The sequence below is a fragment of the Varanus komodoensis genome, unplaced genomic scaffold (genome assembly GCF_004798865.1).
Source record: "Varanus komodoensis strain SLA01 unplaced genomic scaffold, ASM479886v1 scaffold3, whole genome shotgun sequence".
Taxonomy (NCBI): Eukaryota; Metazoa; Chordata; class Lepidosauria; order Squamata; family Varanidae; genus Varanus; species Varanus komodoensis.
In genome coordinates this window covers 18,337,906-18,482,084 of record NW_025335761.1, presented here as the reverse complement: position 1 = coordinate 18,482,084, position 144,179 = coordinate 18,337,906, and the positions used below count along the sequence as shown (strand labels likewise).

At 39.8% G+C, this 144,179-nt stretch overlaps 3 protein-coding genes across 9 annotated transcripts in view; 1 reads left to right on the top strand and 2 right to left on the bottom strand.

Moving 5' to 3' along the window:
* TTBK2 (tau tubulin kinase 2) overlaps nucleotides 1–37,701 on the bottom strand; it is a 107,149-nt gene extending 69,448 nt beyond the window's left edge. The window contains exons 1-4 of one of the 4 annotated variants that reach the window (XM_044436208.1): nucleotides 37,634–37,701; nucleotides 36,699–36,814; nucleotides 7,488–7,647; nucleotides 3,884–4,031 (exon numbers count right to left, since the gene is read on the bottom strand). In XM_044436208.1, coding sequence (XP_044292143.1) covers nucleotides 3,884–4,031; nucleotides 7,488–7,556 — 217 coding nt within the window. In that variant the 5' untranslated portion in view covers nucleotides 7,557–7,647; nucleotides 36,699–36,814; nucleotides 37,634–37,701. Of the gene's footprint in view, nucleotides 1–3,883; nucleotides 4,032–7,487; nucleotides 7,648–13,305; nucleotides 13,526–36,698 lie in introns of those variants that run through there. The other 3 variants (XM_044436210.1, XM_044436207.1, XM_044436209.1) reach the window with 3 other exon arrangements.
* A 3,051-nt stretch (nucleotides 37,702–40,752) lies between these two features.
* LOC123026283 (photoreceptor outer segment membrane glycoprotein 2) lies at nucleotides 40,753–52,593 on the top strand. The gene is made up of 3 exons (XM_044435716.1): nucleotides 40,753–41,366; nucleotides 48,494–48,740; nucleotides 52,330–52,593. Exons 1-3 carry the CDS (start codon nucleotides 40,786–40,788, stop codon nucleotides 52,591–52,593), a joined length of 1,092 nt encoding a protein of 363 aa, XP_044291651.1. The 5' UTR covers nucleotides 40,753–40,785.
* A 4,178-nt stretch (nucleotides 52,594–56,771) lies between these two features.
* Nucleotides 56,772–143,381, bottom strand: UBR1 (ubiquitin protein ligase E3 component n-recognin 1). 4 transcript variants are annotated; one of them, XM_044437272.1, is made up of 47 exons: nucleotides 143,072–143,380; nucleotides 129,638–129,894; nucleotides 126,869–126,947; nucleotides 123,824–123,934; nucleotides 122,270–122,400; nucleotides 119,792–119,933; nucleotides 118,789–118,851; nucleotides 118,380–118,503; nucleotides 116,133–116,240; nucleotides 114,299–114,387; nucleotides 112,196–112,294; nucleotides 111,399–111,556; nucleotides 110,710–110,809; nucleotides 109,521–109,649; nucleotides 108,137–108,317; nucleotides 107,233–107,294; nucleotides 106,471–106,581; nucleotides 104,272–104,337; nucleotides 104,082–104,183; nucleotides 101,973–102,036; nucleotides 100,755–100,879; nucleotides 98,826–98,878; nucleotides 96,852–96,954; nucleotides 94,318–94,366; nucleotides 89,889–90,043; nucleotides 88,301–88,400; nucleotides 85,391–85,500; nucleotides 83,074–83,163; nucleotides 81,903–82,114; nucleotides 80,599–80,804; nucleotides 80,024–80,117; nucleotides 79,216–79,368; nucleotides 77,533–77,630; nucleotides 76,045–76,138; nucleotides 74,631–74,779; nucleotides 73,717–73,772; nucleotides 70,434–70,530; nucleotides 70,107–70,174; nucleotides 68,537–68,687; nucleotides 65,424–65,511; nucleotides 64,592–64,725; nucleotides 64,364–64,472; nucleotides 63,745–63,801; nucleotides 62,340–62,417; nucleotides 61,532–61,702; nucleotides 60,545–60,646; nucleotides 56,772–60,131 (listed from the first exon to the last, which is right to left on the bottom strand). In XM_044437272.1, exons 1-47 carry the CDS (start codon nucleotides 143,150–143,152, stop codon nucleotides 59,990–59,992), a joined length of 5,301 nt encoding a protein of 1,766 aa, XP_044293207.1. In that variant the 5' UTR covers nucleotides 143,153–143,380; the 3' UTR covers nucleotides 56,772–59,989. The 4 variants fall into 4 exon arrangements, with proteins under 4 accessions (XP_044293207.1, XP_044293209.1, XP_044293208.1 ...); XM_044437274.1 differs by having other exon boundaries at nucleotides 81,903–82,084; XM_044437273.1 differs by having other exon boundaries at nucleotides 119,792–119,930.
* Nucleotides 143,382–144,179: the final 798 nt, after the last annotated feature.

Here is a 144,179-nt window from a genome sequence, read left to right as displayed (position 1 = left end):
CCATACCATCTCTTAAGTACAAAAAGGAGTTTAGAACTGGAATTACTTTTATAATTTTATAATTACTTGCAAATGGTTATTTCTAGTCTACAGCAGCAGTTCTCAAACTGTGTTGCACAGAACGCTAGGGTTTTGCAAGGGTTTTGTAGGTGTTCCATGAAAAATCTCAAAAATCAAATATAAAACAAATTTTAAAATGAAACCACACTAGACCAACTATTGTCAGTTGGCATCCAAGCAGCAAACAGGAAATGCATCATGTCATTTGGTTCCTAGGACTCTACTGCGTAGAGTTGGGAATAATCAAAAGAATTCATTTGGGATATCACCATATAATCGCTTTATTCCTTTGCTAAATTTGAAATGTTTTCCCCAAACCTATTATGTTATGCAAGGCACTCAGGCAACAGGAGCAGATGAATGAAGGAAGAACACTGTGGGTTCACAATGCTTGGTAATAATCAGGGATAGAGTTAGGGTTCCATGGGGGAAAAAAGTCTTCAGAAAGTTTCCATGACCAAAAGGGTTTGGGAATCACTATTATCCATTATTAAGAGATGTACACTTACATGTATGCCATTACATATATAATCTCACAAAATCTATATATGGTAAACACATACACATAATACAAACCATATGGAGCAAGCAGCTTGTAAAGAAATATAAAAAAAACTCTTAAGTGTTGAAACATTGCTACAAGCTTTACTATTCATATTATATTACAGATCACATGGCATGAAGAAATAAATACAAGAACCATTACAAACTTAAAAAGGAGGACCAGAGAAGAAAGAATATATTTATACTAAAATAGCAGTTATGTTTTAATTCTACAGTGTACCGCTATATTGAGTATCACCAAATTAGTCTTCTGTGTAAGCTAATCTTACTTACACATCACTTAACTCCTACAATTCCACCTGAAAAAGCTAAAGTTTCAAGATGCTCACTTGATTCCTTCTTTGAGAGTGCACAGAAAAAGTAAATAATACTGATTCATTGATTCAGTCATTTCTAACATTTCTCTACCTCTCTTCCCACTGCAGCCCTCTATGTTACCCAAGAATCTGAACTGTACAGTTTTTTGGCCAACTGGTATGGATTTTGAGGGCAAATGGAATGAGAGAATGAGAGAGAGAGACAAACTGACCCCAGTTCCACTGATGGAAGCATTTCTATTAGTAGATGACATTATTGGATTTAACCCCATGTACTTAAATATCCCACTGAAGCAAATGGGACAAAGCAATCGAAACAAAAAGACAGCAAGTGAGAGATATATGCAGCACTGTACTGGTGCAGAAAGAATGAAGACAGAAAAGTTGGAAGGGTTAATAGAGAAAGGAATTCAAACCTGAAGTGATGCAAAAAGAAAAAGCACACTACAGAACAAAGAGGGAAAAGGGGATTAACATATTGGGTTGAATGTAACAATCTGCTTTTCTGTTGGTGAAAGTTAATATAATACAAAAGTGGACCTAAGTTTTACTCCTCTGTTATACAGATATTTTAGCTTTAAGCATAAACAATGTCATTACCAATTGACAGCAACCATAAATATGTCTAACAAACTTACAAAGTTAATTAAGTTCAGTTTTTGTTTTTGCTTCAGTTACACCACTTATCTATGTTTATATTAATCAAAACTGAATAGTCCTGGGAGGCATACTAAGTTATACAGCTGTTCACAAACACAGATCCAACTCTTTGCAAATAACCAATAACTACGTGGATCAGTTTCAGAACTAGATAGTGATGGCTTGGAAAATACACTGCAGCAATTTGGAAATAGCTTTTTACAATCAAAGCTAAAAGTCCTCTGAACTTTATCTCAGCTTGCAAACATGCTCCACACCATTCCAAGCTACCCCTGCCATCTTCCCTTCCCATATGCTCAATATTCACCTTCCACCACCAGTAAATATGGAGGTGATGATACCACAGATGCTGCTCCTAAGGTCTTCATTTGGCCCCAAGGCTTTGACAATGAAGACTTCTATTATAAATGTTCCCAGAAAGTGGCAGTTGAACAGGGTTTTTAAATCCTCACCAAAGAGCAATCTTACCCGTCAGTGCTGCTGAAATGTAAATCTTGGAGAAATGGAAGGGCAAAAGCTATAGTCCACCTACCCCTCTTTAAAAGGTATGTTTAGGAAAAGTAGGAAAGGGAGGGAAAGAAAAGCAACATGAAAGGAAATATCAACTGGTATTTCATGGGTACCAATCACCAACTAGTACCAAAAAGCAGCATGAAAAGAAATTCAGTACCAATGAGCACCAATTACTTGGAATGTGTCTGGTCTTTCCAGGATTTCTCAGAACTCTCAAAAATTCTCTGAGAAAGTGTAGAAGGGCTGACCGCATTCTGAATCAAGGTAGAAGGAAGCTCACCAATCTATCTTTAAAAAAAAAACCCAAAAGGAAAGATCCCCAAGAAAATGAATGCTGTTATATTTATTGGTTTAAGCCATGCAGAGAAACCAAAGCATAACAGCAATGTAGGCAACTGAGAAAAATAATATAAAATATAAATTATATAAAATTGTTCCAGATATTTAGCTAATATTTAGTAACAAAGGACAATTTCTAAAGCAACACCAAGCAGCCAACACTTGTTAAACTGATCTGGTTTTCAGACACCTGAAAAGTAGCCTTAAAGTAGGCTAAGTATTGGCATATTTACATACAGCATGTACCACTATGCATGTGACCTGTCCAACTCAGATGCCAGCCCCATGGTTCATTCCAACAATGTCAGGTTCCTTATTCCTAACTGTTCAAATTATTTTTTACAAACTCAGCAACACTATATATAACCACTATCATATTTTCAAAAAATAGGTTTAATATTCTGCTATTCCTACTTGTATATGAGGAACATATCCAATCTAACATTTTACAATAATCAAACATTTACCATCTGTATGGTGTTACAACCTGTTTGTATGAAGTTGCATATCTAGCAATGATAGTCTTGTACATAAGAAATATGCCTAAATAAATGGGCACCAAAATCTGTTTATAAAAAAGCACAGCATTTATTTATTTCTTAGATTTCTATTCCACCTTTTTCTTTTTTAAAGAACTCAAGGTGGCTTACATCATTCCCCTCATCCTGCTCTCAATCTTATCCCCACAACAAGAACCCTGTGAGGTTTCCTATATTCTTATACAAATTCAAATTCTTACACAACCAAAGAAGTCTTCACAACTCCAGAAGAAAAAAAGAAACCTTACTGCTGTCCACCTTATAAGAAAATAAAAGACAGCTGGGCATCCAATCAGTAATGAATATTCCCACACAACCTGACAGTACCACAGATACTCAGCTGATAATTTGCCTAATACGCTAAAACATTAGGATATATGCAAAGGACAGGGAGAGTAGTAAGATATACAGTAATCTCAGGCATTGTACAGGACTTTGTGGTGGCCCAACCATTTTTACAACCAAAAGGGATAATGATTAATTACCAAGAGTGTAGCTTAACAGCAACAGACACAGGTTCACCCCCCATCTTCTTCACATACTCTCTCTTAAGTAAGCACTTGCTTTCCTTGCATTTGCTTCAGATTAAGGTTCATCATTAACTTCAATAATTATCAATATACACACTTATCTGAGAGTAAGTAAACCCTATGGAGCTCAAAGAGATTATTTTGGAGTAGGCATATATGGGACTGCACTCCTTGAAATCTTCCCATATTTGACCATCCATACTAATCAATATAACACACTTTGATACTTTGAACTTTTTCATTAGTATTTCTCAAGCTTTAAAGACAGAAGTGAGAGAGAAAAAAATCTTATCTCTCCTTTTTAGGAATGTGTGGCCGAGGCTTAGCAATCCACTGTGCAAGAATCCTTTGTCCACCTTACCTTGCAGCTTTTTCAAAACAGCTACTTCCATTTTAAGAACTTGCTTTGGTTGCTGAGCTGACTCGACTTTTAGTGCAACGTTCTCTCGGGTAAGCATGTCCACAGCATCGTATATTTCGCCAAAACCTCCACCTCCAATCTTTTTCAGCTGTGGTAAATAGTAATATTAATAAATGTACAAAGTTTTGGACTGACTTGCCTATATAGTGGACATTATTTAGTCGTCAAATTACTGTTACAATATTAGTTTTTATCATTGTCTATGTAAAGCTAATTTTAATCTATTACAGACCTTAAGTATGATTATGAAGCTCAGCATAAGAAATTATGTCAGTAAAATCTTTAAATAGACATCCTATGCAATATGAGGACATTTTCTGTAAATATATGGGTGAATAAGATTTCTAATGGGTAGAAGCTGGATGCTAGTATCTTGAATTTCCAATTAGACACAAAATTAGAATTATGGTAAGTAGTATGGATAGTAGAACACATTAAATTTAAGATTTTCACCAGATTTAAATAAAGCTTAGCCAATGGTTGTACCCTCAGTGCTCTTAAGCCTCTGCACTTGGAGGCTGAGGACCATTCAGTGCAGAATGGGAAAAGCAGCAAAAATTATCTTCATCCCCCTGCTCCTCCCACATTACAACACAAGACAATTTTGTCCACCTTGTTGCAGTGCTTCAAAACAAGGAGGGAAAGAGGATGGAGGATACCTCATATCTTAGAAGCCCTTGTCTCTTCCCATCCCCACACCTTTTCTGTGAAACTGCTTGTAACAAACTGTATAAAGCTTTTTAAAAATTGCTTTCCAGTTGTACTTTAACTGATTAACAGTTCAGATCAGTATTTCATTGACTGGATTTGTTGAAGTCCTATGAATTCATACTTAATTTAGAAAATCTTTACCATTCACAGAACTCATCCTTCAATAGTACAAAGTTTAATATATATTGCAGCATAGAGTATACACAGATCTGAAAGCAGCCTACCCACAAAGCTTTAAAGAAAAACAGATCCACACTCATAGTGGAGGCACTGCAGAGCAGGACTAGAACACTTGTGGTCTTTCTATAATGTAGAACTGAAACACCTTGTCTTCCCCAGCCAACAAGTCATGTGTGATGGAGTCAAAAACATCTAGAAGGCCATACATCCCCCAGCTCTAGTATAAAGTGAAAAAGAATGCTTCACTTAGGGTGGGGAAAGGTAAGTGAACTACTGCTTCCACTAAGTTCAGTACAAGTAGCAGCTTCCTTGTCTGGTCGCTAGGCAGAGTGTTTACATATTGCCAACATGGGGCAAGTGGGAAGACTGAACAGCTATGTTTACTCCAAATGATTCCAAACTCCAGAACAGCTTCAGCTATTGGGAGAGAATCCAGATTAGACTACCTGCTTCCCCCACAACATAACATTCCCAATTCCTTCTCTCCTGGAAGTTGCTGCCAGTAACATTTTGGACTAAACTATAACGTTCTTCCCAAATGCTACTAAACTTCCCTGGCAGCTTATACACGCCAACAGCTGGGTTCAAACAACGTGATAACCCACACTCAAGAGCTGAATATGGGTTGTTAGAAAAATGTGGCTTGTTGCTGAAACATGGGGTATCATGTTCTGAACTCAACCATACTAATACACCATGGTCTGTTAACCATGAACAACCAACCCATGAAGAAAATCTATAGGTTGTTTTGGAGGTTGTGAACTATGGGTTGTTTGTGGATTACATGCCATTATTTGTTAGCACAGCCAAATTCAGACAACAGAAAAACCCACATTTCAACAACCTTTCACTGATTGGATTTGCACAACACAACAACTAATCATGAGTTGCTACCTATGCTGGGCTTTTGCATCATGCGAACCTGAACCAATCTGCACAGTGTGGCCTGTTTGAGAGGAATTCTGCCCCCTCAATCCATGGCCTGTTCTATGGGTTGCTGCATCCATGATGGATGCTTGTGCTGTCTAGACTCAGGCAACCAACCCCATTACGGACACTGGACACCTGTTACTGGCTTCTTTGGCAAGGGCAGTAGGAATCAGGTACTTGCCCATGCCAGGTTCCCCAGTTTCTCAAATGGCACTTGGTAGCAGCTAGCACTGGCTTTCCCATTTCCTGCTGTAAACTATTTTGGCCTTGTAACAAGTTTTTTTTCCATTTAATTTTTTTTTAATCTTCAGGTCACAAAAGCTAGACATCAAGTCCCAACATCATCTTGGAGGGGCTGCCTGCAGTTGCCAAGCATTTTAAAATTATCTTATCTCTTAATATTAACAAATATTTGCAAAAACAATTTTAAAAATTATATGCACTTGTTGCCAAAGGTAAAGCACTATTTTTCAAGTGGGATTTACAATGGGTTAAAAATGGCAAGGAAGTGTAGGAACCCCCTGTAATGTTGCTCATTCAAGAGTTCCATTCCCACAACTGCAAGTATCTGCCATTATGGACGTGCAGATAAAAACTCTGCAAATGTTTATAAAAATCTAATGGGACTTCTCTTTTTTCCTAAAACATCCATAGCAAAAGTGCCACTGGGATGCTCTGAAGGAACTGTCAGTAGCTGTCAAAGAGGGGATTGCTTCATTGCCAGTTTTCATAATCTGAAGGGAAAAAAGCTGAACGAAGGAAAAAGCCACACTGAGCCATAAATTACTCATGATTGTGGCAAAGAGACAACTCTATCCTCCTAGAGAAGCTCCTGGGATACCTGCAGGAAGGCAGAGGAGCAAGGTTAAACAATCCAGAGTAAGTTCATCTATGTCAGGCACACTGTGGGCCAGGGTAGTTTATTGCCAAGTTGGTCTGATGTGTGAACATATCCAGTGGAGTTACCACATTGTCTCAACACAGTAACAACAGCTTTTGCCGACAAACTTTAGGATTTCATATTGAAAATGTATATATGAACAACAGCCCCAAAGGACCAATAAAAACTGAAGAGCTTTCAACTGCTGCATGTTGTTAAAAGCATTCCTGGAGACCAGTACAACGTCAAGATTCAGAAGCACACTCAAAACATTCCAGAGAAGACAAATGTACTTAAAAATAGGCAAGCAGCCTGCTGATATGTGTACTTATTTATTTTGTTTTTAAATTTGTGTAAGACCGTGTGTGTGCACATGCACACATACTTATTTATGGCAGTGGTCAATAATGCAACTGCGCCTTTGCTTGTATTGTTCCACACACAGGACCAACCACTAGTTCTTCCTAAAGCAACCCCAGAAACAAATGAAGCACCCATTTCTGAAACACAACAGGTCAGTTAAGAACTATCTTACATGAGCTCTGCTGATCTGCCTGGTTCCAGAAAATAGCATCTTGGCTCATTTTGGGTTGCTTCAAGAAGTACTAGCTTCTCATTGTCCTAGCATTTGGTCCCATTAGTATGTGAGCAGTGATTGATACTGCCAATCTGTACCACTATCTTTGACCATTTCCTACAAACAGGGTACATTTTGTGGCTACATCTTCTCTCTTTGGTTGAAGTTTTTGCATTTTTCTTTAAAAAAAATTGGTTGAGCATTTTTGTATTCATGTATCAGCTGTGTGCATGAGGGGAAGAATAAAGAGGATTTAATATACTCACCACTTTCCATCTTTCTTTGACCAATATTCCCACACCAAGGATATCTGGCTGTTCCCCTCCTCCACTCATTGCAGTCTCCTGAGATGGTACAGCTGCTATGCAAAGTCTACATCAGTAGAGACTATCCATCTCTCAGAAGTGGTTTCCATTTAAACAGAGGCTATAGAAACAAACAGCAGTACATAAGACTTTGCTAATTAAACAAAAGCAAAACAATAGCCTTCCTAACCCTATTCCAATTTAGTTCTTTTCAACTTCACAGTGCTGAGCTGGGAATGGCAACATTTAAATAGAAATGATTTTCTGAAACAAATATCTTAAATTTTTGGTTATGGGTGAATAGTAAGCTTACAGTTTTGTGTTTTCTCAAGGACAACTGAAATTAAAACCTGTGTAATGCTTAACAATGTTTAGACAGCTCTCTTTTTTGGTGTTATATTGGTGTACTAGGCACAATCTAAATATTTCAAACATACAGCTGTTCATACAAATAAGTTCAACAATAAAATGTTTCAGTGTAAAGTTTACCATCTTAAAGGATGCTCCTCAAGTTTCCCCGGAACTTTCTGATATTTCCCTTTTTATTTCTTAGTTACTCTTTTTTTGAACCAATCTTTTTGGCACAGGGTCACTAAGTTCACTACTAAAGAAATTGATTATGCTAGTCAACATGTTTTACAGAGAAAAAAGGTTATTTGGTACTACCAAATCACCTCCACTCCCCATCTTTGCAAGAGAAGAATTTATAATTGCCTTTCAGTTATAAGCTAACAAACAAACAAACAATCGGTTCTGCCATGATTTAATGCTGCACTTTACGTGTGTTTGACTTGTATTATTTGTTTTACAACAAATAATATTTCCAGACTTGGTCTGCTTTACAGTTAATGACCTTAATGACCCTTGCTTCCCCATTAATGTGAGACACAAGGAATTCAGTCTTCATATTTCCTGAAACCACAGAGCGAAGATATTTCAAGACTGAAGAATCACAATAATAATTCTTCACTGTGGATTATACTGACTTTGCTTGACCTCCACATAGAGGAGTGTGAAAGAACTACATGTACTATTTATAGCCATGATTTTAGATTTCTGTAGCACCTACAGCATTTATGGATGACTATTCTAACAAAAAGTCTAATCAAGCACCAGATTTTATGTACCATTCTTTTAGTATTCCCAATATTTAAAAATAGCTAGTTAGTAAAGATATCAAGCTCTCTTACGAAGAGCATAATAACAAACCTAAAACCAGGAATCAGCAAAGCTATTTCAAGTTATTCATTTTAATCTATTAGAAAAGAAAACACTACAGTTGCTATTATAAAATGTATGTAAATAAATAGTAAAAAAACAGTGCAGCACATGCTGGTTAACTCAACCACTGTTTTGCAAGTAGTTGATGCTAAAGAATGCAGCCAGCATCCAAAGAAGTAACTTAGGTGTGATCACTTTCATCCACAAGCCCAGCAGATATCCTGAAATTTCTTCATTTGAATACAAGAATTTGTATTTGTAAAAAAGCTCTTGCCTCTTTAAGGGTTTCTAGACAAAGCCTCTCCATCAGAAAAACAAGGAATGAAGGCAGTGCGGTTTACGTTAAGTGACTGTAACAAACATAGGTTTCTATTAAAACTTGGAATCTTTTTTCTCCATAAAAATAACTTTTATTTCTGTATTTTTTAAAAAGTGTATATAAAGAGTCAGTTTCATCCTATGCTATACAAGCAAACCTGTTTGCACAATGAGACTTTCTTTCCACCTCCTCCCTCCTGCAGCCCACTCCTCAAATCAGCTGTAGAGCATCCACCCTGAAGCAAATTTATGGGGCACACAGGGAGGTGCACAGAGAAGAATCCATTCTACCAGCAGCTTTGGGAAGCATATAGGAGGCTACACAAGAGAAAGGAAATCCATTTCAACAGCTGTTGTATACAGCCTAGTATATTTAGAACAAACAGATCGCTACAGATTAGACTGTTCAGAGCTAAGAACACACATAGCTAGAATTAAACAATTGCAATCCAGCAGCAATTCTGAGCAGGCTATAGTCTAGAAGCACCTAACCAAGATTTATTTTGATGAGATGGCCTATTAAGTTGTACAGCATCCAGAGAACTAATTGTTGTACATTGCACAGAGAACTTTGGATGTTGAGTGGGATAGACAGACAGATAATAATACTAGCAAGCACATATGCTTTGTATGTTGCCAGCCTAGGGATTGTTTTATTGTTTTAATATTAATTTAGGACACAGTGTACACTCATTCATTCTTACAGTTCTGAAAGTATAGGGAAGTCTCCATAGGAGACAGCAGCAAGGAAATACAAGCTCAGACCTTGTTTTGTGAAAGTTTTCTCTTCACTAACTTAAAACCCCAGACAAACAGAGACAAAAATCAAGCCCAAGGAAGCAATGCTTCAGATGCTTTTTATTACTTCAATCTCTCTTTCAAAGGACTTCAAAGCTCTTCATGAATCTGTCTGGTCAAACTCCCTTGCTTTATCTAATGCCTAAGAGGAGAAGAAGTGACACCAAACAAGTAGCCTCTCCCAATTATGAAAAAGCTTTTTTCTTTTGCCCTGGAATATGTCTACACAGGAGCTTCCTCTGACACCCACATAAACACACTACCACAGAAAGCCAAATAACTTCTCACAGGAGAGTGCAAGTGAGGGCTCAACTGCACACATTTAGTCAGAATTCCACTTGATATGGAGAAGTAGCCATTCACAAATACACATATTCTGGTTTGGGAACATCTCTTACAGGATAGTTCAAACCCTGGCATACCTCAATTATAAATGAAGTGCCAAGTATTTGTACAAAGGTGGTGTACTGTAACACAGAATATCTTGTACCAGTATAGTTAAAATTCTTTACATCTGCTATGTATTCAAGTGATGCAATCGCATAAGAACAGGCTAAGTGCTATATGGCCCCAACTGAACTCTACTCCCACAAATATAAAACTTCTTTCAGAACTGTTTCAAGGAATCCTCAATAAGACAAAGTTTAAAAAATCAAGCACCAGAATATTTCTAATTAGACTAAACTGGATTACCAGAAAGATCACTTTTTCCCACATATACCTACCAAACCTCAAGATTATCTGTATCTACTTGGACCATTTATTTATTTATTTCTCCATTCCTATCGCAGAAAACATGATGGTTAGTTATTATGCAGAAGGCCTTTTTCTATGGTGGAATCCCAACTGTGGAATAAGCTCCCCAGAGAAGTTTACCCATGTAATTGTAGTTTCAGCATCAGAAGAAGGACTTCTTATTTTCCTAAGCATTTAGGGGTGAAATTCTATGCATATTTAATCAGAAAACCATCCCACAACTCCCAGCACTCCTGTCACTAGGAACTGCCAGATTGTTTTCTGCCTAATTATGCATTAGATTGCACCCTTAATCCTAAAACCTTTTAGGTTTTTTTTAGCTTAGCTGAATTATTTTTTGCTGCTGATAGTTTTATTCTAATTTGTATTATGATTATTTTATTCTTAGTTTTTGCATTTGTTTAATCTTTATAGTCTTAAATTATCTTTATAACTATCTGGAAAATATTGAGCAGCATAAAAATTTCATAAAATATGATAAAATAATTTCTAGACTCCAATAAATGACTGATTCTTCAAATGCATAAAATATTTAGCAAAAATAAAATAAAATGTCAGCAAATTTGAGTAATACCCAGAAGGGTCCTATTCATTCTCCAATGAAGTGTGTTTCTGACATGACCAATTTCAACACAGTAGTTGGATGAAATACAAAGAGCCAGCAAGTGCTCAAGATTGCACAATATATAAAATATACCAGATATGTTATTCATTTTCAGCCTTGTAAGTCTGAAGTAATTCTACACTTCCTTACAAAGACATTTTCAAAGAGCAATCACAGCAAAATAATTTGAGAAATTAAGTATTGTTCTATTTAACTTTACACAATTTAAGCTGTAATTGTGTTTACCTGTAAGTAATCACAATGTCACTCAATGTTAGTGATTTGTGAGTAAGCATCAATAAAAAAGCATAAAGGTCATGCCATGCTAATTGAAAATAATGTTGGAATGTATCCAATTGTCTGTCCATAAATGGAACAGGAACCATAAGTGGAACAGATTCTCTCTCCCCACTGCAGTCCCTCATGTCCCCCCTCAAATTAGCTCCAGTACGTTGGGGCACTCTCTAGAGCAGATGGGGAGCTACAGGGATACAAGGCAGAAGAGGGGGGAAGTTCTGATGTGCAAGCAAAGGTTCTTTGCAACATTCAAAGTCACCTATTATAATCTTGATGTGCAGTGATAAATGAAAGTTAAAAGACTATCTGCACAGATAGGATTTGTAAAGACCTATGCCTAGTGCAGTGCAACAGTACAGAATTGATGGGAGTTATTTTCACTCCAATGATTTTAAAACCAAGCTACTGAAAAATTTATTGTTCCTTACAAACCACACCCCTATAATCAATAAGGCTATGACCATTGCTATTTTACTAATCATCTTCAGCATCTGAGCAAGTACCTTCTACTCTCAAATAAGTGTGCTTATTACCTTTAAAGGGCTTGTGTCACACATCTAAGATATGTCTTAAATGCTATGAACAACAAATGCTCTTCTCCAAACATAAGGTTTTGTTCAACATTTTAAAGCCCAACCGCTTCATAAACATGCTTGTTGTTAGAAGCCACTAATCAGCATCCTCTTGGTGTCTTATGAAGAAAGGCAGTACAGCATTCAATATAATCATCCCTCTAGCAGATTTCTCCTACTTGTACTGGTGGCAACTAGTCATTTTAAAGGTCCCTAGAAAAGGCGCATCTCTTTATCTTTTAAATCTGTGTATCTGCATTCATATCTTCAAACAACTGCTGATAGCAGAAGCAATGTTTAGCCTCAGCCTCCATCTGCCTCCATGCTAGAGCATATCTGTATGAATAAAGGAAACCCAGAAGCATCAACATTAACAGATTTACAAGCAGACTAGTATCCACTTCTTGTTTGCTCTCAATAATAAAGTTGAAAAACAGCCTAAAACAGTAAGAATTACTGACCTTAGAATCTCTCCTGTTTTAGATAAAAGGGGAAAACAGATATTCTATACACCAGCAGAAACCGTAATATTTTTACAATGTCGTTCACAACCTGCTGTAGTAACGCCTACAATCTTATCAGCACGAAACTGAAAACTTCTACGACCAACCTCATCACTGCTCCATTACTAAACACATACACTAAACAGCGGCCATCCGCCGTCCCAGCGCTGCAAGGCTTGCTCATACGAGGTCGGACGGGCAGACGAGCCAGCTAAAAGGGCTTGGCCGAGCTCAACAAGATCCTCTTCTGTGCAAAGCCCGAAGCTTTTTTATGCCGCATCCCCGCCCCCTTCTGTCCCTGCATGTAAAAACGAAATAATAACCCGTGGAACGACAGGATCGTTGGTTACTACTGCCCTGAAGGTTATCCTCCTAGTCACCTTTATAACTGTCGGAGTCCAGGAGCAGCCTCTGTTCCCTCCTTCCCCGTTTGGTACCACAGAAAACGTATCCCCAGTGATGCTCCCACTGCAAGGATTGCGAGGCAAAGAAGGGCCCGTCAACCTCAAGTGTCTCTAAAACACCCGAGTACCAAGCGGGCCAAGAGCCCTTGCGCGTCCCGGCCGCATGAGAAGCGGCCTCTCCCGCTCTCCGGCCGAGTGATGCAAAACTGGATAGCAACAACGCTCCCCCTTCACCACGGCAAGCCCCCATCAATGCCTCCGCCACGCCGCCCGGGCTCCCTATAGCCTAAGGGAGCACAATCTTACCTGGAACGCGGCCGGCGCTCCTTCCTCGTTCCCCTGAGAGCCAAGGAGGCGACAAGGAGGGAGCCCTTTTTCTCAGGCGCCTCCGAGGGGTAAAGAAAAAAAGGGGGGGCGATTATTATCGCGGCGTTCCCCGGTTCAGCCGGGCGCAGCTCAACAGCGGGCGCCTACCCATGGCTTACGGGCAGGCAGCGGCGCCGTAGTCGCCACCACCGTCTCTATGGTGACTGCGGGACGGGGCCGGGCCGGGCTTCGGAAAGAGGCTGAAGAAGCACGAACTGGCGGACGGGGTAGTTAACGGAGAGGGAAAGGAAGAGGCCGGCAACCAGCGGATGCTTCGGAGGCACCCGCCGAACGGCCGTTGTCTCTGTCCCTGCAGGGTTAACTGCTTAGTCGCCGCCGCCAACCCCCGTTGCCTCAGCTGCAGTCCCTGCAGAACCCGACGCCTCTCTACTTCCACAACAAGCCCCCTCCTTTTCCCTAGCCTGCATCCAAGCACTGGAGAGGCAGCTATTCCCCGAACACCCGCCCACCTTTCCGATATGCTGACCCATTATTGGAGCATTTGCGAACGACCCGTTAGCCGATTGGAAAGACATACTTTCAATCACTCTGGCGGGCGGCCGTATCTTAGATACATAGCTGTTCTCACGTTTGCTTATGAGGCGAACTTAAGGTTTGTTCGTATTGCGCTGAGCTGAAAAGAATTCTGGGAATTGTAGTTTTGCCCGACACTTGTCAAAAAAGGGCTTCACCGGTTTCCCAAAGGCTGAGTTAAAGATGTACGGATGTGTACATCTCACATCTTAGCGTTGTGGAGCCTAATGTATGAATGTTGACGTTATCTTTCACTGCGGGTCTGCCTGTTCTTTGATTCATAAAATGCGGATTCAGACTGTGATGGAAGCACATTATCTTCTTGTAACAAAAAGGAACTATTCCTCGTGCATACTAAGCAAGCAGAAAGTATTGACCTGCAAAATGTGATAATGAGAGAAAACTAGTGGTGTCTTGACTATTATGGCATATATCCAGTACAGTCCAAGTTATCTATGATATTCTAGAGAAATTATCTTGATGTCTACTCATTTAAAACTGTGCGCTTTAATTAAACAAACACTCACTAAAAATTAAATTATAAAAATTATTGGGAAAGGAAGGAAAAACAGAATTACCCCAAATTTTCTGTATTTTTATAAAGGCAAAAATTATGTACCCAAACATAAGAGCAGAGCTACCCTTTGTTTAAAAGCAAGCATTTTTGAGAGGAAAAGGTGCTTCTGAACAAGCAGCAACTTATGTGGGAAGTTGATTTCATAGAAATATGGTAAATAATTATTTCTTGGGGGTCATTTTACCTAGAAAAGTTACCTATGTATTTTCAGGGTGTATGTCAAATAACAGTGTATGATAATCCAGCAGTATTGTTAGTCTGGGATGGGCAGCACACAGCTCAGGGGTTCCATGCACATTTCCCTCACTGCACTGCAAAATTCACAGAGGAAGGGGGTGTGAAGAGAGAGAGAGAGAGAGAGAGAGAGAGAGAGAGAGAGAGAGAGAGAGCGAGCTGCCACCAAAATTCTGTTTTGCCCCAACTTAGACATCAGTGATCAGTTTAACAGGGAACAAATTTGACCAGATTGCCATATCAAAGTAAATCAATAGCCACATTAGAGTATGGCCAAAATAAACCCTCTGGTGTTTTGTTTATTATGTCTCAGTGAGAAGTTAATGGATACAGAAGTTGCAAAGCTAGCTGAAAATAAAGCGGAAAGTATGATCAGGATCAAGCAAGATGTTATATTGGCAAACAAGTAGTTCCCCCATCTAAGTAAGCTAAGTAAGTCAAAATCCTATTCATGTTTAGGCAGAAAAAGTCCTACAACTCGCAGCATTCCCCAGCCAGCATGGACATTTTAGGACTTTTTCTGTCTAAACATGCATAGGAGCACACTCTAAGCAAACTAGCTGAAAAGGCAGCAGATAGTGTAGGTGGTGTGGGCACTGGCTGACTAGCTGGATAAGTTGCTCAGGCAAGCAACTGAAGAGACAGGAAATAAGGAGCAGGACAGAGAAGGAAGGAAAGAGATAGCCCACACACTGATGCAGAACCACCTAGGCCCAGCTGAGGCCCCTAGGCCCAGCTGAGGATATTCTGTTGCCTGTGGGGAAAGGACAATCTGCCTTCCCCACCTCACCAGCAGTGTCTTATTGCAACACTGGCAAGAAGAGGACACCCTCCACTACACCTGAGGGCTGTAGGTTAACTGGGCAGTAGGCTAAGAGGTGCAAGGCAAGCTATGTGAAATAGCCAGGGGTCTGCTCCCCCATCCCCCTAAGACAATTGCTTCAGTTTTCCTAATTGGAAGGCTAGCTGTGAGCAACTTCTTGTGAGCAAAAAAGTAAAACTTGATAACTTTCCAATAGATTTCCATCACCCCAAATGTTCTGTTATTTAAATGAAGAAATACAGAAATGTTTCAGTTTCTAAAATGTGTTAGTGCTTGTACAGTTTTGAAATTTCTTTTCTACGCTAGACAAGCAAAATCTCAGTAGGGTATAGGAAACAGAGGACAACAGAATAATACAGTTACCCAATAAAACATGTAAAATGTTATGTAACCAAGGGAGTGCTTCAACATTACATAAGGTCTTAAGGTATTAGTGACTAGTGGATACTACACTCAAGAAGATAATGCAGGACTCCTTCTTTATGAGTACTAGGCCGCAAAATCAGATAACAGAGAGGCATAATGATACCTTTGCCACATCATTTCACAATTTGAAAACATAGTTAAATGGAGACTTCTCATGCACTGAGGATCTTACCATTTTTAAGACAGAACTATAATGCATTATACCTGAATGCATTTCTGAAAAAACAGAAAGCCTTGGAGGAGTTCTGTGTCATTGCTCATTGCTTCCTGTAAAACTATATCTTGCACACACTGCTTTGGAAACTGCTTTGAAGCCAAATAGCTTTGCTAGTAATTCTAGAGGTCAGAGAACAAGCTAAGGACAAATTGTCTGAAATCGCAGAATCTGTGATTTAAGACAATCTGTCCTTAGTCTGTTTACTGTCACAGATTATCTTTACATGGAAGCAAAACAGTTTCAAAAGTAATTTTGTTATCATTCTACTCATTTCCAAGAGTAAACTAGTAGTCAATAAAATGATTCAAATACCTTTCATTTTTACATATTAATATTAATTTTAATCTTATGATTTAAAAAATTAAACTGCAACACTTGTAAGACAGTATTTGCACATGCTGCTAGGGTTTGCTAACAGGGAAACCAAGAACAAAATTTCTTTTAGGAAATAATTCAGAGTATAAACAAAGAGTAATGTAATGACAGTTTCCTAAAGAATTTCCTATGAACTTCTCAATAGATTTGTGGAGAACTTTTCCTTCAGCTTCAAAGGTGATCGCTGTACCTTTTTTAATATGGTTGCAAAAGTGCCAGTCTGTTTTCTTTTTTTACAGAGGTTAGCCTAAAACAGCATTGCCTTTCCTTGTCTTGTGTTATTCCATGAGTCTTTCTGAAAGATGGCTGAATCCTGCTACATATGTGATGAAGGGCCTAGGACAAGGCGTTCAACTTGGCAAGGGCCAAATTCAGTTTCAGAGTAGCTCTAAAGAACCCTATTTCAGTGATGGGTGGGACAGAAGACAAAGGGGAGGAGCAGAACACACAAAGTAATCACATATTTAAGCTTAAGGATGTCATAGGGATACCCATGCACCTCCAAAGGCAGATTATAGGCATCCTGTGCAGGGCGGCCTTTGCCTCCACACTGCTCCCAACTTGCAAGTCAACTAGACAACCAATTTCATCTGTCTAGCTATGGCAGTTTGTACAGGGAGGAAAGGAGGCTGGAGTACTACCAGATATGCTGTACCCTGGCAGATCCAGTGCCCTTGCCTCCAAGCCACCCAGAATGTCTGCTTTACCTCTTCTTTGAGTTTGCTCTAATGACCTTGGAGGCAGAGTCACTGTGGTTTGTCCACATCGGCTACAAGCAGAGAGGAGGTGTTTTCTGTCCACAGAGCTGGGAATTTGAAGACACTGTTTAAGAGCCAGACAATTGCTTGTAAATCTACCTCCTGCTAGTAGATTTCAATCTTTTGGAATGGGAAAAAAACAGCACAGAAGCCAGTTCAATCACATTACTGACAGCTGGAAAGGGATGAAGCTTGGGACAGAAAACATGGATATCTGGAGAAGCCTGGAGAGCCAAATTTAGCCCATAGGCCTGCGGTTCTGTACTCCTACTCTAGAAACTTCTAGGAATATAACCTACAAAAATACTGAGTTCAAGAAAAGAGGCATTTGGTAAAGTGGAAAAAGGAGAGCAAATGTCTGTATTAGAGAGCGGGTATGTTGGCACACAAGAAAAAGAGAATAGAATGCATTCCTGGGACAGAGGGTATTTCTAGATGGTCTTTTATAATTCAGTGCCTCAGTCACTGAATTTTATGGGATGTGTGCATCCACAGGATATTCTACTTCACTCATGGTTTCCCACTGTATCTTCAAGTATTTTTCTTTACACAAACACACATGTGGATGTGCACAAAAGATGGAAAAGACAACTATGTACACAATGCCTTTTCACTGATAGTGCCAGCAATCATCTATCTAGAAGCATCCAGTAATAAGTATGAATTATAAAATACCCAAAATTTGATGTGCTTGTTCAGTTTGGACTAATGGTGCTTCCAGATAGATGGCTCTTAATTCTATCAGTCAAAAACTCTTTTGACTTTCCCTTTCTTGGTAAATTTCTACAGTGACACTTTGACACCTGATTTTGGCGGTGGCATCTCAAAGCAGCAAGAGAGGAGGTTGTGTGTGTTGGTACAGCTCATCTTCTCCCATGCTTGTCCTTAAAAGCCTGTCATGGAGGTTGTTCTTGCAACCCAGGAACCACAGTTGGCATGGTTTTTTTAAATGCCAGCTGCAAGGGCAGAGGGAGGGTGCTCCAAGTTCATAGTCCTGGATCAAGTTTCTTTCCTTGGACTGGGACTCTGAATTATCCTCTAGCTATCTAGGCTGTTTTCAGAGCCATAGCATTCCACGGTTATCTTATCACTAATACAAATGAATACACTTTAGAATATGCAAAAGGTTTATATTTCAGGCTAGATGCAATAAATGCTGAATTATACCTCTGAGAAGATCCCTTCTGACTCAAAATTTGTCAATAGTTTTTATTCATGTATATTATTTTTTTAGAAATCCATACACTCTTTGATGTATATTGCACAATATTTGTTTTTTATTGATAGGTGGAAACTTTTAAGTACAATTTTGAAGTGATATGGCTTCCACTCAGTATTTTCTCTTTGGATATCTTCCAAGTCATTTTGACAACTGCTTTTTATGCTAGTTGTCCAAAACTCATAAACTTGTTTGTGTCTGTGGTTTTTTCCTTTTAATATAACCTTTCATTGTTACTTATTTACATTGTAAATTTATTATTATTATTATTAAATGTTCAGCAGTTGCAGTTCATAGTAAGACCTCTTGCACTTTTTAAAACATTTAGTTATCAATCTGTCAATGACCATTCCAATAAGTTCAATAAAACAAAATCAGTTATTTCCTAAAATCCAGAACAAGTACTTTGTGAGTAAATAATATAACCACTGAATAAATAAGACCGTGTTAAGATTTAAGTTGATGTTTTTAATTAAATAAACATGAGGTAGTACAGAGTTGAAAACCTGAAAATTTTTATCATGCATAGTAACAACTTTAAGTTGATACAAAACACTGTATGAATTATATGCCCCCTTCCCCTTCTCCCCCATTTCACCAGAGATTTGTTTGCCATTATTCTTTTGAAACTGGGAGAGGAAAGCTGTGCAAAAACATAATAATTTTACACTAGCCTTCCCAGACCTGGTGCCCTTTGGAATTTCAGGCCAATGGTCAAGACTGCATGGAGCAGTAGTTCAAAACATCTAGAGGGCATTAGATTGGAGCAGCTTAGTATAGACAGCAATAGGGACTGGTCAGTGAAAAAATCTCTCACCAGCATTCAAAATCCTTGACTGGTTTCCAGCATTGTTCCAAGCTCAATTCGAAGTGTTGCTGCTTTTCATTACCATCTAAATCCATTTAAGCATAGAAACCATTTAAGCTGCTCCTATACCAACCTGCACTTGTACTGAGGTCATCTTTGGAGTCTCTTTTCTAGGTCTTTCCATCATCTGAAGTAAGGCAGGTGATAATTGGGGGTTAGCAGAGAGAAAGAGATTTCTCAGTAGTAGCACCCTGCTTGTGGAATTCCCAGAAGAATTCACCTTCAACATATAGTTGGCATTTAAAAAAAATCTTTCCAAGCTATAAAATATATTTGAATGTATTAATTGCTTGGAATACAGTTTTTTACTTCTATTTTATCTTGTTTTTGTAAGCTGCACTGGAAGCTGTGCTGAAGGGTAGCATAGAAATCTTTAAAATAAATAAAATAGGAGCATGTTGCTGATACACTAAATCTCTGCGCAAGTTTATAACCATTCTTAAATGCATTACAGCCCTGTTCATAATAACATTAACATACAATTGAGAATGTTCTCTTGATTAATGTTTGAAAGGCAGAAAGCACCATATACATTATCTCAGGTCTAATAAAAGTCTCAAGTGGCCAAAGAGGGCACGTAAACTAATAAAGTAGCCCTTTTCAAGTATTAATGTTGTATTACAGAACTCATGTGTCTACAGTCTGCAAAGTGAAAAGAAGTAAGTGCAGCAGATGGGAGCACCACAGGGAGAAAAAAAAGAAAGTGGCGCTATTAATTATGCTAAGCCTTAAAGTCTTTCCCATTAAATGATAATATTGTTTGTCAGAAATATTACTTAGAAGATACGAACAAAGGCTTAAAAAAAAAACAATAAACAGATATAGTGGGAAGTAAGGGCAATATGACTTTTGCTTTACTTTCTACTGTAAATAATTTAGGAAATTTATTTTACCAAGTAATAGCATCATCTGCTTTTACATACACACACTGTGTGTGTGTATGTGTGGCGCAGAGTAAACCAGGGTCTCCCATGTGGCCCTGTTGAGGCACATCAAGCAATTTCCCACCTTAGCACCTTAGCAGTTGGAGGGAGGTGAGGTGCAGGACCACGCAGGACCCTGGGGCAAACAGGAGTCCTTGATGAAAGATCAATTTGTTATCCCATCAGCTGATTTCTTGCAGGGAATCTTTTTTGCTCTCCTTACAAACTAATGGAGTGATTCCTCTTAGACTTATATAAGGGAACAAAAAGAAGTTGAAAGTGAGGTGGTCCTTAGGTCAATACGATGGGAGATAGAGTTCACCTCTCCTTTGGCTGTTTTTAGCACAAAGGGTATTTTTTTCTCACAGCATGCAAATGAATGGAAAAATTGCACCAATCGGTTGCTTGGAGATAGCAAGAGAGAAAGACAGACAGAGGAGCCAGAGAAAGATAAGAATAAGTGAAAGGAAGGAAGAGGAAAAGGAAGGACCAGAGATGGAGAGGAGAGGAGAGGAAGGAGACAGGGAAGGGAGAGGGAGGGAAGGAAGGAAAAGAAGAGCCAGCAAGAGATAAAAGTGAGGAAATAAGAAATGCCAAAAAGAAAACAGGTGTGTGTGTGCATGGAAATATAAAAGAGAGAGAGAAAGAAGCCAGAGAGAATGGAGAAAGGAAAATAAAGAGGAGTCAGAGAAAAATAAAGAAGAACCTAAGTGTTCAGAAGTGATGGTCTGTGACAATTGAACAGTGATTTGTAATAATTTGCAATTGAGGGGGAATATGTAAGGATTTGTAACGATGGAAATAATCCAAGGTAGTTTTTGCAAAATACACCCCCACCCAAAGAAAACATTTCTAGTACACTTGTCGTTGTTGCTGTTACATTACTATGTTGGACTGCTATACTCTTTTTATTCTACTGTATTTTGATTCCTTTGATTTAATGGAGATGCTCCCTAGTGGGGCCATAGGAGCTGTTCCCTAAATCCACTCTATGTGTAAGTATTTTGATTTGGAGTACTTGTGCACAAAAAATACAGGTGCATTTTTTTTGCAGGGAAGTTTTTTTTCCGCTTCCATTGCCTCCTCACAATGCCGTCCGGCGGAGCTTTTTCGAGTGGTGCAAGGCCTGGTTCGCCCAGGTCCTAAGGAAGATCCGATGCCACCCTCAAAGGCCCGCTGTGATGACTTTGCCAGGCATTTCAGGGAGAAAATTGCTCAGATTCATCACGAGCTGGACTCCACTAATGAATCAGAGGTCTCTGAGGAGTCGCCAATGCTACCGTCTGGTCCAAAAATATTGGAGGAATTTCAATTATTGCGGCCCAATGATGTGGACAAGGTGCTTGGAAGAGTACGTCCCACCACTTGCCTATTGGATCCTTGCCCATCTTGGTTAACAAATAACTCTAAGCACGGGATTGGGACCTGGATCTTGGAAGTGGTTAACGCTTCTCTGAGGGAGGGTCGAGTGCCTGCCCCTTTAAAGGAGGCGGTAATACGACCGGTCCTGAAGAAAGCGTCACTGGATCCAGAGATGGCCACTAACTATAGACCTGTGGCCAACATCCCGTTTCTGGGCAAGGTGTTGGAGCGAGTGGTGGCGGGACAACTCCAAGCACTCTTGGATGAAACTGATTATCTGGATCCTTTTCAGTCCGGCTTCAGACCCGGGTACAGTACTGAATCTGCCTTGGTCGCCCTGTACGACGACCTGTGCAGGGAGAAGGACAGGGGGAGTACATCCCTGTTGGTTCTTCTGGACCTCTCGGTGGCTTTCGATACCATCGACCATGGTATCCTTCTGGATAGGCTTGCGGGATTGGGGGTTGGAGGCACTGCTTTGCAGTGGTTCCGCTCCTATCTCAACGGTCGATTCCAGAAGGTAGTGCTGGGGGACCATGTCTCTACGTCATGGCAGCTATGCCATGGAGTACCACAGGGCTCCATTCTATCCCCTCTGCTATTTAACATCTATATGAAACCGCTGGGAGAGGTCATCAGGAGGTGTGGGCTGCGGAATCATCAATACGCTGATGATACCCAGCTTTACCTCTCGTTCTCCACTAATCCAGGTGAGGCAGTGGCTGTGCTGAACCGGTGCTTGGCCGAGGTAAGGGAATGGATGAGGGCCAATAAACTGAAACTCAACCCAGACAAGACGGAGGTCCTGTTGGTTGGCGGATCGGGTTTCGGAGAGGGTGGATGTGACCTGGTCCTGAATGGTGCAACACTCCCTCTTAGGGATAAGGTCCGCAGCTTAGGAGTACTCCTCAACCCAGAGCTTTCTTTGGAAGCTCAGGTGGCAGCGGTAGCGAGGAACGCCTTCCTTCAGCTTTGGCTGATTAATCAGCTGCGCCCCTACCTGGAGTATGACTGCCTGGCGACAGTGACACACGTGCTGGTGACTTCCCGCCTAGACTTCTGTAACGTGCTTTACATGGGGCTTCCCCTGAAGATAGTCCGAACACTTCAATTGGTGCAAAATAGAGCTGCCAGGTTGCTGACGGGGATGGGGCGTTATGCTCACATGACTCCAGTCCTCCGTCAGCTTCACTGGCTTCCCATTGAAGCCCGGGCCCAATTCAAGGTGTTGATTATGACCTATAAAGCCCTAAACGGCTTGGGTCCGGGCTACCTGAACGAGCGCTTACGTCCGTATATGCCCGACCGCCCTTTGAGATCTGCGGGAGAGTCCCTTCTCCGGGAACCCTCCATGAAAGAAATTAAGAGAGTAAGTACCCGGAGGAGGGCTTTCTCTGCGGTGGCGCCCAACCTATGGAATTCACTCCCCAAAGAGGTCCGCCTGGCACCGTCGTTACTGGTTTTTCGGCGCCAGGTAAAGACCTTTTTATTTAAACATCATTTCAATTGTTAAAACATATGATCTGGCCAGGGCAACTTCTTCTTCCTTCTCTTTCTCCTCCTATATTTTTATTTTATACTGATAATTTTAATTTTATATTTGTAAATCAATGTATTTTTTGTATTTTTGTATTTAATGGTAATTTATTATGTACTATTGTATTTCAATGTATTTTATCATGTTGTAAGCCGCCCCGAGGTTTCGGCAAGGGGCGGCATAGAAATGTAATAATAATAATAATAATAATAATAATAATAATAATAATAATAATAATAGATGATCCATAGTAGCTTCCAAATGATTCTTTCTGACAATTTGGAATACCATTATGAATTTCAATGGTCATTCCTTGTCCTTCCTCTTAGTACGTCTGACACAGGAAGTCTGTCATTCTAGAAGCCAGACTTGACATTCATAGCAGAAAAGTATACAGGATACTAAGCCATTACTCCCTTCTTCCTGCCAGCATGACCATGATTCTTCAGGCTCAATCCATGAACCTCTTACCTGTTGGGAGTAAGAAGGATGACAGTCTTGGGCAATCATTCCCATGGACTGCTAGATGTATTCCAGATGATGATTCAGAATAAAAAAGTGAAACATACTTCAGTGACATTGGGGAGGATGGCCTGGGTCAAGATTCTGAGATGCAGGAGAAGGAGGAAGTGATTATCTCAAGGCCAGGTGCTTCATCAAGGCAGGCAGTTCCTGGGAAAGGTGGGAGGGATCTCGGAGGATGAGGAGTTCTCAGAGGCAGGCCAACCCTTTCCCCCTGCCACCACTGACTTTGGGGCGAGTTTTCACCAAAGACCGGAGTCCCAACTGAATGAGCAGCACACAGAGAGAAGGTGTGCTCACCTTCAGTGAGCCCCTCCCAAAGGGATGGGCCCAGGCATATTCATAAGGAGAGTTCCTGGAGGCCAACACTAGATTGGGTTCAAGAAAGAGCTCTGTGCCTGCTCAGAGATCTGTTCTGGGTGATTTGTACTTGAGAGCAATAAAGAAAGTTGCAAGGAGAATGGTGTTTGTTCGAAGGAGAAACCTTGGCTGATGACAGCACCTTCCTTTATTCTTATTTTCAATTCACACTGAGGCTCCAAAATATCAGTCCAGGGTAGTTATCAAGAAAATCTACTCATCAGCTATTAATACTCATATTTTGTTTGAGCTGGGAGGAAAGAGAGATAGTCAACTTGATTCCCACCTAACCAGCATCCTTGTTTCAATGAGCCAGCAGAGGGAGGATTTTTGCTACTGCATTAATTTTCATAAATGAACTCAAGTTCTGGGCACATAACCAGGTCCCAGACAGCCCAATACTTAGCACCCTTGACCCAAAGAAGCTTCACTCTCTCACTCAAGAGGAGTCTTGTAAAAATCCTATTCCTTCCCTTTGCCTCCCTATTTGTTCCTGCATGGGCACCCCTCTACCTCCAAATTCATTGCACCCAAGAGAGCACAGACATGGAGAAGCAACAACCTTCTTACTAATGTTTGAAAGGCCATTGTATAGCCAGATCCCCTCTCTTCTCTTCCATCATGGCTTCCACTTTGCTGGAGAATCCAGTCAACTTTTCCCTGCTACTTTTCCTCTCTCTTCCCCAGGCTTGTCTTTCTTCTTCCCTTCTCCTGCCAGCCCCCACCTCCATATCCCTCCTCCATCTCTACCATACAGGTACTTCATCTTCTCTCCCTGACTCCAATCTGCTACGCAATGATGTTGAACCATTGTTCTCCATGTACATGCCTAACTACAACTGTGGATTTGTATGGGTGAAATTTAACCCTATAAAATACATACGGCCATAATATAATCTTTTGAATGCATGTTTTAATTCTTCTCAATTAATTATTATTTGGTTAATCCACTGAGTGTTCAAGTCTCCAAATCCTACCCCTTGACCTCTTAAGCCCTAAGCTTGGGGACGCTCAGTGCTCAATGCTAAAAGGTCCCTGTAAGTATCAAGGTTGTATGCATGGAAATGCTCACTTGCACATCTGTGCAACAGTGACACTTGCTAACAAGCTACATTATCAACAGAGCTTAATAAAAGTTATTAAATTCTTTCTGAATCCTGCTTTGGAAATCACGCTGCCCACAACACACCATCCAAGATTCATTTGTTGATGGTGAGATCTGTTAGGAATTTCAGTTGGATATTCTCAGTTGCGGCTTTCCCAGTAATATTATTCCTTTTCCAATGAAGCCTATGAAAGCCTTTCACAGCTTAAGTAAGCATTTTTGGCTTATCATTTGCAGTATGATTTGTTGAAATATATATGATTAATATAAAAGCAGAATGGGTAGATAATACATCCCCTTACTTCAGTAAAAATGTAATTTGAAAGCAAACAGAAATTTGATGCCAAATTCAAAACATATTCTTATTCTTAGGATGGAATACAGGCAATCCGGTTGGATTAAATGTAATACAGAGTTGGTGCTAGTTGCTCTGAAACTTCAGCCTATTTATTTATTTATTTATTTATTTATTTATTTATTTATTTATTATGGCTTTTATAAATGGTTTGATTCGCAACAGCTCTCAGAACAATGTACAAGTTAAAACATTAAAACAATCTAAAGCACAAAATACACTCAATATATCACAGCCTGGATTAGATGGCTACCAACAACAATAATAAATAGTAATAATAATATATAGTACAATAATAAAATCACACCATGCAATGTTCAAATAAAATAAAAACCAGTATAAAATCTAATAACATTATTTAAACATTTAAATGCTGAAGAAATAGTTTCAACTTGAGTCATCATGGTCTGAGATTGGGGACCTAGGCACAGCTACAGGCCAATTCAAATGTTACAGAACTTTTGCATGAAAGACTCTACAATGTAAGTAATTAACATGCAATCATATTTAGTGCATCTGAAAGTTTCCATGCATTTTCTACCATTCAGTTAAACTGAATCATAAAACCCCAGAATAACGTGCTGTTAAGTATATAAAAGAGATAAACAAGAAGCAAAGCAGAAAGGAAGGAAAGCACAAACAGAACAAGAGAAAGAAACTGGCAACAGAAACTAGGAGGGGAGCAGAGAGATGCCAGAGGGATGTAGAACAGAAGAGAGACAGTGAGAAACTGGGAAGACTGAACACATGTCAAGGCTACTGGGAGGGAGATGCTGCATACTGAGAAAAGATTAGTACAGTTTAACACACAAGTATACATACCAATACTGCCATCTACTGTTTTCTGTTTTTAAGTGCAAACAATATTGTAGTCAACAAAGCAGGAGTACATAAAGTAGTTGCTAACAAAGGCTATTTGAAACCTGTCCCTATCCTTATTCTCAGACCTGATTTTAGATGTTTTGGTAGCCAAAGCAGCAGCAGGAACCACTGCTTGTCACTCCCTGTACCCACTTGGTCACACTCTCTTGGCTAGTTCTTATTATACAGGAGGGACAAGGATCAAGAGAGCATGTGTTCATTCACATTGCAGCAAGCTTGCAGGATTCTGCTATGAATTAGATCTTGAGCAGGGGTCATGGCAACTCAGTTGCACAGAGATGCAAAACAGGAATTGATCAGCACTTTGGAAAGCTGTAAATTATTATTGTTATTACATTTTTATACTGCCCATAGCCAAAGCTCTCTAGGCAGTTGACAGCAATATTCATAGAATCATACACTGAAGTCACCCATCCCACTTCTGCCCAGGCCTGACCCTGCTTAGCTTCCAAGATTAGGCAGGATCAGGCACTTCAGGCTACATGGAAGCTACATGGAAGCTAAATGTTGATGAGGCTGGAATCCAGACAAGATCGTCTATTTGATGCTCCAAAAAGACTGAGCATTAAGTGCAAGTTTGAATTCCTTTAGATTGATTGGAGCTGCCTCTAAACTGAATGGTTTTTTTCTCTCTTAAAACAGGCCTGGCCTGTTTTAGCAACCTAAGACAGCAACAGTGTGAAAGCGGCTATGGCTTCAAGGTTCCTTGTGGCTGGATCCCTTCACGTTTGAGGACAGTAATACAATCTGCTCTGAATGTAGGAGAGCCAACCCCTACAGTCTTTCTAGAAAAACATTTCCTTAGGAGGTTGGAAATCATAGAAACATAGACACAGAGTGAGTCAGAAGGTGTCTCCGGGGCTATCTAGTCTGACCCTCGGCTCCACCTGGCTCCACTCACAACGTGCCCACCATGTGCATGTCTAGCCTATCCTTGAACACCCTCACTGATGGGGCCTCAACCACCTCCCATGGAGCCCATTCCATACCCTCTGGGTCCTAACTGTCACGAAGAACTTCCTGGCATCTAAATTGAACATTTATTCGCTGAGCTTCGCTCCGTCGGGAGCACGTCCTGCCCTCCAACTCTTGAAGTATTCTCGGGTGTAACCCATCAGGGCCCGGCGGCTTTGTAACATCCAGTGCCCTGAGGAGCCCCTCAACTTCTAGGGGGGTGACTCTTATCTGTGCCCTTAAGTCCCCAGCCTCATCTAATCTCCCATGCAGATCTCCTCCGTCCTGCTTTGGGGAGAACACAGAGGCAAAATAGTCATTTAGCCCCTGTGCCTGTTTCCTCGCATCAATCACTGGATCCCCTTCCTCCTTATTTAGTGGTCCCACTACCTGTCTCCCCTTCCTCTTGCTATTCACATGCTGAAAGAAGCCCTTTTTGTTGCTCTTGATATTCTTTGCAAGTCTCAGCTCGTAATCAGCCTTAGCCTTGCAGAGAATCCTTCTGCAAGGGGCCTCCTCCCCCCAGTATACCCTTTTGTCTATTTGCCCCAGTACCCATTTCCTATGGAGGTTCCTCTTGCGTCTAATCCCTCTAACCACCTCCTTTTGCATCCATGGCGGCCCTCTCCTTTGCCTCCCCTCCTTACTAACTAGAGGTATCATCAAGGCTTGCAACTCTAAAACCTCCCTTTTGAGTGCCATCCACCCCTCCTCAATTCCCTTGCCTTCCAGTAACCTATCCCAGGAGACTTTCCACAGTCTGGCCAAAGTTGGCCCTCTTGAAGTCCCAGCTTCTAGTGCTCAGCCTACTGCACATCCCCATTCCCCTGATCTCAAAGCAAAGGATGGAGTGATCACTCGCATCCCGAGCTCCCCTAATCTGTACCTCATCTATCATCTCCTCCCTGTTGGTCAAGACCAAGTCAAGGATGTTCCCCCTGCCCCTCGTTGCCTCTCGGACCCTCTGTGTGAAAAACGCTCCTTCTATAGCTCCTAGGAAGCGATGTGACCTGGCTGTCACCACTGAGTGAGTCTCCCAACTAATATCTGGGAGACTGAAATCTCCCATGTGTCTCTCCCTCGAAATATCCTTACAATATCCTGCAATGCCTTTCTGAAACCACTTTCCAAAACATTAATTCTGGAGTTTCTTCTGAGGATAATGGGTCAGAATCTTCTTCAGAAGAGTGTTCATGGTTCTAGTCCATGACAACCATGAAGCAAGTGGAGACTGGGCAACCCAGAGTCAGAGGTGGTAGAGCACTTTCCTTCCTGGCAGGTTCAAATCCTGAACACCCAAACAACTTCAAACAAACAGGCTCATTCACAGCTTAGCTCCTTAAGCTGAGACTTGATCATCAAACAGGACGCGCTCCAACAGAGCAAAGCTCAGGGAGCCAAGGTTCCATTTAGATGCCAGGAAGCACTTCCTGACAGTTAGGACCCCGAGGGTGTGGAATGGGCTTCCAGGGGAGGTGGTTGAGGCCCCATCAGTAAGGGTATTCAAAGATAGGCTGGACATGCACATGGTGGGCATGTCGTGAGCAGAGCCGGCTGGAGCCAGGGGTCAGACTAGATGGCCCGGAAGACCCCTTCTGACTTGCTCCGTTTCTATGTTTCTAAACCAAGCTCTGTTGGTTTTATATCATGCAAGAGATAATTCACTTTGTTGGAGAATCCTCAAATGGCATAGCACTGCTGAGATCAACATGGTATTGAGTAAAGAGGGAGTTGACTTAGTTTGCGATTTTGTCCTGAACACAAGGAATAAACTGCAGTAACTATGTCAATTCAACATTTGTTTGTGTGTGTGTGCATGTCTTTTATCCAGAGGTTGAAGATCAATTAATTACCGTGTAAGATGCTGCTGAAAATGGTACCTTTCACCATAAAAGCTGGTGAAAGTAAGTGCCCTGAAAACAGACAAGTCACCAGGGTTCCAAATTACATTTGGTTAAGTGGCATGTTTTGCAGGATTTAACCTGGAGACATAAGGCTCCTACAATAAATCTATTAGCACGATTAGGGAGATGGCCTGGATTAGCAAGAGCTGGCACACAGGAACCATGTCCTCCACCTATTCTGACAGGCATACAGTAAACTGTTCTAGTCTCTGCAGACTGAAACAACAGGATCCAAGCCCTCCTAAGGGTGTGCAGGTCAGCCTCCCCTTCACTTGACCACATCTTATGATAAAAGTACTGGCTCTGAGAAGATGCCTGATGCTCCAAATCAGGTTAGTAGTTTTATTCACATCAGCAATTCAGGGTCATTTTTAAGAAGTGCATATAAGCAGAGAAGGTTAGTGGCTCCAATTTAAGTGGGGGAAAACATCACTCCAGGAAAAAAAATCTAAACTTTTTAAGGAGCTATCCATGATGCTGAAGACATGATGCTGGGGGATCAGCACCATGGATAGCTCCTTAAAATTCGGACAGATTCCCCAAGTAGATACATTGCCTTGCTTAAATTGGAGCCATCACAGCATCTATATGAAAAAGCAGTGTCTTTCTATCCTTACTAAACTGTGCCTCATCTCTATATTTTGAAACAAACTTGTTATTTTCTGTTGGTAAACTATTTCACAGCATGATGTCAAACAGGGAAAAGCAGCCTTGAAATGTTGTAACATGGTGCATTGGTATTATCTGCACAGTGCATGTTTAACAGCACAATTTTATGAATGTGCATTCAGAAGCAAATCCCATGGAGTTCAACAGGGCTTATTCCATGGTAAGCAGTCACAGGATTGCAACTTGAATTGAGGAAATGTATGATGTGAACAACGGTACAGTGGGGTTCCACATTTGTTGCATCTTTTCCAGAATATATATGGTTGATTTTTTTTTTTTTTTTTTTTTTTGGAAAGGGAAAAGAAATGGTGAGCATTGAAACATGGCATTATGATGATTATACCAAAGATGATGTAGGGTTGTCAACTCCCCAAGCACTTTAAAAGACAAGTGCTGACTGTATATTTAGTAGGAATAAAAGCTGGTATATACCTCATATTTTCTAAGTCTAACTTAGTATAATGCGTAGCTCAATCCTGTACATGCCTACTTAGAATGAAACCCCATTTACTTCAATGAGCCTGACTCCAGGTAAATATGTGCAGGATTGCATCCTTTAATGGACACTATCATATGCAAATCTCATTCACAGAACAGGCCACTGCAATTTTGTTTGCTTTTTACTGCTACTGCAAATGCGACTCATATAGTTCTCCTCTATCTTTAAACAGTATTTAATTATATACTAAAATGGAATCCGTCATGTTTTTCTGGAATTATAAAAGGGGAGGATTAGAAATTAAATCCTTCAAAGACCTATTAATAAAAGTAGGCAAGCAATATCTAACCTTATCTCACTATCTGCTCTCCTGCTGCACATTTTGTAGTGACTGTAAAGACCATTTGATGTATAGATCATCTTCACTACTTAATTAATAGTACTGTAGCAAGCCATGCTTGACTAGCAGCTTTCTAGGGTCGATTCGTTTTCATATCAGGCTTATCATACAAATTTCTCAATGCTGCAGATAAATTATAGCGGTACTTCCATTCAAGCCAATTGTTTCCAAGTGATAACTTTACTATCATGAAAATATAGGGCTTTCCAAAAGTATAATCTCAACTAACTATAAGGAACTATCACAGTCTCTGCAGATTTCAAAATCATACGACAGTGGGTGCACTCATGCAGCGTGCCACTCCACCCTTGCAATAAGCTACGGAAGATGGAGTGTTCTGCAAATGGGGGTCACTATGGGTTGTTTACCCCCTTCCTTCAATCCTTCTCCCTTGATCATCCTGCAGGTATATCCAGAGATCCTGTAGCAGGACTGATTTGCCTCCTTCTCCCTGCCACAATCACAAACTGTTCAAACTGTTTTCAGTTCATTGCAGCTTTATGTCCCTTTATTCACCCTCCCTTCCTCCCTCTCTGAATTCTTCTAAAGATCATAAAGTCTGGCTTGATAACTGACTTTCATGATTCATTTTGACAATCGCTTCAAAATGCCCAAGCAGCACCTTGGAGAGGCTGCCAGAAGCTGACAAATATTTTTACTTGTTTATTTTTTGCACCTTATTTTTCCTACCCCCTTATTTTTAGCTGCATTTGCACAAGTGCACAGGAATGCAGTTTGTCGGGCAATGTCAGAGGAGTGATAGTAAGCAAGACCATTGACCAGAAGAGGGTCCAAATAGGTTTTTTCTTCCCTTTGCTTTCTCTTGACAGCTATCAAAAGGCAATTTGTCAAGGGAACACAAAGGAATCAGTGATCTTTGCTTCCAAAAAAGAGATGATGAAATTTACACCCCCCTCACAGAGAAAACCTTGCCTTTACTTTTCCTCACAGTCTTCTGGGTGATTCACATTTTGAACTTTTTCTTGTCATTCCAGCTGCTCAGGAATGTTCAAAAAGTACATCCCACCTCATTTCAGGCAGAAAAGGAATTTTGACAGCAGGTGGTCAGATTGCTAGAACCCCTTTCAAAGCAGGTTTTGAGAGGGCAATGAGTGGTTTCTGCTTGAGATATATAAGTGTATGAAGACTACTGGGGCAAAAGCACAAAAAGATGAGCCTCTCATTCCCTTTGCAAGTAAAGGTCACTCACTGTGTCTGACAGGTACTCAGACACACTTGAAAAATGTGGCACAAGGGTCTTGCAGCCCTTGCCAAATAGCTTCCTAGCCAAGTCCTGGTACTCACATCAGTCCCCTGGGTTCAGATTACATGATAACCAGTTGTAGGTACAGCAATCCAAGCAAGAGCCCAAGTCTTGACAGGCAACTTGCTACCGTCAAACAAGGAGCCCTGTGGGAATTGGTCCAGGTTTGCACAACCCACTATGGGTAACAACAGAAATGAGAACACCTCAGATATAAAGAGCTCTGGGATTTGTAGTTTTCCAGGCTGCCTGAGTTCTTGGTGGGGATGTCAGGTGGCCTGGAAAGCTGTATGTTCCCTGGGATCGGGAAAGCTGTATGTTCCTTGGGAAACTGCTGTTTCAGCATCCCCAGTGTCAAGGAGTAATGAAGGAGTCACAGAGAAAAATGTCATGAAAGGCCATGTTGGCTCTAAGAAGTTTTAGGTAAGGCCTACAGCTCTTTCTGGTAAGTAAATTATTAGTATTACTATTATTACTACTATGATTATAATCACATTTCATTAATACCCCACAATTCTTCCTCTTACAAGGAACCCATGGCAACTTACAAGGTTCTCCTTTTCATTTGATCCTCACAACAAGAATCCTGTGATTTAGGTTAGGCTTAGAGTGAGTGCCTGGCCTAAAGCCACCCAGTGAGCTTCATGGCTGAGCATATGTTAACAGTAAATCATTCCAAACATGCAAAAGGATGAATGGTCACACATTTACAAAAGTATGTCTTTTTCTCCAGTCACAGCAGCTGATAACCTAAGTACCAATAAACATTCTCTCTAAGCAAAACTGCTGCTTAAAAGCCTTGAATGAGAATCTTCAGACAAACCATCTCAGCCATTAATAAAAACAAAAATGCGATATTTAGCCCATCCTTTCCCAACTAAATGCCCTCTATACATGTTGAATTACAACTCCCATCACCCCCAGTGGCCATTCTGGCTGGAAGATTATGGGAGCTATAGTCCAAGACAGCTGCAGAGCACCAGACTGGTTGGGCAAAGATGGTTTAGTCACTTACATAAAGTTATTGCTCAAATCTTAGGTACCTATTTGTTTATATGAAACTATCCATGTCTTTGATATCCTAGCATTGTTTCTCCTCACTCTCACACATCACCATGCATTCCTTAACCACAGTCCTTCCTCAGTCTTCTGCTCCTTTGCCAGTCCTTTACACTGAACAGTTGTACCAAGATAGGAAATATTTGTGCTGTCAGAGTGCACCCATGCTATCGCAACTGCATCCCAAATTTCTCAAGCCTGTGCTGTAGGGAAGTTCACAAAGCACTTAATTTTTTTGTTTAATTGCTCTAATTTTCTGTGTATTTTTTTACTTTCATAAACATATGAAAAGCTGTATTTCATAGAAATAAACATTATAAAAACAATTACCTAAAGTTATGGTAAATGAAGCATTTATAACATTACACAATATAATTTTCAATATAGGCTATGATTTAAAAATTGTCATTTTAAATGTTTCTAGTTGGTTAATCCCTTGGAGAATAGAATTTGAAATGTGAATTTTTATATTATTGTTTCATCCCCCATACTAACAGCATAACACTATGCAAGTTTGCTCAGAGAGAGATGAAGTCCCATTGGGTTCATTTTACACTGACTTACTGAAAAGTCAGTCCGATAGAACTCATTTTCAATGTTGTATACAATTATATTTAACAAAATCATAATCATAATAATCTCTCATACCTGTGCCTCCTATTCAGTGTAAGTTGAAATGCGTAAGCTGTTCTAATTCTGTAATACTACGAGTAGCTTGTTCTTGTATAGTGGAATTAATAGTAAGATGGTGTACCTCAATTATCTGGAACCATTGTACACATGTGTTATTACATTTTGCAAAATGTTACACCCCCGAGATAACCTTTATCCAGTAAGTTCATAATTCTATATATGTCTCTATTTTCCCATTTTGCAAACTGTTGTGTTGACATGTGCCATCTCAAAGAATGATAGATGATTTTTAAAAAGAGATTAAAAGGGAAATTAGAGAGGCTAGCTTTTGTGCTCTTCCATACTTTGAAAACAGCTTTTGTAAATGGATTAATAATGTTGACTAAGTTACATAAAGCAGTGGGAAGAAAGGGAAGAGCTCACAAGGACAATTGCTGGGGGCTAGGAGTTTCCATGGTCACCCAGTTCTGTGAATTGCTGTTCCAAACAAAAAGAATCAATCGCTTCAGCTGAAAAGCATCATTATACAATAGCTGCCCAGCAGCTAAAACACTCCACCAATCCTAGAACATGCCTATAAAGAGCATTTCTTTTTAAATTAGATATTCCCCCACCACAATGTTTTCAATAAGGGGCTGCCTTTAAAAAAAGATGGAAAAATGTATATTGGCAGAGTCTGAAAGAGCAAATGAAATCTTGATTCCATCATATTTTTTGCAGCTACTGCAGCTGCAAGACAGGTACAGTGCAATCCTTCACATGTATATTCTGAAATAAGCCTTGGTAATTGAATGGGACTTACTCCCATTTAAATGGATGTAGGACTGCAGCTTAAATTTTGCAACCACCCACAACCAACAAAATACAGATTCCGCCACATAATGTGAGTGCCTTGCATCTAATCCTCTCTCACTTTGAAAGGGTTTTGTAGTATTCTCCCTTTTATTGCCAATTTTGTACTAAGACCTATAAAAGGCCTTTTCCCCACTGTGTATTTTGCCCCCTGAATTTATCTTTTTTCCTACAAGAAATTCTATTCAGTCTGAGATAAAAGGTACTTGGCTAGATTGTAATATAACCCCTTCAAATTATATGGGGAGGAATGACCTTGTACTCCTTTGTTGCCCCTTACTACTCTTGACAAATATCTGGACCAACACCACTGACAGCTGCCCTCATGAGTGTCCAAGCAGCACCTTGGTGAGACCATCACTGACTAAAAGCCCCCACCACAATCACAAGCTCTTTTGTGCTTGCTGTAGCCTTTTTCCTTCCTTTCACCATTTCACTTCAGGAGATTTGAAAAAGCAATTTCTGATTTGACAATTAGTAACAGCTAGCACACTGGAGGAGCTGTCGCTGGTTCACTGTCCCATTTTTAATTTTTTAGTGAAAGAAATACACACAGTTCTTTTATCCATTTTTATTTTATGCACTTTTTTAGGCAGACTTGCTAAAGGTGCATTTCTGTAGGTTCAAACTGGGCAGTCTTCCCTGGGCAATGTCATTGGTGATATCTTCTATCAAAGTCCAGCAGGAACCATTCATGGTCATTGACCCAGGAAGCTGAAGGAGCTTTTTAAAACTTTGGTTTCTCCTGACAGTTGTCAAAAGCCAATCTGTCAAGAGTAATCAGAGCTGCAAGTGGTCTTTGCTCATGAAAAAAGGTGGTCAATAGATCATCCCCTTTGCAGTGAGATCATCTAGGTATGTCTTTGGATCTGACTCTTGTCTGTTCCCTTGCACTTTTTCACCCTTTGCCAAGATTCTAGTGCTGAACAATGTGCACCATCACCTTTTCTGGGAGATTGGAGGTTTGACAGCTAGCTGACAAAAATCCCATTCTTTCTTGTATTTGTTTCTTTGTTTTTGGATAGGAAAATATGCATTCATGCCTGCATATGTCCCTGTCAATAAACAATCCTTCCTGCCCCTCCTCTCTCGTCGTAAACCTGGTGCTAGAGAGGGAAGCAGGGAATTGTCCCTGACCTTCTGAAGGGTTTTGAGATGACCACACATCTTGAGCTACCAGATCCAGCAAAAATTTGTGGAGCTTTACTTTTCAGTATGCTAGGCCCATGACCCTCTTCATATCTGATACTTCTTTGCAAAGCGTCCTATTTCCTATCATTCCTGGGGTAGAATCACTTTGATTCATTTCTTTTAACACTGAACTCCCTGTCATTCTTCCACCTGATTCCAAACTACTGAACCTAAGCCTACAACAAACTTATTGCACAGGTGTATTTTACAGGTCTTCATACTTCCTCTTATGGTTGCAGCCTTCAATTGATCTTCTGGTGAGGTCTGTCCCAAGACACTTTGCCACCTGAGGCAAAGTTCAGATTAGTGCCTCCTCTTCTACAGGCAGAAACCATCCAGAGTGGCAACTGAATCTTACTTCAATGGTGACCATGGGGCAGAGTCTTCTACCCTGCCTGAGGTCAGGAAGGTGACTTAGGGGGCACAAGGCAGGCTGCATAGCCCATGCAGTGCTGGCTTCTAATGCCTGACCATCATCAGCTGTCTCTTGTGTCCACTGCCCAAGGTATCTGCTTCACTCTGCCTACCTGTAGGGCCGTCCCTGATTTCAGCTTTTTCTTCAGAGCACGTCTCCTGTCCCTGAAACCATTTCTCCATTTTTTATTTTATTCTTTTACTACCATTGCTATCAGCTCCTCCTGGACAGACAGGCATTCCTTGTACGCCCCCTGTTGACTACAAATACTCCAGAGCTGCTCACAGCCCTTGTCAACCAATCTCAACTGGGTGCTCTGTCAACTGAGCTTCCAGTTCAGTTTTGATTCCCCTACGCTGCTACAGATCAAACAACCTCTATCTTCTCCTGTGCACTGCTTTAATGATTTTGCAGGCTGCAGCTTCTGTGCTTGGACTTACTCTCTTCTATTATTCCCTCCATATCAGCTCACTCACCAGCTCACAGCTTGTCTCTGAGAAAAGGCTGTTGCATTCCTGGCACGGTTCATACACTCTCCATTTCCCGAAGAAGGTAGCACTTCATGGTTGAATTTCCTTTCAATGAATAGAGCCTACTGAAAGTAAGCAAACACTTAAAACACACAATAAAGCTGTAGATCCCACAACACAATGATAGTAGATCAATACCTGGCATTGTTTTGTACACTATTTCTTGTTTTTTTGTCCTATCAGGTTCATTCACTAATTCTCAAGTTCCCATTGCATTACAGTACACTACTTAAAATTTAAAAAATAAGATGCAAACAATAAATGTAATCTATCATAAGGGCTTGTAAAGGGCCGAAGGCTCAGTAGAGTATATGCCAGCAGTGGCAAGACTTGCTCAAAGGAAGAGCCACATACAGTAAATGTCAGGTGTTTGAGAGCTGCAAGTGGACACGCGTTGGCGGCAGCAGTGGGTGGCAAGTGGCGATTGGGCGCCCATGGGTGCCCACAGCAGCGAGTGGTGAGCTGCAAAATGAATTCAAAGAGCTGCATGCTGCTCCCAAGCCTCAGTTTGGCCACCCCTGGTAATGCAAAAGAACCCAGGTTCAATTCCTGGTGTCTCCAGGGGCATCTTCACATGATGAGATAACACACTGCTGAAACATCATTGTAGCAGGAAAAATGCATCCTTTACACTGTTTTGGTGGGGAGTGGTGTTAACCAGGGCTTGTATTTCTTTGCCTTCTACATATTTTTAAAACAACAGAGTGTTGCTGCGATATAGCTGCAGCTTAGCAAATCTGCAACTTCTCATAAGGCTTTTGTTATGGTATGTTGCAATTTTAAATTTAATAGCAGGCTTTCCTCACTCTAAAAATACCCACTAAAATGGCTGAAAAAATGGGAGAGGCCCTGAAGGATGATGATGTAAAGCAATGGCTTACCTCGTTATGCCGAGAAATCGACAGTGGGAAAACATGGGAAGAAGAACGTTGTAAGCTGTCTTGGGTTCCTTGCAAAAGAAAGGAATGTGGGACATAAATACAATGTAATAATAACAACAACAGTAAATGGAAGGTGATGTCATCTAGATCTTGTATAAAATTCTGTGAAGAGGGAGGGTGCTTGTACCTCAAATGTTCCATATGCCAAAACACCACATATGGTACAGTAGTGTAGAATTTTTCTGATATAAAGCCACCATTTCATGGGTATAGCTAGATGAAGTACCATCATGAAAGAAATAAGGAGTAAGGTTATTTGCAGCATGCTTGTCTGTTTGCATATATTGTGTACCTACTTTTGCCTCTAACTCAAGTCACTAAATACAAGAAAAAAACTACCTCACTCAGCTGTACAGAATACAAATGGCCTGAAAGAAGCAGCTGTTTACTTTCATGGGCCGTCATTTGTAGTTCTCAATCTCCATTATTCCAAAGGGCCAAAGGGAGCGCTGCTCCAGAGTATCTATAAATATCTATAGATGTTTAAGTGTACTTGAAACCTCACTCAGTGCTGGCATATTTTCAATGAAGGGGAGTAGTAGGAATATTTTTATCCCAAAATTTATATTAATTTATACATTAATTAAATTGGTGAATGCCCTGGACTGAAAGAAAAGCAAACAAACAAGTTGGTCATAGGTCAAATCAAGCCAGAATTTGTCCTGAAAGCAAAAATGACAAATCTGAGGCTGTCAAACATTGGGCACATCATGAAAAGGCAGAACTTCCTGCAGAAGACAATAATGCTAGGGAAAGTCAAAGGCAGAAGAAGAAAAGGAAGACCAAATACAAGATGGATTGACTCAATACAGGAAGCCACAGCCTTGAACTAAGAAGAGCTGAGCAGGGCAATCATGGATAGAACATTCTGGAGGGCTTTAATTAATAGGGTCATCATAACTCACAAACAACTTGATGGCATGAACAGCAACATACAAAGGCAATTAATTAAACAACAACTCTGTTGTGGCTATTAACTATCATGTTCTGGATTCACAGATGCCCTTTCAGGAATGGAAGGAATCCTTCCACCAGTAGAAGGAAAATTTCCCAAAGAAGTTCTTTTGAATGAGAGGGAAGAGATTTCCATCAATGCCCCCTTCCCACAGCAGCTGCATTCTTCCAGAGGATCTTGGCCCATGAGCATTTTTTGTGAGGTCCAGTGCTATGCAAAGCAGAAAGAGAACTGAGGCTCAAGACTGTGTGAATAGATCTCTGGATCTAAGCCTTTGCTTTTAATCACCTAGGTGTTGCTATTGCACTAGTTATAGCAACAAGTATATTCCAAATGGAAGTATACAGATTCAAAACTTCCACATGGAATCCCTCCAGCTGCCCTTACTTACTAGGGCAATCTGCCCCCTATTCCTGGTAAATAACCATCCCTGTTGCTGCTTCCTGATCAAAAGCAGTGTGCCTGTGTATACCACTTGCTACGATCATGGGCAGCAGGTTGCTGTTGCACTCATGTCCTGCTTGTGGAGTCCTGTGGTTGGGTGCTGCGAGAACAGAATGCTGCATTAAACGGTCCCTTGGCTTCTCTTCCATACTTACATTCTTATGGTTTAGCTCTGTCCCCAGTTCCTGGAAAAAGGGTTCAGGACCTGTGGCTCTCCAAATATTGCTGGACTCCAATTCCCATCAGTCCCAGCCAGCATGGCCAATGGTCAGGCATGATGGGAACTGCAGCTCAGCAAGGTTTCTCAAACTTTCCCTAAAGAAGCTTCCCCCTAATTTGCACGTTCCAGATGTGTTAGATTGTAGCTCCTAGGATTCCCAACCAGTATGACCATTATGGGAGCTATAGACCAGCACAACTGGAGGGCAGCATGTTGGGAAGCCTTGCTGTAAAGGTTAACAGTACACTCCTCTGCCCTGTTGAGCTCAATTGGACTTATTCCTGGGTAAGTGTATAGAGGATTGCAGATTAAGTATCTGAGTGAGAAACCATCTCATAGCCAATGCATGGACACTGAATGTATGCATGCAGTCAGGCACCCCATACAGTACCCAGGATACTCGCTCACATGCATTGCAGCTGCTGAGTCATGCTTTTGGCAGTTGCTAGAAAAATTTTCTAGCACATTTTTCATCAAACACATCTTTGATTTTCTTTCACAGCGGGGGCCTCTGCTGTGGTGGGGTGGGGGGTGGCCTGCACTCCGCTCTGCTGTTGGACTCTAGCAGAGAACCAAAAACTTACAGTCTAAACCCAGTACAGCAGTTGACTGGAGGGTGTCAAGACTCATGGCTTTTTCCCTTCCTAAGTGCATTTGGTAGTGTTCCAGAACCTCTTTTATTGGCTATGGATCCTCTCTTAAGTGAGGAATAGCGTGGCTTGAGATGGCCTGGTGTTAGCACCACATGCAAGTATCAGTTTACCAATTTCAACAGTTTGCTCTGCAAATAAAGCACATCAGACTACATCTAGGATCCAGTCCACCTACAGTTCATTGCAGCTCAGTCCCAGCAAAACCAATGAAATACACTGGCTCTATATCAAGTCTGTTCCATTGGGGCTTATGATTGATGTTATTGCAAAATGAAATGAAAAGATTTATTGGTGCAGGACTCCTAACGTACCACAGTGTCAGTTGACACAGTATGGATCACACACTGTATACCATGGATGACTAGTATACATTCAGTGTAAAGTTACTGGTTGTAGGTTGTTCACAACCCATGAAATTTTCCAAAATTTCTTCTCTGCTTTGGCCTTCAGGATGGTTTTTATATGCCATCCAATACCAGAGTCTCTGGATGACTTACCAAAAAAAAAAAAAGGAACATCTATTCATACATGAAACATATAGGGGTACATAGTAATAGAGTCAAATTTCATGTTAGAAAGCTGGAATACTTTATTTTTGTTCTTGCTGATTGTTGATAGCATGTTAAGGGCCTATCCAGGATCCTATAATGCCTGTTACATAAATACACAGAAGGAAAGGTAGTAATCTCTCTCTCTCTCTCTCTTTCTCTCTCTCTTTCACAGAGTTCTACTGCATGCTTTTTCCACTCTGGGCACACACTGATAATCTGATTAGGAGATTTTCCTAAGCAACGTTTCTTTTCCTAATGCTGGAGTGACCATGGCTGTCCTTAAAGTAAAATTCACCAAAACAAAGAGAGACAAATTGGCTCAAATTCTGTGGCTCCTCAACTGGATTTCTGTGGTATCTGGTGCAATTCTGTTCAGCCTGGGACTCTTCCTGAAGATAGAAATCAGGAAGCGCAGCGAGTTGATGGCCAAAGGGAATATTAACTCTGTCCCCAACATGCTAATTTCTGTAGGGGTCGTAGCATGCATCATCAACTTTCTTGGTGGTAAAATCTGCTATGACTGCACAGACTCCAATAAATTTAATCGATGGAAGCTGGTTATGCTCCCTTATATTGTATGCACATTCTGTTTCACCTTCTGCATCTTGGTGGGTGCTGTCATGTGTTATACCACGAGAAATGAGTTGGAGGAATCTCTTTACCTGGGATTAAGAGAGGCTATGAAGTTCTACAAAGACACGGACATCCCTGGAAGGTGCTTTTTAAAGAGAACTATAGACACATTACAAATCAGGTTCCAGTGCTGTGGGAACAATGGTTTCAGGGATTGGTTTGAAATTCAGTGGGTATCAGTTCGCTACCTGGATATGGCTTCAAAGGATGTTCAAGAGTAAGTACGAATGTGGAATATTTTTGGATTCCGACCTCTTGTGTAATACATTTGCACTGAGTAAGTCAATGAGAGAAGGTAACCAGATTAGACTAGAAGTTAGACTAAAGTTAGACTCATTTTCAGAAGTGCACTCAAACTCTGGCATGTGTCTGAGAAGGGCAATCAGAACAGTGAGGGGTCCAGAAACCATGCCCTATGAGGAATGGTTGAAAGAGCAGAGTACACTGAGATATAATGTGGCAATTATAGTGTTGGACTGGGGACCTGAAAGATCCACATTCTAATCCTTGCTCCACCATGAAGCTTATGGTGACTTTGGGCCAGCTGCAGACTCTCAGCCTAACCTAACCTCATGGACTGAGTTAATGTATGGGTTATTGTTGTTCAGTATGGGTTATTGTTGAAACTTGTGTTATTGTGTTGTCTGAATGAATTTCCATGGATCATGTGGTTATATAACATGATAATCCACATTACAACAACCACTCACAGTTCAATGAAAATCCATGTCCAACCATTGATAATTATTATTATTATTATTATTATTATTATTATTATTATAACATTTCTATGCCGCCCCTTGCCGAAACCTCGGGGCGGCTTACAACACGCTCAAAACCTCGGGGCGGCTTACAAATACATTATACATGCAATTTTCTCTTCACACTGTTAGCTCTGGTGGTTCAAAAACCATCATGCTAATATACAGATGAGTGATTTCCAGTTCTCCACCACCTACTTCCACTGACATTGTTGCCCCTTGCTTTCATTGCTGCTGTACTATATTTGATGCTGATGCCTTTGCTGGATCAGCAGTTTTTCTGCCACTACTGTTACTCCTGCTACAGAGAGGGTGCAACTCAAATCTTGGTGCACATATGCCTCCAAACTCAGTCTTTACTGTTGCCATACCTTGCACCCTTGATTGCATCCATACAACCATTTTCAGTCATCTAGATGAAGGTCCACAAAGTGGGGAGGTGGAAAGGGGCTGGGAGGCTGTCTGGATACATGTGTAAGCCATTGATCTTAACCTCCTCTCCTCCCTCTTCCCTGGCATGCCCCTCTTCCTTCCCTATGAAGCCTATGTCCAACCCTGGAGTTGCAGCCAGTACAGCTCTTCCATGTGGACTATGAAGGGGGCAGGGCAGAAGGACTAAATAATTCAATGGAACTTCCCCGACAATATTGGGAGGCAATACAATTGTACCCCAATGCATTTTAGGTTGTCTAACAATGTTGATGCATTACTCTAAGTTGCAATAGTGAGCCACAACTTGCTATAGCAGCCCTTTTCTCTTGATTCTATTGTATACCTATTTGTGAAGAGCCAGTGTGGTGTGGTAGTTAGAGAGTTGGACTGGGGACAGGAGAGATCCAGGTTTTTGGCCCCACTCAGTCATGAAGCTACTGGGTGACTTTGGGTCAGTTACACCCACTTAGCCTAATCCAGCTCACTGGGTTGTTTTTGCGAAGATTAAGTGGAGTAAGAGGACTCTTTAAGCCACTTCAAGTTTCTCACAACAGGGGAAAAGCTGAGATATAAATGCAGTGTAGCAACAACAGCTCTTTCCTTACAAAAAAGCAAATGTCCAATGTATATGGATTGAAAATCAGTCAGTTCAACCAACCATTCTAACATGATAATTAGAAATCACTCTGAAGGTAAAAAAGGATTTTGGTGTAATTGGCATATAAGCCAAAACATACAACCTTACATTCATTGCATTGTTAAAAATACAATAGATGGTTTCTCTGAATAGAGAGAAATCAGAGATAATATAACTATATTGAGCAGTTGTGATGGTGGTGAGGTAGGGTGGGGGATGACAAGAAAATGCTATGAAAAGGAAAGAGCAAAAGGAAAAATAATTAGATTAATAGGAAAAGATGTTTCAGTTCAGTTATCATGCTTCTTCAATTTATTTTCTCTTAATCCCTTGACTACAGAGCTGTCTGGGGAAAAACCTGTCTGAAAATGGCCCAAGGCTGCCTCACAGCAATTAAAACAGGAGTGGAAAGGGGCCATTGCTTGGCACTAAAGCACATGCTTTACAATGTGCCAGGTTCAGGTGCCAGGTTCAAGGGCCACATTCCTTCAGGAGTAGCAATCGGATGGAGGGACATATCGTGGTCACAATGCTAGGCCTGGAGCTTACACATGGTGAACAGTCTACACATTTTCTTTCTGCCACTCCAAGAACCCCTGCAAGTCAGAGAGGACCATACTGGCCAGTGGACTAGATGGAGACATAATCTGAGTTGAGAAAAAGCAATTCCCTATACTCATATAACACACATCTGTCAAAGTGTAAAAAAGGAGCTCTCATGCCCTCCCTTCACAGTCAGACTGTATAGCCTGTCTCATCGCTCAAAACTTGGATGGAACATCACCTAAACCCCCTATAAACTGCTCTGGGTTTACAAATGGCAGAATATAAATGTAATATATAAGCAATTAAAAATATGCAAAAGAAGAGAAACTGTTTAGAATTAGTGTTAGTCTCCTTAAGGCTGCAATCCTGTAGTCACTTACACTGAACTCAGTGGGGCTTAGGAGTGAATAGATATGACATTAACTTTGTATGAAAAATAAACATCCATCTAATTCTCCACACATATATCATTTTATTTCCACCCTTGTCAACATTATCTATAGGACTTAAAAACTCACCAGAAAGACAAAATCAATCAGATTTTTGCAATAACCATGTACTTCAGAACCACCATAAACATGTAAAGCATTGTGTAGCCAAGTCAATTAAAATGCAATCTCAAAATGAGTACTCAGGATGCTTCACTGAATTCTCCCTTCTCCCATTAAGAATGGCAATAAAGCAAGATTGGGTGGCATGATTAACAGCACTCCCTTCCTCCGAAACCAGAAGGCAGGCAATATAAATGACAGACCAAGTACTGGTTATGTGAGCCAGCAAAAGCTTGTGATGTAACTACTAGAGATGCTGAAATCTACATAAAAATTGTTTTGTCTTTTGACAGCCCTTCCAAGCAATTCAACTAATGGCAATGCCCAGTTAGCACTTCACCTGTTATAGCCTTCAGAGCTCAGGGGGATGCTGGTGTCCATTCTAGCAACTGCTTGCCAGTGGCAGCCTCTCACAGAGGCCCACAACATATGATGAAAAACTTTGGTTACTCAGTTATTAGTGAATCATTTCAGGGGATTCCTTAAGCCAGAAAGTAGGATAATAGTTAAAAATAAAACATTTCAGAGATTGAACAAATGTGAGTATCGCAAGAAAACGTCAAGCCATTCCAACAGAAGGACAAGGGTTACTAGCAATAATACTTTCTGATTTCCTTGGTGAGATATTAAAACCATGTCAGAAACTTATCACATAGAAACTGATCCTATAGCACACAGATGGCCATTTTGTCATACATCCATTCCTGATATTTGGCAAAATATACAGAGAGTCAATTACTACTTGGAAGGATAGTATGAAGGACGAAGTTCCCCTAGGGTAACACGGCACACTCTGCAGTAATGCGACTCTACATACCTGTTCATCAATTAGTACTTGAGTTAAAGGACACAAGGGAGGTTCCCTTATCTTTTGCAATACCCTCCTTTCTTACTGTATCGATGACTATGGGCCAGAGGTGGGGAAGAATGATTTTGCTAAAATTGGGAACATTATGTATGACCTGTAGATTTCATCAAGTGCTCTTCATTATAATTTTAATACTACCAGGAATAAAGATAAATGTTTCTTCTTAATTGATAATGTTACATCACTTCAGCTTTTCTTACTTCAGCTTCTTTATTTGGTTTGAGTGACTGACAAAATAAAGAGCAAATGCATAAGAAAGGAACTTAGTCTATTGTAACCGCATTTGATTACTTGCATCTGTTGGCAATATTCAGTATGACTGTCATGCCATGTGTGTTTTATTTTGCAACAGAATCCCATCTTTGCAGCTTCCTTTTAAAATATACATTCAAAATGGCTTCCCTTAAGGAATTTTTTTAATAACCTGAGAATGAAAGAGTGTTTTATTTCTCTTTAGCAGGTCTCATTGGATTTGCATATGATTTATACTTTATCAAACCTCTTGTAGTTTGTATTATGGTGTTCTCCAAGACTTGTTTGTTTGTCTGTTTTATTTACCTTGTATGCCATCCCATTAGCCATAGGCTTTCTGTGTGGCTCACAATATAGTAAAACAACATTTTAACAGCAATTAAGAACAGAATATTTCAATCATAACATCACACTATAAACCAACCCTCCCAAAATAAGGCAAAATAATACCAAATAATATAAAATAAAATAAACAGGGACATAAAACTAAACAATTAAAATATATTAAAATAACCTTAGTAAGGTGAATACATAATAAAGTTCTGGCTGTATTTGTAGTGCAGGTACAATGTAAAGCAACCACTCCTTGACAACCAGTTCTCTTAGCTGTGTCAACTTAATCCAGGTCAGTCTAGCTTTTCAGAGCCTCATTTGACATCCAACAACTTACTAGTATCTGTGTGTGTTTGTTTTTTACACCCAGCACTCTTTTAAACCCAGTCCATAGAAGAAACATGAAGAAACTGTTGACTTAAGCTTTAATTAAAAGCATAACCCTCTGTATTACTTTTATGTATGGCATTGTACAGTAATACATTGTATGCTAATTTTATGGTGATGTGATCAATAATGATAGTTTTTGACATTATTACGCAAAGGTCAAGCATTATTACGCAAAGGTCAAAATTGAGTCAAGCAAAGGTATAGGCCTAGTCTACCAGTCCCACCTTTTATATGCAAATAGTATTTTTAAAATTCATTTTTATGCATATTTTAATAGGAACCTTACGACTGAACATATATTTGATACATTGCAATTTCAGGCATTCTCCAAACAAGAGATTACGATGGCATGAGAGAGAAAATGAGGCTGACCTCCCTGGCACTGCCTCCACTGCCCTGTCCCTATCCCTTCCTCAGTAGCCTCCTCTCTGGCAATGTGCTGGGGCGCTGCTATACGGTTATTCTCCACACAGTTCAGAGCTCTAAATGTAGACCGCCCCGCCCCCCCCCCCCCCCCACAGTGCAGAAGGATGTGACCCACTGCCAATGCGCATGGCCCTGCGCCCTCTCCATGAAGTCCATTTCAGTCTTTCCAAACAAGGTCCTCTGGATGTCTTGGATTCAAGGTTCCATCAACTTCAGCAAGCATGACAAATGGTTGTGGATAATCAGAACTGTAGTCCCAGACATCTAAAGAAACTCATGTAGGGAAAGGCTGTTCTAAATGTTCTAGATCATTGGCACTGGAAAAAAAAATGAAGGGCAGGCATTTCTGCAAAGGTTCAGCTTTCCGCATATTCTATTTTTCGATTTATCCAATCAGTGAAACATGTATGTGTTAAAATGTACCTTTTCACTTGCTGTGATTTAAAAAAAAATAGAAAAAGGCACATTTACATGAGGAGGAAGTAGAGAAAGAGAAGAAACCACGAGCATATTTCTTTGCTAAGAGACATGTGGTTAGGTGGGGAAAGGAAAGCACTCTTCATTTACTTAGAACCATGCTATTATTACTTAAATGCTATCTTTCCTTCATGCCTCTCTGCCACCTACTGATCTTTGGCTTGGAGGCTAATTAGTGTCCTTTCGCATTACTCAGCTCTAAAATGGGATCAATGCCCTTTTAATGGTACAAATGTAAGACAGCTTTGGCTCGCTGTAGCTCGTGTCTTGCCTCACCTACCTTTGTTATCGGGTGCTGTCCGTCTGCATGCACTTTTAGTGTCCACTTCCTGCCTGTGTACTTTTGAAGGCTTCTCCACACGAAGCATTTCTTGCGCGCTCACCAGGCATCACTCAAGGAAATCCGCGGGAACTTTTCTTACCCTCATCATCCGCCAGGGTCTCTACCATCTTTTTCACCAGTGTTATTTTTGGAGAGAGGAAACGCTGCCTTTGTTCGCTACAGAAGCCTAGTAAAAATTCTCTGTTCCGCTCTTTACCACAGCGCCTCCTTGTGTTGCGTAATGAATCATGTCAAAAGGCAGAGGAAAATCCCGGAAAGAAAAAATGCACCCCACGAGAACGACACTCCAAGTCTAAAGCTCCACAAAAAAATTGAAGTAGAAGCCTCAGTAAAGCGCCGGGTTAAATCCCTGGACAAAGAACCTGAGTCTGCACTATACTGGTTAGCTCGTCCATGGGCCTGCTACTTAGCTGCTAAATTCTTCCCTGCTCATAAATAGGAGTGCCTGTTTTAATCTGTGAAATATTGGATTGAATGTGGCAATTAGAATGCATATACATCATCATCATCATCATCACCAGCACTCTTTATATAGTGCTTTCAAGTATTCAAAATGTGCTTTTTTTGTTGTTTCGTCGCAAAGTCGTGTCTGACCCATCACGACCCCGTGGACAACATTCCTCCAGGCTCTCCTGTCCTCCACAATCCCCTGGAGTCCACCAAAACCACACCCACTGCCCCAAGGGATTCCATCCAGCCACCTCATTCTCTGCGTCCCCTTCCTTTTGTTCCTTTTGCCCTCAATTCCCAGCATCAGGGTCTTCCCCAGTGAGTTGTTCCTTCTCATTAGGAGGCCAAAGTATTTGAGTTTCATCTTCAGTATCTGGCCTTCTGAAGAGCAAATACTAATTCACTGTAGTCCTATAACTTAGTAAGGTTGTTAATATCGATATACCTATATTAGAGATGGAGATCTGAATGAGAGAATAGTTTCCCTAGTGCCATAACAAAGTAGCTTTAAAAGGGCAATTAATACAAATTTGTTGTTCCTTCTTCACCAGGCAGTGTTATTTTTGAGCTGTTTTGGGATAAGCATGCAACAAAACATGTGGCATACTCCAGTTACTGGCATCTGGGAATACCTCTCCAACAACTCACAGTATAAAAAGTGGGCAAGGATCAAGAAGGCCCTCTAAATGCATCATGCAGCTTCTCTGCAGGATAAAAAAATGGGGCTCATGAATGCATACAGAATTTGTTTTAGGAACCTTTATAAGATACAAAAAATGAGGAAATGGCTTTCCAGACTTAGTCACCAATATCTCTACAAAAGTGCCAAGTCATTAACAGCTCTTACATGATGCCCATATTGTTTCATCTTGTTGCAGCCGTCTAAAGAGTAACATTGATGGGAAGTTCTTGGTGGATGGTGTCCCCTTCAGCTGTTGCAATCCAACCTCGCCTCGACCCTGTATCCAATACCAGCTCACCAACAATACAGCTCACTACAATTATGACTTTCTGACAGAAGAGCTTAATATTTGGATGAAAGGATGCAGGGAAGCCCTCTTGGATTATTACACTGACATCATGAGATCCATTGGCATCACTGTGCTCATCGTCTGGTTGTTTGAGGTAAATATTGCTGTGAGATTTTTAGAGTTTCTTACAAATCTATGAGTCAGAAGATGAAGCAGCCTGTTAATTAAAAATCAGCGGGATTAGGGTACCCTGGCAGATGCCAAGAAAGATGTCTGGGGGTGCATTCATGCCCATGGACTGCATGTTCATGTTGATATTCTCGCTCTACACATTCCAGAAGCAGGATTAAAATAGAAACTTCCTGTTCTCTCCACCTGACAATAGTACTTGTATGAATCTGTTCTTACATTCACATGTGTATGTTTAGGATTACAGCTTTAGGATAAAACTGTAAATTGCCTTCTGTGTAGAGAAGGTCCACATGAAAATGACATGATGATAAATGAACAGTATTTTTGAAAAACAGTTTTTGAGAAATGTGTATAAAGGGAAGAGCACTGCTAGGTATATGACTATTGTCCTGAACGAGGTTTTTTTAATGGAATTGGTTATATTGAATCCAACCCCCTACTTTATAGGAGAAACAAGGGAATCAGGTCTGAACCTTTATCTCTTAAGATGCACTTCTGAAAATGTGCAATGCAGCTAAGAAACAGTTGTGATCAAATTATGAGTGCTGCCCCTCCTGTTTAATGAAGCTAGACAGTCTTTTGAAAGACATCACCACCAATTATTCCCAATACTTCGCAGTGTGGGGAGGGGAGCAGGGAGAAGCAGCTTGTTCTCTGAAAAAAGGAAGCTTGCCGTTCTTAGAACAGGCCACCTCCTTTCATCATCTTCTTTTATGTAGGGCAAAGCACAAGACTGTGACTAATCAAAGCTTCTTATGCCTGATGGTACTAACCAGTAACAGTGACCTTTTGAGACTGGGGCATCCAAAAATATCTGCAATAGTACCCTTCACTATCCTCATTGTGAAGCTATACCAAGCCAGGGAGATTACTAAGTAAATAATACATTGCATTGTCATCAGTTTGTTTATAACTCCAGGGAATCTCAATATGACAGGGAGAAAATATCCTGTATATTACAAAAGTAAAAATGGACAAATTAAACAAAGGAATCCCAACAGGAGGCATTTATTGTGCTGCTGCAATTCTTCATCTATCATAATTTGCAGCCACTTTACAAGATCTTGTCATCCTCCAAGGCCTCTCTCTTGATTTTCTGAGGCTTTTAAAAATGAGCCAGTAAAAGGGTAACACAGTATAAAACACTGCAAAATTTGTATTGTATATTTTTGTCAGTCTGCTATATCACAGTGCCACTTTGTGGTTGTGCAATGGAACATATAGAAAGGCAGAGAAAGTAAACCCTTGGAGAAAATTGTGGTAAGAGCTACTCTCAATTTCACAATCTTTAAGCAGAAGCCTTGGAAAAATGGAGGGCTAGAACAGATTAAAAGACTATACATTTAAAAGCCCATACATTTTAAAAGCAGCTAACAATTCAATATTAACATATTTAACAAAGCAATCCTATGGTGCCTTGATATTCAGGAGGCTAAATGGTAATGTTGTTCAGCTCCAACCTTGGATAGAGCTCTGACCTCAGAACTAGGACACCCGCTTTCTCTCTCCCCACAATACAGCAGCCTCTCCAGATTGGAAATGCAACCATAGAGAGGAATAAAAGGGAGTGTTTCAGTGGTCAGGGTGGGGAGAAGAAACTGGAGAGGCCAGGACATGAGCTGCTTTGAGGCCCCCTTCAGCTTCCTTTCCTCCCCCTCTAGAATGCTCCAGCTAAATGGATTGTAAAAATGCAAGGCAGGATCATCTCTGCTATAATTCTTGTGCTGCACAGATGCTTGTAATCCTGCAAGTTTAGGGGTTTACAAACATTAAGGGCACAACCCATGGGATTGGGCTGTAAATCCATTATAAGCAGTTATGAGACAAGTTAGCTTTCCCTACTGATAAAGTGCTGTTACGATGGTAATCATGTTCCATATGAGAGGAACTGCAGGTTCAGACATCTGGCCTGTGTCCTTGGTTGAGAAGCCAATGGTGCAAGGCTGATCTCTTTGGGATTGTGACTGAATAGCTCTAGGCCAGAATCCCCCTTAACATAAAGATAAGCAGGTGTTGGAGAAGTTACCACAGGAATAAAAGCAATGTGGTGTGATTAGGCTGTTGGACTGGGGACCTGGGAGATCTGGACTGAAGCTCATTAGGTTGGGCCAGCCAGTCACTCTCATCCTAACCTACCTGATAAGATTGTTGCGGATAAAATGAAGTGGAAATGTGTAATCTGCCTTGGATTTCTTGTAAGAGGCACAAAGGTGGGATAAAAGTGCAATGTCATGATCATAATCCAAACTTGCCTGGCCAATTGATAATTTCTAACTTTTTCCATTGATATTGGGGTAGAAACTACTTAACTCCTTGAAACTGCCAGCACTGTGATCAATTAAGGGTCCACTCCTACCCATGTTTAGGGCAAGCTGTCTACCCGATTCCATGAAGACCCTCTATGTCTGTAGTAAGGTGTTCCTGGTTGCCCATGTCAGTTCTTCCCCAATTTGTTTGAGGAAAATTTACACCTGGATGCCTCTACTGAAAAACCCTTGGTAGTCTCCCCTGGTGCCAGGCCAAGCTGCCCTTCTTCCCAGGTGAATTGTATGTGGTACCTCTGATAGAAGAGAAAGACCCTAAATTTCCTTTTCCGGTCCTTTTGTTCCTTCCCCATTGCTTGGGTAGAGATTCCAGAAGAATCTCATTTTTTGTCTGCCCATTAATGGCTCATCTCCACGTCTAGGATCCCAGGAAATTCCTCATGGTTAAGCACATGGACAGTTTATTCAATAGATTTGCAATGTTGTGGTACACGACTTTGAAATGACCTCAACCTGGGCATCTGCACTGTGATGCTAGCACAATGCCCTGTTCTTTTAGCAGAGACCTGCAACTAATTGCGAAAGGGAGTCTTCTGTCTCTTGGACCTGGGTAAGATGGAGTCAGTATGGTCAGGCTAAATGGGCTACTGCAGTCCAACCATATTTGATCCTATATTCACTTACTTGAATTCAACAGGACTTGCTTCTAAGTAGACATGTACAGGATTGCCGTTTAAAGGTCTCAAATGGTCTGCAGTATACACATTCAGGAAATGTCCTCAGAAAGGAGAACAGAACATAGCTCTGTTTGGGGGTGTGGGGTGAGGCAGAAGTGCTTAGAATTAGTTCTCTTTTGATTAATTCCTTGAATTATGATTCCAAATGTCCAGTAATGTAATTTTGTTTAACACACTTACACACATAGGGAGGAAAGGACTGGAGGAGGAAAAGAAGAGGGAAATGGGAGGATCAGTGTGGTTGTCCTGAATGTGGGAAAGTTTTAAGTTTAGAAGATGACATAATTATCACTTCACCTAGAAATCTTTATTTGACACATGTATCCTGAAATTTCAAAAGGCAAAGGCCAAATCAGTGATTACACACTATGTTAAGTTGCAGAGTTAAAGCATTTAAAGCAAGTAATGTAAATGCCAAAAATCAAGGAAATGCAGGATGGAACAGTTGTTATCCCAATATTCTCAATTTTGCATTGTGGAACACAGAAAACAAGAAATAATCTATTTGTTAACCATTTCAAATGCTAATTTGCTTCACTTTTTACTTTAGCTGTCTGTGCTTACTGGGGTCCGCTATCTTCAAACAGCAATGAAGAATGTACTTCTTCTGGGTGATCCACACTGTGATTCAGATGGGTGGTTACTTGAGAATAGCTTTGTAGAAACTGCCAAATACAACATCAACATCATTAAAAATCTTGGCAAAGCTAATCAGATATCCACAGTTTCAGGAATGAATGACCCCAACATGGATGTTCTAACTGCAAACCACAGTCCAGAGAATGTTTCAACAAAATGCATCCCCACAGCTTAACTGGATGCAGCATAGAAGACTTTATTATGACTGGATGCCACAATCATTACTGTGCATTTAGCTGGTTTTTTTCCACCTAAGAATAAAACCGGAATTCCAAGTGTGACACTGGTAAATTACATCCTGCTATCTGAACCAAATATGGGGATTTCTGGTGCATGGCAGAACTTCATCTTATTGATCAGAGTTTCAGTAAATCTACAGCATTACCTAGTTTTTCCAATAACTCTGTTCTCTTGTTTATAATAGAGTATGGTATGAAATTTAGTGTTTTTTTCCAAGTTCCCCCCCCCCATTGTATCCTATTTCCATTGTTAATGAAATGTGCACCCTAAGAAAAAGACTTCACTGATACAAGAAACAAGTCTGGGAAACAGAGAGCTTCAGAATGATGGGATTATTAATTAATAATTAATCACTTATTCAGTCTGGTTACAAGTTATCCTTATTTTACTCTATTTTGCTGAGATTTTATTTGCTTAGAGCAGAGCTAAGGAAAAATCATTTTCCACTCCCACAGCCAAAAGGAGTTGTATCATCTTCCTCTTGCTATGACAAAATCCACTTTAGGAAATATGGATTGTGGTAAGGCTAGTATGAATGTGATCCATTATTACTCCATGTTTCTCAGGAAAGGGAAAATGCCTTTACGCAGTTACAGTTTTTAATTTGGGGAAGGGGAATCCTTATAAAGGTGCTAAAATTATTAAATGAATATAGATTACCATCAAGGTTTAACTCAGTATCCAAAGGAATTTATAAGCTAACAAAATCCATCTACTCACAGAGATGATAAACAACAGGAAACTGGTTAACCATGAAATATCCACAGTAAACTTCTGTCCATTGCTCACTGTCATAATCAAAGATAAATTATTGTGCCTATATTTTGAGTAAGGCAATGAGATAGAGCAAAAGGAAATCCTGTTAATGGAAAACACACTGCACCTTACAATATAGGGTTAGGGTGCGCTGAATTATGTGGACATTGTGGGTAACAAGTAGCAACTTTTCTGTAATTCAGAACTAGGTACCAGATAAAAACACTAAGGCTTTATAGAAGTTTATAAGCAGTGGCTATTTTGACTAAAGGAGAGGAGGAAATCACTCTTCAGTTCCCATTTTATCATATTTCTAGATATTTATAGATTCATTTTGAAGGATGGGAATATACTGAAGTAATATTACTATCTCCCTTTCATTCTTTTAAATTGAAAAACAATGTTTTAAGAAGATGGGTGCCATACATCTTTAACATCCTTGGTTGGAGAAGTAAGGTGAACACCATTGGACACACACCAGTGTTTGCATGTACGTAATAAACCCCAAGAGGCATTCTCCCAATGTATAAGCACATGTTTGAGATCAGCCGATGTAAACCAGCAGTTTATACATTTTAAGGCCAGTATCACTTATTGTAAACATTCTGTTTGCCAGAATCCCTTCAAGTATACATGTATTTGCATTTTCTCCCATGAACTCAGTTTGTTCCAATAACATTACTGTAGCCTTGCAGAGATTGTTTTGTAGTTTTGACTGCACCAGGCAACTGGAAGAAATATAAAGCAAGAAATAAATTCCTTTCTTTATTCACCACTCTAATAGTGAAAAAATCAAGAAATTTTATGGCACAGCCACATCTGTATTACACCATTCACCAGATGATGGTTCAAACAGCTTTTCTGTATTTCCATTCATGTCATACACTGAACACATTCTTCTTGCAACATTCAGGTAGTATCTCTTCCCAGGGCATTATAAGACTTAAAACGGAAGCCAGCCCATTGTTTGTGTAAATGCAAATTAAACCTATTAATAACTTAACCCAAATATTAAGCCAGACCAGCATGGCGCAGAGCAGATAGCAAGATTCACAGTAAGGTTTGGTGAACATTTAAGAAAAATAGAATGGACACAGTCTAGGCATATCTTTTAGATTCAAACATTTGGCAGAAATAAGTCACACACTGAACAGTCTTGAAAGTTGCTTGTAGGGCAACACCTGTAAGGAAGATTTCTCTTTCATATATGCATTTTGTAAAGAATTAACTTACCATATTAAAAATGTATGCATCCAGCCCAAGGATGGGCAAATAGCACACTCTAGTCCACTGCAAATTTCCAGTAGCCTACATATTAGCTTATCCTTGCAAATAAGACTTGTCTGAGTAGACCTGCATTTGATGCAGAAAAGCATTTAGCTTAAACACGAGTATATATTCAGGATAATGTTACACAAATTAATGATGTAACTATTAAGGGATACAGGTTATGCATTAAATTTAAACATGCCTCCTTAGACTATCCCAACTTTACATTTTCAAAAGGGGACACCTGAATCAGCCTGCCTCTTTCTTGCCTACCACAAAGATGCTTCAGCTCAGAACAACTATTTTGCGGAGTTAAAATCTATTCCAAGAAAACCCAACTCAAGACAGCTGCATGGCCCTTGTTCTAATTCTCATTAATTCAAGGAGACACAGATGGCATTAACTTGAAGAGTCTGTCAGCTGCTGTTATCTGCTCAGATACAGAAATAAAGTATGATTCACTGGAGACTTCTGATCCCCTTTTTCATCAATGCATAAAACTATCAGAATGAGCAAGAGCAATACTTTTTAGTTTGGAGAACATGAAAACCTGTCCATTCTTTTCAAATAGACCATGAACCTTGCAATTTTTGGATAACTGAAAAATATTTTATGCCTTTCTGAATATGGCAGGTTCATTGCAACATTCTACCGCTCATGGCCCCTCAACATAGGCCTTCACATAGGTCTGATTCACAAGTGCATATACCTTCTTCAGTGTCCTCACTTGATGACTTGCAGCTGAGCATGTGAACTGCTTCCACTGAAAGAATGTTGGTTAGCATCCATACTGACTATATCATATATTACTATGTTGTATATTACTTTTATGTAGTAATGAAATGTTATAATAAAAATGTCAGTCTGTGATAAGATGTCTCTTTATGGTGGGTCCTGGCTGAAGGCAATTTCTTGACCTCTTATTCAGTCATTGACAAAGGACATGCATGCATAGACTCATCCTTAGGCCAATTTTACAGATTCTAAAAACATCTGCTTCAGATATCAGAAATCTGGGCTAGTGATTATAGCCTATTGTGTTGTGCCATCAATTCATCTCCAACTGATGGCTGCAACAGGCAGTTATTACATGTTTGCACCGACACAGTGTACCTTGTAAGTATCAATGTTACAGGCAGAATTTTTACTGGGAACATCTGTGACTCTTCCTGTGTTGTTAATAACTTTGTGCATCACTCCTGTGCTGCAGATGGCAAAATTTATGTCGGCACAATATATTTTGGCATTAAGAAAGGCACCATCACAATGGTATATGTCATGGCCTGGGACTTATGCAGTTCCCACACTTCAGAATGAAAGCTTCCAGACAAGACTTTATTGTGCCATCATCCTGCCTCATTCATAGGATTTTATGAGAGGCAAAGATGCCATCATTTTCCATGAACCCAGAATCCTAGAATATTGCTCCCTTTATAGGCCAGGAACATAAACCAAGATTCACTCTTGCTTATGAACCCTAGCTCGTAAAATAGACAAGTTAGGATCTCAAGTTTTGCTAACACAGTAACCTTCAGGTTTTGGTTAGTTTACCTGAGCACACTAACCAGAAGAACCCAGTGGATAAGAACTCTTGTTCATGACAAATCAGGTTTCTCCAGAATCCTGGCTTACTGTTTCGTGCAGCTGTGGCCAGTTTATAACACTTAGTACAAACAATTGTAGCATTTAGGTTTTAAAACCTTTAATTCTAAGCCTACTGTACAAACGGGAAAACACTAGTCTGCTGACTAGATAATAATTACTTTGATAAGGAAAATAGGCTGCTTGATTTCACAAGCATTAACATGCTATATACATGTTTTTGGTGATGTGGTTGAAAATAGTCCAATATGAAATCCAGTAAGTCACACTGAACTACTATTAAATATTGCACTGAGAAAATAGTACATTGACACTGAAATAAAGGGGGAAGGTTCAAGGATTCAGCACTTCAGTACATGAGAAAAGTTAATAATCAAATTATTTCCTATATTGGCTAGTAATTTGCTAGAATGCTTTTCTTACTTGATGTTATCCAATATATTAGTCTAGGCATATGAAATTCGTTAGAAATGAAAACCTACAATGTATGAGAAGTTACTTTATTTCCTTTTTAAATATACATAAAGATATTTAAAAGGACAAGAACGTTATACAATGCTCAAATTTACATTTTTGCAATTAAAGGATACCAATATATGCATGTATGTAAATAAAATTCCATTTATAGTCCTTATAAATCAAATCAGTGGCATTTAGTATTGTGTGTTCACTAAATACAGACTATACTCACAGTGAACCAAACTGCATAGTCATTGAAGGAATTACAAATGACCATTCGCCCTTAACCTGTGCATGAATGTTGAACTCATCTGCTAGAAAAGTCCAAACACGTAAGAACAGAAGCCACTGTTTTACTCCCCCTGCCCCAGCTCAATTCAGGAGAGTTTTAGCAAGAAACTGAGCAGTGAGTACAAGCACTGAAATCCAGCTGGGTTTCTGCATACATACCTTTAAGCTGGATAGGGAACTGCGTGCAAAGATCTGTTGTGTGCCTAATTCCTTGCCCTGAGCAGACTACTGTCCTGCATGCACATAGCCTTTGAAATGAAGCTAGAATCCCACCCACTGGCTGTAAGGAGGGGGCTCAATTCAGTTCCACTAGTATCCCCATCTCTCCAAATGATTGATCAGTGAAATGTCTGCTTCCTCTAAAGGACCACATATACTTTGTCCTAACTATTGCAATTGTACACTGTTGAAGTCAGTGATAGCAGCATTCATATATGACTGAAATGCAAATTAATTTTACAATTCAGCCAGCATTAAAATATTTTCAAGTCCAAAAGTATTTGATTTAAGATCATAAACAATGGCTTAACTCTAACTGAAATCAGTGGAACTCTCAAGTGCTGGCTGGATGATGCCCACTGTTTTCAAGATTAAATTCACTGCTTGCTTGTTTGAGAAACCACAGTGAATGTTGCACTCATCTTGTTCCTCTTCATTAGATATCTTGCTTCCCAGCCTCTCTTTCCAAGTAACCACAGCAAGATGTCATATTCAGGACATTTTTAGATCACTATTTTATTTCTGGGAGAACAGAAGAATTTGATATTTTGGAATCATTTACATCAACCTTCCCCAACCTGGTGGCCTTCAGAGGCATTTGGACCACAACTTCCAGAATTCCCATCCAGCAGGACTATTGACTAGGAATTCTGGGTGTTGCTGTCCAAACGTGACTGGAAGGCACAGGGTTGGGGAAGGATGATCTACATAAGAAAAATAGGGCAGGATGCCAAAAACAGTGCGAGGTCCTCCTGCACTAACAAAGAAGCACTTCTGAGGATATGATAAAACTACTGCAGTAGGACATATCAAAGTAAAATTCCTCTGTAAAATCCTAAGCAACTTATGAATAAATGGTTATCTAATCAAAAGGTGTTGCATTAAGTAAAGATCGGAAAGACACCTATAATGAAGGAAGAACTTTGATTAATCTCTGCTTAGCATGCAGTGCTACTGGAACACTCTCCACTAACCTCAGTACATATGCCTTCGTAACAACTGTTTTTGTAACTTGCTTTAGTTTCTGATTGGAACTCGCCATAATGATGCTAATCTGCAGAGGGACTCACCATATTTTTTAAAAACCCAGGGAAACAACAAAATCTTTGTGGCACTAAACTAAAGACAGACAGGCACAGAAGATCGTTTGCACTGCACAGAAAACTTAAAGGGATAAGTAAGCAAAGTTTTTAAAGGGATCATCTAAATACCAAACATAATCAACATTCTAATTCACCCTACTTAGCCTATAACAGAGATAATATCTCTTTAGTGCACACATGTATATTAATTGGCAAGTCCTATCTTCCAGTTTCACCACCTGCCATTTTATATTGCCAATCGGAAATTGTTTAGTTTGTTTTTTAAGAAATAGAAAACATTTATTTCCTCTCACAAAAATCCATACAGCATTTCATATCCTTCTCTTTCATATCTCTTAAAATCTGAAACCTATGCAAAGGGTCATTCAAAAAGGAAGAGGAAGGCCAGAACACACAAATAAAGTGTGTCAGAGTTTTACGACTGAAAAAAGCTAATTCCTTGGGAGGTGATAGTTACAGAAGGCATAGGTTACTTTTTCTTATTTCATTACAAGCTCCCTTGGACATAATCACAGCTCTAACCCATACACAAGGAGTGACTCAAACATTGCAATTCCAACCTAAATACATTACTAGCTATAGAAAACAACTTGTTTGTGCAGTTAGCATGATGACACCAGACAACATGCAGTCACCGAACTCTCCACAGAATCAAAACTTAAGACTCAACTAAAGGGCCTTTGTACATACCTTGAACTAGCTTCCATCTTTATTTAATTGCTCTAACTTCTATTAGCCTCTAGATGCTGGAAAGCAGATGTGCACTTAAGCAGCTTTACTGCAGTCTACAGTCTATGCTGATCCATGGTAAGCAAGGTACCACAGCTTGAACAACGTCTGGCTACCACAGCCACACCTTGGCAGTGGGTTGTGAGCCCCCGGGGTGTACTGATTAAAGAGACTTAAAATATTAGCGGGGTGGGGGGGTTCCATTGTTGATTTAAGCAGCAGATTACTACTCACATTTTTCTTCTCAAAGTATTCTCAAGTAAATTTCAAAAACCTTCACAGGGTATTCTTACTTGCACTTCTTCACCCTTTGACTGTTGCTGTGGATAACTAGATGCCTGGCAACATTGCACCGCCTAAGATGGTCACCTACCATGCCAGGTACACACTATGGCTACTGTGAGAACTGCTAAGCTGGAGGAGGAAACAAAAGTAGAATACGGAGGAATTAAATAGGTCTAAGTACATCATCACCACCACCACCACATCCAGAAGCCCTGAAGCCATTTAAAAGGTCATGGGTGCATTCTGAATTTCTGCCAATATACATGATAGAAAATATTATATATCCTTTTATTTGGATTAAGATTGGATCTAAGGATAACAGAAGGTAGTTCACAATGTCTAAATTAGTTGTACAAAGCTGACTTGGTTGATCAAAGTCAACTCACCAAAACGTGTGACATCCCATTCCTAATCCAGCAATTTCTGGTTCTTATTAATCAGCACTCACTGTATGCGTGTGTCTGTCTGAGCATGTATGTTTTTGATGTGTGAACCAATAAAGGTTTTAATACCTGAACCTGGGCTAGTCATTTCTCCTTACTGTAAGCATTTCAGTATGTCTTTCAGTACTTAAGTACTTTTTAAGATATGGCAATTCAGTCTAGTAGAGTCCAATACTCAGAGTAGGTGCCAGTTGAATCCAAAGAAGATCTGGTTAGTTTCCTGGCTCCGAGCAATCTCTTCTATGATGCAGTGTTGCTGCCATAACAAGTGGAGTTTCCAGTATCGTTCATGACATAAATGTAGCGGGTTGCCTCTTCTTCAAAGAGAAACAAGGTTTAAGAAAATGGATAAGCACTTTTCAGCTGTGTTTTATTTTGATTTTTATTCAAGCAGGTATGTCTTGAAAACACTAGCTATTAAGAGCTATCAGTTAACTCACATTGGGGGCCAGTGACTAGTTTCAACATAGAACTTTTGCTAGCAACAAAATCCTCTCTTGTATGACAATCAAATAACAAGTTACTGCCACTATTATGAGAAATGCATATTTTTGCTATAAAGGATAAGAACAGCCAAAAGGAATTCAAACAGTTATTTAAAAACTGCAAGATGAGCATGTGCCAGATCTCTGGGACATCAACTAATTGTAATATAGATATATTATAAGAAATCCTAGATAACACTGAGATGAGGGTTTCTTAGAAGATAAAGAGAAAAGCATCCACTTACACAAGATCTGGATCTGTTTCCCCATATTCATCTAAATATGGTGCAGGATAAAAAGCGCCTCTGATTTTGCCCCCAATCAGGACAACTTTGCAGTCCCTAATTCTGAAGGAGAAAACATTTAAGTCAAAGAAGTGATATGCAGGTAACTTCACCATACAAACCATATATAAGGATACATAAAGACATATGTAAGAGAAAAGTCTATAGCAGGGGGTGGGTACTTTTTCCCAGGAGCCCCCTGAAAAGCCTCTCCCAGACATCAAGGAACCCTGCTGAATAGGGTAGGCTGTGGCATGGGTCCCAGAAAGGAAAGAGGGGATTCCCAAAGAGAGTTAAAGGCACATTTTGTAAGAAGAGCTCTTCCTCACAGGACATGCCTCTGCCCAATTTTCAGGACCCCCTTTCCCTCAGCACCTCAAGGAACCATCCTCTCCTACTCAGAGCTTCCTATCCCCTGGCAGAGGCTTGGAAGTGTAAGAAAGGGTGGGATAATTACCTTATACCCACCCACTTCTGTGGGCTTCTGTCTGGCTCTACCACAGTGCTGGTGCTGATTTCCAACATCCTCTGGATGTGGACTCATGAGGAGAGACGGGGGAACTGACTAGCTATTCCACAACTATTCCAATTAATTTCTGTGAACATCAGAATATTGTGCTACTGACACCAGACTGGAGTTAACAAACTAGCATTAAAAAAAACCTTTCGCCTTTAATAATCAGCTTAATGCAAAATTGCAGGGGGAGGACCTAAATTAAGAGGCCAAGGCTTTTCTCAAAACAGCAGTCCAAACCACAATTAATTATGTTATTATTTAGATTAGGGTAATCTAATTCCAAACCATTTTAAGTTACATCACAGGAAATGGATATTCCAAAATTAATGTGTATCCCTCTGTATCCAATTTCTAGAAATAAATTGGAAGAGAAATCTGTCACATCCCCACCCCATCCCTACCATTCGTTTTATTTCTAGCCAGTTACCTACTTGAGAAAGATGCACACTCCAGCACCACAATGGATGGCATGTGAAGCGCAGGCTCCCACCTCCTCCCCATTCATGAGCTCCTGACAGCAGGTGTTTTGGGAACACAACATAGCCCCACAGAACAAACACAATACAGGGTGCTTGGTTTCATCATCAGAAGATCGAGGGCATCTGAAATGGTAAAGTTGACTACAGAGAGAACTTCGGAGCCAGTGTAGCATTTTAGAAAGAGACTGTACGAACACACCATCAGGCAAAAGCCTGATTCATAAGTAATTTTCATTTCATCAGGGCTTCTTTAAAAATCAGACAGCTTCAGTGGCATGAATTACCTTCTACCAGCTTCATATGGTGGCCCAGCTATGCTCCTGTATGGCCAGAGATAACCTGGCTTCACTAGTCTACAGACACAGTTTACACAGTTAGACCACAATGTGGTCTATGCAGTGCTTTTTTGAAAGCTGGTAAGAAAGTGCAGTTGATAGCAGGGAACAGAAGATTCGAACACACAATATCAGTTCTAGCCCACTTGCATGAGCTGCCAGTACATTTCTGAGTCCAATTCAAGATGCTAGATGTTTTAACTGATGGTTAAAAATGGATTTTGCATTGTTGTATATTTTCTATCACGCTATCAATAAAGGATTTTATTATATTGTTGTAGAGAATGCTACTATTATTTGATAATGTTTTATATTATGCTGTCATATTGTATGTTTAGGCTTTTAATCTTTGTAAACTACCCAGGGTACTTTAGCTATCAGGTGCTATGGAATGAAATGAATAAAACAGAATTTATGGTTCTCACCTAAACTGAGAAGCTTGATTCAAAAGGCAGCTGTAGTCTTCTGGAAGTTCTACCAATTTATTTTTTTTCCTTGGGTAGCTAGGTGGTTAACACAAAAAGTATTATTGTATTCTAGGACACAATTATAGACCAAAGCAACACTTAAAGAAGTCATTTTCTGCTTAATGCTGAACCTTCTACAGTTTCTCAAAAGTTTGGCTTGCACAGGGCAATGACAGCTTGCAAGTGAGAGTTCTACATAAGCATCACACATACTATGGGGAATTAAAAAGTCATCAGCCAAAACACTGCACAACCTAGAAGCTAACCTTCCTACTTCTCTTTTTAGATAATTATCTCAATCTAGGGACACACAGAATGTAAGAGATCTGTGATGTGATCTTCCAATTTTTTTCTATCCACATACCAGCAGCATTGGGGTGGGGGGTGGGGGTTGAAGTTGATCAGAATACTGGCAGTAGAAAGGGGAGTTTTAATTCTCCACCTGTCCTCCACCAGCCAAAGCATTTTGTGGCATCTTAAAGACTAACTCATTTATGATGACATAAGCTTTTTTTGGCTAAGTAGGCTGTAGTCATGAAAGCTTATGCCATGATTATTTTTAGTCTTTGAGATGCCACAACATTTGTGTTGTTTTTGATATATCCATCAAGGTATAAACATTCCAAGCTGGCTCCTCCAACCAACTTCAGAGACCCATGCACGTGCTGTTATGTACCTATAAAAACATGATCTTCCATGTTCTGTCTGTTTTGACTTAAGACGTTTGCCTTGTGATCTCAAAGAGTTGTCCTGTATATTGCAACACAAAGAGCACTGAAATCTAAATGAGAAAAAGGCTAAAAGTCTGACAGGAGATGCACATTGTTCAGGCTATGTCAAAAGCAGGGTGATAAACCTATTTTTTTCCAAAGGCTCATATTCAATTAGGAAGAAGCTCTTGAGGGACACATTTCAGGGATGGATGAGGCCAAAGCAAAAGGAGTAGGGCCAAAATTACAAAAAATACCAGCATAATGTAACCAAAAGTTCTTACTGCTAATAAATGATCCTTACCCAAAGCATGCCAACTATTACAGGTAGTGGGGGGCAGGGGGATGGAATTGTAGAAAATTAACAGATCATTTGTGGAGAAAAGAGGTCAGAGGAAGGGTGCATCACTACCTAGGGAACTCTAGAAGGCTAGATTAGGAGCCCAGACGGCTGGATTTGGCCATTAGGCATGAGGTTGAAAATGTTTCAATCAAATAGTTATTCTGCCTTTCCTTTGATAACACCAAGGCAAATTTCATCAAGCACTTGAAAACAACATTCTAAAGTTGAAAGGATGAAAATCCACTGGATCCGAATATTCAAATACAAGTGAGACAGCTTCCATTTCAGAATCAAAAGAAGTGAAACCAACCTTATTGTGATACTTTTCCCCTTCAGAAAGCTGAGAACAGTTGGATCTGTGCACCATCTGTGAGAAAAGTTATCCATCAGAATAATGGATATACTCTTATTTATATATTATGTTTATAATATATACTCTTATTTATAAAAGTTTTAAATAAATTTATAATTAAAATAATTTCCTATATTAATAAAGTAGGTAGCTAAGCATTGAGAGGTATTGGTGGGAAAACAGGGAAAATACTAAGCAGGAATGAATCTTTACAGTAGGTAGGACAGTGTTTTTCCTCCACATGTCTGTAGAATTTATTTTTTAAAAATGAATGCCCTACTTTCATGCTTCCAGGGATTGCTGGTAACAGACTCCACTCCTTTAAACCTTTCTCCGCTAAACAAAGCACAAATCTCCATGAAGGCCTTGGGGAAATAAGCTTCCTGCCCTGTCGGAGCCTTTTTTCTTTATTTACTACCTGTGATGGCTTCAGAACTGAAGGGCAAAGAAAGGGGTTGCTGAACAGTCTCCCTAAAAGGACCAAGAAACACTTTCTTGCGTTTCTGAAAGCTACCTTTTGAGACGATCTTATCTGGTGTGGAAGTACCTAAAGAAGATATTTCACAACAGGTAATACCTTTGGAGAAAGGGTTCGATAGTATCCCAATATTCTTGGAAAAGCAAGAACAAATTGGTGGGCAGAGACAAGTAGTCACAAAGTGCCTTGAACTGATAGTCTTCTGAAACTGTGAAGAAAGAAAACAGTTTGGTAACCGTTCTGTAGCAGCTGATTTTTCCCAACTAGTTTTTGATTTTGTTCTGATTCAAGTTTGGCATGGTAAGGTTAGTACACTCTGTGACTTACCCAATGTAAGTTCCTCAGGTGGCGGCACTCCCACCAAGTAATGGAAAAACAGAGCAGCACAACGGAGATAGGGTGTGATGCCCCTCTTAATACAATCCCACAAATACCAACCAGGAACTCTTTGGCTATAGCAACTGCAAAACAGTTCAAATACATAGGTATCATAGAATCATAGAATAGTGAAGTTGGACATACTACTATAAATAATTATATATTTGGACTCCTAATGATCTTGTAAAAAACGTATATAAACGTAATACAAATTCCCAGCTATCAAATACCAATGGTCAGAAGGATGACAGAAGCTTTTAGTCCCCCCAACTGACAAGAGACCATTTTTGTCTGGAAACACTCTTTAAGCCCTTACATTGTAAAATACAGATCCCCCCCCCCCCCCCTCCCCTGCTTATACTACAAATATGCACTTTGCTTACAAGTGATTAAAAAAAAACAATGAATTGGAGGGAGAAGTCAAAACATAAGCTGATAGCCGAACTCATCCTGGTTAAAATAAGCATCCTCTGTGGCACCCTGGCATCCTGCCACTTTTGCTCCCCCTGTCCCAACTGTTGGTTTCCTTGACTGGCTTACTGCCACCCTTCCTAGCCACCACACCCATTCTGCCTGGATGCCCCATTGCTTTCTTTAGCTGTCCTCCCGCCCAGAGAGAAATGACCCTCTTTCCTTTCCACTCTTCCCTTCCTTGGTAGATGGGCATGCTAAGGAGGCAAGCATCAGCCTCCAGCTTTCCTCAGCTTTGCCTTGAAAACTGTGAAACATCAGTACAATACATACCTTACACATCAAGGCATGTTACAGAGAAACTACTTACCCATGTGTGTATCTGCAAAGCTCTTTACAAAAAGAGTCAGCAGCATGTGCCTCCTCACAATCACTCTGTATCTGAGCAGCGGGATGTTCTGTGCAAAGGTGATTGAAACAGTTTTTTTAAAGGTTAAAATACTTTATAAAGTAGCATTTACAATTTTGCATATACAGATTTTCCAGATCTTTGTATAATCTGCTCCTTTCCCACTGTTTAAAATTTTATATAGTGTCATCACTGTGCACAAAATAATGGCCAAGCCACTTCTACATCCAGGATGAATACAGAAATTGATTATAATTTCCCTCACTCCATGATGCTGGGCCAAGGCAAAATGCAGCCTTAAGCCCAAAAGACACATATGCAGAATGAAAGGTAGACAGATTTTGTGGCCATCAGCTTGATGATTATCATGGCAGATGTTCTGATGCTGTTAACTAGACTAAAACACCCCCAAGGCAACGACATAGACATGGGCTGGTCCTGTTGAAACCTTATGTTTACCACCTCAGGTTGGCCAGTCATGATTAACTCACAACAACAGGGGGGCTATTCAAGTTCCTCATTTATCTACCTTTTAATCAGACTCCTGCAGAAACTGTCTGGATTAGAATGACCTGCCATTCCTCACTCGGGCCTGGATGAGTGGCTACATAAGAAACCTAGGTATGATGTCTTCAATTCTATCATGCAAAAAGCTTCTTCCAGGAGGGGAAGAGTTCTGGAGCAGAAAGTAATGCACAAGTCCTGGGACTGAGGAAGATGGGAGGAATGTCTTGAGCAGGAAGTAGCCACAGCAGTGATGTTCTAAGAACTCTCTTCCCACCCACAAGTTCCCTATCTCTGTTCGCCAGCTCCGAGCTAACACCTTCCTTTAAACACTGTGAAACAAAAGATGAATGTATTTGCTCCACCTGCCTTCACCTGGAGAGACTACAGGTCCTTTCCCAGTCCTCACTCTACATCTTCCACTTGGAAAAGAGGAACAGACATGGACAGTTGAATGATCCTGCAAGAGCCCATGACTTCATTCACCAATCATCCACTTCCTTTCTCCCTGCCCAAATTTTGTAGCCTGCTTACTAATTTTAATAATGGGAAGAGCCTGATTACATTCAACCAACATTTGTCCCCTGAGCAACAGAGGGTGCTTGCAATGAATTCATAGCTGAGATGTGGGAAAAAGAGGCTGGTGGTCTCTTCGGAGGTGCCGCTGAGCTCTCAGGCTATAGCACCAATGTCCTCAGTGTTATGTCACCAGACAAATCCTTTGCTGATTGAGCACTGACACACCCTTCTCAGAGGGCTAGAAACCATTTTTTAAGGGACATGAGAGAAACATCCATGCTCAACCAATGGCTGGACTGTGATAGTGGGAGAAGGAAAGAGTCATTGTAATCCTACTTATGCATGGGTAGGGGATCCTTGCTTTGCCTTTTCTAACATGTACTTTACCCCACTTAGGATCCTGGAAGGTCAAAACATGAACGTAACATTACAAATGTATGGCACTATTGTCATGAGCTAGGGTTCCTCCCTTTGCACATTCAAAGCCACAGACCTTTCTTGCAAAACGTTCTTTATGGACCAAAGCATTTTCCAGAAGTACAAACACCCAGAAGGAAATCTGTGAGCATGCACAGAACAGTTTGTTGAATCCAACCTAGTATTTACTTTTAGGAACTCTACCTATGAGGAAGGGGCCTTTTGGAAATGAGCATGCCTCTTCTTTGCATACCAATCCACTAACTGGTCTGCCCTCCTCTGCTGATGTTTCGTAATAGGGTTGAGAGCCATACCCACCTCATCTGTCTCTGTGGAACTCGCTTGTTCCAGGCTCCTCTTGGTAACAGCACAACTTAGTTATTCTCAGAGGCTGCCTGCACACCTGGGGAGTCTGGCCTTGAGATAAGTGCCTCTGCTTCTCTCATTTTAACATCTGGATTTGCTGCACATTCCAAGGCCCCTTTCTCCTCCTCATCTAATTCCAATCAGCAGGCCTTGTCATATGGGCCAAGAGCAACTGTCTTTCTCACTCCTGACATCACCCCCATTCCCATGAGGGCTCCTCCAGGGCAAAGGCTGCTTCCCCACTGGCTTGCAAGGGAACCAAGAATGTCTAATTAAAACTAGGGCACAAGATTGTGCATGGGTTCCTATAACCTGTCTTCTGAACCATATTCTTTCCACTCCACCTAATACTGCAGCATACCATCATGAAAGTTGAAGTCCAGAATGTTCTGCACTTCAGCCCCTCTCCTGCCACCAGAATAGGGGTGGAGCACCTCCTGGGAGGAAAGGGGGTATCTAGCCAGGAGAGGGGATGAGAGGCAACAATAGGTGTATTTTCAGCAAAGGGGGCAATGACAGTTTGACTACCACAAGCTTGATTTGTGCAGTAATTTGAAATGGGCCAGTGCAACGTGCTGCCAATTTCCTGGAGGGAGAGGAGAAAGGTAAATACTCAGTGGACAGCCAGATCCAGTCTTCCACAGGCAAGTCCATGCTCTTTTGGCAGCATACGTCAGCAACCCCTTGGTAAACAGACCTAGCCCACTCCAATTGTTCCTGCAGCAGAGTATGTACAGAGTACAACTCTTGCAAGGAGTTTGCTGCCAGCAGAACAGCTGAGGAGAGCAGTATGGCGGGGATGAACTTGGGATGATAACAAATTGGCAAAGAAAGGCAGGTAGAAGAATTAGGAGTGTTGTTATAGGCAAATTCTGCCAGGGATAACAAGGAAACACAATTATTCTGCTGGCAGTTAACATAAAAGAGGAGATACTATTCCAGGGAGCCATTCAACTGATCAGCCTGTCCATCAGACTGGAGATGATGGGCAGAGGACAGATGGAGGTCCACCTGGAGGAGGGTGTGGAGCTCCTTCCAAAAGGAGGAGCTGTTAGCTGATTTTTTTAAAATTCCAATTTTCTGGATTTGGCACACATTCCAAGGCTCCCTCCTGTTTTTAATCCTCCTCTTAATTCCAATTAACAGGCCTTGAAAATGCTAGCCAAGAGCAACTGTCTTGCTCACTCCCAACAGCTATTTTAAAAAATTGTAAGATACCTCCTGCCAAATATTATCTAGAAAACCTGAAACATAAAACATTTCTTTACCTGCTGTTGTAGTGAGAATAATTTGTGTTATGTGTGCCATAGTGACCAAATGGAAGAGGTAAAGATGATTACAGGCAGAACTAATAGATGAAGGTTGCAAGTCTACAGGATCTTCCCAATACAAAGATGGAAATGATAATATAGCACCAACCTGCAGATGAAATAAAAGTGTTTAATCTTTGCATTCATTACACTTTTTAAATTTATTGTTTACTGTGCAAGATAAAAACAAACTGTACCATTAGGTAAGGAAAAAGAGTGAAATTAAAACATTACAGTTTTTGGATAGAAATTTAAAAGATCCATCACACTAGCCAAATAGATATGTAGCCCTAGATCAGTACATAATAAAACTTATACATTATTAAAAATAATTATGCATAAACTTCAAAGGCAGCCCCAAAATCAATACATTTATTCATTTGCAAATACATCTAAAGTCCACACATTCAATAATGACTGTTTCATTAAACCTTCCATCCATTGTGTAAATGCAAGAAACTACTTATCCTTTCAACATTGTCATACTATTCTTTTACCTGTCCAAGTGGTACAGAAAAGCCAGTTATGTTGACCTTGCATTAAATTCCAAGAGAAGGGTAAGTAATTCAAAAGAATATCTGTATCCTTAAATACTAAAAATCATCACAAGATTTATTCCAATTATTACAACCTCCCAAAGGAAGCTGCCATTTGGCATTGTCAAAACATACAGAGAAGAGAAGCATTAGTAGTATTGCATGTCCAATAATTGACTGATTTAATTAAGTCCTTTATCAAGGAGATGCTGTGGTGCCCAATATACTCAAAACATTATTTTTTGCTAGAAGAAATGTAACCTAAGATTTTACGTCTTTTGAAACAGATGCCAACAAATTTGATTTTGCCCACTTGATTGGGCAAAATCAGGTGCTCTAAACCATTATTCCATTCATGGTTGAGACCCTGTATAGCATATTTATTTTCCAGTTTATTTATGCACATGAATTATAGGCTGATGTAGCTGTACAGCCTCAATCAATACTTCCAATAGCACAGGCAGCTCAGATGCTGTAAAAGCAGCAGGACCGAACCTGGATTCTAACAAATGTTTCAATTGCATATATTGTCATGCAAGTTATATTTAACAACGAAAACAGCAAATGGCCAAAAAAATAAAATAAATCACCAAAACATTGGATCAACAAGCCAAACCAGTGTAAAAATCACTCTGTCTTTCTGTCTGCTAAATAAACATTTTCTTGCTGATTCCTAGCACTTTGAAAGTAGTTCCACAAGTAATAAAAACCCCTTGAAAACCAAACTGAAAAATATAGGCTTTATTAATTCCATACAACAGGGCAAAACTTTTGGATATGGTGCTGCATTTTCAGTTAAATTAGTGGGGAAAATGTCATGTTTAACGAAGAAGCATGTCAAGCCCATAAAAAGCCTAAGGTAGTACTTCCCAGAACAAATTATCCAGAACAGATGTTACAAATAGGACTCCAGACCTGACAAACACTGGGACTAATCCATGCACATAGTTTCAAAACTTTGAGCCTCTACATAAACAAGCCTGAACACTTACCAAACAATGGAACAGATCTACATCTAGAAGGGATGGCGTGTCTTCCACTTTTAAACTAGGCAAAAGAACTGCAAGAAAAAAACACATTTGGGGGAGGGGTAGACCATATTTTGATAATAAGGTAACAAATTGAGAAGGAAGCGGTTGCATCATGAAGGAAGATACCCTCCCCTCTGTGTTCTTTTCAACCCTTGCTTTGTCAAGCTCTCTGGACCAAAAAATCTTATCCGTCACTTATTGAAATCAAGTAACAATGTCATGAAAGAAGTTCTGCATGAACATTTTAAATTTCTTTCCAAAACCCATAATGGAAAAAAAATGTATTACCTCCTAGGAGACGTACAAGATGTTGCTGAATCAGGCTTTGTGGTAGTGTAGTCCTCTGAGCAGCTGCAAACTGCACCAGAGCTTTAAGACCACTGTGCTACAAGTGGAAGGAAAAGTAGGAGAAATGTTTAATTAAAAGGGTTGTAACAATCCTTCTCCAATGCCCTCCAAACCCAGTTTCTTGTGGCTGATGATGACATGCTGGACTATAGATAGGCAACAAGTAAGAAAAGGATCAAACTAAAGAGGTTGGCATTTGGATTGCTAACTCCTTAACTACAACCCTGCATTTAAAACAAATCAAATGACAGCTGAGAAAATAAGCGTGCAGGCCACAAACTTAACAATTATTTTTAAAATGTCCTGTACTTTCATATACACATGGGGATTTTTCCATTTCACTCTGGAATAGCATACACCCCAAGTTTCAAAACAATTTTGTTTTAGTAGGTGATCACAGTAATTTCTGGTTGAGGTAGCTGAAGTCCAAAGATATGATAATTAAATAAAGCTCTCATTCAACTCTGCAGTCAAACCTACATATTTTTAGTTTTGTTTTATAATATTCAAGCAGAATGTGTACACATGCTCCTTAAAAACACAAGATCACCACACAACACTCTCACATAGAATAATAGTTTTTCGGAGTTGACTTGGAGGGAATGCTTGGTGGTCATTTATCTCCTAATCAAAACAAAAGGGGACATGGATCAATGGCAGAGCACATGCATTGCATGCAAGGCCCAAGTTCAATCCCTGGCATCTCCAGGGAGGGCTGGAAAAATGCCTGGAAAGCCACTAGTAGCTGGAGTCAATGATATGGAGTTAGATGGGGCTAAAGATATGACTCAGTATGAGGCAGCATCCTACCAAGGACTACAGCTACAGCATCCCACAGAGATGAGCTTTCAGCTTCTGTTTCACTGCCTCAAGTAACTGGAAGTGGCTAGGTTTTTTTTTTTAAAGGAAAAGACTGCTTTGCTCACAGTTCCACCTGGACTAGCATTCTGTGAGCTAACTCCATAGCTTCCAGTTTGCTATGACTCTAAAACAGAGCAAATATGACCATTTAAAATACTTAAATTAGGTAATCCCCTCATGTCCCTGGGTACCCAAGTAAATCTTTAAATGCCTCAGCAAACAGGGCTGTCTTAACCTGTGCCCAAAAGATGACAGGGTTACCACCAGGTGAACCACAATGGGGAGGTTGTTCCATAGATGGTAGGGCCACCACAAAGAAAGCCCTCTCCCTTGGTGTAACCATCCAAGCCTCCCTCAGAGTTGACAATCAGAGGAAAGCCCCAGAGGCAGAGCACCGTGTACAAGCAGTTACTACTTGGCAACAAACATGGCAGTGCATCATTAATGAGAAACCATAGTGGGTTTTTGTGTGAACCAAAACCTTTTCCTGCAGCGTGGCTTGTTTGTAAGCAACAAATCACAATGATAACTCACAGCTTATTCTTTGTTCGTCATTTTATTCTGACCAAGGTAACTGATCCCATCACAGGTACTAGGAAGTGGCTAGTGAGTCACTGGACAAGATCAATAAAAAACCTTTCATGCTCTTGCCATGTTCACTCAGGCCAGAGCCAGTACCACCCACCCACCCTACAAGTGCCTAAAGGTGACACTTTATTTATTTTTATTTATTTACAAATTTGTATGCCATCCATTACTTGCATCTCTGGATGGCTTACAACATAGAACAAAATAAAATAGATAAATTGACAAATCCATTCTGGCTGCAAATTAATAAAATATAAACAATAAAATCCAGTTCCTTTTAAAACGTATTAAAATATTGATTAAATAAAAAGGTCTTGACCTGGCGCTGAAAAACATATAATGATGGCACCAGGTGGACCTCTCTGGGGAGCGCATTCCATAGTCGGGGCGCCACTGCAGAGAAGGCCATCCTCTGGGTACTCTGTCTCCTAACGTCTTTCACAGAGGGTTCCCGGAGGAGGGCTTCTGTTGCCGATCTCAGGGGGCGGGAGGGCAAATAGAGAAAAAGGTGTTCCTTTAGGTATCCTGGTCCCAAGCTGTTTAGGGCTTTAGGTAATAACCAGCACCTTGAATTGAGCCTGGACTTCGATGGGAAGCCAATGGAGCTGATAGAGGACTGGGGTTATATGACAATAACTTTGTTGTGAGCAGGTCTCTCCCTCCCTCTTTTCCTCTCTGGCCGACTCAGATAAGACTTTGGAAACACTTAAAAGCTTACAAAACAGTTTAAATCGAAGTAGCATCCTCCTCAAGATGTGGGAGATGCATCCACTTATGCAAAGAGTTGATTCAAAACTGAAACTTCCTCCCCATCCCTCTCTTTTAAAAAAGCTTCTGACTCCACCCTCAAGGTGACTCTTGCTGCTTGAAAGCTAGATGGTGGGAACACCAGACACTTCACAATTGCTGCCACTCATTTCCCCTGTCACCTCCTGACTATGTCATCAAACGCCTTCTACATTTCCTCCACACAGCCAAAGCTCTCAAAATTCCCCTTCCTTTTTCAAAGACAGACAGGTGTACACCTTGAAACTGCCAAGTCAACTGCCTACTTCTGCCGCCTCCTCAGAATCAGAAGAAGCTGTCTGAGAAGACTGTAACATCTTAGTGCTGGGCCCCATCTCTTCACACTTAGAGGCTGGATATTCTCTGCCATAATTGTGAAATCAAATTATGAGAAAGGGGCTTATAGCCTCTTTGTGGTAAGATCCTTATCTTTTTCTTTTTTGTTCTGACTCTCCTTGGGGTCTTCTACATTCATCTGCCCAGGAAAGTGTAAAAGTGCATCCCATCCCATTTTCAGGGGTAAGGAGTTTTGACAGCTGCCTGTCAAATTTCAGGCTCCTTTTTAAAATAAGATTTTGGCAGACCAATGGGCATTTTTTATAAGGGAAAAAGCTACCATGAATTAAAAAGACCTTGTGATCATAGTGAGGTCCAAGGGGCAAACAAATCTGTCCTGCCATGGGGTCCCCTGGGATACTTGTGGAAAGACTGGGGGAGGGGGGTCAATATCCCACAGGCAACCCAATCTTCTGCCTACTGAACAAACTGTTGGTTGCTTGGGCAACAGCCAACCCACCATGGTTTATCAGCAGGGTGGATTACCATGAAATGCAAATCCATCCAAGAACTCTTTAGGAGTGGTTCGTTGTATCATAACATGAAAAGTCATTAAGAGGATCTCTCCCAGAGACTCTCTTATGGTGATGCTAATATATTTGGTATAACTATGTCAACTGTTTATATCAACATTTGTTTTGTTAATTCATACCTGTCTATTTTGCAGAGAACCAAATAAAGGCTTGCGCTCATCTTCTAGAAGATTTTCTTTAAAAAAAAGTTTGCAGTGAGTCATTTACTTCAAAAGCAGTCAGAACTGTATCCATTTCAATTTCTACAGAAATTCAAGAATTAGACCACTATGTCATTCCAATATTTTAAAAAGGTATATTCAGGAAATATTTAATTTTCAGTTGCTGCATTGTAAAAACACAATATAACATATGCCACATTATAAAACATCATTAAAAGGTTGTCATACAGAGTTTAAAACCAAATTTAAAACACACGTAAAAGTCCTAATAATTTAAACAAGGTAAATCTTGGACTGGGACAACTAGCAGAGCCTCAGTAAACTAACTGAATGCCCTACAATAGAGAGCAGTATAAACTTGGTGCCAAAAAGAGAGTAAGATTAGCGCCAAGCTGGTCTCAATGGGTAGTTCACTCCATAACTGGGGGGCCAACACTGAAAAGGCTCTCCTTGTTGCTACCAACTAAGCTTCCCTTGGCTGTGGCAGTTGCAGGCAGGTCCCAGATCTTGATCATTGGGTATTGTAGTCCCAAACTGTATAGGGCTTCACAGGCTCCTTGAATTGGGCTCAGAAGCATGAAGGCAGCCAGAGAAGCAGGTCAGAATCGGTCTTGTATGCTATAACTATCTGGTTGCAGTTATTAGTCTGGCTGCTGCATTTTTCACAAGCTGCAACTTCCAAACTGTCTTCAAGAGCAGCTCCACACAGCACACACCATAACAATCTATTTTAGAGATTATCGGAGCATAGATTACTAATGCCAGACTTTCAGAAAATACACTTCTAGCTTTTCAAACATAAAGCTCCTGGTGGAGTGGTTATAACAGAAACTAAAATCCAATTTGTTTATAAAATTCTACTTTTAGCTTACCTAAACACTGGATAGTAAAAGCACATGTGCTCCAAGTCATCATAGGAATGCGTGGATCAGTTTCACTAGGAGCAACTTTTAATCCAATTCTGTAGATCGCAGTAGCAAAGAGAACCACCATCTCCTTGATGCTATTAGAATACTTCACTCTGAGAAAGGAGCAAGGAAAACCATGAACCGTGGTTCAAGACTGTGAACCAGTGACAGTAGAGAAAAGTTCATGTGATAGGTTGTAAGAATAACTACACAGTCATATTTATGTTTATTCCAATATAGAAACATTGTGAATTGCCATTATATATCAGCAATCCTTGATAATAGGCTTGAAATGCTAAGAGCTTTTCAACCACATGTTTTTGCCCATTGGTATAGCAATCTCTTCTCAGCTTTCCATTTCATGGGCCTCTGCAGGAATTTTCTGGGGTAAGTGGTGAGGAAGCTGCACAGTGGTCTATGATTTTAATTTTTGAACATAGTGCAAACCCATAGAATACATCTGTTTATTTTCTTTGTGCCTTGCTTATTGCAGTCTCTAAAATTTAGAAGCCTACACATACTAGCAGGGAATCTTGGGAATCTAACAAGACTAATGCAGAAGTGTGCTAGATGCAAGAGAGGTACGTATCATGAACTTCAACAACATTTTACTAGAAAGAACATAAAAGAAAAAGAAAGGGGAGAAACACTACAGCTGTCTAAAGAATTTACACGATATTTTTGGAGTAACTGTTTTTATTATAATATTGACAACTTTACATGACTTGTCAGGAAAGGTGTCCCCATGTTCTAGAATAGTTTTAGAAATACTTGCAAACACTGTATAGCAGGCCTGGGGAACCTCTGACTAACAGGCCTGATATAATCCACAAGGGGTCCTCATTGATCCTATGAGCTTGGCTCCCAGTCTGCAAACTCTCTTCCTTTATTTCCAGGAAGCAGGCCAGTTTCTTACAAGATAAATGCACAGAATAGTGGCTACACAGCTAGAGATTTGCTATTTTCTTTAAATTAAAGCTGGGAATCTGAGGTTTATGACTCATCTGTGTGGATGGTCCCCTACAGACATCCATGAAAAGGTCCCTGCTTTTTTGTTTTTAGTCTGCCAAACAAAATGAGAGCTAATGATCAAAACTGGCCAAATGCATATAAACTTCAACATGGGAATTGAAAAATGTTCTATTAATTCATTCATTTCATAAATGATGAAATATCATAAGTTATCTTTTTCCCTTGGCATGTGTACTCAGTGGAACTCAAAGGGAGCTTTCCCAGATGCAAAACTTCAATCAACAATATGACCTTATCACAGATCAAAATTATCTCCCCATCATTTTTACTTCACCAAACAAAACTGTCCAATGTATACATGCCAGTTTCATCTAAAACAAGGAGAAAAGAGACTCTCAACACTTACAATGGCTGAACTCCAAAGCTAAGAATAGAATGAAAATCAGATGAGGCATCTTCCATTTCTTTATCAAGGAGAGATGAAGCGATTTGTTTTGTTTCTTGATTTAAAAAAGAAATTAATAAATGAGTATGATGTAGCTCTATTAAATGAAGTACAATGATTTGTTTTACAGTAAAGGAATTTGAAATGAACAATCACCACACAGTTTAATAATTCTTACAAAGCAACCTCTTTTGGAAAATTAGGGATCAAATGCAGAAGAATAGATACATATCCATATGCATACAGATTAATTTTTGAACAGCATGTTTGTTCCCTTTAAGTACAGAAACAACCACAAAGCCATTCCAATTCATGACCAATTTAGCAAAAGTTCTTCAGGGGAAGTCAACCTAGCATAAGAGAGGAGGTGCCAATATCTAACTACATGGCCAAATACCCAAATATAATGCAAAATACAAAAGAAAAATCTGCACTACACTTCAGTATTAAAAAGAAACACAATAAATAAAACATAAGCCATTCAAACTGTATGGTAGGGATAACTCCTCCTTTTGCGATTCTTCACACTCCTTAGGGGAGGTTAAGTTCCACTTTAAGAAGCATAACTTTTGAATAGGGTCCCAACCTTTTTGGCTTATGAGTGCTTTTGAATGTTTAATAAAAGAGTTTTGAGCAACATCACAGAGTGACTACAAAAATTACTTCTGCAACAATACACCCACTTAATAGAAAGGCAGTTTATGAGCTTAGAAGAGGAATATGCTTTCTTTGAACTTAGTTTTCTTGCTAGGCAAGCTAATTATTACATATCACCTCTAAATAAATTACTATAATTCTCCCAAATGGGTCCAAAATTGGAAAATAACTCCCAAATGCATATACATAAAACGCATAGAACCCACCAACAGACTTAACCTCCCCCCAGCCCCCGCCCCCCAGAACCATTCATCAATCACACAAATACATCCCTCTTTCCACTTCTCTGAAGATTACTCCTCTTTGGCTTCCTTCCCACTTATTTTCTTAACTCACCCTCTTCTTCCTCTCCTTCCCCTGTTGGTTTTTCTCTTTCCTCCCCATTTCCATAAACTTATCCTAAGCAATGCCCTCCCGCTCCTTCTGGTCTGACCAGCTGTAAGCAGAAAAGCTTCAGCTTGCAGCTCCCCTACCCTTTTTTTCTTCAGAAGTGTGCAAAGAGGCATTCTGGGCAAGGGGAAAGAGGGGGGCACAAGGTCAGCTGCTTTTCAGGTATCAATTTTCTAGAATTGTACTAAAAAATAAAATATCTTTTAAAAATGATCAGGAAAGGCAGAAAACCTTTGCAGACACCAAGGAAGGTGTGCAATGGTGCTGCCATCCTTTAGCAGCTTTAGAAGATATCAGTAAGGCCATCTGATAATAAAGCTCTACTAACACTTTACAGATTCAGCAGGCTCGCCTCTTAAAACCTTCTTCCCACATGTCAAGTTCTGAATAAGATATACAAACCTTCAATGTTCTTCTTGTTAAAACCTGAGATCCGGGCAATAACAATTTCTATCCATTTTTTCAAAGACAGAAGCTGAGCCACCATGTCTGCATCCTCACTGACAATACAAAAGGGTAATGACAGTTTTCACAAGCATAACCAAAAATCTAATCCTTAGAGTTCAGCCTATGAGGATGTTCATGCCTTATGCAACAAACCATTTAAACAGTCAGTTGTTCTTTACAATTTTGTTTATTCTATTTCTACACATCCCCACCCCCAATAGCCAAAATTCTCTGGGCAGTGAACAACAGTTAAAAAAATACAAACAGAGCAGTAAAAAACATAATAAAGTTATATTTAAAACATAAAATACCAACAATAAAGCAAGTAAAACCAGTCCATGCTGCTAGGCCTCCTAAAGAAAGGAGAAACAGCTGGCAATATCCCCCACCCCAATGGGCTACTTGAAGATGGCAGCTGCTTTGGTCAAGAGGGTAGTCTTAACCTAGCATTGGAAAAATAGTAAAGTTGGCTCTAGGAAGACTTCAGTGGGGAGATCATTCATTAATCTGGGGGCTAGCACAGATAAGGCCCTGCTCCTTGTTTCCACCAAATGAACCTCCCTTGAAGGCAGCATTTGGAGGAAGGCCTCAGAAAAGACTGTAATAACTGAGTATGTTGTTGTTTTTGGGAGAAGCATTCTGTGATCTGTGTATTGTAGTCTCAAGCCATGTAAAGTTTCACAGGTTAAAATAGCATCTTGAATCAGGTCCAGAAGTATATAGGCAGCTAATGCATGTGGGCCAGAACTGGCGTTCAGACAATCTGGTCCCAGTTATTAATCTGGCTGCTGCATTTTTTTACAAGCTGCAGTTTCCAAACTGTCTTCAAGAGCAGCTCCACACAGCACACACTGCAATGATCTCTTTTAGAGATATCAGAACATAGATTCCTGATGCCAGGCTATGCCTGTCCAGATGGAGGTGTAGCTGAGCCACCGGCCAAAGCTGATAGAAGGCACTCCATGACCTGAGGCCACTTGGATCTCAAGTGACAAAGATGGATAAAGAAGCATGCCCAAGCTATGAACTTGTTCCATCAGAACAGTTTGGGCATCCTTCGGCTCATCAGAGGAACTGCCCACCAACAGCATCTCAGTCTTTTCTGGACTGAGCTTAAGTTTGTTAGTCCTCATGCAGTCCATTGTTCACAGATAGGCACTGGTTTAGCACATTCACAACCTCACCTGCTGAAGATGAAAAGGAGAGACAGAGTTGCTTGTCATCAACAAATGAATGGTATCAAGAGCCACTGAGAGATCTAGAAGTACCAACAGGGTCACACCTTCTCTCGATCTTCTGGCACAGGTCATTGTACCAAAGCTGTTTATGTACCAAAACCCAGCCTGAACCCCAAGTGAAATACACCCATTTCATCCAAGAGTGCTGAGAGCGGTTGTTTAAGTATGAGCTGATCCTATCAAATTTGTTCTAGGTGCCCAGAATTGTTGTTTCCTTACAAGTTCAACAAGATATTTGAATGGATATTCTTACATATCATTATTGGTATAAAATAAATAGAAAAACAGGGGAGATTCATATTCTTTCCCCATATATGCAACATATGCAGTATACATATGTATATATGTACATATATGCAATCACACCAAAATACAAGAGACATTAAATGCACTACCATACCTGTTTATTTTGTGTGTTTGCAATGGAATAATAGGTATTACAGTGTTGCACAGAGATTTGCAAAGTGGGCAGAGGTATTCTCCATTCTCTAAGTCGAAAACCTGTTCAACATGATGATGTTGCCGAGAGTTTAGCTGAATGGCTTCAAAGTATCTGCAATATTCAAATGAACAATCAAGAGAAAGGCTTCTACAACAACATAAAAAAGATAGTTTTGATACCCATTTCATTATTTTCCATGCCAGACTATTTTGACATTTATGCTTGGTTTATACTTAAATTCTGTGCCTGCACCTAAACGGAAAAGAGGGGACAATGGCCAGGACTGCACCAGTCATAGCAAAATTGTATTGTATTTCTTTAATGAACAACAGGGGATTGTGGGAAACAACCAGCAACAGAGTTAGAACCAGAAGCAGTGAGAAAATTAGGATACATTCCAATCAATCCATTCCAGTAGGAAGGATAGGAATAAGACACATTCAAATAAATGCACTACAGCCCAGATTGCTAGAAGTTTCCTCTATGCAGTAATCAGGAAGAAACAGAAACTTTATTAAAACTTTATATTTAATAAATCCCTATCTACCCGAATGTTTCAACAGGCTGTTATTCCTTTTTTATGCATATTAGTGTGTCCTAAATTAGTAGGTAATTGATTTTGTTTGCATTTTCCTTTGTGGTTCTGCAACAGTACACATACCCTAGTATATACACATGCAAACATATACATATCCTTAGGTACCCTGGAAGATGTAGCTTGGGAAACAACTACAGATAAAGCAGATAACAAAATATGTCTGCTTACTTCTGCCAGCAGGATGCATGCATCACATGACCACAGCTTCCAGTGTGAGTTCCGCATGACAAGTCAGGGTTCATGAAAAGAGGATCTATTTTATCTATTAAGAAAAAATGATTAATTATTATATAATTTCATCTATGTTGAGCATTTGTTACACAAAATCTGTTCTAGTAAATTAGGAACCTAAATTTGCCAGGGAACCACAAACATTCCTTAATCTTATTTAAACTGAGAAGTGGACTGTCCAATATTGCACTATTTCTCTAAGCTGCATGGGTAGAATCCAACTAGTTGCTCTCTGCTGACAGAAGCTTCCTTTCAGCAGAACATGCTGTAGGATTTTAAGCTATGTCCCTCCTCCCTGTAGCCTCCATGCCCTGCATCCACTCCAGATTTTGGAAATGCCACTCTTACCATAAGTTTGCCAGAGGGTTACTAGTTGTGTTATTATCTATGACTTTCCTTTCAGATGTCTTAAACATGAAATGTCATGTTGTAACTTGATCTGAGAAAAGCAGTTCCAAAATGACATTTAAAACGATTTGCAAGCAGATGACCTGGACAAAGGAGATACCTACCTCCTGAAAGTTCAAGGATTTTTCCCCTATGCTGGGTTAAGGCAGTGGATTTCTGAACACAGGCAGATAAAACCATGGCAGCATGTTCTAGCCTCGCTTCCTGTTCTTCCTGACATAGGATACATGTCAGCATTTCTTTTTCTGCAACAGAGGGTCCTCGCTTCGGCCCCAAAGCAATTCTTGTATAATCTATAACTGGAAGATTGCTATAAAGACAGAAAGAGTCAAGTTAAACAGGTAACAGTCGAATAACAAAAACTATTTGCAGTTTATACTGAAAAAAAATCAAATATGGTTTAAAAATGATACATAAATTGCTTTTCTCTTCAGCTGGAACTGTTACCAAAGCTGAGCCTGAACATAGCTGTCATGCAACTGAGCAAAATTAATTTGGAAAGAAATAGGCCAGTGCAGTAGTCGACAGAAAGTTATTAGCATTTTAATAAGTTCTGCAATGAAAAATTAACATTGATGGTTGATTTTTTTAAAAAATGTACTCAGAAATAAAAGTGCCAAGATTCTGTTCACCTGCCATTTTGCCAGTGGAATTGCACCTGAAGGCACACAGGGAGCAAGCATGATCCAAATATCACTCTACTACTTGCAAGGAAAAGTGAATCCTTTCTGCCCTCATGAGAGCAAATTCAATCTTTCAGGGAAAATTGTATGTTCAGATAAATGCACAATGTTTATCAAGCACAAAAGAGGCCACAAAAATCCATAAAAAATGTTTCATAGCTTTGATTTGGATCTGTGCAACTGAGGAAGAGTTATAGGAGGGTAACAAAAATGGAGTTGTATCTTGTGGTATCCTTTCACTGGGAGAAATGATCTCTCTCGATAAAGTGAAAATTCAATTTCTCCTCTGAAATCACTTCCCATGTGCCCCAGATGCTCTGCATATATCCAACTATTCTACAGAGGAGACTGGGGGAAGGGGCATTCAGGAGGAAGAAGGAAAAGGTAAACTCCCACTGTGCATGTGCAAATCTGCTTGTAAAATGGCGGATTCAGCCTGCTGAATACTTCTGAATACTTCTTGTAGGAGCTATAATCCCATTGTTTTATTCTCCAAAACAAACTTACCAACCAACTAGCACAACGGTTTCAGCTTCAGGTTTATAATACTTCGCATTTACTCAGACACTGAATAAGTGCATTATGTTCATTATAATCAGGGATGTTGTCCTGAATCCACAGGAGTCAACACCACAATCCACTGAATGGCTGTTTATATTGTTTAGGACTATTTTGCATTGCCAAAAGCTAGTCAAAATGTATTATTGGATATGCTCTCTTCCTACCTCTCGTCTTCCATATCATCTCTTCCTGGTGTTTCTTGTGTATTTTCATATAAGAGCTTGTGAGTTTCAATGAAATTCTTCTGCAAAGCAGACATCTGTGCCATAATTTTCTGACGATGTAGCCTGGCTGCTTCTGCCTTCCTCTTCCTCTCAGCCTTCTCCTTGTCCTGAATTCCTTGCATCTTATTTAGCGGCAGAAAAGAACAGGCAGCCTATTTATTAACAAAAGGACAACCAAATAAATCAAGAATTATCTCCTTTCTATAATAAGTGAGTAGGACTGCACGAATGCTTACAGAGATCCTACATGCTTGTCCATATAATATTGCTGGGCACTGATCCATCTCCAAATCCCAGAGCCTTTAACATGTTTTGTTAAACTTTGTTTAGCACATGAACACTCTTCTCACTTACTGACACATTTTAAGCACATATGTTGTTATCACAGGCCTAGCAGAAGAATGAAGGTCTACTTTCCTTTAATCCAGAGTGAGCAGCATGTAGATCTCCAGATGCTTTGGACCTCAACCCCCAGCATTCTTAACCATTATGAGAGAGTTGAAGTCTAAAATATTTGGAGACCTAACTTCTGCTCACCCATGCTCTAAACAAAGCTCCCACAATCTGCTTGGCAAAGGCAAACAGACTGGGCCCACTCTACCTGCAGTGTTGCATTAGTGCAATGTCTGTAGAATGCACATAATACATTTTAGGCTGGTGAAGTGTAGATTCCAAAATGCTGTTCCTTGAGCCTAAAGTGAAGGTCCACGTGCCCATGTTTTCTTGCAAGGGAATTTAGCTGGATTACAGCAAGGCGCCTCTAATCACAGTGGCCATCCAGCTGACGCAGGGAAGCCCAAGTAGGACACAAGTGCAGTAGCAGCATCCTGCCTGTGCTCCCTAGCAACTGGCATAAAGAGGCATAAAGTATGAGCACTTATTTACCACAAAGAGAGGGCCATAATAAGGATCTTTTGTTAGTTGCTCCATATAAACTGCTTGCAGAGGGATCTACCAGCAAAGCATACGAATGGAAGAACAAATGGATGGATGGAAACTTGTGAAGTACAGAATTATTTTAATCATATAAAGATACATTTAAATGCTTGACCATGGGCCCAGGGTTTTGAATTTTGACAAAGGAGCATGAGTATGTATTGGATCTGGTTACCTCATTGCCTTTTGCAGAATCTGATCCAGATGCAGCTGCTACTGTAGAAAAACAAGACTTCTCCCTCAAACGTTTTACTGTTTCAAACATCTAGGAGCACAAATTTAAGGTTAAAACACTAATGGGCTATGCATATCACACACTGACATTTCTCATGCCTATAAGGAATGTACATAGGCCCAGGACACAAGAGAAGCACCAGTGTTAAATGTTTACATGATTTTCTCCCACTACCTTTCCTCACTAATTGGAATGTAATATCTTTAATTGCTTTTCTCTGCTCACTCAGTCTCTATGGAGACTATTCACAATAATGGTATTTACATACAAAGCCAATGAGTGTACAAAAAGCATATTTTAGTTGATCACATATTGACAATTGTTGACAATTAGATCTTTGTTATGAATATAGGAAAAATGGCTTGCCTACAATAGGCCATGATTGAGCTAAAGCATGAATTAAAATGTCTTAAATTATCTTGTGTGCTTACTGAGAATCATGTCATGTTACACAGAATTCTTTACAACAGGTAATGCAGTCTTTTCATAGTTTATCAAAATTACCACATTACAGGAGTATCTTTTGCACATCATATTTAAATTCAATACAATAATTTAATTCCTTAAATCAGGGCTCTAGCTACTTTGAGATTTCTTATCTGTCAGTTCTGTTCTATTATATTTATATCCTAGTTTTTTTCCTTTCAAATGAATTCAAGGCAGCTTACGTAATCCTCCTCCTCCTCTCAATCTTATCCACACATCAACAACGGTGTGAGGTAGGTTGGGCTGAGAGTCTATGACTGGCCCAAAGGCACCCAGTTAGCTCCATGGCTGAGTGAGGACTAGAACCCAGATCTCCTGAGTTCCAGTCCTGCACTGTTAGCCATTTTCCACACTGGTTCTCATAAATATCATGACCCCATTTTCAAGCAGTCTGGCAATCGTACAAAGCTAACAAAATGAGTGCCAGGTCTTAAACCACCATTTGTTCTTTTGTTTTGTTCTGTTAATTTTATTGTGTGTGTGTCTTTTTAACTTTTGTTAACCACCCAAAGAGCCTCAGCTACTGGGTGGTTTAAAAGTGAATAAATTAATTAAATACAGACATACTAATCTAAACTTAAATAGGAAGATTAGCAAAGAAAGTGTGATTAGCCTTTCACAGGATTTCAATCCAAGATTATTAAGGAGTTCTGCTGGATGAGACAAAAGGTACATCTAATCTAGCAACATGTCTCCATTAGGGATGGATAAATATTCAGTTCTACAAATTCTTCCTTAAAGCTTGTTTTACCTTGTCTGTGTTCCAAACATGAATGTTTTCATTCATTTTCCCCAGTCAGGAAGCATGTCTACTTTTTAAAAAACAAGCATTTTTCCTGACCTAAAATGCGCATTTTCTCACACAGGCTGAAGGATGAAAATATGGACTGGGTTAGGGACTGTGCACATTCAGAAGAGAATGTTTATGCAGATGTGCACTTTTGAAGACAGACATAAATTCAGGAAATTTTTAGTATTCTCAAGTACTGCATTCCTGCTTGTGAAGAGGGAATGTTAGGATGATTTGCAAACAGGAACAAAGTTCTTCTACATCTGCATTCTCCATTTAGCTTTCATACAAAACAGCCATTGACGAATCTCCATGAATAATCCTCTTTTAAAGCCATCTAAGCCTATAGTCTCCCTCATGTCCTGTGGAAGTGAAACCCATAGGTTAATTTTTATTTGAAAAAAACCCTTTCTAATATAATTTAGGGTTGCAGGTGGCGCAGTGGTTTAAACCGCTGTGCTGCTAGGCTGGATGATTGAAAGGTTGCCGGTTCGAATCTGCACAATGGCGTGAGTTCCCGTTGCTCCGTCCCAGCTCCTGCCAACCTTGAAGTTTGAAAGCATGCAAATGCAAGTAGATAAAAAGGTATCCCTTCGGTGGGCAGGTAACAGCGTTCCGTGCACTTTGGTGTTTAGTCATGCCGGCCACATGACCACGGAGACTGTCTGCGGACAAACGCTGGCTCCCTTGGCTAGGAAACGGAGATGAGCACCGCCCCCTAGAGTCAGGCATGACTGGACTTAATGTCAAGGGGAAACCTTTACCTTTAATATAATTTAATTTGAATGTGTTACCAACTTCATTGGATGAGTCCAAATTCTAATGTTTGGAAAAGAAAAACATTACTAGTTCACTGTCTTGACATAGTATCAACCCTATAAATTGTTCCCATATAAGAAGATATAACTCTATGCATAACCAGTATTCTGTGAAATCACATAAGTAGGTGCTTTAAAAAGTTCCACTTGTTGCCTTGCTTACCTGTAGTACCCAATTAATCATATCTTTTTGTGATTCCAGCTGTTGAATTCCTTTTAGTTTTTCCAAAATCATTAGTATGTTCATTGCATTCAAAGCAGAGCTTCCCATTCCTTTATAGACAGATACAGGGATAAATAAACAAAACAGGCACATGCATATGCTCAACAGAGACCAACAACTCTCCGGCATACTAAACACTACTATGACTTTAGGTGTTAGATAGGAGCATATCTTTTAACTACAAACCTACCTTCTATTACAGTTGACCCATCATCACTATTTCAATGATATATTTCACTTCATTACAAAACGATTATCAGAACAAGTTACAAACAAAGGCTGTGTCATCAAGCTTGCTTTGGTTCTCATTATTTCTCCACAGATGTAACATAATCCAAATGCCTAAGAACCCATTTCGATTATAACATGCAGTTACAACTTCAGGCAATTTGCTTATACTTTAGTTCTTTTGAAATGTATGCCAGTCATTATCAAATGGGCTGTAGCACAAGCAGGAATCTCACATAGAAGCAGTCTACAGATTAAGGTTGACACTGTTGACATTTTATCTGCCAAGAAATTAACATCTGATCAGCTGAAATGCCTTTCTCCTTCCCGATTTCAAAATGATGCATCTTTCAAAGCGTTTCTCTGGAAAGCACACTTCTTCTAGAAAAAAACCCTTTTACTGACTTTTTACATCTATGCTCAAAGTACAGGGACCCTAGTCCAAATCATTATGCCTTCTAATACAGACAGAATACAGACTGAACTGGTACACTAGAGGTAAGAGTCGGGGGTGTAACCTTGTAATGCAGATGAATACCCAAAAAAAGTAAAATAAAAGAAATTGAAGGGGAACCTCCAAAACAACCCCTAAGTCAATGGCACAGAACTTGGAGATTTGAGAGGAATAAACAATTCCAACAGAGTGGAGGAACAGAATGGCTTAGTTGAAAAGGGATATGGGAAGAAGATACTCAGAGATGAAAGAGAACCATTTGTTTTTCAATAGGTCATTTCCTGGTTCACATTGAGCACTTTTTTTAATCTCTCCAGGGATGGCAGAATGTGAAGAGGAACTAAAGAGCCTCTTGATGTGGGTGAAAGAGGAGATAGCAACAGGATTAAGTAAACTAAGATCATGACATCTGGTCCTCTCACTTCCTGGAAAATAGATAGGGAAGTTACAGATTTTATTTTCTTGGGCTCCAAGAACACCACAGACAGTGACTGCAGACAAGAAATTAAAAGACACTTGCTGCTTGGGAGGAAAGCTGTGGCAAATCTAGACAGCATACTAAAAAGCAGAGACATCACAAAAAAGCAGAGACATCACATCACTGCCAAAAAAAGTACATATAGTCAAGGCTATGGTTTTGCCAGTTGCAATGTATGGCTGTGGAAGTTTGACCATAAGGAAGGCTGAAGAACTGAGGCCTTTGAATTGTGGTACTGGAGAAGACTCCTGCGAGTCCCTTGGACTACAAGGAGATCAAACCAGTCAATCTTAGAGGAGAACAACCCTGACTGAAGGCCAGATACTGAAGATGAAACTCAAATACTTTGGCCACCTAATGAGAAGGAAGGACTCCCCGGAGAAGAGCCTAATGCTGGGCACAATTGATGGCAAAAGAAGAAGGGGACCGCAGGGAATGAGGTGGCTAGATGGAGTCACTGAAGCAGTTGGCGTGAACTTAAGTGGACTCCGGGGGATGGTGGAGGACAGGAAGACCTGGAGGAATGTTGTCCATGGGGTCACGATGGGTCGGACGCAACTTCGCAACTAGCAACAAGGGATGGTAGAGAGATAATCTCATACAAATCAATGGAAAAATCCAAAATTTTAATGTAGCTAGAATTCTCTACCAGTCTGCCCAGTCCAAAATGTAGCAGCAAAGAGTTCCTTTTCTTTCTTCTTAGTTAGTGTGAAACATTCTTTTAAAAAACTGCCAATGAAATATTCGATTTCCAGTTTGGAAGGGGCTGGGAAAGAATGCCTTATGACAGCTTTGCAGTGTGGCTTTCCCTAAATACTCCTGGTCAATGGTTTACAGAAGCCTTGCAGTATTGTCCAAGGCTACAGGTTGAAAGTTCAATTGAAGTACAACGATCCTACCTATTAGTCTTATTCTCACAATGCAGGTTGAGTAAAGCGAGTAGAACCCTGCTTCAGGTTGGTAAGTTGCCCTGAGACAGTGTTACTTAGAGGAGCACTGCAGTGTAGTATATTGTAAAAATCACAGGTCAAAGGTTGGGCTTAGACTGGCTTGAATGCCTAGCCAAAATTTCCCCATATTTTTCAGGTTGTAGCAAAGGTCAATCTACTAAAATTGGCTCCTTAGAACACCTCCAAGCACTCAGTCATATCCAGAAACCTAATGATCCACTGACGTGTGCTATATGAAAGTCCCTAGCAGTACTGATTAGAAGGCATCATACAGCTATTCTGTCTTTTTTTCCTTAACAGACTTTCTGCAGTAACAAAATAAAGGAAAAAAGTGGTGAAAAAACATGGAAAGGGTAGGAGTAGAAAACTGCACTGGTTTTATAGCACAATCACTCTGCCTCATTCATGGCATTTTGTAAGTGAGAGAGTGGGGGGGGGTTGTCTTCCCCTCATAAATTTGTATAAATTTTGTAATGGCTTCTTCCATTTTTAGTTTAGCATGGAAAGAAAAAAGATGGAATACTTTATGACTCAGAGTGCTAGGAAGCCTTCACTTGGAAGTATCCATCTAGACTATCCCATAAAATTCCATGCATGAAGCAGAGAGATAAAAATCTGGAAGTGCCATTGTACGCCAGCAGGCTGGCTGGTGCTGCAGCACTGACTTCTAGTCCTAGATCAGCAAGTTTGCATTTTAACTTAGAAAGTGATTCAACATAAAAATAGGAACGCATGCTTACTAGATGCTTTGTGATAAAAGTCAAAGTTCACTTCATCCTCTGGAGTCTTCTCTAACTGCTGTTTTTCTTCTAGCAAACCCAAAGCAAGGAGATGAAGAACCTACAAAGAAGGAAACAAGAATCAAATATTGTCTCAAACATTTATTCTGTTTATATTCTGCCTTTTTTTCCTGCAAGGGACCCAAGCCCCAGTGCAAAGAAATAGTACACATGTCAGGGATCAGTACCCTTAGCAAACTACTATTTCCATCATCCCTTGCCCTGCCCATGTTGGCTGAGGCTGATGGAGTCCTACAACACATGAAGGGCCATAGGTTCCCCACCCAGATTACAGAAGATGAGTCACATCTCTGGGATCCATAAATAATTTTATACAAGTTTTTACAATTCTGACAGACAAGATCTTGTCCATTCCAACAGATGTTCTGCAATATCTAGTTTGCATTTTGTCCATGATTTTTTCATTGACTTTTAAACTGTGGATCTTTTCCTCAGTTTGAGCTCTCTTAGCCTCAAATTATTTCCCTAAATTAAAAAGAGGGTGCAAATAGTTGGTTTAGAGCTATGCTCATAAATGTGGAACAGAGTTCCAAAGGTTGTTGGCCTTTAATGGACTTAGCCAGTTTCCAGAGTAAAACCATGATCATCACTTTCTGGAAAAGTCACTGGCAATGGGCAAAGAAATCAAACGTGTGGCCATCCTCCTGACAAGCAAGTCCAATCTACGTCTGTCAGTAGATGGTGATTTACGCCTACATGTGAAACACTTGTCAAAGGGAGTCAAAGCCCTAGGAACACCTTTTAGAGTACCCGGAGTTATGCAATCACAACAGAAAACAAAATGCACAAGTGGGAAACAGAAGGAAATACAGAAAAGAAAAAAAATGAGGAACTTTTGCCTAGTTCAAGCTCAGAAAACAACAGGAAGGAGAAATACCTTGACTGTGGTAAAGGGAATAGGAAGGGAAGATCAGAACATTCTCTCTAAGTGTAAACACAGTGGGCAGTCCACTACAAATTTTAGCACTAAAACGTTCAGACTGATGTGACTTTTTGCTCAGTGGCCAACAGCAGGAGGAGGGTAGTGAGAGAAGAGGGAATGATTTAAATTATAAAATTATGTAGGTTGGAAAGAGATAATTTTTATCTGCTGCTATTGCCCACTGTGTGCACTCGTCTACAGCTACTTTTGTGTAAATAACCATTGGAAGAGGCAATCATGCATCTCCTGTTTCATTTTTAGTTTGGCCTGAACTGTAGTTTAGCATATGTGAACATTCCTCTATTTAGAATGTCATAAGAAACTACACCCCAGTTTTGAAGCTTAACAGTTTATCAATAATCCAAAAACTTCTGACATGCTAGGACAGACAGGGAAATGGACAGACAGACAGAGGGCACATAAGATCCATTTACTCAACATTTCAGTACACTGAGAGTTGTCCAGAGAATTATTTCTAAGGAAGAAGGTAAGTACCAATAATAAGCATACACTGGAAAAATCTGCAAGGAACTGAAGAGAAAAGCACTACAAAAACATGTTGTATACCACCCCAATCCTAAAAGAAGACCTGGTTTGCAAGCATACCATCTGGATCATGAGTTCTGTCCACAAATGGTTTTCTAGATCTAGTGGTCTTTGCAAGACAGTTCTAAGAATGTGCATCATGATATCAGAGTTCAGAATTTTCACCACGTTTCCAAAAGCAGTACTGAATTCTGGAGGTGGAGGGGGTGGCAGTGCTTAAAAAAAAAAAAGATATTCGCACGTTACTAATTTATTACCAACTGTATTATGAGATAAACAAAGAAAGACATACAAACATTGCTATTCATCTGCAAAATATCAAGCAATACATACTTGGATACACAACTTGGAAGTACTCCTTAACCCTGAGTTATCCCTGGAATACCAGGTGGCATCTGTTGCAAGGAGTGCTTTCCTTCAGCTGAGGCTGGTACATCAGCTGCATCCTTACCTGGACAGACAGGCTCTAGCAATAATAACTCATGCACTGGTAATGCTTGAACTCTGTAATGTGCTCTACATGGGACTCCCCTTGAAGACCATCTAGGCATTGCAATTGGTTCAAAATAGAGCTGTCAGACAGGGACCAGAGGACAAGAACATATTACACCGGTCCTATATAAGCTAACTGGTTATCAATTGAAGTCCAAGCCCAATTGAAGGTTTTCATATAACATATAAATCCCTAAATGTTTTAGGGCCTGGTTATCTAAGGGAATGTCTCCTTCCATACAAGCCTGCCAGATCCTAAGTCCATCCATGAAAGTCCTCCTCCAAGAGCCCTCTCTGCAATAGCACCCTGATTGTGGAACTTGCTCCCCAGAGAGGTGCACCTGGTGCTGTATTCATACCAGTGCCAGGCCAAAACCGTTTTTATTCTCCCAGTTTTTTAATCAATAATATATTTTAATTAGTTGTGGCAAGTATGGGCCCTAAGGAATTTTTAACTATTTTACGGTTTTAATAATAGTTTTTAATATATATTTTTGTTTTTATGTAAAATGTCTTGAGATTTTCCAATAACTAAATAGTATATAAGAAAATTTAAACACATGCATATATACATAGGCAAATGTAAGGTAGATATAATGTCAATGCATCATCCTTATGTGGTTAAGTTCAACTGATACTTCCTGTGAAGTATACTGCCAGAATTCTGAACTAACTGAAGCAGTTCTCCGAAGGTGCCTTACATTGACAGGGTTCATACAGCACATTAAGCCATGGTGATTTTTACTCTGAACCTAGCACCCTTCCCATAGGTTGGTTATAAGCTTGGTTTGTAGAAGGGTTTACTACACCCACTGTGATTTATTGTGTTGTTCAAACAGACAACTCAACAAACAATGATGAAGTTAAAAAACTAGAAAGGTTTTCCTCTTTAGCCAAGAAGTTGGCAGGCAACCACTTCTGCCAGCCACGCCAAAGTGCTAAGCAGAGTGGAGATAGCTAGGCAAGAGCTTTCCTCCCCCTGCTTGCAGCAGAGGGCATATTAAAACTTGAGGAAATCCCTATGAGGGGAGGTAGGTTAACATTTAAAATCACAAGCCTTGTGCTTCCCCCAGTCAGGATAAATTGCAAAAGGGAATGATAAATTGCAAGGGGAATGTTGGGGCTTCCTAGTGCCCCGCAAAACCTGTTGGATACCATTTGAAAAGGGAGAAGAATTGTGGGGATATCCCCCCAAACTCTTTATTACAGGTTCTTAAAGGGTTTTTTTTTTGGGGGGGGGGGACTCTTATACCTTTGTATTATCCATACTTCTGAAAGCAATGGCAGCCCAGGACCACATAAGTACATTGTAGAGATTTCTCCATCAGTGTCAGTCTCAGAGCCTTTCGAACACAACGCCCAGGGCAATGACTGACACAAATGAATGCAGGTTCTAACTGGTTCAAATAGGTATGTTTATCAATAAAATGGCACATGTTAATTGACACATGTGGCCATCAGCAACAACTGATTGGAAAAAAATATGGATGTAGCACAGATTCAAAATTACCGACCTATATCACTATTAAATGTGGATTACAAAATTTTTGCTTCCATACTCACAGAAAGATTAAAGAAGTTATTAATAGACTTTATCCATCCAGACCAGAATGGCTTTTTGCCAAAAAGGCAAATGAAGAATAACCTGAGAACTATCTTGGATATTTTAGAATATTATGAGATACATACCGAAAAACCAATGGCCTTATTGTTTTTAGACGCCCAAAAAGCCTTTGATAATGTTAATTGGCAGTTTATGAAACAGCAGATGATTCAAATGGAGTTTGGTGAAAGATTTATGAATGCGGTATCAAGTATTTATCAAAAGCAATCAGCCAGGATCTTAATTGAGAACTTTCAAACCCTATAGAGATTCAAAAGGGCACAAGACAAGGATGTCCTCTGTCACCCCTCTTGTTCATTATGACTTTAGAGGTACTGAATAGATGTGTTAGGGATGACGAGGACATCAAAGGAACTAGAATTAGGGATGAAAGTTATAAATTGCGAGCATTTGCGGATGATCTGGTTTTTATAACGGAGGAATCTTTTTCAACAATGCCCAAACTTCTACAACAAATTGAAGAATATGGTGAAGTTACGGGAATGAAATTAAACAGAGAAAAAATGAAATTGTTAGTTAAAAACATTAAGTGAGAACAAAAAGAAAGACTCCAGGAACAAGTAGACTTGCAGATTGTTAAAAAGGTTAAATACTTGGGAATCTATCTTACAGCTAAATGTACTACCTTGAAAGAAGACAATTATGATAAATTATTGAAGGATATTAAAGGCTTTTTGGAAGGATGGACCAATTTACAATTATCTTTGATGGGAAGAATAGCTCTTATCAAAATGAATATATTATCTAAACTTTTGTTTTTGTTTCAAATGATTCCCATAAAAATTGATAAAAAATTCTTTGATGACTTAAACTTTCATATCTTGAGGTTTATCTGGAGAAAAAAAAAACCAAGGATTAAATTAAAAATGCTTCAGGAAGCTAAAAGAAATGGAGGTTTTGGTCTTCCTGATTGGATGTTGTATTATCAAGTGTCTATTTTAACTTGGCTAAAAGAATGGGTAATGTTGTGAAATAAGAGAATTTTGTATCTTGAAGGTCATGACTTGCAGATGGGATGGCATGCTTATATGTGGTATGAAAAAGCTAAGTCACATGGGTCCTTCCTGAGTCATTTTATTAGAAGATCTTTAATGTCAGTGTGGGAAAAACTAAAGCTAAAACTGTGTAAGTTACCAAGATGGCTTTCACCTATGGAAGCTTTTGTATATCCAAATGTATTGAACTTTGAAAAGATCATAAGATATGGCGATATCCTGGATAAGGATGGTGGCCTGAAACTGGAGCAAGAAATACAAGAACAGGGACTTAATATTTCCTGGTGGTATAAGGTGCAGATGCAATCAAGATATGCTAAGGATTATAAAACATGGGGGTTCTATAGAGACCTAACAAAATTTGATCAAGTGATGTTTAAAACAGATGAGAAAATTATTAAAAGACTATATGATTTTTTACTTGACAGGAAAATGGAAGGAGAACAGGTTAAGAAAACTATGATAATATGGGCACAAAACTTTGGATTTAATGTTGAACTAGAAAAGTGGCAAAAACTATGGGAAAGAAACATTAAAGTAACTTTAGCAACTTCGTATAAAGAAAACTTATATAAAATGTTTTATAGATGGTATTTGTCACCAAGTCAACTAGCTGTTTCCAAATATGTCAAATAGATGTTGGAAATGTAAACATTAAGTGGGTACTTTTTATCCTATGTGGTGGACTTGTGACAATGCAAAAAAGTACTAGATTAAAATACATAGATGGATGGAGGAAATATTACAAAAACCTTTTGCTTTTAAACCTGAAGTTTTCTTGTTAGGCATTATACTGGAAGATGTTAACAGACAGGAAATCTATTTGATGTTGCATCTGATTACAGCGGTGAGGATTGCATTGCTCAATATTGGAAAAGTGAGGAGCTGCCCACCGATGGATTGATTCTAAGAAAGATCTTGAACTGTGCAGAAATGGATAGACTGACTTTATCGTTGAAGGAGAAAGAGGATACTGATTTCTATCAAACTTGGGACTCTTTTTATAATTGGCTGGAGAAACGGGACTTGGCGTAAATTTAGAGATGTTTTTCAAACTATGATAAACTAACTGGAATTTGATATTAGAATGTTAAAAAATATGTAGTAGGAGGCTGACCCAGTGAATCCAATGTTAATGTTTGTGATGTTTGATGGGTTTTTTTAAAGTCTTAGTTTAAAAATTTTAATAAAATATATATTTAAAAAAGGAAAAAAATGTTTCTTATTCTCAATAAAAATAATTGAGTCAACAATCAATAATGAGTTGATATAACCAATCTGTGGTCAACATCAGGATAACAACCATCCAATTCTTTTTATAAAACTTACTGCATTGCAGATCCATCCTTGACTTATCTTACCCTCACCCACTTTTTACCTTCATCTCTGTTTTCTTGAGCTCTTCTTTTCTTTTCCATGTGTTCAGCCTATGAGAAACATGAATTAATTTGCCTCAGAAAACCAACAATATGAAAAGTTCTTTTCTTATTGCATTCATACAAAGCAAAGATGAAAATCTTCCCAAATTCCTTAACAATTAAGTAACAACATTTCTCTCAAGACACCGAAAGATAGTATCAGAACTATCTTCCCTTTCCCCAACCCAGTATCCTCCTGATGTTTAGGGCAACATTCCTCACCTATGTCCTAGAAAAGGTCAGTAGGAAGATCAGAAACTGCCAGGATAAGTAAAACGTCCATTTATTAAGCTTCAAAAACAAATTTCTCCCCTATCTTTTCTATATTATCCATGAATATAAACTATATATTTTCCTCTGATTAGAGTCAAGCAGGTATTCATTCATGCATTATTACTACTACATTATATTTATATTCCATCTTTTTTCTTGTTGTGAGGAAAGCTTACATAGCTTGTGTTATCCTCACAACAACCCTGTGAGGTAGGTTAAGTTGAGAGGCCATGACTAGGCCAAAGACACCCAGTGAACTTCATGGCTGAGTGGGAACTAGAACCCAGATCTCCCAGGTCCCAATCCAGCATCCTAACCAATGTACCACACTAGCTCACAACGTTTAGCCCAAGGGAATATAAAGGGACCATGGGAGACCCATGAGTGAAACACATCCCCTCTTCCCCCTCATGACTTCCTACATCAAATAGTTTCCAGGTTAAAATGGGTTTTCTTTTTCAAAATCTCAAACATACTAATAATGGCTGCTCAGACTTATAAGCATTTAGTGGTATCTCACTAAATAAATATAAAGCTGTACATAACATGGAGCACTGAAATGTACCTAAGGTATGGATGCTTTAAAACCAAGCTTTAAATTCAGAGTTAAACAGGTACAATAAAAACAGATCTATTATAAAATCATTTCAGTTAGGATCCAAAACTATAAAAATACTGGCTAAAAAGCAAACCTTTTATTTGATGTTCAAAGAAACAAGGAATATGCAACTCTTATTTCCAGGAGTTATTTTCAGGCTATTTCAAAACCACAAAATAATTTTAGCTGCACCTTCCTGGGCCTAGGTACAGTTCTAACTCCAGCTATATGTGTCATGCAGGAATCAGGAAGCAAGCAAGAGAAGGCCTCAAAGATGACTACCATGTTCCACTGCTTTTCAATCTAGAATTCATAACTGAAGAAAAAATTATTACATGCTATTGCAGAGCCCACTGTGCATTCTGATTAAGGATGAACCACATACCCTGCAAAAAGCTATTTGACTACTGTAGTGTAACAACATGCACAGCCCTCCAGATCTTACAGTGGAATTGGGAAAGGGCCAACTTTCCCCAGACTCTCACCCTGCTTTCCTCTTAGGGAATATAAGACTGGATGACTAACAGCTCAAGAGAGCCAAACCAATGGGAAGGCAGCCAACTAACATGAGGGAAGTCACATATGCAGGAAATTGTTCAGAGATGGATGTTCAAGGCCTAGGTTGGGAAAGAGGTGAGAAATAAAGGCATTTCCCAAGTTTTGTGCTTGAGTATAGCATTCAAGCCTTGACTGGTAGATTCTAAACGAAATGTCCTGGGTCAGCCAAAAAGTCCTTGGTTTAGGAAAGGCTTAAAGGAGCAGGCAAGATTTAGGTCAGTCTTCATTACACTTGACCCATAACACAGACCAGTAAAGATTCTACTTAGTCTCTAAAGAAGCTGGGCTTGAGAAAAGCCAGTTAGAATAGAAGAGGCATGAATAAATAACATCATGAAGCTGAGCGGAATAACCATCTTTTTGTCTAGTAACAAATGTATTAGCATTTGCATTTGGAATTTAAGGGATGATAAACATATCCACATAATACTACCTCAAATACTAATCAGTTCTTTCCATTTGTCATCTAGGTGACAGAGAAATCTTAATGGCTGGTCATGTAAGATACAAAAATAAAGGTTTGCCTTCCTAAATGGCAGCTAGGCATATGAAGCTGGTTATGAGCACCAGAGTGTTTGCCTGGAGACCAGGGATATCCAGATTCTATTCTCCAATCAGCCACGGAGCTCATTGGGTGACTTTGGGCCAGTCACAGACTCTTAGCCCAACCTACCTCACATGCTTGTTGTAGTGAAGATAAAATGGAGTTGTGTAGGCTGCCTTGGGGTCCTCACAAGAGGAAAAACAGGAGAAGCCATAACGATTGTCCATAAAATGAAAGGTGACCAGATAAAGGAAGCATCAAATTAAAATGGTATCCAAACAAGTAATAAGTGCTCTTGTGGTCCTATTAGACCAGTTATTACCACTTAGGAAAACTCTCTCTGAAAGGCACTAAAATTATTTTTAGAATATATGCAGTGTGCAAGACAGAAATATATTTCACATTTATTTTACTTTGCATTATACCTTCTCTTCCTCATGCCTAAGTTTGGTTAGTATGTAAGAGATATGCATGCCCGTGTCCTAGCTCTGGCTTTCATTATAAATGTTATAGTTCCTTACCTTGCTGTGCTGAGGCTTTCTATAATGGTAAAAGAATATATTGTACTCCTTGAAGCACTCTTCCTTCAGTTCATAAACGCCATGGCCTGATACACCTGGTTTTCTTTATTTTAAAAGAAATAATGAAAACTGTCATCAAATCAGACTAGCATACTGGTAGATTACTTATGCTGAAGCAAACCAGTGATGAAATTATTTCCTTACTCCTTAACCTCCATGAATTTGTTTAATCTCAAAAGCCAGCTAACTTGGTGGTTGCCACCTTGTAGTTGGAAATTCCACATTTTAGCTATGCATGATTTGAAAAAGTTCTTAATCTGTCCAGAATCTCCTATCACTCAGCTTCATTTGATAACCTTGGGTTTGGGCATTATGAGGGAAAAAAACCATCTATTTACTTCCTCTGCACCACATATGAGCAACCCATGCCCCACATTCAACCAATGAATCACAGGTAGCCCTGTTCAGTTGTTCCCATTCACTGCCTAGCAGAGCAGTGGGGAAAGATGGTTGTTCCCACACTTCTATTAACAGCAAGGGAAGAGTGCTTCAGAGCAGCTGCACTGGAAGCAGACACCTGTGATTATTTATCTGTATCAGGCTATATAGTTACTGTGTGCGTGTGTGTGTGTAGGAGAGGTGAATGTTATGTGAGTGTGAGACAGTGAGAAAGATGGGACACCAGTGCTGGCCACGCCCACCACCATCTTTGACTACTCTCACCACTGGCTTACAAGCCCAGCTTCACTGCCCTTCACAGACCTGGGGACAAATATTTGCCCATCACACTTTATACACTTTATATGATGCATATGTCTATACAGTGCTACCATGTTTCCCCCACATCCTTTCATTAGCTCTTTTTCTAAGCGAAAAAGCTCCAAACATTGTAATCCTTCCTCATAGAATTGCTTTAGCTCCCTGATTATTCTGGTTGCCCTTTCCTGTAACTTTTACTGCTCTACAATATTCTTTTCAAGATGCCACATCTGTACACAGTATTTCAAGTGTGGTCACATCATACATGTCTAAAAAAGGCAATATGATATCAACAGTTTAGAAGTAAACATCAAAGTCTCACACACATTATCAGATGAATGAAGGTTTCAACTGCTGGTATACAATTAGCAAACTTACTATAGAAAGACTTGAACTTGCAGCCTGACTTCTCTGCATTAGCTTTTGATGTTAATGCAAAGTATGTTTTTTTTAAACATATGCTGTGGCCCTCCAAATCTTCTGGTATACTACTTTTATCAGCCTTAGCCAGCAAAGCCAACCAACATCTCAAATGCTACAAGTTGCTTAACCTTGACCTATAGAGTTATATTCAATCATGTTTTCTCCCATATACTAATCATCTGGAAGAAGAAAAAATGTTCAGAATTTAAAATTGATGAACTTGAATCAGCTATGGTATCACAAGCTGTGATATTCACAATATGTTATCAAAGACAGCAGCAGTCAACCTTTTCAAAAAGCAATTCTATACATCAGTGTTTTCAAATTGTTCAGAGAAAATTCAAGGATTCTTTACAAGCTTATCAGGGGTTCCCCTCTGTGAAAATAAATTGTGCTTGCCATTATTTAAATTTTCTGCAATTCACAGTGTCAAGGAAGTTACACATGCTAAAGCACAGATTCAGAGTTCACACAAAATAGCACAGCCAAGTCTGGCCAGGTTAATTTAGCATGTGCTTTTGAATGTGTCATAAAACAATGTGGTCCTCAGCAGACAAATCGATTAGGAAAATAATTCCATTCAAGGTAAAATATGAAAAGCACTGCCAAATGCAGCTCATGCACTTAGGTATCCAAGTAAATGCATAACCATCATTGGTTGAGTAGAATTTTGAATTCCTGCTTTCTGTGAAACTTGAAAGCAAATGTACTTCCAGTGTCAAATTTGCTGCAGAGTGACAAACAAAATGCATCAATGCATTTAATCACTAATTGAAAATGACAAGAACTTACTTGAATATGGCCACTTTGTGGATAACCTCCTCCAAACCAGTCTCATTGTTTTCCTGTAAAAGACATTTGACAATCTAAGGTACTGACAAAATACATTTGATGAAATAAAGTAAATTAGGTATCAGAATGGAACACTGGTTGTTACTTTATGAGTTTTGTATTGGTACAGATAGGTATTGAGTGTGGGCCTGTATTTTCCTATATTTTGTATTATTTTGTCATCCTGGAGTAAGCTCCTTCCAGTGATATATCAGGGACAAGGGTTGTACTGTACCTCATGTACTAGAGCAGAGGTAGGCAACTTGTGGTCCTCCACAAGTTCTGGTCTACAGTTCCTGTTATCCTTCACCATTGGGTGTGCTGACTAGGGTTGATGGAAGTTGTAGGATAAAAAACACAAGTTGTTCAGCACTACAGTGAAGTAGGCCTTAATCCACCAAATTATGGTAGAAGTATATACTTTTCCCAGTAAGGTAGTGTTAAAGGAGACAAATATGCTGTTCAAAAATCTAAGTTATGCCACTGGTGTTCAGTAGGATGAAAGGATTTAGAAAAGAAGGAAGGGAGAATTAGATCAGGAGAACTGTGAAATAAGATGACCATTGAAATGAAGAAAAGCTCTGATCTAAAAATCACTCTTTTTTTGAGCTGGTCCTTGAAACTGATAGGGTTGATAACCAATACCCTATGAATGGATAGACCACCTTGTATGAAAGCAGTCTCAATGCCACCTATTTTAGTGGTTGATTTGGTAAAGTATGCTGGAGAGCTAATGTTCCAGGGAGGATTCTCCAACCAGTTGAAAAAAGCAAAATGAAAGCAGAAGTTTGTAAATGGAAAAAATGATGAGGCTAAGAAAAAAGGAAGGAAGACAAAAGGTAAGAGCAAAATTTGAAAACTTCAAGCCTAGATGAAGTTTGTTCAGTGGAGAAGCAAAAATATTGTACCTGGCTTCTGAGCAGGACAGGAAACAGAGCTTGCAAAGGATTATTCAAGGGAGGTAGAAATATATAAAAACAGACTGTCCCATGATCCCAGTCTCTTGAGAAAAGAGGAGAATATACACTCTCTCTGGATACCATTTCACACTAGATGTGCTGCTAGAGTGTTTCTATAAATATACAGGTATAATCATATGTAAGTATTAGTTACGCTACTAATGGTGAATGATTAATGGCTGCATTGAGGAAGATGAGAGCAAGAGCAGGGCCATTGCACCAGCTATGCTGAAGACCTCACTTATGAAGCCTCTTTCTCCCTCAACTGTCCCCAGTGGTTACTCTTGCAATAGGCTGTACTGAAAGAGATGAGAGAAACAGCACAGTCATTCCACCAACCCTACTAAAGAACGGGTTGCTTGCCCCACTTCTCCTCCTTTTTTTCTTGTGTATTATGTCTTGTTTTGACTGTAAGCCTGTGGACAGGAGCTCTTGTTTAATGTACCGTATGAGTAGAATAAAAATACTATGCATATGCATAAACATAAACATATGAATTATATTGTACAAGAAAAGCATGGGAAGTAATGGGATTTAGTTCTGTATTTGCACTCTATTTAAATGCATGCAAAATTTTAAAAATCAAAATAATATTGTCATGGCCACTAAGTCATGACAAATGGCTAAAACACTATTATTTACTTTTCTTTATAGCTTATTAATACTATTCATTTAAAATTTGATGCAAATTGATACAAATACACCAATGTGTAGATGAAAGCATCACTGTACAGAATTTCATCAATCATTACTCCACTGAGGAGAGAGCTATGTGCAGTCAATACATATGTGGAGCTGCCTTCAACATTCAGTTAACAGCAATAAAACTTGTGGATTAGGAAAAGTATGTTTAGGATTTCTGTTTAAAGGGATGCAAAATTAGAAAAGGCGACATCAAGAGAAGGAGGTGACAAAGAAAGAAATCACTCACATCCTTGGGCAAAGATTTTGCAATAGCACTGTGTGCCATTGATTCAATGCACAGCAAATGGATAATTTCTCGCATAATTACATCATCTTTCGTCACATTACTGATCCCTGGTACGTATCTTTCTCCTGAGAATGAAAACAAAAAATGAGGTGATAACATACTGGAATGTAGCTTTCATAGATTCAAAGGCTCACATGATAATACAAAGTTTATTAGACCAACAGTTCTTCCAAGGTTGCATGGAATGTTGCAAGGGGAGGCTTGAGTAGGTCTCTGTCCCCTAACTTAGAGAATGTTGCAGCAGATAAGAGCTCAGAGAGGATCAATTCCACTTCCATAATCAGTGAAGCTGAGAACCTATGTTCTTTGACTTATGAACAATGGGTGGGTAACAATGGGTCAATATATTTTTCTGCTGTCTTTTTTACCTCTAATGACATGTACATTTTTTTCCATTTTGCCTTGATCATACTTGAATGTCAGAAGAGGAGACAGGGCTGCTCCTCCATCTGTCTATGCACAGGATCAGCATAAAAATGTATTACCCAAATAGGCACTGAGTATTGTGCACCCTACTTCATTGCCGTTCATATAAAGATAGCGATCTGGTTTCATCACACACATACTCCTTTCTGTTCCACCAGCACCAAGAGCATTTAATGGACTTTCCTCCAACAGCGACTGGGAACACATCCATTCCCAAGTTGTCATGGCATGCACAGGCTATCCTGTGAGGTGCTTCCAAGCTCAGGAGACACATCACTACACACTACACACTCTTTATAGTTCACAATGGTAACATGCACAGAAGAGTGACTATTACAAAAGCCTCAGGAAACAGTCAATGGTAGTAGAAAAGGACAGAGAGTCATATAATAATTTGGATATCATTAACAGGCGGTTCATAATTTCATCCAAGTAAGATTAGTAATAACTATGCCATCTAACATTAAAGTACATTTGTCTCAGTTACTAGTTAAGTATTGGAGAACCTATCATATCTAACCAGATGGCAAACCATCTTTAGCCCTCTCAATTAAAGAGGTGCAGATGTGCAATGAAAAAATTATGTTATTAAACCTACATTCAGTAGACATAATTGATTACAAACTGCAATGAATTCAGAATTAGAGAAACTGATCTGAAGATACTTTAATGCAAAGACAGACGGTGTGGCAGAAAAAAAAGAGTGCCCTCATATTTCTCATGTTTTCTTACCTACAATGTAGATAAGAACTTGAAGCATCTCTTCTATCAATGTATTACATTGCTTATTCAAATCCTGTAAGGTTTAAGGAAATAATAAATTAATCAAGTTATTGGAATAACATAATTATGCAGAAGACTCAAATCTGAGGTTAACTGAAACCTTTAAAATTGTATTAACCTGATCCAATGCTATCCGCAGAACAGAAAAAAGAGTTTCAATCTATCCGACATGGTGTGCAATTTTGGTATGCAAAATGTCTGGGACATTCTGGTATTATCATTTTTCACTTGCAAACACAGATAATTTGTGAACTAGAACAGGAGTGAGGAACCTCTGACTTGCAGGAATAATCCAGCCCCCAAAGGCTTAGGTTCCCTTATCAGGCCTCTCCCTAAGATTCTCTCTGGCCTGTCCTCAACTTCTGCTCAAGTTCCACCTCCTCATCTGGAGACTACTGGAGTCTTGGGGAGGAAGCAGAGAAAGAAACCCATTTTTATCTCTGATCTGTGATAGTTAATAACAAGGTGATTTCCCTGCATGCCTGTAATAGATATTGGATGTAAAAAGAGATTCTCTTTGAGAGAGGGAGCAAGCACTATGTTATTTATTTACTTACTTAAAGCTTTTATATACCTGACGTCTCGGGACAGTTTACAACAAGAGGTGAAAACCTTTTTTATTTGAACATTATTTTAAGAACCACTTTTTTAAAAGGTAACAGTTGCTTTATTTTATCTAACTTTATCTGTTTGTATTTTCACTACCTGTCTATTATTCCTATTCATTATTATTGTTCATAGATTCTTTTGATTTTTTTCTGATTTTTAATGTTGTAAGCTGTCCTGAGATATTGTCATAAAGGACGGCGTATGTTTTAAATAAATGATTAAAATAAATAAACAAGCACAAATAAAATAAGATTAGAAATGCTACAGCATCCAGTGATAAATATAAAACCACAATTAAGGATAATTAGCAATTAAAATCGTGGGAGAATAAAAAGGTTTTCACCTGGTGCCTAAAAGAAAAAAGTGCTGGCATCAGGCAAACCTTTCTGGGGAGCATATTCCACAGTCGGGGTGCCACCACAGAGAAGGCCCTCCTCCGGGTAGCCACCCTCCTAATCTCTTTCAAAGAGGGCTCCCAAAGAATCCCAAACTATCCAATGCACAGACGGATCATCCAGCGGGTGCTTTGGCCAGGGCATCTTTGCTGTACATCAACATCCCTCAATGGGAAAGCTGTTTCACAGTGCAGCAGGATTCTGCCCAATGTACTAAGGAGGTGATCTACTCAGCACCTCAGCTGGAGACATAATGATGTCATGGCGGAGGGCTGAATGGGGACCTTTAGTCCCTTACCTGCACCCAGTTCCCCATAGTTGATCTAGAACAGGGGTCTCAAACTCAACTTACCTGGGGGCCGCTAGAAGTAGAGTCTGGGTGAGGCTGGGCCGCATCAAGTATTCCACCACCACGGTGGTGGTGGGCCGCTCATCTGGAGGCCAGCCCAGGCGCCGCTGGCGCTTTGAAGGCCGCAGGGCCCCTCCCCCGTGCCCACCCATTATTATTATTATTATTATTATTATTATTATTATTATTACATTTCTATGCCGCCCCTTGCCGAAGCCTCGGGGCGGCTTACAACACAATAAAATACATTGAAATACAATAGAACATAATAAATTACCATTAAATACAAAAATACAAAAAATATACTGAGTTACGAACATAATAATATAAAATTAAAATTATCAGTATAAAATAAGTAAATAAATAATATAGGAGGAGAAAAGAGAAGGAAGAAGAAATTGGCCTGCGGGCCGCGAGTTTGAGACCTCTGCTCTAGAAAGTCTGTACCATTTAAACATTTGCTACAGAGGTGAATAATTTAACAGCCTTTCTGCCATGTATTGTTAATAAAATGTTATTGAATTGAAACAGATACATTTATTTTATTTTTTTTCATCCTGAGGAGTATTTCAGGACAATGGAGAGAAAAGTGATACATTAAATACTATACAAATAACCTAAAACCAAATTCAAAATTAAAGACACAATCATGGTGTTTCCACAAATTATTTCAATAGTGAAAATGAACATGTTAGAACTGTTTACCTGATCTTTGGTTGGCACAATTTTGTTGAAGGCATCAAATAATTCATACTGTTGAAGTACCAGCAAAAGGAAGGCATTTGGATTCATATAAGCTGCCCCAATCTGCCAGATATATAGACAGTAAATAAGATTTAAAAGGTTACACAAAGCACCAATACTATATGATGAATGAAAATTAAATCATATTCACCTGGAGAAGGATGATATCCTTATCATACATTTCTTCTCGACATTTAACATCCTGGTAATAAAATATCTGAAAGGACAGGAAATGCATTTCTAAATTTAATATCTAACATTTCAAATAGAAAGCTAACCCCTTATATTTTACGCACATAGGCACATTTGTTCAGTCTGGGGAAAAACATAAGCACACATCACATCTTTGCTCCAAACAGTCCAAATATCATTTAATTTTCAGATGCTGAGTATTAGTACCTGACTTTATGTATTTTAAAAACCCTAACTTGGAGTCAAGCAGTGCCAGTGGAGGTGACCTCCCGCCCCTTCCTCTTCTTATCAACCCTGTCACAAAGCCTCTCCTGAGAGTCAAGAGATTTGGGGCACTCATACAACAGTCTACCCCATTCAGGAAGATCTTCCAGTTGTCTGAAGAGGTTTTTCAGAAGTCTCAGAGTCGGGACTGCGTTGATAAGACAATGAAAAGACTAGTGGAAAAGTCACCTTCCACTGACCTCTTCCAGCAATGTTTCTCTGGTTTCTCACATTTAAAATAAGAACCTTTTACTGCCTGAGGTTAACTATGTATCAGCATATAGTTTAGTATTTCTTAAGTTTATATATCTTTTTAACTAGTTATTTTAATATTCTAATGACTTATCTGATTCTCTGCAGTGACTCAGTTCTTACGTCATGCTCTACCACCATGTGTTAACTAACCCACAGGGTTCCAAGATGTGTGATTGCTACCAATTTGAATATGAAAGCTATGTGTTAGTCTAAGGTCATTTGAGGGTTGTTTATCCTTCAAATAACCCATGATGCCTCACACAACAAGAAAAGATGGCAAGCCCCCTCAACTTTATCACAGCATAAGGATTCAAAATGGTGGCCGGCATGCAACTTGGAGCCACATGAGTTAAGTAACTCATGGTGGCTTATCATGATTTGTTAGCCAGCCAAAGTTACATCTATGAATTTATTTAGAAATCAACATGACTAGAGAAACAAACTTCTATATTTATTTAGGTGCTGTACATATAATTATATATATTTATCTCCAGCACAGTCCATATACTTTTTCTTAAGGTTAAATGTTTGTTTTGAGACATTTTCCCACTCTGATGTTCAATGACAACATATAGGATCATGTAGTAGAAAATATATCTTTTAGTTATAAAAGTAAATACAACTATTAACATATTACTACTGAAATCTAGCAAAGGATGCTGCTTTGTATCTATTTCTTCCTTAAGCCACTTTTCCATCAATCATATCTTTTACAACAAGAACCTGATTATTTGTATTACTTCAAAGCATTTTATACCAGTCTTTAGCCAAAACATCTTCCAGATATATTTGCAAAAATTAAAGATGCAACAGTCCATGGCCTAAGGCTTACAATTAAAAAGACACAAAGCAAACAGCATTGCCAGGGGAAAGAAAAAAAGCAAACTCAGCTATGCAGTCTTTATCACAACCTGCTGAAATAGACATAATTCAAGAGAGAAGCCACCAAAATTGCTGGGGTTTCATCTGAGCTGCTGAAGGGGCTGTTTCCTACCTTTTCTCTGCTGCTGCCTCATTGAATTGTTGGATGACAGCTAGGGGAGGGGGTAACACTGATTAAGTTAATTTTGCAACACAGCTGATGGTGACCCTTCTTTCAATCTCTGCCCCTACTGCAACCTGATCTATTTTTACCTGATACCAAGTGGCAGCCATCTTGGGTATGCAAAAATAAAGGGTCTCTGGAAAATTCTTAGAATCATAGAATAGTAGAGTTGGAAGGAGCCATGAAGGCCATTGGGTCCAATCCCCTGCTGTTCCAGGACACCAAGTTATACCATCTCACTCAGATGGCTGTCAATTTCCTTTTTTATGTCTCTAGTGTGGGAGAGCCCACCACCTCTCCAGGCTTGTCTCTTCGTTTTACTGCTTTTATCTTCTAGTTATATTTAATGGCATTCTTTCTCCAACCTTAGAGCAATGCATATAGCCTGCTGGGTCATACAATTCAAGCACTCTGAGTTAGGCTAGATCACGAGAGCAAGTGACTGGTCCATGGGCACTCAGTCAGGTCATACTTGCTGAGTAAGCTTCACAAAATATATTAGTCCATTATAATAAATGTATCTGTAGTTTATCCTCTGTAGGAAAAGCAAGTCCAGCCATGAGGATAAATATATTCACAGTAATTTGGAAGTACCTGACTGATCAGTGATAGTCCATTCCTTCTCCACATTTCGGCAGCAACCTGAGCAACCAGCGAAAGACAACGCAAAGGATATTCTACCAACAGCTGCACTTGGAATTCTTCCTACAGGAGAAAAATACCATTTTCACAAAGAAATCACTAGATAGATACCATATGGACAACCATTTTTCTATAACTGGAAAAGAAAAATGCAACAGCAGGTTGAAGGCAGCAGGTTTTTGAAACAAAAATAAAAAACCTTGTATTTTATGCACCAACATTACCTTCACAATATTTTGTTTCAGTAACAGTCAATTTCAGTCATGGCCAGCAAGTCAGCCAGTTCAGACCTATATCCTTCCTCCCTGAGGAACATGAGGATGACTCAGTGTTGTCCTCCACTGATGTTCTAAGACAGAGCAGAGACTAGAGGATGAAAATATTTATCCTCAGCTCCCTCAAACTTCAAGAACCTCTATCACAAAATCTCACATTTTCTTGGAACAAAATATTGGCCACGAGTGCACAAATATTTACTAAGAAATTGATTTGGAGGTATTTAAAGGAAAAGAGCGTGCATAAGAATGTATCATCTCTTAAAAGCCTGAAGATACAATGCATCCTACCAGTTCCAATGAAAGTCTTTCCGCAGCAGTACCAACAGCACTGCCACCAACAGCAGAATGGAGCCCCAACACTCTAACCACTACACCACACTGATTCTCATACTGACTGGATCTTGAAAAGCTTTGTGTATCCAATAGCAATACTTACAGATGATATAAATTCTTGGAGTCTGGAGATTACTCCAGTTCTGCTCAATTGTACATGCAGACCTAGGAAATGCATTAACAGTGAAATCTGTGTTAATCAATGGTGTGATGCTATATATATTTATACGATCTTCACTCATTTCATGTGTATAAGGCATGTTTTTAAACTTCTAAAGGCTCAATCCTATGCATTTTTAGATTACACTCTAATATAATGCAGAAAGCTATGGTTTAAATCCATTTAGATATGTATAGTAAGAAAGCATGAGAAGATTTTCACATCAGGCAAACTGCTACCAACCAAGAGGTTGGACCACCTCTGTACTAACAAAAGGCCAAAGCTTGGGGCTTTTCAAGGCAACTGGGAGTGAGGGAGAATGACCAAATAAAAATTATGGATGGTATAAAGACAACTTTTTATTCTTTCTTCGTTCTCCTTTATTAGAAAATAAACACAGTTACCCTCAAGTGCCTGATCCTGCCTAATCTTGGAAGCTGAGCAGGGTCAGGTCTGGTTAGAATCTAAATGGGAGAGTTGAGCCCTGCAGTGAGCAGGTGGTTGGTGTAGAAAGCAGGTGCTTTCTAGGCTCCTTACAACTGTATGTTTTTATCACCCATGAAACTGATTTGTAAGTCAGACTCAGAACAAAAAAAATAAAGTCCTTCACCAAATGTATAATTATTAAGTAATTTATCACCACACGATGTGACAATTGCTATTTGCTCAGAGAGCTTGCTAAGGAGATGCGGAAAATTAATGGAGCATAGGTCTAAATTCAGCTATTCACTATGACAAGAAAAAATCTCAACGTTCAAAATATTTAGGTACCACTTTTCCCCAAAAACCAACTCCAATTTAAAAGCAAAATTAATTTCACAGACATTGCAAACAAACAAACACTCACCAGCAAGCATCCTGGACAATGGTAGATGTATACTAACAGGATCTGCAGATACCTTGAAGCGCCTGGCTTCCAGAGTATGGCCACATAAGCGAATCCTTATCTTGTCCTTTGAACGGTAGCTTGCACTACATTTCATTACTGCTGCATGGCATTCCTTATAAGCTGCCACCAACAATTCTTCCTAAAATGGACAATTTTTACTTCTTTTTAAATTTAAATTTACAGATTTATTTTTATTGCCATAATTTAACTGGACTCATTCCCATTATTCTACCCAGCTTATCCAGGAATACTTGATTAGAGGCAAAAGAGTAGAGTATTAAACTCCCATACCATTAAGATAAACTTAGCTCCTAACAGATGCAGATGCAAGTTGCCCTATAAAATATGCATTGCTCAGATGATTCTCTTACAAAGCAATCCTATGGCCACCAGAGAGAACCTTGAGTTTCACAGGATTTTTTGGTTTCTCAAATTTAGTCAGACAAGTGTTCTGGAATCTACACTTCAATCCTCCACATGCATCCGGTGTGAAAACAAATCTGTCAGCTGCTTCTTCAAGTCATAACAGTGAACTTGGAGAAAGCATTTAGGGGGCAGAGAAGGGAGGAGATTCCTGCCACCAAGATACAATGCACTCTGGCAGTGTCTCAGCCTCCCTCCCTTTCCTTCCAAAGCACCACTGTTAGATACCCCAAACCAGCTGTCTACCTCCTTTGCAGAGTGACAGCCATGAGAAGATGACCTTCACCTCCGTGCTTCTCCTGTTCTGCATAGGATGCCCCTAATCTGACAAGGCTGGATGGCAACAGATATCCCCATTGGACCACGCCCTTAGTAACACACTTCTCCATGAATATTGCTTAAAAGTATGTTCATCACATGTAAACAACTTTCTATTGATTTATTTTCTTCCAACACTTTCTTCAGAAATGAACTTTATTTTTTGAGCACATTCTTTCAATTCTAAAGCTTTATTGTCTACGGTTGCAAAATTTGTCACAAAGCCATTTTTGTCATCTACAGTGGCTTGCAGGGAAGATATAAGATTCTAATAATAGGCAGCAGACTCTTACAACGGATTTGTAAATAACTGATGAATTTTTAAGACAGTGATTCAGATCACTTGCTAAATCCAGAATCTATAACTTTCAAAAGTAAATCAGTATTATTTATTCATCCCTACAGTACCCAAGTATATTAATCATAACAATATTTTGTGAACTCAAGAATTTAAGGGTAGAGGGAAATGATGGGTCAAAGTTGACTAGTCAGGCTTGTCATCTCAGGAAGCCTTAGTCAACAGAAATTGCCAAATGGTTCACTATTCCATGAACAAGTTTTTTCTACTATACAACAATGCAATTTTACAGAAAAAGCTTACATCAGAGGCACACCACTCCTGAAACATCGAAAGAATATTCTTCAATTGCATCTGGATAGCAATGGCTGCTTCCCAATCAGGATCCACTTCAATATGCTGGCCAATTTGCCTCTTTATTTCCTCCATTCCCTGTAATGACAGTGCCCCGAAGGACAGTATTCAAATATTTTAACAATGCAAAATTGATGTAATTGAAGAAAGGGAACTTAAGAACAAATAAATGCTCCTAAGCAAATGTACATGGTGGCAAGCTCCAACTGCATCAAAACTATATTTCAAAGTAAATGTGGTTATGGGTTGGGGTAAGTTTTCCATTTATCCCAAGTTACTGTTATGAAATTGGGTTTTTGCAAAATCCAGAACTGTGCTGAATAAAATTGACTTCCTCAAAGAAACCATTTTCTTGAAAATCTTTTAATAGCAAATTTATGAATAACTTTTGTACCACACTATGGGCATAAAACGAGTACACAGTAATTGAAGGGTAGGGAATTTTTTTCAGCCCAAGGCCTGACTGATAATCTAAGTAAGATATTGGGGGCTGCATTGCAGTTGTGGGTAAGCCCAAGACAAAATAGGCATGGCCAAAGGTGGAGTGGGTGGGCTAATTTAAAGCCTACTTAGTTCTAATTTTAATGCTGGTGCCTCAATGTTTTGATTATAGATTTATTCTTGGTTATTTTGTTATTTTTTGATTTTATGATTGTAAACTGCCCCAAGAGCACTTGCCAGTTGGGCAGCATAAAAATCTAATAAACAAATAAGACAAGGGTTCTGTACGGCTCTTTACTCAAAAGCAAGCAGAGCTGAATAGCTCAGCATTTTCAAATAGATCCCAAGTACCAAGGCTCTGCTTATCTGTTCAAAAATAAGCATGATCACCTTTTATTTAGAAATAAATAGGACTAGCCTCAGAATCACTAACAGAACCACTCAGCAGCTTCCTTCCTAGACTCAGCCCCTTTCCCCTGCAGGGCAAGCTCTTATCTTCAATCAACTACTAAATGGAGATAAGAACTTTACCCTATAGGGAGAATGAGTAAGAAAGAAGCTAGTGGGCCACAGATCAGATGTTTCCCATTCTTACCATAAGTACTCATTCTTCCATTTAACATGAATTAACTACAATGTAAGCTTTTTACAGGGGGTAAAAGTTTATGTACTCTACATCAAAGTTTGTGTACTCTACCTGCATGCAAGACAGGATCTTCAAGAACGAACGAAACCCTTCCAAAAACTGTTCTCGCAGTTTGTCTGTCCACACAGTAGGCTTACTGATTAAGATATATCTGTCATAACACAAAGAAGGGTTTTTATGATTTCAAAAGTATTTCCTTTTGAAAAACCAAATCTTGATGTTTATTCTACTGATAATAATACAGTTCAGCCAAGCTGTTTATTCAGCTTGGCTGAACTGTACAAAAATTAATTGATTTTGACAACTGGTAACCACTTACACCAGCTTGTCTGTATGAGGTATAGGGAGAACTGAAATATGATGCAAGATGTTGATGATTTTCTTCATAGGCATTTATTAATTGTAACATATCAGACTGGTCCATGCTCTGACAGTGGCAGTGACTATGACATAAATTATGCTTCCTTTATTCAGAGACAGATTAGAGGGTTAGTTTAACAGGCTAACCAGGGCATGCTTTGTTTAAATTAATTTCCCTAATCTTGCAGTCATACATCCATATGATTCAAATGCAATGTATTTCAAAAAGTGTATCCCAGTCATACACTTAACCTGTAATATGTAAAAAGATTTATTAAATGAGCTAGCATTTATATTGTATACTTCCTTGAAATCTCATGGGATTAAAGGTCAAGATAGAAAAGAATCATGTAACCATCTCTATAAATGGGAACACTTACTTGAGATCATATATAACTGCATACACTCTGCTGAGTTTCTCTTGGCTATAACCCTGGAAATTGAACTTGCCATTTTTATCCAAATATTTTGGCAGCTCTTCAAGTAGTGTCTCTGTTATGACAGTGATTACATTTTGCTCTTCAATGAGATGCCGGGCCTGAGAAGAAAAATAAATTTAAATAGTAATAATCATAATGCCTGCTTTATCTTGCCTATCTTACTCCCAAGGTTTTTAAAATTATGATACCTTTATTTAATACAGGGCAGGCAAATGCACAGCTTTTGTCAACATTTCAAGACTACTCATATTTCTTATTTTCAGCTTATGCTATCAAACCAAATCAGATACGAGTACAAACGTATGGATCTAGAATCTGGATCTAGAATCTGCCTAGAAGGGCTACATTCATTCATGAGAGAATTCTGATTCATTAGTGAAGGAAAAGGAAGGTGGGAGGGGCAGTCATTACTGTTTTCTACCTCCTTCTGCTGGCTCTATGCACCCTGCCACTAGAATCTGTGCAGGAGGCAATGTAGGTAGATCCTCCAGACCAGTGAGAGAGATGGCTACTTGTGGGTGCAACCAGGAGTTAGGAGTTGGCAAAGATCACATTCCCCTGCTTTTCACTGGTCAGAATGTTCTAAGCAGAACTTCACAAAGTGAATGCCCACACTACCTGAACAGAACAGAACTCTGTCTTCAGGCTATTTCTTACAGTATTCAAGTAACTTGCAGATATTGCAACTGAAGCAGCAAAAAACCAGTTCATATGCTTGGATGATTGGCTATACTTACCAATGTAGGGACAGTGAACATCTGAACTGAAAGTGCTATCACAGAAATTTGTTTTTCATGGTCATCACTGATATAATCTTTCTGTAATGCTTTGTAATGCTATGAGAAAATACAAAGAAAAGGTGGTCAACTGGTATAACAGACCAGAAGCATCATGAAGTGGGAATATTTGACAAACACAATTGCCACCTTTTCCTGAGAACACATCCTGCTTCTTCAGGTTACCCCATGATGGCGGACAGCCAGTGCTTTCTCAGTTTTGGACAAAGAGCTTCTTTCCATGAGGCTTTTAACCTGTCACTTTATTGATGCTTCTACTTAAGGATTGTTTGCTGAATTATGGTCATTTTCTTTGCATGTGATTCTTCTGGGGCTTTTTCTTTCTCTGCCTTTCCATATGCTCCATTGCACAACCTCAAGATAGTGCTGTAGTAGAGAGGAATTATGAAAATACAGCAACTTCTCATGGAGGTTCATTCTGTCATTTTCAGATAATGCTACATGTTCTTTGCTCTAAAGAAAAGTCAAAGGAATTCTTTCAAAATACAAAAGAGGCTCTGAAGGATGACAGTGTTGTATACTGTACCCACATACAACCATGGGTGAGGAATCAGAAGCACACAATAAATGCCTTGTGCTGAGAAGCCCAAAGAACAACCAAATTTCCTATGGGACCACTGGCAGGAATGGCAAGATAAACAATAGAGTTATTTTGGAAATATGGCTTCAAAACTTAACATACGGAAGAATCAACTCCAGCAGCTGTATCAGGGGTATGACTTGCTCAGTGGGAAAGTCACATACAGTAAATGTCAGATGTTTGTGAGTTGCAAGAGATGAACAAATATTTATTATGACCAAACAGACATTGCTACAATGATCAGGCTACTTACTACTAGTAGAGGTCTTGTGAGTCTCCATTCCAGCTAATGGAATTATCTTCCAAGAGAGATGCAATTGGAACCCACTTTATCTTGCTTTCAGCACCAAGTTAAGACTTTTTAAATTTAGTATCTGTTTTTAGATTGGATTACTGGTTTGCTGTTAGTTTTTTGTTTTATTGGCTGTTGTTATTGGTTATATTGTGTTTATTTTCGTCCTGTTTCCTATTTATATGGTTGCATTTACATTGTATTTTAATTCTATGCTTTATGCTTTATTATCATTCATTTTTATTTCTATTTTATATACATATTGCACTGTGAGCTGCCCAGAGTGCCTCCAGCTATGGGACAGCATACAAACGCAATAAATAAATATATATATAAATAATGCAACCCTACACACACTTACCTAGGAGTAAGCTCTGTTAGGGCACCATTATGCTTTCAAGCCAAAATGACTAGAAACCTTTTGGAGTGGGGCCTTTTAATTTTATTTTCAACTCTGAATATGGAAGGAAACTGCACTGTCACCCTAGGAACTTGGGTGCAAGTTATTGCCTGGCAGCAGAAGCAGCTAGAAATCTCATCACTAGCTGCTGAGCTGAAAGCTTCAGTGTGTACCCCAATCCTGCAGTTGCAGGGCAGTCTCCTCAGCTCCAGCAGAGCCCACTGAAAAAGGAGCCGGATTTCAAACACTGGCTTCGGCCTCACATTGGCCTTGCCTGATCTGATCAGGCATGTCCCATCCCTGCTCTACACCAGAGGCAAATAAGGACATACTATCCTATAGGCTTTTTCAGCCCCTCTGCAAGTTGCAAAATAAAGAGCTGCATGCAGTTCATGAGCCTAGGTTTGGTCTCCCCTGAGCTATACTACTAGAGTCCCTTAAATAAGGATCATAAGAACATTAAGGGCAAAATTAAAAGGTCAAAGATGAAAGGGAAGTTTGAAGATTAACTTGAGCCAAGAGATAGGAATTAAATAACTGAAGAAAATGGACCCAGTAGGATACGAAAGAGCAACCTCTGGCTTATGCGCCTAATTTGGTTTGGTGGAGGTCCCAAGAGAGCTCACAGGACTTTGCTGGATCACCCTGTCCTTTTACATTGCCTCTGCATTTGATAATAAGTGAAGATAAACGGGTGAGGATGCATTTCTCTGACATGTTTTGAAAAAAATGAAAAAGGTTCTTGTTAAAATGAAAGAAAATGTAAATTACCTTAACAAATTCCATGGCAAAAAGTTTTTTGTATTCCATTTCCATGAAGAAACTACTGACAATTAATTCATGTAAGATCTTCCTTGCTCCTGGAAAAATTTAACAATTAAAGTTTTTCTTCCATAAAATCCACTCCTTTGTTTTACAAGGGCAAATCAAAAGGAAAAAGCAAATGAATATCAAATTATAACTTTATTTTCAGTAAACAAAGGGCATTTTACAGAATGTAATGTTTACATTAAAATGAAGAAAAAAAAGAGGAAGCACCAAAACTGTTCCAGATATAAAAGTATGGTCCACATTGGTGAGTAATCTTTCATTGAAAGACAAGATATTAATCTTTTATGTATTGTATTTTTAATCTACCCAACAACAAATGTTATCTGGATGAATTACAGTTACAGTAATAAAAGGGAATAGTCACGGTTAAAAGAATAAAATAAAATAAAATACAGCATGATTTAACACTTTTTAAAGCAAACCTTCATTTATTATTTATTTCACTGCTACACCATCAATTTGATGCACAGCCATCCATCAGAATGTGAGTGACATCCAGGATAGGCTTAATGCACCATGGCTCAAAGTATAGATTTGTTGAACAAATTATTGGGGTGGTTAAGGAGAGAGACATAAAATGGGAATGCATAAAGAGGCTTTCATTAATTTAAGTAATACAGGACTCATTTGCCACAATGAGTAGAAGCAGCAAGCCAGGGTCTTATATTTGTTTCATATACCTATCTATCCCTGCCCACTTTCCCTCTCTATCACTCTTTCCCGTTTAGAAGAACTTAACAAGAGACCTGTTGAATCACAAATGTCTAGTCAGTGTTCTGCTTCTCACAACAGCCAACCAGATTCCCCTGAGAAGTAAGTCTTGAAGGCAACAGCCCTGTTCCAATGTCACTCTCCAGCAACTGGTATTCAGTAACATTCTGGCTCTGAATCTAGAGAGTTCACAGCATCATCCTGGCAAATATACCTTTTTAAATGTATCAGGAAATATTTATATAATGTGCAATATTGCAGCTATGGCATTAAGACCACTTAATACATTTCTGGCATTAAGGAGGGATAGACTGATGCTCCTTCTTCAGCTAGAACAAGTACCGCGATTGTGCAGTCATTCTATGGGTCAGAAGTAGAATTAGAGGTGGTGTGGCAAGAGCACAGCAAGAGAACTTCAGCTGTTGGGAGGTACAGTTCAACAAATTGAACTGTTGGGAGTTCGATAAATAAATAAATATTTAACTACTCAAAACCATAAAGTTACCACAAAGATTTTGTGAAGATTTTTGCAAGCTAGAGTGGTAATATGCCATTCAACAAATTTGCAATGATACTAACATACGAATCCCTCTTAAGTTAAATGCTGCAGCAATCAGCAGACTCAAAACCAGGCATTTTCACCCTAGGCCATGGGCACATAAACATTTTAGCACCTAGGGTATCAGCTGGGAGGTTGGGCACCGTACTTGTACACAAATACTCTTCCTACCCTCTCCCCCATGAACTTATGTCTCAGTACACAAGGACAGGAAGGTTTAAACCACCTCTTCCTGCCTGCTGAGAGCTATGGATCATTGGGTATGTAGTCGGGGATCATAGCTTCCCTCATTCCCCAGTGATCACCATCAAGATGGTTGTTTCTTGACTGCAACTAGCAGCAGATGAACAGTGACCTCAGAAGTCAGGAAGCAAGTGTTTTTCCCTTTAGTCCACCGTGGGATAGGGTTTTGCCAGCTTTGGTGCTATACTGGGAGTGGTTCTGAAACAATTCGTGCACTCTTGCTTTAGAATAAAAAGGGTAACTACCATTGATTGATTTTACCTTTATGAAGTTTTGCATCCCAAAGCAACAATGTGCTTATAAGACAAGATTTGTCTGGATCAGTTTCTTCGTTTAGACATATTTGGCAGAAGATCTGACGAAAGTCACCTAAAGCAAAAATCCACAATTTGACTGAACTGACTTACTGAGTAGGCCAGTTAAAATGGTGCATTTTTGTATTATCTGTGGAAAGAATTTCCTTACATCTTCACTAGGTGGTCTGACCTCACCACTTCCTTGTATTTATATTTACCTTTGCAGTGACAATATTATATTGGGGCATTGTGTCAGCTGCTTAATAGGTCTTGTGCTAAATGTGTGCAAGTTACTTTTAAAATCTGTTTTCAAATGTAGTTCTTAAATTCACTATTGTATTTTCTATAAAGTTTTAATTTGCGTTTTGTATTTTGAATAGTATTTTATTGTATTTTATCTGCTGTTGCGAATCAAGACAGCTTTGGTGGCCTAAAAATATAAATCATCATCATCGACATCATCATCATCATCGGTAAAGAACAGATTTTTAAAGATGCAAAATTTGCCTTCTATATTTGGCAACTATATTTGGCAACTATATTTGGAAATATTCTGAACAAACAATACCAAGGTTAATATATTTCAAGGTCAGGGGAAAAACTATGTTACATTATTCACACAATCAATTTTTTTGGCTGATACAGCTGGCACTCCTGTTGAAGTCCTGGCTTTGCTGAGGAACACCTGGACACTTGACATTATCTCTTCTAAGTAACCTCCCTGTTGTAAAACATATATGGCTTCATGATATATTGCATAGCCAAGAGCAATGAAATAACATATGAAACAACTTGACTGGAGGAAAACTCCTAGAGGGTGCAACTGAACCCTGGTACAAGTGTGCCTACAATACACTACATATAGAGGTAGTAAAGGGAGCAAAGAAACAACATTCTATTCAATCATCTATTTGTTGCCCAGTGGAGCTTTTTATGTTCATCTGGGGCCTACTGCATGCTGGCCCCAACAGCATCTTAGACCCATCTGAGGCCTGCTATAATATATTTGCCAGCACTTCCAGCAAAACCAACAATAAAAAATCCCTCTTGCATCCACCAGGAGATAAGACTCTGGAATTAAAGCACTTAAATCAAATGAGACACTCAGAGATATCCTGGTCCAGTTTTACTAGATGAGTTTCAGTTGGTACAGCTCAAAGATGTTGACAAGGTACTTGGACAGGTTAGTGCAACCAACTCTGTACAAGATCCTTACTCCTCCTGCCTTATAAAAGTCCACAAGGAAAGAACAACTTGCTGGGCCAGGGAAGTGACTGATGTCCCCTTGCAAGGAGTGGTCCCACGCTGCCTGGAAGAGGCAGTGGTGAGACCACTTCTGAGAAAATTCTTTGACCCAAAAGACCCTAATAACTTCAGGCCAATAGTAAATATTTCTTTCCTAGGAAAGGTTCTTAGGAGTGGTTGCCAAGCAACTCCAGGCAGTCTTTGATGAGACTGATTATCTGGGAAGAAGTGGTGTGGGGAAAATGTCCTCAGCCCAGGAAGTGACTGGAGCTTTCCAGCAACTTGCTCAAAGTGGGCTTGCCTGCACTGCACCTTTCCCTACTGGAGAGGATGTGGCATTGCTATACCTCTTGATGTCCTATGCTTCCCTATGCATAATATATTCCCCCTCCCTGGCAATTATTATTATTTTGGTAGTTTCCGTATCAATACTTCCCCTGCACCATCACATTAAGTCAAATAATGACAACAGCTCCCACTTCAGCAGTTGTTTCCATACAACTTTGTCAACTAATGTTTAAGCCTTCTGGGTAGGAATCATATTTTTATGGTACCTAACCCACTGTGAATAAGCTACTTAGGGTGGGATATTTGTAAAGTAACCCACGGTGCACTTGATACATGTCTCCCACTCCTTCCCCCCCACCCATTCTTTATGGGGGTATTTCAGGGGACTCTGTGACATGACTAACTTGTTTCTTCTCCTACCCCACCACAGCCATGAGCCCTTTCGCACTGTATAAAACTCTCACCCATCTTCTCCCTTGGTTGGTTTAGAAAACACTGATACTAAAGAAATTCCCTCTGCCTTTATTTAATTACAATTTTTTTTAATCCTGACTTTCACCCCAGAGATGAAAAAATATAATACTTGACCAGAAATAATATGTATTACTAAGAAAAGATTCAGAGTCCTTTCTTAAATTTTGGCATTAGTACATGGTACAGCATAATTTAAGAGACTTACTTGAATAGCTCATAAGTTTGTTTAACCAGGAACCAAGACGCAAAGCAAATTTCTGATGAGCCATAATATCAGCGTGAAGTACCTTCACATTAAGAGGACCTTGGGAAACATTGCTTGAATGTTTCTGGAAGATAAAATGTCAACATCTGGATGAGATCAAACAAGTTATTTGATCTTTGCAATGCATCTCTTATTGTATTCCCTAGTATAAAGGTTTTGCTTCAAAACAGTAAAAATCCAAGAAAACTTGAAACACCTAGATCTTACATAATGCTGGTCAAATGTGACAAAAGCAGTGGGATTTTTTAAAAATCGAAAGGATCAAGAAAGTTTTCAAATATAAGCATCTTTATAAAGTAATAAAACAGTTATTCAGCATTCGTGTATTTTAAACATTTCAGGCAGTTACCTTAATTTCTTCTTTTGCTTCCTGACAAACAGCATATGACCCTGTCTTAACAGCTTTCCGCCCCTATATAATTCAAAAGAGGGAGAGATGACATACTTTTCAATTTTATTTATACTTAGGACAAGTGTGTTGGAATAAGCACCAGGCATTAGTCGAAACCCACTAAACAGAGGGAAAAATAATTGAACAACTGCTAGTTGATGGCAGAGAAACAATAGCACAATTAGAAAACTGGTAAGGTAGTGAGACAAATGACTCATTTGGGTTTGTTTGTTTATTATATTTATATCCCACCTTTTTTCCTTTCAAGGAACTTAAGGCAGCTTACCTAATTTTCCTCCTCCTCTCAATCTTATCCTCACAACAACAGCCCTGTGAAGTAGGTTGAGCTGAGAGTCTGTGACTGGTCCAAAGTCACCCACAGTTAGCTGTATGGCTGAGTGGGAACTAGAATCCAGATCTCCTGATTCCCAGGCCCATGCTCTTAACCTCTACACCAGACTGGCTTTCAAGCCAGCTTGAGACTTCAGTAGTAGGTGGCATATAAATGAAGTATAAATAAAGAAATACACAGATACAATTTCAATTAGCCTTTTGTAAAACAAACAAACATCACAGCACTAGTGAGTTTAAGGTTAAGATTAGAAATAGGTAATGCTTCAGGATGCCACCAAAACCCACCTAAACAGGGTTTAGCAGGTGGGACAATCTTTGCAAAGATGATCAAATCTTTCTCAATTTAAATTTCCTTACTCCTCTGGAGCCAAGAAAGGCATTTAACTGAGTTATGCTTTCAGACTGTATTTTCTGCATATCTGAAGGTATATAAATATATTTCAAGGACAGTGCAACAATGATCTATCAAGAGACTTGTAAAAAGTGGTGATGTCCTGTCTGATTCTCTCTTTTCATGAAGGTCTGGCTATATACACCAACAATACAAATTATTCTATATCCACTGGAATTTAACACACTTATAGCAGACATGATACTAGTTACTAACCTCTTTATCTATAGCAGCTGTATAAAACTGGGCCTCTGCAAGCTCACAGCCTAGAGTTCTTTGCAGACTGTAGATAACATGATCATAGGAATGATGCTCATCGTTGAAAAGGACACAGTAGTATTTCTCTCTTTTCCCTCTACTAGGCAGAAACCAAAATGTCACTAGTGACCATACAGAAAACTAAAAGAAATTCTAACTTAAGTGTTGGCAGTAGAATGGTACAAGCTAAAAAACATAAAAGGAAGGAAGGACAACCAAATTTGGGCAATTCATCTTAAAATAGTCTTCACAAGATATAAATGTTTTCATTTAAAATAGACTAGCCCTTGAGCAAAACACTTTATCATTTAAATGGAACATTTAGTGCCATTTTTGATAGATAGATAGATAGATAGATAGATAGATAGATAGATAGATAGATAATGAGAAGGAGGAGGGAAAGTCAAATACCCAAACACTGGTACTCACTATAATGATTTATTATTATTTGATATTTGAAGCTATCCAAAGCAGGCTAGGTATTCACCTGCGGCTCAAAATGCAGGAATCAAATCACCTCCTTCTACTAATACTTCCCCCACCCCCCTGTCCACTCCTTAGCTTTCCAGCTAGCAGAAAGAGTCTGCTATGGTTACTGGGAAGAATCAGAGAGTTGCGAGCTAGGTGTAGGATGCTGCCCCTTAACTTAGTGGATATGTAACTGTAGGTAGTCACCTGTTCCTGAAGCACACAATATTCAATGCTTCTGCATGTCAAACAAGAAGGACTCTTCATAGTGTTTTACGGTTCGATCCTCTTGTTTCACATGGGAGGCAGCCAGAGACAATTAGGCACAATAGTTAATTCTGGGACAGGTGACCGACCTAGGAAGAATATGTTGCAGCTCCATCCTCCTGAAGGTAAACTTAGCAGGTATGTAGGTATTAATGCTATAATGCTTTATGGAAATGCTTGTCAACAACTGAAAGACCACTCAGCATATTTCTGCAATGGATACGTTAGTGTATAGTGCTGCTGAAGGACTGCCTTCTGTGGTGTAATGAGCTATGGTGGAATGAGCTAGGTAGGTGTGAGTAGGTTCTGAGAAGAATGAACCAGGGAAACACAGGCTTTTATTCCTTGTACTAGCATGAATTTAGACACTCGCTTCCCTGCGGAGATGAAGTTAAAAGATATGAATAGATTGTCTGTTCCTGTTCATTCCATGTATATCTTAAAAGCCCTTTTAATATTTAGCAACTCCTTTAAGCAAAGGGACAGTCTAAGGAAAGGCAAACATGGGGACAAGAAGCTAAGACTTAGCTCACATAATTTCTGCTTTCCAAGCAGTAGCAATAGATATAACTCTCACTGGTCAAACATGAACATGGTATTAACACAGTCTTGCTGTTTTTATTAGCATCAAATATTGGTTAAATTCAGAAATATTAGCATTTCAGCTATAAAGCTGCATCTGAAGTTTTATCAATGACCCAAGGACCCATGACCAGACCTGGGAAAACCCAATTATTAGACCATGGATCTGTGCCACAAATGTTTTTCATCTCAGTTTAGCAATCCTTCCCCTTTTTTACCTCACCTGTTCCTTGTCATTGCTGTTCTCAGACAGTCTGTCCCTTTTCCTCTATTTTGGAAGATGAAATATTTATACACTATTCCCTATGCTTTGTGTAGCAAATGTTTGGTAACTGCAGCTCTAGGATGTTCTGCAATGCACTGTTGGTTGCAACAGTTGGTGTTTGGAGCAATTATTCTATTTGTCCCATGAACAAACTGACTACACAATAATTTACAGTACAGTTACAAATGCATCTCTCTTTACTTAAATTGGAAGTTCATCCTGAATTCTCCACTTTCTTCTTTTAAATACGAATAAACTTTTTTCCAATAATTGTTTTGCACATTTTTAAACAGTGCAGAACTGGATAATATATCACCAATTGTATGGTCCCACCTCCTGACAGGCATCAGGAACATATATGCCTGGGCACAGCATGTCTTTTGAATTCTCTTCCACAAATGCTTACTTGAGGTCATTTTTCCCCTGACTGGGTTTATTCCCTGTTTGGAAGCACAGCTAAGAAAGGGGGCAAGAGTCAAAGACTGGAAAGTACAGGCATCTCCTGAATGTATTCAACAGATTGGAGGGTTAAGAGTTTTCCTTTTCTGACCCCATAATGCAGCCTCTTTCCCAGCCCTGTATTAGCATTACCAGGGTAATAAAAGTAGAAAATCCCAGATTTCCCTTGTACTTGGTTCCATCTTTCAAAACTACACTATTTTACTGGTGTCCATACCAGTATGAGGTGATATATAAACCAAATAAGGATTATCAGCACCATCAGTAATGTTGTAGAATTCTCATCTTCTACTTGTGCACTTGCTCTGGCTGATAAGTAATATAATTGCTTAACCCTGATGAAATCCTGCAAAGTTTTCATTCCTAAGTTTTTACCATTAACTTATATTACTTACCTAGTCATAAGCTCTGGAGGCAGCTCCTTCTCTTCCTCCCAAACAGTCATATCTACAATATATTTTATCACTGAAGGGAAGATTTTTCTTGCTTGTGCTATTAGCTCTTCATTCAACTGGCATTCTGAGTTCTACAGAATGCAATAAAAGTATACTAACATGAATTACTATACATATTATAGTTACTGAAAAAATCATAAGTAATATTTATTTTTTAAAAAGAAATATTTTGTAAGATTAGTTTGTTCAATAAGAAAACTAACCCCCTTGGAACAAAGTTAACCCCCCTCTCTGAACCAACCTTCACAACTCTTTCCCCACCATGCCCTAATCAAGAGAAAAAGAAAAGGCAAGTCGGCCAGCTGAGTGTACCCTTGAGTTCCTATCTTCAGACCCCCTTCAGAGTTACATGGAAGACAAAGTAGCAAAATGGCCACTTTCCATGCGGGATGGGCAGACAGCAAACCTCCAGATGTTTTGATCTACAACTCTTAGTATTCCTAACTGTTGGCCACACTGCCAGGGATAGCTGGGAACTAACGTCTAAACCAGGGGTCCTCTAACTTTTTGAACAGGGGGCCAGTTGACAAGTGTCAGTGGTGGCTGTGGGCCGCCAAGGCAGTGCTGGCGGGGGGGGGGGGGGTTAGGGTGCACACACGCAAGGCAAAGTGGGGGGGGGCACGCAGGGCAAGGTGCAGGCTTGCTCACGAGGATATCGTTCAGAGTGAGTCCAAAACGACCTCCTCACGAGCAAGCCACTGCTGGGCGCATGCACTGCGAGGTGCTGGCTTGCTTGCAAGGAGCTCATTTTCTCTGAGTCCAAAAAGATCTCCCCGTGAACAAGCTGTTGCCGGCTGAGGTACTGACTTGCTCACAAGGAGATCATTTCCTCCAAGCGTTTCCAAAACGACCTCCTCGTGAGCAAGCCACGCAAAACCTGTGGGGCGGGCTGGTTAAAAGGGCATGGCAGGCTGGATCCGGCCCGCGGGGCTTAGTTTGAGAACCCATGATCTAAACTATCTACCTGCCATCCACCACAGCCTTAGCTGATCCTGGAGTCAAATATTGGGTAGCCAGCCATTTTGCTTTTAAAAGTGTCCCTACGTGAAGTTTTAATGTGTTGCTTGGAGTAAGGCAACATTCAGTTATTCCTTTAAAGAACCACTTGGAATGTTTTGTTCAAATGGCTTCTCAAATTAGTTGTATCTTTTCCTTCCCCACCCATAGCATCTATGTCACATCCACTGATGTAGATAGAATGCAGCACTATGAGCTTATAGAAAAAATTCAAGATCCTCAAGATCCTAAAACTTTAAGAAGAATCTAACATCAACTTTTTAGAGTCACATGTCTGCTCAAATGCCTTTGTAATGTCACTGCAATATTTGCACGATATGTTCTCGTATAAAAGCTATTCTAAGCAGTTACTTCCTGGTAAAACAAGTTGACTGTAGTACCCCTGAAGATGATGACTGATGAACCAACATGTGGTTCCAAATCATAAGCAGTGTGATTTTGCAGTATTTAGTTGTACATTTATTACAAATATGTTACCTGTCCTGTATTGCCTGTTGTACCAGACTCGTGGTTTGAACATAATGGTCCAGTCTTCCATGCTTCTGTATCTCCACAGTCACAAAATCCTCCTCCACTGGAAGTGTGCATCTGAAATGATTTAAACCATCAGATACAAAATCATCTGACCATCTGGACGATTACAGTCTAGCTTCAGGCCTGCTTATGGGACGGAAACTGCCTTGGTTGCCCTGTATGATGACCTGTGCAGAAAAGGGACAGGGGGAGTATGTCCCTATTAGTTCTCCTGGACATCTCAGTGGCTTTTGATACCATTGACCATGGTATCCTTCTGGATAGGCTGGCTGAGTTGGGAGTTGGAGGCACTGCTTTGTGGTGGTTCCACTCCTACTTGGCAGGCCAATTCCAGAAGGTAGTGCTGGGGGATTGTGGCTCTGCACCATGGCAGCTTCCCCATGGAGTTCTGCAGGGTTCCATTTTATTCCCCCATGCTCTTTAACAGCTACATGAAACCGCTGGGAGAGGTCATCCAGAGGTTTGGGCTGCAGAGTCATCAGATGCTGAGCACACCCAGCTCTGCCTCTCTTTTACATCTAATCCAGGTGAGGCAGTGGAGGCCCTGCACCAGTGCCTGGTTGGGGTGATGAAGGCCTGGCTGGATGAAGGCCAATAAATTGAAGCTTAATCCCAGACAAGACAGAGGTCCTGCTCGTAGGCGGTTTAGCCTCCCAGGCAGGTGTTTCCAACCATGTTCTGGATGGGGTTGAACTTCCCCCTAAAGGACAGGGTGAGCCGTTTGGGAGTGCTCCTTGATCCAGAGCTCTCTCTGGAATCCCAGGTAGTGGCTGTGGCGAGGAGCACTTTCCTTCAGCTTTGGCTGATTTATCAACTATACTCCTATCTGGATGGGCAGTGCCTGACAATGGTGACCCATGTGCTGGTAATTTCCCAATTGGACTACTGTAGTGTGCTCTACATGGGGCTGCCCTTGAAGATGGTTCAGATACTTCCACTGGTTCAGAATAGAGCTGCCAGGTTATTTACAGGGACCGGCAGGTATGAACACATAACTCTGGTCCTTTACCACCTACACTGGCTACCAGTTGAAGTCAAGGTCCAATTTAAGGTGCAGGTGATGACCTGTAAAGTCCAAAATGGCTTACGGCCTGGTTATCTGAAGGAGCATCTCCTTCCATATGTGCCTTCCCACCCCTTCAGATCTGGGGCAGAGGCCCTTCTCTTTGAAGGAGATTAGGAGGGTGGCTACCCAAGAAGGGCCTGCTTTGCGTTGGCACCCTGATTGTGGAATTTGCTCCCCAGAGAGGTTTGCCTGGTGCTGTCACTTTATTCTTTTCTGTGCCAAGCTAGAACCTTTTTATTTTCCCAATGTTTTAAAACTTCATTGTTTTAATAGGTGGTTTTATTGCTGATTGGAATATTTTAATTAGGATGCTGTGTTTTATTCTATTTTGTCTTTATTGATAAACCATCCTGAGACCATGGTAAACTAAGATTTAGCATTACATGTAGTAGCAGAAAGCATTAGCGTTATGTGCATCTGATGTAGCTGCAAGGAGGAGATGGGAGGCTTTAAAAATACAAAATCTTCCTTCCTCTCTTTTGTCATCTTTGAGAGTTTGACAACAAATGTTTGAGTCCCACTGTTCTATTGTGTCTACCCCTGAACCAGAGGTGGTCTGATTCTCACCACCTGCAGGATTCATCTCAAAATTCACTGGCCTTGGCATTTCAGCTGAGCACTGCAATCCTGTCTCTTCTTCCACTTCAGATTCAAAGTCTGAGATTCAATTTGGAATGGTATTTTGGGAGAAGCAGGCCTAATCCCTTGGATTACTTACTTGGATTACTGCAATGTGCTCTACAGGGGCTTCCCTTGAAAATGGTCTGGATACTTCAGCTGGTACATAATAGAGCTGCTAGGCTGCTGACGGGGATCAGCTGTTATTCTCACATGATGCCGGTCCTCTACCAGCTCCACTGGCTTCCAGTTGAAGTCCAGGTCCAATTCAAGGTGCTGGTTTTGACCTATAAAGCCCTAAACAGCTTGAGACCAGGATACCTGAAGGAACATCACGTTTCTTATATGCTCTCACACCCCTTAAGATGTGTGGGAGAAGCCCTGTTCCAGGAACCCTCTCTAAAAGAGGTTAAAAGGTCATCAACTCGGAGTAGGGCCTTCTCTGCGGTGACACCCAGACTCTGGAATGGACTTCCCAGAGAGGTTCACCTGGAGCCAAGCTTATACTCTTTTTGGCATCAGGCCAAAACCTTTTTATTTAAATTGCATTTTAAAATCAATAGCTTTTAATGTACAGTTGGTCTTGTTTTGTGATTTACTGTTTATTGTTTTATACATTGTTTTAATTTGTTTATTGGAAGTTGCTGTTATTTTAAATTTTTTAAAGTACTGTAAGCCGTCCTGAGATATTTATATAATAGGATGGCATATAAAAGCTTTTAATAAATAATAAATAAATAATCCCCACAACTATTCTGCTTAAAAGATAAATTATGAACACCATGTTCAGTATAAACACCACACTAATTTCAGCAACTGGAGACACAACAACATATTATGTTATCCTGCTAACATAATAACTCAACCACCTGCATTGCCACATGGACACCTAACACGTTGAGTGCTCACTGAAGCATGACAGGCTGAAGGCATAGGGTTATTATTTGATGTGTACCTTCCCTTCTGCTAGAAATAGCACTCAAGGCTGTGTTATTAAAGAATAAATCAACCTCTTGCATACTGTGCAGCAGATCTGGTACCATTCTCTTTCTAGAATCAAAGTGTTCACAGTTGAAAACACAGAATAGAAAACACAGATCTAAAATTTTAGAATGCTTCAGCCATTCTATATTTACATTTTTTACATTTTTAATTTTATTTTTAAAGCAGCTTTTCATTTGTAAATAAGATTTTTTATTTCAAGAAAGCAGTAATTCCTAAATAACTATTTATTATATATAACCTTATTTATTTGCTAGAACACTACAGTAATAGATATTACTTTAAACCACAGATAGTCTTACCTTGTAACGATGATTTTTGTGAATGCTGTTCTGGAAACAATCCACACAAAGTACACAAGTTGGATCACTTGCACATTCTCTGCAATATAAACAAGGAATTAATGCTGCTGTTCTAAGCACATACTCCTCCAAAATTACTCAAAACTGCCATATTCCAGCAGTGCCCCAGTAATATTTTGAGCCTCAGTATTATACTCAAGAATTAAGAACAGGATTCAGAAACATCTTAATGCACTGGCACAGAAAACCACTTAAAACGTGTATGAGTTTACCAGGACTAAACCTCAGTGAGCCTTGTATACAGGGCTTTCCCTTGACCACTTTGACATACAACAGGAGAGGAAAAGCCTCTGCTTTCAAACAAACCACCATTTGAAATTTAATATAAATATAGGGAACTTAGTCTTAAAGGAGATCAACCCTGATTGCTCTTTAGAAGGCCAGATACTGAAAATGAAACTCAAATACTTTGGCCACCTAATAAGAAGGAAGGTCTCAGTGGAGAAGACCCTAAAGCTGGGAACAACTGATGGCAAAAGAAGACGGGGATGGCAGAGGATGAGGTGGCTAGATGGAGTCACCAAAGCAGTTGGTGTGAGCTTAAGTGGACTCTGGGGGATGGTGGATGACAGGAAGACCTGGAGGAATGTTGTCCATGGAGTCACGATGGGTTGGACACAACTTCGCAACTAACAACAACAAGGGAACTTTTATTGTATACAGTTAGTTTACAACCCAGGATATCAAACCATGGTTTAATTAGTTGGTTTTAATTAACTTTGCTTAGGGCAAAAATCAGTTCCTCAAGTTCAGCAGCAGCTTTCAGTTTCAGCTGATACCTTTAAGTCTAGCAGGGCTGGTCACCAGAGATGGAGCCAACTCATTTCACACAGAAGCACACTGAAACTATCTGGCAAGTCAGGTAACACAGACTGTAATTAAATGAGAAAATTCGACTCTGATTACCACAACATTGTTATAATGTGCTTTGACTGCACATCTCTGCTGCACATCAAGAATCCACTGCCTGAAAATAAAAGTGTGCACATGCAAATGTATCAGACATGTAGCACCAGTCACTGAAATACACAGTGGAGAAAACTGGGACACATGAAATTCCTTATTATGCCCATAAACACAGTATGATTATGATAATCACAATGTCATCAGAGCAACACAGATACCATTCTTACTCCACAGCAGCCAGCAAATGATAACACAGGAAGAGAAACTTGGACACAAGAAATTCTAGATCATGCCAGCAAAGAACAGAAAAATAAAGCAAAATAATAGAATAATTACAGCGAAATAAAATAGAACAACCATAAGTTGGTTTGAGCAACAAGGAAACCATCCTTTAACCAGAAAATCATCTAGCAAGCTACAACCCAGAAAGAGGAAACTAAGCACATGCATTTATAAATAATGCCAACAAAGAACAGGATAATATAAATGATATCATCATCATCCCATCTATTGCCAGTTATTAGGACTCTAGGCAGCTGATAACAATGACAACAGCAATATACTGTTGCTAGAGAAACCAGTAACCTTTCTTAACCTACAGGAGCAACCAGCAAGCCATTCCTGAAGAAAAAGAAACTGGGACACTAGGGAAACAACAAGCCATATAACAGAAACAAGAAACCAGCGCACATGAGCTGTCAGACCATGCCTGCCAAATGATACCACAAAAAGGGAAATATTCCAAAATCAGAAGTGGTCACAAACAACCAAAATAAATCCCTACTCCCCAAAAAGCAGCATTACACAAAGCATCCAGAAGCAGTTTTCACAAATGAACAAAAATATCAGTGCCAGCATCCAAGTGCCCAGAATCCAAAAGCAAGTTTTCTTTCCTAATGAAACCTAACAGATTATTTAAAAAGAGAAAAAAATCTTGCCCAAGTAATCTTGAAACAAAACAACTAAAATATAAAGGCAGGGAAAATAAAAGAAATTGTTGTACCCTTTTAAAAACTGACCAAAAACACTCCACCAAAAAAATAGGAACTGAGTGTACTGAGGGCTGATTTTATAAAATGACCTCCCCAGGGAGCCTTTGGCTGTTAGTTGCTTGCCCATTCCCCTGCCTTTAAAACAAACAAGCAAGCAAAACACTGAATCCTCTGGACTAGAAATATAAAATCCAGATTTGTTTTCTTCCCCCATGGGATGACACATTGCTGCTCTGCTCATCTGTTCCAAAATGAGCACCATGCTCTCCAAGGTAGCAAATGACCACTGATTTCCTATCCCACTGAGCATGCAGAGAAAGAAATATGTATTAAAGTATTGTGAGTGTCAGAACACCTCTATTTCATGGGAATCTGATGCCTATGGGTGGCATTTCTGGCCATAGAAGGTAGTCAGGCAGTTTGGCATTGGTAAAGACTCTGCCTGCCTGGTACCAGATGCAGTTTCATATTCCTTTGCTGTGCCTGCGCTAGCACTACTTAGCTGCAAAGTAGAGAGCCATCTAGAGTGTCATCAGTTATTTCTAGTCACTAAATTCTCCCTTGGACCTGTGCCTTCAGCAGGAACACTTCACTCCGTGTATGAGCTCTCCACTGGCAGGCTCTGGTCAGGGATAGATCTGGCACCAAACCACACAGGCCGATTATATAGGAAATTGCAAGGAAGTTTTTTTTTTTAAATTCAGTGGGATGTTGTAGCAGGTGAGGGGGCAAAAGCAGAGCTCCAACCTCTCCCCCAGGACCATGTCTGAAGCTGAAATGCTAAAGGGTAAGTAAGGGCAGAACTATTCACCTGCAAGAATATGTTGTCTCTCCACTTTTGAACACTTTACCGCAAAGTTGAGAGGTGCCACTTTGCCTTAGTTTCTCCAGACAAACATATGGATCTTCCCCAAACAGTTGCCGCTCCAGAGGGTAAAGAATGGTCATCTGAGCTATTTCTTCCTCCTTTTCTGGCAAGGGATCCATTTCATCAGAATATATATCTGGAACAACTTTTGCCAAATGCTGGAGAAAGGCAGTATGGAAATCAAGCCTTTCATCCCACCACTGCAAGAAATGGAAGAACATATGGTCATTATAACAAAAAGGAAACACAAAAACTCACCACCATTTTCTGTAGATCAGAAAATATTCCACATCTGTTTCAGAGGTATACAATTTTGAAGTCCAGTAGGATAGCCACTGTAGCAGCATTTGAAACAGACACAATTGTAAAAGAGAGCATGATCATAGATAAGGGATCCTGCAGTGTACTCTGGATTGCTGGAAGAATGTCTGTACGGGGTATGAGTAAGTATTCTTCTTGCATACAGTAACACTTATACAACCAATGCTCCACGGGTCAATTGCTGAACAATGTTTGAGTGGTGTCATGACTTTTAAGCCTGCATTCCTGTTTCACTGACTGTATATTCACCACTCAGTGAGCTTTTCCAGCCAAAGAACAGGGTTAAAGTGCTTTAAATAAATAACTCTGTCTTGGACAAAACACCCTCTTATATGTAAAACCCCAGGTACTGAGGTTTACTGACCATTCTATTAAAAAGGCACCTTACATTGCAGAATATACACTGAAGAAGACCTAAAACAAAATTTCCCCATGACATTATCATCTACTGCTGATCGAATGATGTAATTTTTTACTACTTAGATCATTCAGTCACTTACTACTTTCTGGAAAGTAGCACAAAATTCCCCCAGAACCTATTGTTTTTGCCATTAGGGCATCTATGTCCTTCAAAGCAAAGCAACAATTTAGCATTTCCTGAAGAAACCTGATCTAGGGAAGCAAGCTTAAATACTCTGTGTGTCAACAGCTTGGCAAAACCATGGCATTTCACATTCGGGCAATTCACCTCATTAAACATCAACTTGTTATGAGGCTAGAAAAATACCTCATAAGATCTCCCAAAACCTTGAGATCTTAGTAATAATAAAGCTTTAATGAGCTTTTTATCCTTGACAGATTATTGTACTTTTCTAATGTTTTGAGTTTAAAACATATCTTTTGACACCACAGACACATAGCTGTATCATGGGGCATTTTACCTTCAGGAAACATTGAAAAATGGCTTGGGGTAGTCAAATCTGCCCCCCACAAACGTGTGTGTACAGACATAGAAACAGAGCAAGTCAGAAGGGGTCTCCCTGGCCATCTAGTCTGACCTCCGGCACCAGCCAGCTCCGCTCACAACATGCCCACCATGTGCATGTTCAGAATATACACCATGTGTATATTCATTACAACTTCTGCATGAAGAAATGAGGAAACACTATGGAAGGATGAATAAATAATAAAGATAGTGACTGCATTCCACACTGAAATTAATATATGGTTCCACACAATAGTACACTCTAAGTCAGTATGTTGAAGTCATACTTTTTATAACCCCCTAACCCATGAGTTTACAATTCCAGCAACTTTAACAGAAAAGTAAGGAATGATCCGGATCAGTCTAAGCAACCTATGGGGGTGCATAGCTTAAACCTGAAAAAAGCTTGATGCGGTATATAGATATTGGAGTTTTTAATACTTTTCTGCTTAAATACAGTTATTTGCTGTAACTAGTAAGACCAACTTGAGTATGACAAACTCTATAAACATTTCAAAATTAAAATATATACATCAATACAGGCTTACTCCAATATTACTTAAATGCATGTCCTTCCTGCCAATGAGGTGAAAAAATAACCACTCTTTTGGATTTCAGTATATTTCGCTGAAACATATAAGTTATTCTGAACGGCTTTAATTCAAAGCTGATTTTTTGCCAATCCCTCTACCCGCTGTGAACCACCACACCACATTAATATTATAAATTTCTTTATGAGGAAAGTGTGACTGAAAGGCAGCTTTAAAATATTTTAAATAAATTAATAAATTACATTCTTTTCAAGGTAGTTCCCCCATTTTTAACAGGAGCTTTTGAGTGGATGGGTTGAGTGGATGACCTGCCTCATTTCTGATGATGATCTGGAGACCCTGTGTTTGATAGTGGCAGGTAAGATACCCTGAGCAAAAGCTGTCCAGGCTTTACTATAATAACTAGCACTTTGAACCCATGTTCAGAAAGGGGTCATGAAATGTTTACCGATCAAATATCAGTCCCAATTATTGTTCCTGGTCAAAAGTCTTGCACCTGCATTTCTCCAGAGCAGCTTCAAGAGATAAAGGCATGAGTTCCTGGCATTTAACTGTTGCTAGAGACACACAGATTTTTTTTGCCATAAATATGAAGCAAGAGGAAGAATAAAAAGGGCTGGGAGAACTCACATCTATGGTTCTCTATAAGCAAGTGCAGAAACAAAAGCACTCTTTCTAATATTTGATTATAACTTTTCATCATCCCTCATAATGAGGATGCAGCTGGCATTTACTTATTAAATTTATGCTTCACCATTCTGTCAAATATGGGTCAAGGAATCGAATTATAACACAGATAAAATTGAATTTTGATAAAAATAGAAACAATTAAAAACAAATCAATAAAAGAAATAAACACCAACTGTTAAAACACCTTTAGCAACAAGCTAACGTATATGCTAAAGGCCTACTGGAATAACTGTGTCATTCTGCTGACAGGCAAACACAATCAACTTAGCTTTCCTTGGCACAGAGTTCCAGGCTCCTCTCTTGCATCTCTGTCATAGCACACAGAATAATAATTGGGACAATACTTGCACTTGCCAAGCACTGCAGCAATGCCAATAGTAAACAGGCTGAGCACCACTGCAATATCCACAAGTCAGGGGCCAGACTCAGACATATTTATTCACATATTAACATATGCCATACAACAAAATTTTCTAAAAAGGAATTATTGGTTCATTAGTTCATACATATTCTCATAATGTCACCATAGCAGGTTGGAACGCCTAGACACTATTGCCCAATTAAATATAAACAGTAGAAATGCAATATACAAACACTGTTTCTATAATATTACCAAAATAAACCTGACAACCTAACTACACAGAGTAAGTTAAAGATTATCACAAACTACAAATAGCACAACAGAGGAAGAGAGAGCAGTGTTCTCTAACACAGTGTAGTGCTTATGTAGAAAACACAATTTAGAACACAAATCAATAGGGGTGCCCTTAAGGCTCCAAACTTAAAGGGTTATGGGCATCTAATGTGGGCTAAGTGCAGAAGCAAAGTTCACCTCCAACCTCCACCAAGCTCCTCCCACTCTGCAAGTCTGTTGGACAGCAGATTTTGTCTATCTAGCACTTTGGACATCAGGGTGCATCACACCCTGGAGGACCTGGTCCCCTTTCCTCCCCCTGGAACATCTTCCTTCCATGCCAGCTGTGGCGAGAGGCGTTAGCAGGGGATTCAAGTGAGAATCCCCAACTCGAAGGGTGGAAATCTTTTCTGTTGTTGGAGCTGGAAACCCTAACAATCCTATGGCTCTCTAGAAACTGTATGCAGACTATACAGTTTCTCTGCCCATCTACTTTGTTGGTCCTGTAGTTCCATCATTAGGAAGATACAGCTTTAAGTTTTATCTTACTATAGAGGCCTGCATGGACAGCACAATAAATCTGCTGCAAGTACATCCGAGCTATGAACAACACATACTTCTGAAGGAACTACCATACAGCCTATATTGCAGGAAATCGTCATCACCACAAAGGGAAGGGAAGCAAAAGGTGAGCAAGAGAGGGCCTCCAAAGCACGGCTTCTTGTCTCATCCATCTAAAGAGGGAAGTCCTGCAGTTCCTTGCTGCAAAGAGGAAGTATGGGCAGGGGGACCTGGAAATATTCAGTTTTTCCACATTCATGGGGGTCCTGCACCCCTAACCCCTGCAAATGAGGAGGTCCAACTAAGTGTGATCTGACTTACATGCAAATTCAACATAAAAACAAATTTCTGTTTTTTCAGGAACAGCACTTGTTCTCCCCTGTAGTGGAGACACAGCCCAATGGGACAAAGCTCAAGGAACAAGGTTTCAGGTTGGATGGCAGGAAGTACCTCCTGGTGGTTAGAACTCCTAGGACATGGAATGGGCTTCCATGGGAGGTGATGGGGACCCCATCAGTGAGGGTGTTCAAGGAAAAACTGGACAACCACATGTTGTATTGTTGGTGTCCCTGCTAGCCAGGTGACTTACAGACCAGCTAAACCAAGTGCCAATGAGGTTCAGACAGGCGGAGATCCGTTCAGTTTTATTCAGCTAAGCAAAGCCACCGGGTGTCTGCTCCCTACATGCAGGCCGGCAGCAACACATACACATTCCTCCTTTTCTCTCTTTTTCCACTTAATCTCGCCCCCATTGTTCCCTCACCCAATCCCCTCTCAGGGTCTGCCTGACCCTTTACCCAATCACCTTGCGGGGTCTGCATGTCCACTGCATGCCTGGCCTCGTGCAGACCCCTTATCTAGTCCAATGACATCACAGGTGGAGCGGGATCACTGCGTGCCAGTCTTTGCGTGGGGGTCTTCCTATACTCACTGCCTCTTCATCAACATTCTTTTGCCTTCCCTTTTTCCTCTCCAAAGCAAGCAGTTATACAGAAAGCAAATGGCGTTTGTTTAGCTAACTAATGTTATTTGCTTTTAGCCTATCAGGCTCCTTCAGTATATTACATGAGCAGAGCCAGTTGAAGCCCAGGAGACTCCTTCTAACTTGCTAAGTTTCTATGTTACCCAGGGACCGCCTATAGAGAAGATTCTTTATCAGAGTCTTCTCTGAACCCTTCTTCCAAAAGATTTGCTCAAGCAAAATAAATAACCATTTCTAAACACTTGCCATCTCATTCTCCAAGAATACATTTACTTCATTTCTATGCTATCCTTCTTTTTGCTAAAACTGTGTGGTGTAGTGGTTAAGAGCATGGGACTGGGACTCAGACGACCTGGGTTCTAGTCCCTGCTCAGCCATGGAGCCAACTGGGTGACTTTGGGCCAGTCACAGACTCTCAGCCCAACCTACCTCACAGGGTTGTTGTTGTGGGGATAAGATGGAGGAGGAGAATGATGTTAGCTGCCTTGAGCCCTTTGTAGGAAAAAGGCAGGACATAAATAGGGGAAAAAAAACTGGTTATACTGAAAAACACAATGTAATAGCAAATTATGTCTGGAAGAATCAAGTAATCACTTTCTCTTGTTACAAGAATAAAATAAGATTGCCTTCAAAAAATCTAATTTCCTACTTGGCACACTGTTCTATTCCATCTGTTGATTCAAATGAACTTCAAAATCACAGATTTGTTTCCTTCCATTAATCAGAAACATCAATACCACCCCTACTTGTCAGGAAAAGACATCTCAGCTTACTGTTCCTTTGGTATAAGAGTTCAAAATAATCTGTGTTCATAGTAATTATTTTATTTGTATAAACCCTTTCTAGTGGTCCCCAACAGAAAATCTGGGACCTTGCATTAATAGAGAAACTCACTAAATATCTTCATATACAAAGAAACCAAGTACAAACTGACATTTTTTTATGCAATATGGCATCCATTTATTGAATCTGTGAATACTGAAAAGAATACCTCATGACTTTCTAAGATACAAGAAACTCTTATCTTGAAATTTGTTCGGATAAAAGTTTTGTAACTATTTTATCAGATGATTCTGCATGTTCCAGAGATCCTGAATGATCAGAAGGATGTAAGGAATAAACTCATGCATAATATAGTTATTTTTTTCAATTTCATAGTGACTTTAAAGATTTTAATTAAAAAGAATACCCACTGAAACAGCACTCCAGAATTCTTCTAAAAGCAGAATATGAACAAATGAGATATACTTCCTTTAGGAGATCATTCCACAATTTCCACATTACAGGTAAAAAAAAATCTCTATCTCTTCTGCACGCTCACCAAATTACTGACAACAGTCAACAATCGGAGAAGTACTGATATTCTCATGCAGGTTCATACAGAAGGAAGGGATTCATTTTATAAATTTTTAAAGGCCTAGGCTGCATGGAACAGACTAACACCAGCAGTTTGAACTGAACATGCAAACAAAATGACAGCTAGTGAAATTTACTGAAACTCACCATAACATGACCTGAAATGCTGGACAGGGCACCTAGAAAGTGGAATATGATCCTGATGAAAACATCCAATCCTCACCACTCCACCACTCCATTGTTACTGCACCAAGGAACCATTGGTGGATTTCAGCATTGGATGTTTCAATAAACAAACCATATTGCTCAGGTTTATTATGTTGTGTGAACTGGCCAAAAGGGATTAACAGATTTAAAGGCCATAATGCCTAAACAAAAATGTAACATCATTAAAACAATTAAGCTAAACAATTAATTTAAATTACCATTTTACATACTGAAACATAAAATTGTCTCATTTTTATTCTGCATTTCCTCCAAACAGCTCAGAACAATATACAAGATTCCATTTTCCATTTCATGCTCAGAACTACCCTGTGAGACTAGTTAGCAAAATTACTCAGTTATCTTCATGGCTGAGCAGATCTTGGAATCTGGGCCTCCAACATTCTAACTGCTACACTGACTTATATCTTAACATATCCAGCCCAGAATATAAAAATTAAAAAAACAATGAAAAACAGATTTTTTAAAGCTTTCTCCTAACTGTAAATAGGCAGGCACCAGTGAAAGCTTGTTGACAATCTGATTGGTAAACTGGACAGATTGTAAGGCTGTAAACAAGACGTTCTGTAGGGGACGGATAGAAAAGCGCTCTCTCTCTCTCCCCCCTATATACACTTATGTCCCATTGAACTCAATGAATAGACATATATAGGATTGCAGTGTAAAAGTAGCAGCAGCAAAAGAAAAAGAACAAAAGTAAATGGCTTATAAATTCCAGAAATGGCTTGTTCTTTCAGAAGTTGGATACTCAAGCTGTTAAAGCATGTGGCAACACAACAGAGGAGCATGAAACTTAATAAATTTGATCCTAAGCAAAGAGGTTCTTCCCAAGCCAAGGATTTTTCACTTCCACACAATACGTAAAAGTGTCCTTGCAAGCAGATGCATATAGCACAAAGAAATGGCTAGGAAAGGGAAGAATTCCTCACTTCCAGACAACAGAATTGACTGGTGGGCAAATCTGGGGGCCTGTAAAGAGCCCTGAAAGAAACAGCAACCGCAGGACATCTCCTCAATGGCCATGGGCCTTCTTCTCCATGGCCATACACAAACTTCAGGAATTAGAGAAGCTACATAAATCATCACATATCCATCCAAAGGGTTTCTTTTTGCGTTTCTCACTTCTCTTCTGCTTCTCAAGTAATTCGTCCACCCAGAGATGTTATATACGCGATACAACAGAGAGATACTGCTGCTGCCCTTCGTGGCTACCTGTAACCTTTCTGCCACCCACCCCATTCATTGCATAGTCATCAGTTAAGTGGTATGGTGTGAATGAGATGGGGTGATTTTGCAGATGCCTGGCTGGCTGTGCAGAATCCCCTTTGTCTCTATAGCCATGAAACAGATGGAAGAAGAGCAACTAAACAGTTTTTGTTTTCTGGCTCAAAGCCAGAGGGCACTTTTGGTAATCCAAACTTTTTGCTGGCAAAGGAACGGGTCATCCCTTCCTGAAAAGCCTCTTCCTGTACTTGCATAGAAAGAAAAAGTAATTGCTGGGGGAATGTTTTCTGCATCAGCAACTTATCGCACACATTCAATGGTCCCTTAAGCCAAAGCAGGAAGCAAAGAAGAACAGAATACTGCACCAACTACTGCCATCCACTTGACACAGCATCCTATGGAGATAAACAAGGTCTGAGAGACAAGCAATGATAAGCAGGTTAGGGAGGGCAAGTTAAATGGGGCACTGCTCCCTTTGCCCTCTATAGCAAGCCTTCCTTGTCATGAACCAGAAATTCCCTCTCTACAGTGTTGTTAGGGTTTGAAGCAAAGCTATCATATATCTTAAAATAAAGGCAAGCTCATACAAACAGACATTATCTGTAGTAGATTTGGACCTAGCTAGTCAAAGTTTTAAAATAATCTGGCAAATATATCTAGAAACATTACCAGGCATGATGTCTGGAACATCAAAGGGCAAAAAGGAGAGAAAGCACCTCTTTCTATTTACAGAATAAGGGCCTGCAGTCAATCATACCTCATAAAGCCATTTCTAATTACTGTGCTGCTTCACTGAATTACCAGAAACATTGCACCATGCAATCAGAAAAAGAAATACGGAAGAGGAGGTTAATATTCTAAAATGGCACAAAACAGAAGTGCAAGAAAATCACCTTGTTTTTTTAAGCTCACTGAAACAAACCAGCTGCCTGTCAACCAAACTGCAAACCCCTCTTTAACTAGATGCATTTTCTGCTTCTTGCAAAACAGAATTTAGTAATTATGTAGAAAGATAAGAAACTGGAAAACGTTTGGATTAAGCTTCAGTTTGTTAGTCCTCACCCAGTCCATTGTTCACAGGCAGGCACTGGTTTAAAAGAAAAATAGAGTTGCATGTCATGAGTACACTGATAACAACATGCTCCAAAACTCTGGATGACCCCACCCAGTGGTTTCATGTAAATGTTAAAGAACATGAGGAACAGAACAGACCTCTGAGGAACTCCATGCTGGAAAATCTGTGAGCCTGAACAGTATTCCCCAAGTACCACTTTCTGAAGTTAGTCCTCTAAGTAGGAGCAGAACCACTGCAATGTAGTACCCAACCCTCCCAGCTCAGACAGCTGCCACAGTAAGATACCACGGCTGATGGTATCAAAAGCCACCAAGAGGTCCAGGATATCAACAGGGTCACATTCCTGCTATCTCTGTCCTGGCACATCATACAGGGTCACCAAATCTGTTTCCATGCCAAAACCAGGCCTGAACCCTGACTGAAATGGCTGCAGATAATCAGACTCAAAGATTGCCTGGAGTTGATTGGAAACCACCTTTAAGAACGTTTCCCAGGAAAGGGATATTTACTACTGGCCTATAATTATTAAGGTCTTTTGGGTCAAAGGAAAATTTTCTCAGAAGTGGTCTCACCACTGCCTCTTCCAGGCAGCATCGAACCACTCCTTGCAAGGGGACATTTATCACCTCCCTGGCCCAGCCAGTTGTTATTTCCTTGTGGGCTTTTATAAGCCAGGAGGAGTAAGGATCCTCTACAGAGTTGGTTGCAGAAACCTTGTCAGCCTCCTTAAACTGTACTAACTGAAACTCATCCAGTAAAACTGGCCTAGACTATCTCTGAGTATCTCACTTGATTTAACTGCTTTAATCCCTTCCTTCCTTGCTGGCTTCTATAGGCCAGGAAGAAGGAGGATTCAGTACAGAGATGGTTGCACAAAAGGACAAGAGCCTTGTTAACTTCCTCAGTCTGTACCAATTGAAACTCACCCAGCAATGCTGAACCAGACTGTGCTCTAGATATCTGCACAGATTCAGACCTATTAACTGTTGAGTCTAAGTTCTGGTGGATGCAGGAATTTTTTTCCTGGAAGTGCACAGAGAATAAATTACAGCAGGTCTCAGATGGTTCCTAGATGCCCCTGGAGTCAGCATATTAGCAGGCTTGGACAGACCTGAGAAGCCCTGCTGGGCAACAAAGGGAAAATGTATAAAGACAGTGTTTTGCTTTGTTTTGCTACCATCACTGCCCCAAGAACACTCAGTTATAAGCACACACCAGGGCTCAACTGTATCCACTGGGAATCTTTCTTCCTTTGCACTCAAGCCATCTCCTAATTTCCATCACTCTCGGCTCCAGGATACACCATGGAGCCATGTGAGCTCTACAACAGGGAGTGTACTCAGAAGTGATCATGACAACTCCCTGGGTCATTTCTATGTTCCACAGTACCACCAGGGCTTTGATAGACAAAGCAACTGTATCAATCGGGAAATCCCCCAGAGCCCTCTGGAAACCTTCCAGATCTTTAGCCTCTGCAAATTGACCATCTTAATAGGCCCCCACCCTTGCAGAGGGGAAAAGCTGCCATCAGTCAGAATCTCAGCAGGTGGAGCTCTGGCCATGACAAAGGGGCAGAGTCAAGGTCCCCCATACTCAGACCACCATCCTCATATCCAGCTGAAAAGACCAAGTCTACAGTATTTCCCACTGCATGTGCTGAGCCAATGACACCTTGAGGCAGTACCACAGTTGTCAAGGCAGCCATGAAATCCTAACCCAGGTAAGGTGCACTCAGCACAAATACTGAAGTCTCCCAAGACAACGTGGGAGGCCCCAACATCACATTTGAGACTACCTCCATCAGCTCAGGTAGGGAAACTGATGGGTTGCAGGGTGCACAATACACCAGCAGAATCCCCAATCTGTCCCACTGGCCCAACCCAAGGTGCAAACACTCCAGACTGGTTGTTGGACAGACAGAGTGCCTGGAGAGAAAGAATTTTTATAAACTATGGTGACCCTCCTTCCCCAACCCTCAAGTCTGTTCTAATGCTGAACCACGTACCCCAGTGGGCACAACTGGGAGTGGTTGATTCCTCCCTGTTCACCCACCCAGGTCTCAGCTATACATGGTTGATCAGCTGCCTTATCCACAATTAAATCATGGATGAGGGAGATCATATTCTACACTGATCTGACAGCCTCCCTCCCAGGCATAGTTCTGGGTATAAGCCCACATGAGCAAGAAACAGGTGATGAAGAAGTGGAGCAGCACCTTTATCTTCATGGCATCCAATGGTAACCCAGCACTCTGCAGGATGCCTGCTTAAATGCTCAGGGGGCTGCTGAATGGCCAGGGCAGGTGAGTCTATTCTGCACTGATGAGATCAGCTAAAATGGCAAAGAATGCTGGAAAAGTGGCAGGACAGCTTGCAGCAGATCTTAAAATGCAGTAGTCTACTTCCCCAACACTCCCACAGCCTCTTTACCAGTTTCAGGAAGCAAAATGTTCAGCCAGAGTCTTTACATCACAAGCCCTTGATTCTCCACCTGACACCTATCATCGCCTTCTGGGTGCTTAACTGTTACTGCAGCATCACAACTTGCAATTTCTACATTCACCTCTACAGTACCAAATACAGGGTTGGCATGCAATTTACCAAGATAGTTTCAACCAAAGTAAAAGAACTGGCTTACTCACCCCTAAGTCTTCCTGCCTGGAAAACAGCCAATTTAAGGCATTAACACTTATTTCAATACTCTGCCATCAATATATACTATTACAATTAAAGTTAGTTACATTTTAATTACATATTCATGGTTTAATATAGCCAACAACAGATTCCTAGAGTTATGCATTTGAAAAATAAAACTGCCTTCAATAATATATGTAGTTTATATGTTGAACCCCTAATATCTGCCTTGATTTTTTAAATCTAAAAGCAGGCGATAATTGCAATGTAATAAAAAACAAACAAATTCAGGCAATACAGTATTAGTAATATTTTCAGATTCAGACCAGTTTCACAAATGTTAGCAAAGTTTTATAGTTCCATCAACTTGTTCCACAGTATTTTCTAAAATTTTTCCTAACATAGGTTGTCTTACTATTCACTTTTAATTCCATATTTGCATCTAAAATCCAGTGCTACACGACAGGTTTTTGAGTATTAAAAAGCAAATAAAAATACACATGATGGTATGTGTATCATTTTTCTCTTTAAAATGTTACTTTGTCCTTTAAAATAATACAACCAAGGTCTAATCCCTTCTTACTCATTGCTCACGTGTGTTTTGAACAGAAAAAAACAATATACATGTATATGCAGTGTCTTATCTGACACATGGTGGTCATCACAGGGTAACAGCAATCAATGACAACACATCACTGAAACAGCAGCTTATTAGTTGTTCTACTTACTATACAGACTCTCTCCAAATACCCATAACTGAGTTATTGGTCTATCACCTTTGCTTATATAGGAAATAAAAATCTTTTACGTTTCCTGGTATTCACTAAGGTTAAGCTGCTGTTAAAGTCTACCCAACCCAAGATAAAAGAAATGATATGAAATGCAGTTTCTTTTTCTTGAATGAAACTATTTGAAACTCTTTATTATTCACTGCTAAACAAGCCAGCACACTAACTCAAATTACCATTATGTTTAAGGTACCTCATTATTCTCTACCTTTGTTCCTTGTCACTTACCACAACTCACAACCTTGTATTTATCACATTTCCACTGTCTCATGCCAAATGTATTTCCCTTTATTTTTCTGCACCATTTCTTCAGCTTTTGACACATCTTTCAACTCTTGCTCTCCTACATGATGAAGCCCTTTTCAAGACTCCTCTTTAATGAAGAACTCCTATAAAGTTTGCTAATACAGTTACATTTAACAAAGATTTCCTCAAAACTTAATGTCTAAAAAAATGTCACCAGTGTTCACAATGCATATCTAACATATGAATTAATAACACTGCTCAAAACACAAGGGCATTGCTATATCTGGCCCAAGAGTCTGAGTTACTTTCTAGTAACTGCTTTTAGGAAGGCAGCCTAGAAATCAATCCACCAAAGGGCAAAAGCATAATGTGCCCACTGGTCTCAGTCCTCCTCCTTTCCCTCTCCAACTTCACAATAATAATATTAAACCTATTTAAAGTGAGTTTAGGTTAATTATTATAGTCACATATATTTTTAATTGGCAGTGCAGGTAAATGCCCTAACATTCCTGTTTTACTCCAGAAAGATCTCTTTCCAGAAGAAAAGCTCTTCTCAATACTGCTTCTGCCTGACTTTGTTGTTTTGTTCCAAATGCAATCTTGTCAGAACATTTATTTGTTCCATGCTTATTGGGGTGGGGAAGGAAAACTACTATTTCATAAAACAGCTCCACCTAAAACTAAAATCTTGCCACTGTAAAATTAAGAAAACATTTTAGGTTCTCCCCTCACCCCCACCCATTTTTGCCGGTCATCTAAAATGAGTTTTGACAGCATGCACGTAGCGTTGTTCAATGTGCAGGTGTGCACTCCCGTCTGACAGAGCCGCAGGGTTTAACCATTTGCATGCTGGCGAAAAGTATCGGGAGCCAATCACACCGAGCACTTCGGTAAAAGACCTCTTGCCTGCTGGCTTGAATGTAAGCAAGGATACGGCTAACAACCCCATTGTGTGGGCTGCATGAGGCACCAATACCCTCAGGGCACAGTCCGAGCTTCCCCATTTCTTATGGCAGACACTTGGTAGGGCTGTATAGAGTTCCCCGCATAGTGTGTCAGCTTCGAGCCCTACATGGCTTTCATTGCCCACGAGAAACAGAAATGCGTGCAGCAGAAGGTATTAATCCCGAGGCCGAGAAGACCCCCCAGCGGACGCGGAATCTCACCCTGGCCAACTCCGGAGGCTTGACTGGGGCAGCGCCGCCCGTTCCAGCCATCCCTCCCTCGCCGTCGCCTCCATCCGCCATCTTAGGAGAACTGACAACCTCCAGGCTGAGCCCCGCCACAGGCCAACCGGAAACCAGCTGAGAGAGGAGAAGTGGGGGTTTCTATTCGGAAAAACTTGACCCAACGCTAGATCCTAGGAGAATCTGGTCCTAAGTGAAATTGAGCATGCTCAGATCGCTCACGCATGCTCAAGAGAACATTTGCCGAAGCCTCACTTGCTGCTAGGACAACTGTGGCGGCTGCCTTCTGAACAGGCAAGACGCACAGGAGATAAAGTATGTCAACATGGGCGGGTCGGGTGGGGTGAGGGTGGGATACGCCGAGTTTGGCGTGTCATCAGGAATCCCTCACGGGGCGGGGGGGGACTTTCATCGAGATCTGCGTAAACTGCTACCCGTTGCACACATGTCTGGGTGAAAAAGTCACACTGAAGTTTGTGGGCTTACTCTCGAATAAACATTGCTTTGGATCGAGTGCATAACAGTTTTTCATCGTTGTCTTAATTTCATAGTTTTAATTTGTGAAAGATTTCTATTTTTTTCCTCACAACTTCCTTGTGTTCAAGGAAAACTGAAACAGATTCATGTTTACTGTAGCTTGTGTTTGCAGTCAAAGATACTGGCTTTTATCATGTCAAAAGCAATTTATTCTAATGCACTATTTTTAAAAAATTGAAGAATTCGTGCCATGTATGAAAGCTTCTGGAAGATATTTAATTCACTTCTAATTTAAAGGCTAAGTAGATAATTAACATCTAACGATCCATGAGCTGTGTCCCAGTCGAAAGGGATCAAAGGTGCTCTTACATGAGCAACTCCTGGTGCTACCAACCAAGACATGAAGAAGCTATTTCGCCTTTCCCCTTAAACCATTTTCTTTGGAAAGAAAAAGGATGGGAGAAACAATGGGAAAACATGGGATAATTACAAATGCCATACAGTATCTGGATCCTTCATAAAGTTATGGGAATGGAGAGATTAAACTATAGGGCCTTACTCAAAAGCACCCCAAGAGACAGCTGCCCTAGCTACAACTGCCTGGTCATCC

Coding starts and splice junctions, on each gene's coding strand:
- UBR1 (XM_044437272.1), bottom strand. CDS start 143,152: ATGGCGGATGGAGGCGACGGCGAGGGAGGGATGGCTGGAACGGGCGGC. Junction 111,557..112,195: donor TGTTCACTGTCCCTACATTG/GTAAGTATAGCC, acceptor TTTTCTTCTCAG/GCCCGGCATCTCATTGAAGA. Junction 64,473..64,591: donor ACCTGAGGAACTTACATTGG/GTAAGTCACAGA, acceptor CTTTCTTCACAG/TTTCAGAAGACTATCAGTTC.
- LOC123026283 (XM_044435716.1), top strand. CDS start 40,786: ATGGCTGTCCTTAAAGTAAAATTCACCAAAACAAAGAGAGACAAATTG. Junction 41,367..48,493: donor GCTTCAAAGGATGTTCAAGA/GTAAGTACGAAT, acceptor ATCTTGTTGCAG/CCGTCTAAAGAGTAACATTG. Junction 48,741..52,329: donor TCATCGTCTGGTTGTTTGAG/GTAAATATTGCT, acceptor TTTTTACTTTAG/CTGTCTGTGCTTACTGGGGT.